Source organism: Nesoenas mayeri, assembly GCF_963082525.1.
Source record: "Nesoenas mayeri genome assembly, chromosome: 20".
Taxonomy (NCBI): domain Eukaryota; kingdom Metazoa; phylum Chordata; class Aves; order Columbiformes; family Columbidae; genus Nesoenas; species Nesoenas mayeri.
Window position 1 is genome coordinate 10,622,759 of NC_137569.1, and position 125,841 is coordinate 10,748,599.

The 125,841-nt window shown below is 53.7% G+C and overlaps 5 protein-coding genes across 9 annotated transcripts; 3 read left to right on the forward strand and 2 right to left on the reverse strand.

The window, feature by feature from the left end:
- Positions 1–20,728: 20,728 nt before the first annotated feature.
- FZD9 (frizzled class receptor 9) lies at positions 20,729–22,850 on the forward strand (the record flags this gene model as incomplete). Its single annotated transcript, XM_080357041.1, has 1 exon — positions 20,729–22,850. The coding sequence occupies one exon, from the start codon at positions 20,729–20,731 to the stop codon at positions 22,478–22,480; it is 1,752 nt and encodes a 583-aa protein (XP_080213167.1). The 3' UTR covers positions 22,481–22,850.
- Positions 22,851–26,312: 3,462 nt separating this feature from the next.
- BAZ1B (bromodomain adjacent to zinc finger domain 1B) lies at positions 26,313–79,327 on the reverse strand. Of its 5 annotated transcripts, XM_080356941.1 has the most exons (19): positions 79,056–79,327; positions 72,486–72,602; positions 70,336–70,480; positions 69,079–69,277; positions 65,737–65,858; positions 65,019–65,216; positions 60,531–62,226; positions 53,989–54,127; positions 52,677–52,807; positions 50,868–50,973; positions 42,235–42,333; positions 41,666–41,843; positions 40,485–40,670; positions 36,338–36,485; positions 34,692–34,839; positions 32,915–33,033; positions 30,563–30,714; positions 28,886–28,989; positions 26,313–28,385 (listed from the first exon to the last, which is right to left on the reverse strand). In XM_080356941.1, the coding sequence occupies exons 1-19, from the start codon at positions 79,166–79,168 to the stop codon at positions 28,019–28,021; spliced, it is 4,467 nt and encodes a 1,488-aa protein (XP_080213067.1). In that variant the 5' UTR covers positions 79,169–79,327; the 3' UTR covers positions 26,313–28,018. The 5 variants fall into 5 exon arrangements, 3 of the variants coding, with proteins under 3 accessions (XP_080213067.1, XP_080213068.1, XP_080213069.1); XR_013923087.1 differs by lacking the exons at positions 26,313–28,385; positions 28,886–28,989; positions 30,563–30,714 and adding exons at positions 31,299–32,529; positions 32,607–32,718 and having other exon boundaries at positions 79,056–79,326; XR_013923088.1 differs by lacking the exons at positions 26,313–28,385; positions 28,886–28,989; positions 30,563–30,714 and adding exons at positions 31,304–31,703; positions 32,719–32,811 and having other exon boundaries at positions 79,056–79,325.
- Positions 79,328–103,466: 24,139 nt separating this feature from the next.
- LOC308048022 (fibrinogen-like protein 1-like protein) lies at positions 103,467–106,933 on the forward strand (the record flags this gene model as incomplete). The annotated part of the gene is made up of 4 exons (XM_080356864.1): positions 103,467–103,470; positions 104,878–105,021; positions 105,783–106,091; positions 106,314–106,933. 4 exons carry the CDS (start codon positions 103,467–103,469, stop codon positions 106,931–106,933), a joined length of 1,077 nt encoding a protein of 358 aa, XP_080212990.1.
- Positions 106,934–109,528: 2,595 nt separating this feature from the next.
- On the reverse strand, positions 109,529–111,704 carry LOC308048023 (fibrinogen-like protein 1-like protein; the record flags this gene model as incomplete). Its single annotated transcript, XM_080356865.1, has 2 exons — positions 109,529–110,271; positions 111,533–111,704. 2 exons carry the CDS (start codon positions 111,702–111,704, stop codon positions 109,529–109,531), a joined length of 915 nt encoding a protein of 304 aa, XP_080212991.1.
- Positions 111,705–114,583: 2,879 nt separating this feature from the next.
- LOC308048024 (fibrinogen-like protein 1-like protein) lies at positions 114,584–118,676 on the forward strand (the record flags this gene model as incomplete). The annotated part of the gene is made up of 4 exons (XM_080356866.1): positions 114,584–114,587; positions 115,760–115,903; positions 116,866–116,928; positions 118,048–118,676. 4 exons carry the CDS (start codon positions 114,584–114,586, stop codon positions 118,674–118,676), a joined length of 840 nt encoding a protein of 279 aa, XP_080212992.1.
- Between the last annotated feature and the right edge of the window lie 7,165 nt (positions 118,677–125,841).

Here is a 125,841-nt window from a genome sequence, read left to right on the forward strand (position 1 = left end):
TTCATGTGCCGCTCCCCCTGCCCACCCTGCTTTATCGGGGACCTGTTGATTTGCCAGAATGCTGAGCATTATTGCCATGAGAGTTATCTGAGCTCTTGAAGGGCCGGGAGTTGCCGCGAGGATCAGTTGCAGCCCAGACTTGCTGGCTGAAGTTCTTTCGGAGTCAGAAGTGCGTGTTGAAGAGTTCATCCTTCCTTTCACCTTCCCATAATTGTCCCTCTTGTGAGGCCTCTTGCTCTTTGAACAAGTTGTTTTGTCGCTCTGTCTGGGTGCTGTTTTAAGGGACTTCTTTTTTTTAGAAATGCTTGGCAAAGAGCTCTGCGTTCTGTTTCTCCTTTTTGCTCTGGGTATCCTTGTCCTATCACAGATCTGAGCAGACCTGACAGATCCCTCTTCCATCACCTCAGGTTCAGGATGGTGCTGCATGTCATCAGTATTCAGGGTCTTTTGAGTCGAGACTTGTTAAAGATCTCTGGAGAATTCCTCCTGCCACTGAGCTGTCTGTCGAGCGCACAGACAGCGCTTCAGACTCGCTGTGGATCCTTCGCGGAGCTGAGCATTGTGACAAATTGACTTGCAAGAAAAAACCCAACACATCCTGAGGAAAAAAAGCCTGTAAGCGCAGATCTTGAGATGGCAGTGGAAGTTCATACAGCTTGGTTATATAGACGGGGAACAGCGCATCTGCTCCTCGCACCTTCTCCTGTGAACCTGGACGCGTGGTGCGGCTGCAGTGGGCGGCTGGAGCCTGTTCAAGCTGTTGGCCGTGGGGAGTCTCTGCGTGTTTGGGTGCTGCCGCACTCTGAAGATGGTGTCACGGTTGTCTTGACCATAAAAGTGCATCCACTTGAAGCTCTAACAGCCGGACATCCCTGAACAACACGCTAGAGAGAGAACCGAGGGTGTGGCTGATGGCAGAATCCCTTCTGCGGAGAGCAGATAAGTGGTACCCTAATGCGGTGATTATCTGCGCTCTCCGAGATGGGCCCCCAGGCTGGCGACATGGCGTATTCCCTCTGGTAACTGTCCAGATAAAACCCTGACAGCCTGGCAGTGCAAATAGCTGTTCCTTCCCCTCGCAGCGGGCGGGCTGCCCAGCACATCTTGCCATCAGGGCTGATGTTGCCCCGGCTGCCGCTGAGTTTTCTTGTTGCTGCTCAGGAGCACTGAGCCTGTTAGGAACCTCTGGTGGGTCCACGTGGTTTCAGGAGGAGCTGGTTCCCCTCCCAGTAGCTGTGGTTTTTCTCCAGGCTGTTCCAGAGTGGTGGTTCCTTTTGGGCTTGTCGAGGTTTGAGTGAAGAGCATTTCTCGGGCAATTGCCACTCAAGGTTTTAGCTGATCCGCACTCCAAACGTCTGCACCTAACATCTGCATTTCCAGTGTGCTTGTGTGACACAGGATGGGCTGGATCCTTCTGGCTACCAACTCAAAACTTCCCTTCTTTCCACAGTGAAAATCCCATGAACAGAAGTGCTGAAAAGCAAGTCTGGTGTCTCCCACAACAGACACGTGGAGGCTGCATTTCCATGGACGTCTCCCAGAGACGTTTCCCTGGGTGCAGGAACCAGCCCGGCCTTCAGGCCTCTCTGCAAAGCTGCTGACTTGGTTGCTGCTCTCAGGCTCCCACGGGGTGATGTCAAGGCCGCGCTGCCGCTCAGAGCGCGGGTAAGGTGAGAGCAGAGCGGGCAGAGCTGAGTTTGCAGTGCACGCATCTGCCTTTCCAGTTTCCTCCTGCTTTGACGAAAATCTTCCCTGCGGCATTTGGTGCCTGCGTGATGCTTCCCCACAGCCCTGCGAGATGGAGCCAGGGACGGGGGAGCTAGGGAAGAGCAGCTCTTTTTGCAAGAAAGCAGCTTTAACAAATTTTAAACCCTTAGTTAAGCATTAACTGTTAATTACAGCTTTAATGCAGAGTAAAGGTGACTGTGAATATAAACGACCTGTGACCTGGCATGTTGCTTACTGTAAATTGATGCTCGACCGCCTTGTCTTTCTGAAGCACGAATTAAAATAGCTGGTACCAACAGACTTGTGTCTGAACATCAAAGCGAGCGTGTGCCAGGCGGGTTTGCGTGGCTGAGTTGCTGCCAACCTGCTGTTAAGGGAAGGAAACAAACATTGGAGCGGAGCCGTGGTTGGAGCCGTTCTACCTGCAGGAGCAGAAACGCTTTGAACATCATCCAGCTCTGCGTCTTGAGGGCCGTGGGCTTCCCCTCCGCTTCGCTTTTGATTGTGTAGCCATTAGGTGGAAATGAAAGAGATGAACTGATCAAACACTCCTTGAAATGGCTTTAGGGTTTCAGTTTGAATATTTTTTTTAATTAGCTCCGTGTAAAGACTTTATTACTTCAAATAGCAGCCGTGAAACCAGAAGACTCGCAGTTTGATCCTTTGTTTTTACGGTGCGCAAGAAGTTTCAGTAGCTGTAGGTTTTATACCCAGATAGACACCCTAAACCACCACTAACAGCCAGTGGAAACATCAGGTGATTATCTTTTAAGGATTATCTTTTAAGTATGCCTATCAGGGACACATAAAAGAAAGTGCTGCACGAGGATGATATTAGACTGACAAGTAGCAGAGTAAAGTCAGCTGCATTTTAACAGGAGCAAAGACGCTTTTCTCTGATAATGTGCAGGAGCTGCAGCACAAGTATAATGACTTTCTTTTTTATTTTTCCCACCACAGAAACCTTTCTTTCCTTGTCCTGGTTGCTAGAACTTTACGCTGTGAGCTGGAGAAATGATTGAAGTGTTTCTCTCTCTCATTCATTTCCAAAGAGAAGAGATGAGCTGAAGTGTTCTCCAGTAGTTTTCCTACTTCTAAGCTCCCTCTCCTCCTCCTGATTGGGGGAGATACTAGAAAGCACAGAGTGTGGATATCTCATGTTACAATGAACCCCATGAGCCCCCAGTTTTGGAAGGTTTGGCAGTAAAAGGTGGCCAGAATGAGCCTGTAAGGTGGGATTTTGTCTGGGCGAGCCAGGGCAGTGACTGTGCTGACTTGTTACCGTGAATCCCAGTTTGTGCTGGGCTCTGCTGGTGTTCCTGGCAAGTTTTAAGCTGCTCGACTATTTTGTGCTTTTATTAGCCCAAACTTTAAGCTGGGGACAGCCCTTGAGCGAGGCCCATTGTCCCCATTCAGGCTTTTCTGGCAGGGAGGCACTTGAGTCACGGGTTCCGTGTGGCTCTGAGCGGATCGACTGAATGGAACCGGCTTCTTCGGGTCACGGGAGGAAGATGAATGATCTTCACAGCTCACCCTGTGCTGGGAGCTGGGACTAGAGACCTGGTGTTCTTGCAGCCCTAATTATCCCGTGGTGCCTTTCAAGGCTATCTAATGAACGAGGTGTGTATTTTGAGCCTCATGTGATCCTTCATCTTTGCATCCTTTAGTCTGTAAAGCATCTGTTTTCCTGACAATTACTGCTTATTTTTCCCTCCTGCTTAGCAGTCAGTAAGCCGATATCCTCTGAGGAGCAGGATTCCCCATTCGCTACTGGTAATTTGATTTACATTTGCAGAGATCGCTGCTGAGTGAGCTGCAGTGGCTACAGCTGCTGCAGGAGCAGCAGAGGTCCGTTTGGGCTCCTGTTGTTCTTAAGCTGAGGGAAGATGGGTCTGTTCTGAACTGTGATTCTCAGGACTTGTGTGGGAGGCAGATAATGGGTTGTCTTGTGGAAAGATTTCCAAGGATTCTTCTGAGTTTCTTTGTATAATTTTATTCCTCCTGCCAGGAGGCAGCTGATTTCTCATGTCTCAACAGTGTTTTGGTACCATCTGTACCCAACAAATCAGGGAAAATACCCCCCGTGGCCGCGTCTCACAGTAGCCAGTTGCAGCAGCATTGTGAGCAGCAGAAAGTTGGAATAGATACTGGGCACATCAGAAGGCAGCGTGAATGTGTGTCCAGTGGGCATTTATCCCGGGTGCTTGATGGCTCCGAGGACAAGAGGGACCTCCACGTTCCATTGTGTGCGCCGCAGATCTCGCAGGGTTTGACCAGCACTTGAAAGCCAACTGGAGTGGGTTGTGGGGCTGAGGAGCAGGTTCTATGGGCACACAGGCAGAGCAGGGCTGGGAGAGGAGCAGCAGGAGGAAACCTGGAACCGTAGCCATGTAGAAGGTGAGGCAGGTGACCCGAGTCCTGACCAGTGACCCGAGAGGTTCCCCTTTGAAATACAGAGGGGAAAAGAAAAATCCCAGCTCAGAAACAGGTCTGGGTTGTATCTAGAGGCAACTGACCCCATGCTGAGATGCTGGATCCCTTGAGTGACCCTCAAGAGCTGCGGGGATGGGGCTCCAGATAAGAGAAAGAGGCTTCACTGCACACTGACCCCCCCACCTTCTCAGTGTGTTCCAGGACCTCAGGGCTGGTGAGGACCTGACTGCGAGTGGGAGCGAAGGGGAGGGGGGAGCGAACAAGAACCAGGTGCTGGGAGGATTTTGTGACCCATGGCCAGTGGGGTGTCCCTATGACCAGAAAGGACTGTGGGGTGTCCCTATGACCAGAAAGGACTGTGGGCGAGGGGGAAAGGTGGGAAGAACTAAAAATGGTGAGAAGCAATAGAAATCCCAGGTGAGGAGCTTGGTGAAGCTTCTAGAAGACACAGGACTTGTCTCCTGAAGGCCAAGAGTGAGTGTTGGGCTCCGGGTTTCCCAGTGACGCTGTGCAGGGGGAGGTGGCCCCAGGGGTGCTCTCAGGGCTCCTTGGAGGTGCACTTGGTAATCTGGAGTTCTTGTCACTTAATATTCAGTTTCCTCCCGTTCTGATGTGAAGAAGTTGAAGGAATTTTATGGGGATTTCACTGCACCCATTCTACTTGTGCTAATCCACAGAAATTCTGGGTGTTTCTTTCAGGAGCGCTGCAGTAACAGCTGACTTTTTATTCTAAAATGGAATAAAATGTCCAGGTGGTCCCTGCAGGAACACTGACTGCGGTGTTTTGTTATCCAGGACCTCCCGGCGGATGAGGAGACCCGGCACACAGGGATCTCTGCATCGCCGCTGTGCTCCGGGAGCAGCGGCGGGAGCACCGTTGTGTTTTGGAGTGTGACCTGGAGGTTCTGCGTTCACACACAACCTGTTTTTCCCGTGGTTGGTTTGGTTTGCTGTGTTCTGAGGCTGTTTCCAGAAGAACCGAGCCGTGCTGTGTGCAGAAGGGGCAGTGCCGCCTCTTCTCCCTCGCACGTTCCTCTTCCCTGACACCCCGCAGGCGCTGGGCTGCTTTAGGGAACCTGTAAATGGCAGCAGGATGCTGTGAAGTTTTGTGCTGTTTATACAGGTTGTTCTTTAAAACGATTATGTTTGATATTGTTTTTGTTCTGAGAAAATAAACCAAAGTGAGAACTCAGGCTGGCAGGACTTGTGCCAGTTTATTGTGCAAGAGTGATTAATGTCTCTTCTTTCAGTGTAAGGAGCTGGAATTTGGAGAGAGGGTCTGGTCCGTTGCTGTGTAGCTGGCTCCCTTCTTGGGCAGCAGCCTGTTACGCGCTTTGTTTTGGCTGAATGTTCATGTGAATGTTGATACTAAACTTCAAATTACTTAAGAGCAGCAGCTTTATCTCTTACAAATATTGCCAACTCCTCTACCTTTGATTAAGTCTCTTTCCTTGCAGAGCAGAACCCGCTGGGTGCTCCCCACGTCTCTCTGAACGTGGCCTTTGTGGTGTGGCTGGGATTTAATAAAGGCAAAACCAAGTCCTACTTAGTGAGGGTGGCAAGTAAATGCAAAACCAGCAAGGAGGAGGAACCTGGTAACATAAAATATCTTCATGGTATTTGTCCTGCCCATGTTTGGACAGTTTGGAATGATGTCTTCTAACCATGGTTTGGTGCCTTGTTGCCTGTGGTCACCGTGCGATCCTGTGCCAGGAGAGAAATGTCTGAATCATTCCTGTTCTGCCAGTGTCTTTATGGCTTTTGGATTCCTCACCACCACCTCCTGATGGTCTTCAAAATAAAATGCCCTCGCCCTGGGATGTCAAGAAGAGGAGAGAGAGAAAATAAAAGGAGGTTGGGGAAGCTTTGGGTTGGCAGCGCTGTGCGAGAGTTCCTGGGCTCTGCTGCTGCTCGGCCTGTCCTGTGCTGCTGCAGAGGGGCTGGCGGGGGGCTGGGAGGAAGAGGGACCCAAAGTCAGTGCAGGGCTTGGGTTTTGGCAGCTGTCCCTGTAGAACAAGCCAGGGATGAGTTGCTTTGGGTTTTTTCCCCTGATCTGCTTCTTTCCAGAAGACTCCAAGAGCCTTCCTTGATCAGAAAGGAACAGTTATTTGATACTAATTCTTTTATTCGTGCACTGTGCTTTGTCCTGGCGAACAGCATGCAGGGGTAATACGCACCTGAACAGCAAGTGTTGTGTGGAAGGTGGCTAGTGAGACTTTGAACTGAGCTGGGCAGGCGCCTCCAGTCCCCGGCTTTGATTAAAACCCGTCAGCCTTGGCTCTCGCTGCCGGGGCTGTCACAGCCGCTGCGGCCAGGGCCTCCCCGACTCTTCACCGTTACTGTTTTCCAGGAGGGTGTTGAAACTGTCCCCCATGGTCCCTGCTGGCTGGTGACAGGGGCGAGTGTCCCACCGAGTCCTTTTGTCCTGGCTGGACACTAGATGGCAATGCTGCCCTCGTCGTGCTTGGCTAAAGGTGAGCACATAAGGGCACCATTTCTGATGGGCTTTAAATCTGGATATTGGTCTTTTCCTCTGCAAATCATTTTGCTAAATTCCTTTGAGACACGGTTGCTTCTTCCCTACAAGGAGCAGAGAACTTTGTGCATCTTGGCTGTTGTGATAAGATAGGTCTGAAGAGAAGAGAGAAAGAGAAGCTCCAGGGTGACCTTAGTGTGGCCTTTCTGGACTTAAAAGGGGCTCATAAGACAGATGGGGACAGACGTTTGAGCAGGACCTGTTGTGACAGGACAAGCGGTGATGGTTTTAAACTAAAGAGGAGAGATTCAGGCTGGACATGAGGAAGGAATTGTTGCCCTGAGGGTGGTGAGAGCCTGGCCCAGGTTGGCCAGAGAGGTGGTGGCTGAACCATCCCTGGAGACATCCCAGGCCAGGCTGGACGGGGCTCTGAGCACCCTGAGCTGGTGCAGATGTCCCTGCTCATGGCAGGGGGTGCTGGGGGAGCTGGGAAGGGCCCTTCAACACAAACTGTTCTATTTTATGACATAAAGGTGGCCGAGCTTTTCCGCAGGAGGCAGCCGTGCTGTTCACAGAGCTCCTCCTGCTCTGCCGCGGCCGCGCTGGTGTTTCTCTGCCAGCCCTTGGGTGCCGCGGGCGGCTGGATCTGCACATGGAAACTTGGCGCATCCCCGGCCCATCGCTGACCTGCGGAGGCAGGACCTGCAGCTCTCCGCATTCCATGAGCGACACTCACTGCAGAGGGCATTGCGCCTGCTAAATCTGAAACGCAGAAACATTTCAGAGTGGGTTGGCCCGCGGGCACGGCGAGGAGCTGCTGGGGCCTCTGGAGATTTGCCCATCAGCTGCGGGCAGCGAGCTCTGCGGGGACGGCCACTGCCGGCTCGGAGCTGCCACCCAGCCAGCTCTGTGACTTGTGCCTGACCTTGACGCTGGCTCCAGGTCGGTGGCCACTTTCCTGCTGTATGAGAGACTTCCCATGGTTAACTAGAGCTTGCTGAAGTGTATTTTTTCCATTTTTTCTTTACCAAATAACAGCCAAAAATGACTTATGCTTTTTTTTTTTTTTAAGGAAGAAATACAAACTTGCAGCCTCTGGGTGAAATCAAAGATGTGTTTGGATCTGGACTTGGCATTAAAACAGAAATACAAGTCCTTGAGCAAAACAGACAAAATCTCTATAGAGTGGCACTTCCTCCTTGTTAATCAGGCAACCTGGGCCTTTGAGAAGTTTGCTACTGGAACTTTTATTTTTGGCCAAAATTACTCTTCCCTCTGCCCATTAAATGGTTTGACAAACATCCTCAGCGCAATCCCTGGAGAAACTGCTCCAAAGGCTGGTTCCAGCGCACAAGTGCTCTTGTGTTTCCCGTTGGTGTTTATCATGTGTCGACCTGCAGCTCCTGCGCTTTGCTGAGCAAACTCAACTGAAGGATTATCTGATGTCAGACGCAGGATGTCGCGAGCCCTTGGCCCATTGATTCAGCTCCTTGGTCTGTGATGCGAAGATGAAGCCTCGGTGCAGTGTGAACCACCCACCGTGTGTCACCCATGGTGAGGGCAGCGCCACCCGCTCAGTGCTGTCCCCTCGAGTGGCAGCAGATGCAGAGCCTGGGAGCGTGTTGGTGGGTGGTAACACCCCCACCATGTTGGGTGCTCAGGCATGTGGACTGAGACGGGGCTGAGGGGGTGGCCGGGAACCAGGATGCGTGGGACAGCAGACCTGCACATGCGGTGACATCCCGGGCACCTGGGAACATGTCAGCAGGGACGAGGCTGCTGGGAAGTGCTCCAGGTTTGGGCTGAGCTCAGCCCTGGTCACAGGTCTCCTCTCCCCGGCACAGGGTGTTGGGGTGGGGGATGCAGCTGCCGCCCCTCAAAACCTTCATGCCATGTGTGGGCTGGTCCCAGCAGCCCAGCACCCTCCGCTGTGGCCAGGAACAGCCACCAGCCCTGTCCCCGCTGCTGGTGGCAGCGCCCGGTGCAGCCCAGGTCACCGCGGGCATGGACCAAGGACCCTGGCGGTGCTGGAGCCCCCCTCCGCCAGACACCCTGTGGCGGGACAGCCCAGGATGGGGACGGGGACTCGCACCTTTATATTTCAGCGTCTGGCTCTGAAAATCAGCAGAGTGGAAACCTCTCGGTGCTGCCAGCCCTGGCCAAGCCCAACCGGGCACCGACCGCGCAGCTCCGGCGTGTTCCGCTCCCCGGCCCCTCGTTTGTGTTGGCACCGGCCAGCAAATGAAGCCAATTTAATTGGCAGTTGTGTTTGTGGCCAGGGTGTTATGAAAAGGTTTTCTGTCTCCCTCTGTAAGTTACCCTGAATATGTTTTCACTCTTAATATAATACTCACTTCATTATTAGCTGAAAGAGGCTCTTTTCAGAGCGCGTTTCTTTTTTTTCTTCCCCTTCTTCCAAAAATATATTAAACAGCCCCTTCATGCAGCGCAGCGCTGAGCGCCGGGGTTGTCTGCCGGAGGGGAAGTGAGAAACCCGACAGTAAATGGGATTTACACAGAAATTCCTTTCTTCCCGGCGTGCTGGCGCTGGCTGCGGCAGCGCCCCCGCTGCGGGGGACGCACGGGGTGCCGTTTGGGGTACGCTCACCCCCCTCGCAGTGTGGTCACTAAGGGGCCCCCTCACCCCCCAGCAGAGCGGGGGCTCCTCTGGGACACCCCGGGCTGGGGTTCCTCGTGCAAACACGTCCGGCAGAGTCGGGTCCGGCCACAGGGACCCTGCGGGCGCTGCGCCGGCTGCTCCGCTCGTGCAGGCGCTCGGTGGCAAAGGCGTTTCCAGCATCTGCGAGGGTTTGGGAGCTTGTTCTCTGTTGGGTGGGTTGGGGCCATCGGGTGCAGCTGAGCCCTCATGTTGTCACCTGGCTGTGCTTCTCGGCTTTGCAAAATTCAGAAGGTTCTGTCTCCAGCTTTGGGAAGAACCCTGGGGCTGATGTCACACACAGAGCACCCAGCCTGGAATTGGCTCTGCTTCTGCTCGCCTGAGCTCCTCCAAGGGCACCCACAGCCCCGCGGGCTCTTTTTTTGGCAGTTTGACACATTTAGTTGGTTTTGCGTGGCTGCAGCTCCCGAGTTACGTCAGGGTGTGGGGCAGCAGTGAGTGGCCGTGCAGCCCCTGGTGTCCTCAGCCGGGACATCCCGTGGCTGGTCCGGCTGGAGCTGCCCTTGAGCTTGTGCCCTCCCCACCACCCCCTTGCCGGAGCTGCTGGCTTTGGGGGTCACAGCGGGGGAGACTGGTGGGGCGGGGGCAGAAGGGATCCTGTGCTGGCACTTGGGGATGGGGTGGGAGGGAAGAGTGACTGCGGTGGCCACCTGGCCACCAGCAGCCATGGGGCAACTGTTTCAGACCTGGCCACCATCCTTCTGGGGGCTTTTCCTGGGGGGAGCCTGGGCAGCCATTTTCCCCCAGCCCCTCAAAGCCCTGGGGCAGGTGGACAAGGTGGCACCTGGATCTGGCCACCGAGTCCCCTCTGTCCCCTCCTCCTCCAGTGCCCGCAGCAGGGCTGGAACACACATCCCAAACCTTTGCGCACGTGGAGGTGACAGTGTGACAATGTCCTCGGCTGAGCGAGGGCCTGGGTGTTGTCTGCAGGGTCCATGGTCACGAGTGATCTGTAATTGATGTTTTAAGGTGAACCCTAAAGTATTGGAGGGCTCAGAATAAGGATTTATTTGCTCCAAGGAGAAGCAGCAACAATGTCGATGTCTCTGCTGCCATCGTGTCCCAGTGCTTGTCCCAGGCCCGGCCTTGTGGCAAGGACCCCGTTTTGTGAGGAAAGCGGTGCTGGGATCCCTCAGTCCCGTCTCCATCCCTCCAGGAGCTGCCGTGCAAGCCCGGAGCAGCCCGGAGCGTGTTTGGCTGTTTCCTGAAAGCAGCACGCACACGAACCCCCTCGGCAGGGCGGGCGCCAGCAGGGACGCCTTCCCCTGCTCCGCTGCCACCGCTCCTGCGAAAGGCATTAGAGCTGGTGCCGGCCGCTGATGAGTATTCAAGACCTGGCCCTAATTAGGAACAATTAGCAGTTGTTTCAGCGAACCTATGTCTGTTTGCTGTGGCTCCTGGGGCTGAGCACTGCCTGACGGCTGACACAAGTGTCCCCATCCGCAGTGGGGAGCGCGGCCAAGGGCCCTCCCTGTGGGTGATGCGGCTCTCGGTTAAAGGTGCTCTTGGGGGGGGAGCTGGGCTGGTGCAAGACTGAGCATCCTCAGCCCTCAACCGGCCCCACTTGTCCCTCTCTGGCGTGGTGACCGTCCCCCCGATGGGTGCCAGCAGGTCCCTTATTCATGGCTTGCTCCAGTCAGAGAGGCCACGGCAACGCTGCTGGAACTGGACCTGGCTGATGCCGCGCTGGCCCCTCCGTACCTTCCTCCTCCCGAGTGCCCGTTTCACCTCTGCCATGTGGAGAGATGCCACACCAGCTGCTGCTTTGAGTCGGCCAGATGTTGAGGACGAGTCCCTTAGCTGGGGAGGACAGCAGTGGGACAAAGCGTGTTGCGCAGCATCCCTTTCGGGGAGCTCATACCATACCTGTGCCATGGTCTGTGGGGCAGCCCCCCAGCCCGGCCCCCTGAACGGCTGTTCTCTACCGTGGGCAGGGGCTGCCAAGGCATCTCCAGCCCTGTCAGGGAAGCGGGAGCACTCTGATGTTCCTGGGCTTTTGTTTTCCAGCTCTTGGGAAAAGGTAGATCAGAACAGAGCTGTTTTACCCCCTGTTCCCACGCACACCTCACGCCCACCCTGCCTCTCCCTCTGGAAGAACAACCTTCTGCAGAAGGTCAGATGGGAGCCGTGCTACGAAGACTGGTGGGGGCTCTGGAGAAGGTAGTAGAGAAGGCTGTAGAGGGATGTGGGTAAACAGAGGCTCCGAATTGACTCTAAAATGGGACTGGAAGCTGAGGGAGGGCTCCTGCCCTGGCCAGGGAATGAGAAGTGCTGGATCTGCTGCCCAGTGTGCTGGGGAAAGGTCAGTTCCCAGCTCTGCTCTGCAGAAGGGCTGTGGGGTGAGATGCCGGCACCTCCCTGGCTCATGTGTGCTGGGGATGCCGCCTGCTAGCAGGGACAGTCCAGCCCTGGGGGTCACCAGGGTGGAGCTGATGTACCTGCAGAGGAGCCGGGCCCGGAGCAGCCCGGGCAGGGTGGATGGGAAACTGCAGAGGCTCCATCAGCACCGGGACTTCGGTCCTGCCTGGGTGCTCCTACAATAGCAGAGCCCAGGGAACGGCAGCAGATGTGCCAGGGAGGGTCAGTGGGACATGAGGAAAAGGTTCTTCACCCAGAGGTGCTGGACACTGAACAGGCTCCCCAGGGAGGTGTCACGGCCCCAACCCGACAGTGTTCAAGAAGAGACTGGACACCGCCCTCAGACACACGGGGTGACCTGTGGGGTGTCCTGTGCAGGGACAGCAGTTGGACTCTGTGATCCTGCTGGGTCCCTCCAGCTCAGGACATTCTGTGATTCTATGATACTCCCTCACCATCAGAGCTCTGGCTGCTCCATGAAAGCCTCAGTGAGCCCCAACTCCGGCTCCATGCAGCTCAGGGGCTCGGGGTCCTGCCGGGGGTCGGTGAGCTGTGGCACAGGGGGGACGGGCAGCACGGCTGGGGGGGGACAGAGCGGGGTGACCTGTGGTCTGTGAAATGAAGGGGCTGAGCAGGAAGAAGGTGGCACAGCTGCCGGGGAGCAGCTCGGTTTTCCATGGCTTCACATTTTCCTGCGCTGGCGAGTTTGCAGTGAGGGTGGAAAATGCAACAGGCAGGAGGGGAGGGCGGGCGGGGGGAGCAGCGGCCGGCGGGGAAGGGTTTGCTGTGCCAGGGTGTTCGGGACGTTCCACGCCTGCCTGACGGAGCCTGTGCCCCGCTGGACGGCAGTGGGGGGACCGACGTGCTCCGTGCCAAACCGCCCTGTGGCTTTGGGGAACGTCCCCTCCCGGGATGGCTCAACAACGGGGATTTGGTCCTGCCACGGGCAGGCTGCTGCCTTGCCTTCCCGAATCCCACGGGATGGGCTGGCAGCCCTGTGGGGCTCACGTGGGCCGGGGATGCTTGGGGGGGTCCTGTGGGAGCTGTCAGGCCAGGGGGCACAGGGCTAGGCTCAGTCTGTCACTGCGGGGGCTCAGGGAGCTGCAGGCTCCCGGGGAGGGAAGGAGCATCTCCCGTGGTCCAGCACCGCCCTGGGCCCAGGTGTCATCTCCAGATGTTGACCTTCTCGACAACCCTTCACCTTGCTCCATCTCCTCCTGTGAGCTGGTGTGTGCCTGGGGGTTGGTGCCATTCGCAGGAGCAGGAGAGGGCCCGGCTGGCTCTGGGGACGGGGGCAGAGCAGAGTCACTGCGGGGTAGGACGCGGGGTGGCTGATCCACCTCACAGGGTGCGTGACACATCCAAAAAGCACCTTTTCTTGGTGCAGGACTCATGCCCAGATGGCAGGGGCTGCCAGTGGGGTAAGAGCCTCCCCTGCAGCCGCCTGACCCTCAAAGAAAGGTGGCTGGAGAGACAAGGGAGCAAAAATCCCTGAAAGATTATTTGTTTCTCACGAACTATATTTAGGTACCATTGGCAAAAGCCAAAAGTGCTGAGTTCTGCTAAATAAATATGGGAGCTTTGTGTTTTTTTCCCCCAGAGGAGAGCAGGATTAGTAAGTGAACGGTAAATAGTATTTTTGTTTAACATACCTGAGGGTTTCCATTCCAAGTTGCCGTCTTGAGCGCTCGATGCCGTGATGACGATGATGGAACTGAAGCAGCTCTGCCCCATCTTATGAAAATATTTTTTGGAAAAGAAAAGGAGGCAGCCAGCTAACCCACCATGGTGCAGGAGGTTTTGGTTAAACATCACGTTCTTGAGTATTTTCATACATTTTTGCATATGAGGGTGTTTTTAAGCTAGAAGTAGGACATGCCGGTGCCACCCCCGTAGCAAAGTCCTTCCCAGTGGGACACCCGCCCCGGGGCTGCCCCGAGGAACAGGCTGCCCAGGGGCCATGGGACGGGACGGCCCTTGGCTGGTCCAAGCGGTGCTGCAGGGGGTGCTTGGGAGGTCACCTCAATTGTCTAGGACACATTTGGGATGTCTTGAGTTTAATTCTTCACTGTTTTGGATTCCCTGTGCTGAACCCCATCTGCCCCAGGTGTCCCCCTGGGATCGGGTCTGGATTTCCCCGTGGAGGGTTTGGGGGCTGTGGGGCTGTGGGCGGGTGCCAGGCAGGTGATGGGGGTGTGAGAGCAACCAGGAGCAGAGTGACCGACCAGCAAACACCCGTTTGGATGTGAATCGTAGAATCACAGAATCATTTTGGTTGGAAAAGACCCTCAAGATCATGGAGTCCAACCATAACCCACCCTTGGCACTGCCCCATGTCCTGAGAACCTCATGTCCGTCTGTCCAGCCCTCCAGGGATGGTGACTCCAGCACTGCCCTGGGCAGCCTGTTCCAATGCCCCACAGCCCTTTGGGGAAGAAATTGTTCCCACATCCAACCTCACCCTCCCCTGGCGCAACTTGAGGCCGTTTCCTCTGCTCCTGGCGCTTGTTCCTGGGGAGCAGAGCCCGACCCCCCTGGCTCCAAGCTCCTTTCAGGCAGTTCAGAGATCAGAAGGTCTCCCCTCAGCTCCTGTTCTCCAGCTGAACCCCCAGGTCCCTCAGCCGCTCCATCACACTTGTGCTCCAGCCGCCCACCAGCTCTCAACTCGCTCCAGACTGAGCAACCAAACGGGCAGCTCACCCCGTTCAGTAGAACATTAAACCGCTCTCCAGCCAGTCCCAGTCCCAGTCCCAGTCCCAGTCCCAGTCCCAGTCCCAGTCCCAGTCCCAGTCCCGGTCCCCTCAGCCGGCTCCGGTCCCGGGGCAGCACAGCTGGGCGCTGTGGGGCTGCTCCTGCCTCCCCGGGGCTGCTTTGGCCACATCCCACTGCGGTCCAGCCATAGAGCCCCCGGTGCGGCTGTGCGGGGCCGCTCACACCGTTCAGAGGCTGCAGAGCAGGAGAGGCCGGGGGTGCAGGTCGCGGTGCCCGTGTCCATGGCTGCAGAGCCGCCTCCGGGGTTGTGTTTGCTGGGATTTCGGCTGCTCCTTGCAGAGGCGTGAGGGACTCAGCGTGCAGCTGGGAGCATGGACATCCTGTGGGGCACAGCCATCCCAGGGACACAGCCACCGTGGGCACACTGGGACCCCCAGCCCCATCCTGGGGTGCTCCCAGCCCTGGTGCCGTGGGGCTCATCCCCACCCCACACGTCCTGCTTGGCTCCAGGCTGCCCCGTGGTTCTCCCCTTCTTCTCTGGATCATATTTGTTTATTTATACGGTGAATGTAATAAAACTCCAGCAGGAAACGGAGGCGATTCCCTGCCATTCCCCGCAAGCCAGCGCTGGGCCGGGGCGAACAAGGAGGCACATTGTGCGGTGCAGACCTGTCTGCCAGCGCCGAGCGAGCCGTACGGGGCCGAAGGGCGAAGAAAGGGCCGTGTGTCTGTGCCGGCACCCGGACCCAGCACCGACACCCACCTGCAGCAGCGGGCGGCTCAGCAGCACCGCAGGGTGTGGTGTCCTGGGGAAGAAGCTTCATTTTTGGGGGGGAAAGTGGGGCTGAGGATGAAAAGGGTTTCTGTGCTGGCTTGGGATGGCATCTGGGAGCACCACAGAGCCCGCTCCTGGCACAAGGCACCTCCTCTGCCCGTCCTTGGGCTGCCAGGAAATGGGTGGTGGGCACTGAGGGTCAGCTAGGGGGCAGACAGTCGCCCCATGGCCGGTCTGGCAGCTCTGTGATCTGTTCTTCCCAGGGCTGAGCCAGCTGGGAGGGAGCTCCAGCCCTTCACCTGCCTCCATCAGGCAGCTGCCACAACCGCTGGATGTTGCCATCAGTAGGGTTCAGAGTGAACGCCAGCTGTCAAGGTTCAGCTGGGTCCTGTCTGCCCCCCAGAGGGGTCTGTAGAGGTGAGTGACACAGCTCGGGGCAGGACAGAGCTCAGTTTGCCTTCCCCTTTGATGCTGGGGGGCTCCCATGACCAGGGATGTGTCCCAGCCCCCCCAGAGGCTGCGGGCAGCCTGTTGTGCTGCCAGCTGCGCTCCCTGGCTAAAACACTGGGGAGGTGGGAGACCTGCCCGGTGTCCCCTCTTGTCCCCTTGCTCACCAGCTCCCCCCATGCTCCCAGCCGGGACACCCCGCTGCCCTCCACCCCATCCCCCAGAGTCCCTCCGGCTGCATGTGGTTCCCATCCCTGCGATGGTCCCTTGGGCTCCCAGGGCTCGTGGGGGGATGGGGACATGCCCTGTGCCATGTGTCCCCTACCTGCTTTATGGCCACACTGCACTGACAGGGGTGTCCGGGCCTGGGGACCCTGTGGCCATGGTCAGGGACACGGGCTGGCTGGCAGCAGGACTGCCCGTCCATGCCACCCACAATTTGTGGTGGCCACAGAGCCCCCAGCTGCCGGGTGACAGGGTGACCAGGCCGCAGCGAGGATCCCCGAATTCTCACCGTCCCCGTGTCCCTGAGCCTTGAACCCGGTGTCCCCACACCATGCTCCGGGGTTGTAACCGCAAACACACACAGGTGACCCAAGTACGGGAGGTGACCCTGGGCGCTCAGGACACAGTGTCACCCAACTGCCCGCCAGCAGCCTGGGGTGGCCAGGGGGGGTGGCAGGGAGATGGCAGGGGGCAGCTGAGCACAGTGCCCCTCACATCGCGCCCCCTGCCCGCAGCTGCACCGCTGCCCGTTCAGGCAGAGATGGCAAACACAACCAGCAGTAGGAGGACAGGGAGGGGGGTTCACGGCCCCCGGGGATGCTGAGGAGCTTTGGCGTGGCCAGGGACCGTGCCAGCCTGTGCTGCGTCAGCCGGGACACAGGGAGCGCAGATGGCAGTGGGCTCAGAGAAGGAGGGGACAGTCTTGTCCTTCAGTGGACACATGCCAGGGCCCGGCTGTCCCAGTGCAGGGGGCAGGGTGCCAGCATCCGGCTGGGGTCCGTGGGACCCCCAGGACGTGGGGCTGGGCGGGCTCAGCTCGCTGTGCCCATCACTCCCCGCCTTGCCCGATGCCATCGGCACTGCTGTGCCCTTGGTGCCGTGCTGGGACAGGGGTTGCCAGCCTGGTGACACATTGCAGAGCCCTGTGAAGCCACCAGGATAGCTGCAGCTTGGATGAGCAGTGCTGGTAATTCCCTCTGCTGGGGTTCTCAGCTCTATAATTAATGCTGGAGTCAGGGAAGAAATGGCTTTTCCCTTCCGCTGGTGGCAGCTGGGGTTGGGCAGGATCCGTGCTATATGTTCCCCCATGTCCTCCTGCCAGTGTCAGGTTCTTCTGCCTGGATTTGGGGGTCTGTACCCCCAAAATCCTCCTCTTCCCACCCTGCTGCCACCTGCCAGGTCGCACGGAGCATCCCTTGTGTGCTCAGTCTGGTGCACACGTGTGTGCGTCTGCATCGCACGGGACTGTGCCGGGACAGGAAGGCTTTGGGCTTGAGGATCCCTCCTGCTGATGTGTGGGAGGGTGTCCTCAGGGAGGTGGTGGCCAGGGCAGGGACAGCCACCCCTGGTGCCAGCCTGTGGCCCCGCGGTGTTCCCAGGACAGACCCCTCCACCTCCTTGCCAGCCCATCCGGCCCCGGCATCCCTTTGAAATCAAACCCAGCGGCCTTTCGCACCGGCTGTGCCTGTGAAATTCTTCGGGAAGGGAAAATTATCACCCCGGATCCCTGCGGGGCTGGGCCGTGGCCCTCGCTCCGGGCTGGCAGGGACAGAGCGGGGTGCTGTGGGGCCCAGGCTCATCCCTGGGCACGGCTGGTGGTGTTGGGGGAGCTGGGACGCCTGAGGGTCTGTGGGCTTGGCAGGACAGAGCCTGCCCAGAGGGGCAGGGACAAGGGCAGCGCGGCTGGGACATGGGCTGTCACCTCTGGCGTGGCCAAGGCTCTGCGGGACAGAGCCCACGGTCCCCTCCCCAGCTCCATCACCACCCCCCAACCTATCGCCCTGACACGTCCATCAACCCCCACCTGCTCCATCACCCTGTCCCCAGTTCCATTGCCCCCTCCCCGACTGCCACTGGGGGTTGTCCCCATCATGGTGCCAAGGGGGATCCCCCAGATGCTGGCACCTGGGGAGAGCCCATCCACGGGACAGCAACAGAGGCATCACTGCAGCTTCTCTTTGCACTGTGGCCCTCCCTGCTCTGCTTCCCCCTCCCCTCGCTGAGGCTCCTCCACAGGTTTGCAAGTGCTGTTGACGGGAAGAAAGGAAATGGGGCAAAGCTGCTGCCAGGAACCACAGGCTCCTGCGATACGGCCCCGCTTGGCCGGGCTGGCCGCGGCCTGGGCAGGCTTTCTGTGCAGCCTCTGTGAGCCGTTTCTTCCAGCTATTGACATTGGATTCCCAGCCCGGTGCCACTTCCAAGGCTGTAAATCTGCTGGGTTGCTCTACCTGGTGTTCGTGTTTTCACTGCAAAGCTTCCAGACCTGCTGGAGATCTCGGCTTCTGTGGGCAGCGATGTCCCCCATCCTGGCAGCGGGCGCTGTGCTGTCCCCTCCCGGCATCCCCAGGGCTGTGGGCACGGTGTGCAGGTCGCTGCCCACAGGCAGACCTGCCAAGAAAGTGCAGGACATGGCCAAAGGTGGGGTGCTGGGCGGCACCCCCTGGTACCCCTGCGCGTAGCCGGCACCAAGCTGCCGCCATTGCAGGTGGGATGAAGCTCCGGGAAGTGCCCCATGTGCCCATTGCTGTCCCCTCTATGGGTCCCTGGGCCTTGGGCAGAGCTTGGGCATCCCATGGGGCACCCAAGGAGGGTGTCGGGGCAGGGGCGAGCACCCCAGGGTGCATGGCGGAGGTGGGGGCAGCTGCCCCTCTCCCTTAAAAAAGGAGCCCCTTGACTCTCAAAATCCACGTGTTGCTCTTGGCTGGGCTGCGGTGCCTCCTGCCAAGAGCAACAGTTTTACATATTAAAGCAAAATTAAATTAAAAGACATTTATTTGTGTGTTTTCTCCCCGCCCCCCCTTAACCCTTCACAGCCCAAGCTGCGGGGTTGGGAGGTACGAGAGCACCCATGGGGGTGAGCTGGGACATGGGGCTGGCACCCTGGGGTCCCATCTTGCCCCTGCCCAGAGCTGGGCACTGAGTCCTTCAGGTGTCTCCAGGTGGGGTTTCCAAACTTTCCTTAGCAAACAGCTCCCTAAAGCGAAGCCCTGGTGACAGGAGCTGGGCTTTAGGGTGCTCTGGAGTGCTGACAGTGCCACCCTTGTGTCCCTCACCCTGCACAGGACACACATCCTGGGGTGGGAGGTGGACGGGGTGAGGGGCCCCAGGGACAGGCCCCAGCGCCCCGCGGTGCTGCCTCCATCCCAGCACACACAGCCCTGGCTGCCAGCTCATCCGTGGGGGACAGTTTGCAGCCAAACATGCCCCATGACACAAAATACCCCAACCCCCCCATTTCTCAGAGCACCTGAGGAAGGTGTGAAGCCACTTGAAGCTGCTCCGGCCCCATGGGACAGTGCTTTCTGAGACCTCCCAGCAGCCGGGGACCAAGCCCTGTCCAGCACCCCAAATCCCCCCAAATCTCCCTTTTCCCAGGGCCCTGGGGCCGGGTGAGCAGTTGCCCTGTGCTGAAGGGAAATTCCAGCACTAGGGCTTATCTCCCGCACTGTTACAATAACTGATAAGTGGCTCCCATGGAATTTCCTTATAGAGCTGGATCAGGGACATTTAAATAATGTATGGCCAGGGTGTCAGGACGCGGCTGGCGATTAGGAGCCGCGTTGACAGGTTGTTATGTTGTCACTAAAGAACTCGCAGGGCTGTGGGAATGCCTGGGAACGGCGCGGTGCCCGGACCCCGGCGCCAGCCTCTGCCCGTGTCCGCTGCCAGTGCAGACGGGCGCCGGGTGCCAGGTGTCCCGGCAGGACATCCTGGGGACCTGCCCGAATTGTCCCTGAGGTGGCTGAGCCACCCTCCATCCCAAATGGGTGCTGGGGATGGCACAGAGCGCCCTGCCCCAGCAGTCCAGGGTCAAATGGGGGATCGGCAGCTCCTGGGCATGGAGGGCAGCTGGTGGCATCCTGTGATGGTGGCACTAGCAGCAGAGCCTGTCCCCAGCCGTTCTGCCACCCACAGTGAGTTTTTAACGCTGGCCTGAGCACCATCAGCGCCTCCAGCCGGGCACCCTCAGCCTCCCCGTGCCCCCGGCATGGGTGACAATGGATTTTGGGGGCTGGCAGCCCCAGCTCAGCTACGCTGACTTGTGTCTCCCACGTACACATCACCAGTACCGGGTGGCGCTGCTGTCCCGTGCTTGTGGGAGTGGGACACCCTGCCCTGCCCTGTGTAACAGCCGGCGACAGGGGTGCCAGGTGGGGACACAGCTTTCCCAGCCCACGGCGTGGGCCCTGGGGCTGGGCCACCCCCATGGTCCCCGCTGTCCCAGCACAGCCCCGAGCCCCACGGGCACCGCCGCCTGGCTGTGCGCAGCTGCTCACCCGTGACCCGGGAGCGGGTCGGGCCCCGGCAGCCCCCGCTGGGTTCGGGCAGCGGCGAGGCCGCGCGTTCCTGTGCCCAGGTGCGGGGCTGGGGACACACGCGTGTGTCCGCGGGCGGGGGTGTTGGGGTGCGGGGGGGCGGGTGGAGCTGTGGCTGCTTCAGGCCGCGGGGCCCGGTGTTCACCCGGCGCGAACCGGGACGCCCCGCCGGGGCTGTGCGGGGGTCGGCTCGGGTGCGGGTCCCGGTGCGGGTCCCCGTGCCGGTTCCGGGTCCCGCCGCCGCCCCGCCCCTGCCCGAGGGGCGTGTCCCCGGCCCGGCGCCGGGGGCGTGTCCGGGGCGTGTCGCGGGCGGGGCTCGGCGGGCCGGTCCCGGCGCGGGCGCTGCGCGGGGCGCTCGGGGCTCGGGCGGTGCGGGGCGCTCGGCGGGGCCGCCGCCGCATGGCGCGCGGGGCGGCGCGGGCCGGGGCCGCGGGCGGGGGCGGCGGCAGCAGCAGCCCCGTCGCGGCGCCGCCGCCGCAGCAGCAGCAGCAGCGGCAGCGGCAGCGAGCGGCCGTTCCGGGGGCGCGGGGGCGGCGGGGCCGGGCGATGGCGGCGCTGTAGCCGCGGGGCCGGGGCCGGCGATGGCGGCGCTGAGGCTGCGGCTGGCCCTGTCCGTGCTGTGGCAGCTGGCGGCGGCCGGGCGCGGGCTGGAGCTGGGGGGGCTGGAGGGGCCGCGGGGGCGGGCGGCGCGGTGCCAGCCCGTGGACATCCCCATGTGCCGGGGCATCGGGTACAACCTGACCCGCATGCCCAACCTGCTGGGGCACGAGAGCCAGCGCGAAGCCGCCCTGAAGCTGCACGAGTTCGCGCCGCTGGTGGAGTACGGCTGCCACGTCCACCTGCGCTTCTTCCTCTGCTCCCTCTACGCGCCCATGTGCACCGACCAGGTGAGCGCCAGCATCCCCGCCTGCCGCCCTATGTGCGAGCAGGCCCGCCACAAGTGCGTCCCCATCATGGAGCAGTTCAATTTCGGCTGGCCCGAGTCGCTCGACTGCGGCAAGCTGCCCACCAAGAACGACCCCAACGCCCTCTGCATGGAGGCCCCTGAGAACGCCTCGGCTGCCGAGCCCCACAAGGGACAGGGCATGCTGCCCGTGGCCCCCCGGCCCTGGCCCCCGGGCACCGCCGAGGGCCGCGGACCCAACGGGCTGGGGGCCTGCGACAACCCCGAGAAGTTCCAGTACGTGGAGAAGAGCCTCTCCTGCGCGCCCAGGTGTTCCCCCGGGGTGGACGTCTACTGGTCCCGGGAGGACAAGGACTTTGCCTTCATCTGGATGGCTGTCTGGTCCACCCTCTGCTTTGTCTCCACTGCCTTCACTGTCCTCACCTTCCTGCTCGACCCCCACCGCTTCCAGTACCCCGAGAGGCCCATCATCTTCCTCTCCATGTGCTACAATGTTTACTCCGTAGCCTTCATCATCCGCTCGGTGGCAGGGGCCGAGAACATCGCCTGCGACCGGGAGAACGGCGAGCTCTACATCATCCAGGAGGGGCTGGAGAGCACGGGCTGCACCATTGTCTTCCTCATCCTCTACTACTTCGGCATGGCCAGCTCGCTCTGGTGGGTCGTCCTCACCCTCACCTGGTTCCTGGCTGCCGGGAAGAAGTGGGGACACGAGGCCATCGAGGCCCACAGCAGCTACTTCCACATGGCTGCCTGGGGCATCCCGGCTATGAAGACCATCGTCATCCTCACCATGCGGAAGGTGGCGGGGGACGAGCTGACGGGGCTGTGCTATGTGGGGAGCATGGACGTCAGTGCCCTGACCGGCTTTGTCCTCATCCCCCTCTCCTGCTACCTGGTCATCGGCACCTCCTTCATCCTCACGGGCTTCGTCGCCCTTTTCCACATCCGGAAGATCATGAAGACGGGCGGCACCAACACGGAGAAGCTGGAGAAGCTGATGGTGAAGATTGGGGTCTTCTCTATCCTCTACACCGTCCCGGCCACCTGCGTCATCGTTTGCTACTTCTACGAGCGGCTGAATGTGGATTACTGGAACCTCAGGGCCCTGGAGCGCGGCTGCCTGCACCTCCCCGGCCGCCGCGCCGCCAACTGCTCCCTGGAGGCCTCGGTGCCCACCGTGGCCGTCTTTATGCTAAAGATTTTCATGTCGCTGGTGGTGGGCATCACCAGCGGGGTGTGGGTGTGGAGCTCCAAGACGCTGCAGACCTGGCAGAGCCTGTGCAACAGAAAGCTGGGCGTGAGGACGAGGGGCAAGCCCTGCAGCGGGGTGAGCTGCGGGGGGGTGCACTGCCACTACAAAGCCCCCACGGTCATGCTGCACATGACCAAGACGGACCCTTACCTGGACAACCCGACGCACGTCTAGAGCGGGGCCGTCCCCTCCCTGGAGATGGCGCGCCGGGGGAAGGCGGCCGCACGGGTAAGGGCGAGGGGACGCTGGGGGCGAGGGCAGGAGGGGGCACGCACACTGGTTTGGGGTGGCGAGGCCCGTGGGACCCCCCGGCACCGCTGAACCCTGACAAGTAGCTGCTTTTTCCTATAGGTTGTTTTGTTGTTGTTGCTATTGCCAAATCCAGTCACTCTTCTAACGCTTTCTTTGGGGGGCATCGGGGACGGGCGAGGGGAATAATCCAGTCATGTTTATTTAATTCTGTAATTTATTTTAGATTTTTTTTTTTTTAATCATTAGCTGCGAGGAATGGAAAAAACAATAAACCCTGGATGTGTTATTTCAACTGAGCCTGGTGCTGTGTGGAGGAATTTGAGGGTGTCGAGGGCAGCCCTGGGGAGCCCCAGGTCGGCAGGTCGGGGCTGGGGTCCCTGTGGTGGGTGCCGGCGGCTCCTGTGCCGGTGGAAGAGGGTCAGTGCTGAGCCGGGGAGCCGCCGACCCCAGCAGGAGCGCAGTACCGGGGGGTCCCCAACCCCGCTCCCGTCCTGGCTTCCTTGAGCCGGTTCTGGCACCCGCTGCCTCTGGCCGAGGAGGAGGAGGAGGAGGAGGCGGCTTTTCTTGCGCTGTCATGCTAACGAATCATCTTTTCCACTCGGCGCTCCATAGGTGATCTGTGTCGATGCCGTCGGCTGCTGTGGCCTCAGTGCCGGGCGAGGGGCTCAGCTCCAGCGCCCCGGGCTCCGCAGGCCAGGAGCCGTGGGGATGGGCTGGGGACACGGGCCCGTGGGGCGGAGAGCGCTCAGCTTTGATGTCCCACGCAGAAGCCCGGGGTGCTGGTAATGGAAACTTCTGGGCAGCTTTATTTATCCGCCGCTCTCGTTACGATCCCAGCTCTTGCCTTCCCCATTGTCCGGAGGGAAACTCAAGCCTCAGCTGGTGTCCGCGGGGCTGGGGGGTGACCAGGGCCGTCCCAGCGCGGGCTGGCAGCGGTGACGAGTGACACCGTCCTCGCAGGCGGGGGCTCTGGGGGCTCAGCAGTGGCGGCCGCTGCCCACCCTGCCCGGAGACAGCTCTGCGGGGAGCAGCTCACCTGCGCAGCGTGCGTGGGGCTGGGCGGCCCGGCTGCCCCACGCTGCCCGGGGCCGGGGGAGAGGTGAGCGCTGGGGCAGGGACACGGGCAGCGTGGGACCGGCGGCAGGGACGGGCTGTGGCAGGGACACAGGCAGCCCTGGTGATGCTCAGGCTCATCCGTCACCTAATTGGCTGTTAATTAGCCAGCCTGCGGGCTGGGGCAATGCTGGGCCTCAACGAGGGTCTCTGGGCCTCCTGTCCCTCTTGCCCAGGGAGTAATAAGCCAGCCAGGGACCCTCCTTTCTGCACCCAAATTAGCCCCCCTGCACCAACAGCCCTGGGTCCCATCCCCTGCGAAGCCTCCACGGCTCAGACCCCCAGCAGGAGCAGCAGCCAAAGAACAGGAGTGAGACCCCCCTGCTCCGAGCTGGAGGTGGCGGGAGGGGTGGGTTTGGTGACCCCTTGCGCCCCCACTGTGCTGCACCGGGACTTTGTGACTGATGCAGCAAAGTGGAAGATGCTGGTGACTGCTCTGACAAAAGCCCTGAGCAGCTGAGGTGTGAGGAGCCCCCACAGCCCCCGCTGTGGGTGGGAGGGGTGGCGGGGGGGCTCGTGCCTGAGCTGGGGTGCTGGGGGGGCAGGTGGGGCTGTCGGGCACCCAGGCTGGTGTGACGGTGCCAGAGGGGGGACACCCCCTGGCCCCACCGCTCTGGGGGGTCACAGCGTCATGGGCTCCCCCGGCTGCCGCCGGAGGTTTGTTTGGGCAGATAAAAGGGCCGTGACCTGGGGCAGGAGAGTCAACACCGGCTGCGGGAGGCTCCAAAGTCCAGCCAGGGGAGCCGGGCACGGTGCGGGGTGGGGGCTGCCTGGGGGCGCAGGGCTGTGTCGCTGTGCCGGGGTACAGCTGGGGTGCTGGACTCCCCCAGCGCTGAGCCCCGAGCCAGCTCGGCGCACCTTCGGCTCGCGGGCCCAGACACATCACGGCGATGGTGCCAGGGCCTGTGCGTGTGTGCCGGCACCCGGCGGGGACAGCCTGCCCTTGAGCACCCCGGCACTGCCAGGGAACTCGCTGCCTCTCCAGTGCTCGCCCTGATAACCGGCCCCGCCGGGCCCAGCTGTTGGGCAGCACCGGGACCGCCAGCACCAACCACGCGCTATCGGCCCCAGTGGCTCCACGGTGCTGGGCATGGCTGGGGACACAGAGCTGGTCCAGGGAGCCGGTGCCAAAGCAGAGCTGCCCCTTGGAAGAGGCCTGTGCCGGGGACATCTCCGGTCCCCCTGTCACAGCTGCTCTCAGTCCCGTGCTGGGGAGGCTCAGCTCTCCTCCAGATTCCGCCCCCCCAGGCTCATCCCTGCGTCCCCTCCCCACCCTGCGTGAGCCTTGTGCCCCCCAGCACTCACTGAGCTGTGGGTATTATTTCCCCCTTGTGAGACAGGACACCCTCCACGTTTTGAGTCACAGAAGGAAAGTCGCTGTGCTCTGGGAACGTGCCCAAGCTACCCAGTCTATTAATTGATTAATATTAATGATTAAGCCATGAGGAAGCTAAGGGGGGGACCAAGCTCAAGGCCCCTCACCTGCTGTGCCCACCTGGGGTTTGTCACGGGCCAGCCCCGGTGACGTGGGGGTTCAGCCGGGTCAGTGATTGTCCCCACCCGCGGTGCCAGCAGCAGCGGGGCCAGCGCTGCCCCAGCCCCGCACACTCGCTTGCCGGGCACGGGGACAGCTATTTATAGCCCACACAGGACACCGATGCCATGCAGGGGCTGCTATAAAAAGCAAATCTCAGCAAAGGTCTTGGAGCAGATGCTGGTGTGAGGTCTCCACGCTGAGGCCTGGAAACGTCCCAGCTTGAGTCACACTGATTCACCCAGGTCCTGCCGCCGGTCCAGCTCTGGGGGTGCAGGGACGAGGCTTCTCTGGGCAAAGCAGGATCTGCCCGTTGCTGGGAGCCCTCAAACCACCAGGGGATTTTCCTCCGCCCGGCAGAGCTGGACCTGGCTGGAGCGCTCCCAGCTCAGCTCCTGAGCCAGGAGGACGATGGAGACACCCAGGAGCCATCGCTCTCCTGCAGCGCGGCACCAGCAGGAGCACACAGACCTTTGCCCAGCGCAGCTGGCAGGTTGTGCACCAGCATCGGCCCAGTCTGCAGCTCCGGCTGGCAGAGCCCACACGGCTCGGGCTGGAGCCCGGGCTGGGGGAACACGAGTCGCGTTTCCAGGGATGCAGCAGGAACCGTCCTTGCTGAGCTGCCCACTGCACTTCGCAAAACGCACAAGGGAGGCAGCCAGCCCCTGCCAGGGTGAGAGAGCAGAGACATTTCGGCTCCACCATCACCCCCTTATCTTCCCTTCGGTCGTTACCCAGCACCACCCCACAGAGCCCAAGTCACCACCAGCCAAGAGCCACAGGACAGGCGGGGTGGCCACGCAGGGCTGCTCCCGTGATCTGCCCCCGCGGCACAACCGGCTGCAGTGCTGGAACCGCAGCACATGCCGGGGCAGGTACCACCCAACCCAGCAAAGCACAGCCCAGAAGATGCTCCTCCAGAGGTCCGGGCTGAGCTGACCCAGACTCCGCTCCCTCCATCCCTCGCTCTGCGGCCCCGGTGTCGGTCCCGGAGGCAGCAACACCGTGTCTGACAGGGAGCGCAGAGACCCCCGACAGCCCCGCCAAGGACACAGCACACGCTGCTCTTACAAACACAAGTACATGTTTATTTTTAAGTTTCCAATTTATTACAAGTACAGCCCTTAGCAGAAACCCCCTCCCCCCCAAATGACATTTATTTTTAAAAAACGTACAATTCCAAAGGTTTCACCGTGTGGGACCCGCAGAAAACGTTCTCTATGGACAGGACAGAACAAAGCGTCTGAAGGGGACGTGCGGAATACAAACGTCAGTGCTGCTCTGTGGGGCAGGAGCTGGGAGGGAGAGGCTGGAAACTGCCTGGGCTCCACAGCCCCCGACAGCCCAGACCTCAAACAAATACCTATTAATAAAAAATCCTAAAATCTCACAAAATTAGGCTGAAATTTTTAATCAATGATTCTTTTCTTCTCAAATCACAGAAGCGGCAACAGCTGCTTTTGCTTTTCTGTTGCAAAACCAGTACAGAGCAGCCCTGTGGCTGGTTTGTCCCAAACTGAAAACCTCTATAATAAAAAGTTGGAGCCCTGATTGCATGGTAAAAACCTGTGGTGATGAAAAGGGAGAGATGATGAGCAAAGTCCGTACGTGGGGCGGCAGGACCCGCTGCGGGGGCCGAGCTCCCCCAGGGCGGGCGGGCCGGCCGGTGCGGGACGGTCTCGCTGCATGGGGGAGGGCGAAGGAGCTGAAGTGGGGATGGTTTTACTATAAAACATGGTGAGAGCGCGGCTAGAGAGGGACCGGGACACCCCCTGCCAACAGACCCCGATGTAACTCCAGCTACTGGCAGGGAAATGAGTTTTAAGAGGGGGGAAAATATAAAGCAAACACGATTTCATATAAACTGTACATGTGCCAAAGCAAGACAAGGGTATCTTACAGGTGTTCTTTGTACAAGATCACAGCTAGAAACGAGCCACTTTTAACTAGAAAATTAATCTTAAAAGTTACACGGATGTTTCAGCTGCTGCCCCGGCTCTCGGGGCGCAGGAAGCCAGCGCCCTCCCGCCTGCTTCTGGCACTCGGGTCACCCAAAGGGCTGCGCGGTTGTGTGGGATCTGGGTGAGCGGGGACGCCAACGGCTTCCTCTGTGCCGCGTACATGTGAAGAGCCGAGCTCAGAAAAGCCCGGCTCAGAAAAGCCTCCTTCGGAGCGCAGCCTCCCGAGATCGCTCCCTTGGAAGGGAGAGGGGAAAAGCAAGAGCACCTGGAAGCCGAGTGTGTCAGGATGCTGGTGAAAGCCGCCTCTCCATAAATGTAAGTGCTTGCCCGCCCCGCGCAGCCTTTCAGCAGGGGCTCTGAATTAACACCATATAAATATATACATACAAGAACTCGCAGCCCATTGGCCTGATCGCACCCAGTCCTTCCATGCAGCAACATGATCCCTCCACGGCAGCTCCAGGCGGGTGTCACGTCCCGGGCAGCACAAGGTAGAGGTCCCGGCGCTCGGCCGCTCATCCCCGGGGAGCCGGCGGCGCTGAGCTGGCGCTGGCCCCGAGCTCCCGGCCCGGCCTCCCCCTCGCGCTCCCACCGTCCCCTCCTCGCAGGACAGACTCCTTCAGAGCTTTGCGGATTATGCAGGAAGCAGTAATTAATCTCTGCTTACTCAATGGATGACAAAATATTTGAGGAAATTGCAGAAAAATTGAAACTAGGACAGGCCAAAGGGAAGGCTGGATTAATAGAGAAGTGCCTGCTGCTTCCCAGCTCCCTCCAGACAACCCATCCTGCTGCCCGGCAGCACCACCAGGCCTGCTCCAGCTCTGGCTCTTCCCCTGGTCTCCCCATCCCTCATTTCTTCCTTTTCCGCCCCCGGGAATGTTCGAGGGGCTCTGACTCACTGTCCCCTTCCTGCTCCTCCAGTTCCTGGCACTCGGCAGAGAGCTTCTTGTGTTTCCTGCGCGCATACGTGTGGCCAGGCAGGTGTTTGTGCACCATGTCAATCAAACACTGCTCTGTCTTCTCCAGGCAGGACAGTACGTGACTCCCGTTCTGGTTGTAGCGCTCGGCGTTGGAGAACACCTGCTTCATGTCGGCGAGGAACTCCTGCACCGAGCGGTAATTGCCACAAGAGCACTTGCTCTGCATAGTCTGGAAGTCCATAGGGTTGCTGATGACCTCAAAGTAATCTTCAGCTTCCTCCGTGGTCACTGGCTCCCTGCCGAACGAAGAGCCACAGAGATAGGAGGAAATGCCGGTCCCGGCCGCGCGGTCAGAGCTGCAGGAGCGAGAGCCCCCCAGCCCTCGGCTCCAGCGCAGCCCCGACCCGCACCCCGCACTGTGACCAACCCCGCAGCACCGACACCCCCCGACGGCCACGGCGCGAGGGGAGGGACGGCAGCTCGTCCTGTGCCCAGAGAGCTGTCACAGCACCTGCAGAGCGCCCTGCAAACCCGGGGGCTGCCGAGCCCCCACCCCGGCCCACGGCCCAGCACCCGCTGCCGCACCGCCGCATCTCCCGCCCAGCAGACGGTTGGGAGCGTGCGGGTTCCTTCTGCGGCAGCTTCTCTCCCTTTCTGCTCCCCCGTAACCGGCTTTCGAAACCCCAGTCTTGCAACCAGTGACGATCCAGCAGGAGCCCACGGCTCCGCGCGGGCTGCGGACAGACCTGCGCCCCAGGAGGTGGAGGAAGAGGAGGAAGAGGCCAGCCGCCCTCACCTGAAGGGCCAGCTAAAGCGGTACTTGATCAGCTTGCTGAGGATTTCCTCACACTTCTGCAACTCCAAGTTTTGGCGACGTGTCGTCTTCTTTGTTTGCAGGACCTGCACACACAAAGGATGCTGTTAGGAGGAGGGGAAGCACTACAGGCTTTAGCGTTTGGCAAACAGTTTCGAGGCCAAAGAAGCTGGTTCTTAGCAGAGCTTTTCAATCCTCTCGCTTACAAGCATCCCAAGGGGTAGGGATACGTGGTACTGCTGCAGAAATAAAGTTCAAGTCTTTCAAATGCAGTCATCTTCCACAACAGCCGAGACAAACCGCTCTGCTGCGGGACCTTTGATGGTAACAGCCAAGACACAGAGTGGCAGCTTGAGCTGCGGAACAGGAGCCCATCCAGAAGCTCTGATGGGAATTGCCCACAAGCAGCCTGGCTGTTTCTCCGGGGGCAGCAAGCTTTTTCAAGATAGGTTCAAAGACAGCGCGGGCAAAACGAGCAGACAAGGAATAAAGGACGGCAAACAGAGAGTGTAAATTCCCTCTCCCTGGCTCCTCCGAGCCCGGGGCAGAGGGAGAAGGCGCCTGCGCTGCTGCACCGACACCACAGAGCTGGCCGTGCCCTTTCAAATACCACCGAGCAGCTGATGTCTCAAGCGCTGCCGTCCTGTACACAGGCTGAGCACAAGGTCAGGCACCCGCACGGGAACGTCCCTCACGTAGCTCCTGACCACGGGAAGGTTCCACAACACGGGGCGCTATTCCCGAGCCAGCTTTGGTCTCTTCCTGGGACAAACCGTAAGTGGAAGAGCCCCAGCACAGTCCTCTTCCCCAAGTCAGCCTTTGGTCAGAGACCCAGCTGTTCCAGTAAGATTTTCCCCCCCGAGCTGGCTGCGGCAGCCCGCGCCGGGCTCGCTGGTTTGGTTGTCTCCAGTCTCTAACACAGACCAGTTAAGAGGACACTGCAGTCCCAGCAGCCAGCTCACCCAGCAACAAGCCCAAAGACCATGATCGCAGCCACTCCCGAAGGTGACAGGACACACAGCACTCGTCGTGCTGCTCAGTGGACAGATGGCAGATGTAAGCAGGGGCTGGTGACGTGGCCCATGGGGCTGAAGTCTCCTCACATATCCCCCAGGGTGTCCCTTCCCGGGACAAACAGCACCGCGCGCTGCAGCTCCGCCCTGCCCGGCACGCACGCACAGGATTGCTCTGTTCAGGAGCATAAGGTTTTATTCTTTAAATGTCAAGTGAAACCTACACCAGCCAAATTATGTCGTGGAGGTTGGGGAGTGACCATACGGACAACAACTGTCAGAAAACGGCCAAGGCTGGAGAGCAAGGGTCCAACATTGCTGGCATTCTCTGACCGTGCAGGACCCCCTCGGTGCCCCCACCTCTCTGCAGAGACACATGGATACTATTAAAAACCTTTTAACAAGCTGCAGGCTGCTTGCTGCTCAAGAGGGACAATGTGTGAAAGCGGCTGGGGAAAGATGCCTGGCATATCTGTGCCGTGCTGGTACCCGGCCCTTCAGGATCTGCCCCCTTTGTTAACCCGCCTCCAGTCCGGCTTTTAAATCCCATTCAGGGTTATTTCTTTGGGAAGGGGAGGAAGCGCAACACCTGTTTCCTTTATAACTCTTGATGTGAGCAGCCTCCAGGGAGCAATTTGGCTCTTACCAGCTCATCAATGTCTGCGCCGTTGACAGGTGCCGCCCGCTGCCGGGGTCCCCTGGCGGGGTGCAGCGACTGCTTCTTCCTTTGGTGCCTCCCTTGCCTGGAGGAGAACACGGCCACGCTCTGCTTGCCCCGGGCTGCCCTTCTGGGTCTCACTGAAACAGACACACCAGGGGTTTGGAGGAAGGAGTGAAGGTGGGAGCAGAGATCACACGGCCCTTGCCCAGCCCCCTGCTCACAGCACAGAGGAGCTGGGTGCTCACGGGTGGCTGCAGTGACCCAGCTCCCCGGCAGCCTCTCCTCGCTCCTGTCCTGTGCTCGATACCCTCTTCAGTTGAGATACACGGGTAATCCCCTTCTGTCCAACAAGAGGCCGCTGCTGTCTGGCACCAGCCTCCTGTTTAATGGTGGGCACAGCCGCCAGCACCGCCAGACCCTGGAGCTCCGGGGAGACCTGGGGGTCCCAGCCCCTCTGCCTGCAAACCAAGCGCTGAGACCCTGATGTGTCGGGACTCGAGGGAGAGCTGGGGAAGCAATGCAAGGACAGACACTTGGTCTCCGATCTCACTGCAACACCCCTTTTGAAAGCACCAGGAGCAGAAACTTGCTGTTTCCCTGGTGTCCTGCTGTCCCCTCGCTCCTCACCACTTTGGGGCCGGGTGCTTTTCCAAGCGGGCCCACACGGTGGGATATGCCAGTTGCTAAACCCCCCTCGAAAAGTGAACTGTGTGCAGGGGGAGTGTTGGGTTACTGCAGCCGGGAGCTGCTCCATGTGCCGCAAGTGGGAAACAATGGGATTTTGTTACCCAAGACTGGGGCTGCCGCAGCATATCCCACAGAAAGGCACTTGCCTGTGTGTCAGTCTGCCTGTCAGAGCTTCGTGCTGATGGAAACACAAGCATGCTGACGCGCTCCCTTGTCTTAAGTTTCTCCCGTGACCCCTCTGTATCAGGAGAACGTGTCGGTCGTCTTCCCCAGCCAAGCTCCTTCCACCTGGTCACAAGTGTTCCAGCAAGCTGCATCCAGCGCTGCAGCACTTCATCTGCGGCCTCTAATCCAGCCCTGTCCCATAAATCATCTTGCCGGGCCCCCCGCGACGGGAGCGTGTGTCGGGGCAGTGGGACGTCCGCCTGCTGTCGCTCCGCTTGTGTGTCAAGTGTGCAGCACGTGTTAAATGTCTGACAATCCAACATTCTAGGTTATATCCCCCAGGATAAACGCCACAAGGATTAATGGGACTTCTCTATTAAAACAGAAGTTTTCCACGGTGACCTTTCCATGTTAATGCTCTTTAAAACCAGGGGTTGCATTTAGCGCTTTATTTTTAGTGACTGCAACCCTCTTTTGCTATTGTTTGGAAACCTTGGCTCAGCTCCTGACTTGGCCGAGCAACACAGGCTGAACACGCTCCAAGTGTGGACATGGATACACCACAGAACAACAAGCAGCGCACATAACCAGGGTATCAGTGAACATCCCTGAAACCAGAATAAAGCAGGGGAATCAAGCCTGAAAGACCTGGATGGAAACCCTTGAAAGAACAGGAGATAATCCTTTGGGTTCCAGTCCGCACATTTCACCATCTGCCCTGGTTAAGACACTCTGAAGTTAATTTTATGTCAGTCAAGGGCATTTTAACAGAAAGCAAGTGCTGGCAGCATGCCACTCCGAGACTGAACTTTTCAGTGCATCAAGTTGCCCAAATGAGACCCAGTCAAATTCCCCTAAAAACAAAGTGGATACACATACTAAAAAGTGGGTGAGTGGAGCAGCGGTCATTGAGGATCTAGAAAAAGCTATTTTATTCCATTCAGCTGCCCAGGAATGAGCCAGTTCCACAACCCGAGTGGTGTCTGTGTGCAAGCAAAGGGAGCTGCCACAGCTTGAGTGCTGCGCCTTCCGCAGGGACGGGCGGAGGAAGCGCTAGTCCGACTATCTGAAAATGCCTCCTTGCCAAATCACCACAAATCCTGCATTTAAGAGATTGTTAGCTGGTGGGAAGGGAAAAGGCAGGGAGAGGGGGTTGTGGTCAAAGCTCCAGAAGCACCTCTGAGAGCATCCAGTTGAGCAACAAACCCTGTAGGCACAGACTGGGGACGCTGCTGCCGCAGCCAGGGCAGCAACTGCTCACCGCAGGGTCCATCTCTGCCAGCGCTCACCTGTCACAAGGGGACAAGAGCTCACAACAGCCCCCCAGGCAACGTGCAGCACCCCCAGCGCCTTCCCTGCGACACTGTTTCCAAGAACCTGTTCTGTGCGAGGAAGAGCACAGGTCCCAAATACGATCAAAACTTTGGACACTGAATGCAGAGCCTTAATGTTTTCTGTTACTTTGCTGCACGGTCAAAGCCTTACATCTCAATCCAGCAACTTCGTAATCTTCTTCCTCCTCCTCTTCCTCCTCAGCATCTGGTTCATCAGAAGCTTCCTCACCATCTCCACCTTCATCTTCAGCAGAATCCTCTGTGTAGTTTCTACAGCAAGGGAGACAAACATGTCTATTGTACCAGATCCCGGGCAGCAGGCCCTGGGCCCTCTGCACTGCTTGTTCGCCACCCCAACGCCAAACAAACACCCGGCTTCAGACTGAAGCAGTTGCCTGTATTTCTGAGTATCAAGTTGTAGCTACAGCTAAAATCAGACTTCCCAGGCCACTGTCTGAACATTGGGGCTGAAAATCTGTATGTTTTTTGCTGTTCTAGGCACCTTGACCATGTGATAAAGGACAAGAAGATCGTGGGCAGCTCTTTCACCAGGTCTGCAGGCCTGGCCTACAGAGTTTCATAAGGGGGGCTTATTTTGTTTCTGCTGGAATATTTTCCCATTATCTCCTTCCCCCGACGTGCCGCTCGGATGCGCACCAGAGGAAACAGGCCTTGTTCAGTACTATTCACAGCTAAGCTTGTGTTTATTAGTGAGTAGAGCATTCGATTCCAGCGCTGATGTCAGAAGCCACAGGGACTCCCTGCCCAGGACAGTTCCGACTTCTTGCATGTGTCTGTTAAAGCACTCAAACATCACAAAAACAGGAAAACAAAACTGCACACACGGGCAAAATGGGACAAAGGCAAAGCTGCTGTGGGAGTCTCAGCCCTCCGGAGAAAGAGGATCTCAAGCAGTAAAAAGAACAAGCTCCCCCAGCACAGGGGAGGCCAAAGTGCTCCCAGGTTGACATTCTTTCCTGCCTGGGCTGGGAGGACAAGAGCAGAAAGCAGAGAACAGGACAGGTGCCACCCCACCTGGTGGCTCCGGGCCAGGGGCCCAGCAGCTTGCAGGTGACTCTGCCACATCAAAGTAACCGTGATCTCGGGCCACAACAGCTGCACTGAAGCTCTGTCACTTTTGTACAGGCCTGACAAGCTCTTAAACAGTGCCCAGGGAGTAAGTAATACGTTTAGGCCGTACACCACCTGCGCATTAGGAGCCAGCGCAGCTCCCATTGTGCTGCTGCCCCGGGAGGAGGATCTGCTGTCTGCGCGTCAGGCGCCACTCGATGCTTCATCTCGCTGAGCGGCGGGTACGTGCGGCACAGTCACACATCGTAAACAGAAAAATACATCTCCCAGCTTGCGATTCAAAAAACATTTCAATCCCTTGCTGCCAGGAGGAAACTACTAATTTCTGCTGCACAGAACAACTTTGATTCCACCTCAAATCCTGTTCCCTCTGTAGCCCTGTAAAGACTCCTGCCTTGCTAAGGTTTATTGGGTCCAGAAAAACATCAGAGTGGCACTTTGCAGCCTGATTTTTGGTAGCACTGTAGGGGCTGAACTGCGGCCTGGAGCGATGTCTGCTCTAACCTGACAAGAGCACACCAGCGCCGAGCCCAGCGGACACAGAGCTGCAGCGCTACCAGCTGCGCTCCCACAGAAACGCAATGCAGCCCGCTGCCCGCAGAAAACAACAGCCCTTCGCGCATCCAGTTTGGGTTGATGTTTTGTGCATGTTTTCACTCCCACGCTGAAGTGATTTATTAAAACCCCTGAAGCTGTCATGGCTCAGTACAACACAGGTGTGCTTTTCTATTGTTCCAGTGCCAGGTTGGTGATTTCAAGCCATTCCAAGGGGCTCCGGTTCGGGAGGGTTTGGTCGTTTCGCGGCCAGAACGGCGCTGCGAAGGACACGGACTCACCTGCCCCGCGAGCTGCGCCGCGCCGTGGCCGGCTGGCACGCCGGGCACTGCCACTCGCCGTCCGGGATCTCGTAGAGCGCCGGCCGCAGGCAGAACAGGTGGAAGGCTTTGTTACACTCGTCACACAGGATCAGCTTGTCGTCCTCGCCTAGGAGAGTGCAACGTCCTCGTACCACAGCGCCGCGGGCTCGCTCCGCCTGAGAAGCAGAAGCTGCCGCGGCGCTGGAGGTCGGGACAAAGCGAGAGAATGATGCCAAGCGCTCCCTGCGAGCGGGGAACCTTCCCGCCCGGCCCCACTGCTGCAGCGGGAAACATTTGAAAAGCATTTAAAAACAAACAAAACAACCAATGCGAAGTCTCTTGCCCTGCAAAGATTTCATTTGAGGCAAAGGGAGAAACCTGCCAAATAGGTTCCACTGAGGTAAATCTCAAGCCAATCACAGAGAAAGAGAAGTTTGCTGCAGAGGTGCCTATGAGCCTAGCAAAGAGCTGGAAATGTAGTTATTCTGGCCTCAATCTGGTCAACCTGCACAGCATCTTCTTTCTACTTAAGGCAGCAAGCCTGAAGGAAATCAGTATGCAGCAGAACTGGTCTGTCTGTGCTTCCCACTGACGCAGGGAAATGGGGACAGTCCTGAGCCAGCTATTGGGAAAGAGGAAAGCACAGAGAGCTTGCCAGCATGTCCTTTAACATCCCGGTTCTTAAGTCCTGTGAAACCAGTCTCAGGTGAGCCCCTCCTGACATCTGGCCTAGAATCCCCTCTCCCCAGCAGACAGTTTTGCATTGGTTTGGAATGTCCCTGAGGCTCCACACTGCCAGAGGATGTTGCACCAATTCAGGCCTTATTTCTTTTAAGAGGTGGATGGTGCAGCCTTTTGGTAAACAAAAGTGGCCCAGCATTCCCCAGAGCTCTGCCTGCCCTCATTTCCCACTAGTGTTTGAGCAAAATAAGACAAAAAGCACATGATGAGGCAGAATGTACTCGCAAGCTCTTTCCTCCAGGCTCCCATCCAAAAGGAGGTTATGGTAGAACAAATCCCAGCGCTCGGTCACTGGTGACACTCTTTCTAGTCCCCCATCCACCTGCAGCACTCTAAACCCTCCATCCTATAGTGCACACAAAGAGGGTGGCCCCGTGTCACATATTTGGGCACCTCCCCAGCTCAGCGAGCGGTTCTGCTCCCGCTCCGGCCTCCACGAGGCATCACCCCACCTCGCTCCCACCATGCGGCTGAAAGGATCATTAACCGTCCCAACCTTTCCCTGCTCCGTTCTTCTGGAAAAGATGGGATTCACTGACAAGGCTGAGACCCAAAGACTATTCCAACTCAGAAATGAAACCAGGGAATGGACAGGGGCACAAGTGCACCCAGAAGGGTTTGCAGATGACTTGTGTCCAAGTGTCCCGGGGTCAGCAGCTCTGCGATGTTCTGCAAGACTCTGTACTGGTTTCATAAGAACGGTTTATTGGAGTCAGGGTCAAATGCTTCTGTGAGATCAACACTTCTGACTGTAAATCCTGATGTTTGAAACTCAAAACAGAGCCAAAAGACAGAGTGACAGGCTACAAGGGCACGTTGCCTAAGCAGGGCATGGAGAGGTGACAGCGTCCGCCTCTGCGCAGGCGCGGGGCAGGAATTCATACCTTTCTTGCGACACACTTTGCATCTGGCGTTCTCTGCCGACATATCCCACTTGATACAGGCGTCCAGCATCCCCAGCAGCACGTGCATGCGGGAGAAGGTCTGGGCCTCACGGATCGCCGTCTTCCACTTCTCCGTGGCCGAAGCAACCTGCAGGCAGAGCTCACAGCTTACAACGCAGCGCAGACACACCTCACCACAGTCCCGAGATGTTTTTATATCCTTTAGCTGGGGCCCTTAATAACCAAAGCTCAACTCTGTATTTCTTTCCTTCTGTAGAGCCTCAGCAGCTCTGTTTGTGGTTTATCCATAACCAGCCTCCCTGGATCAGACAGTTTGCTCATAACACTAGAGCCTTTTTGCGTTTCACGGCCAGGCTGAAACAACCGACATGAACTCCACTAAATTCTTGCTCTGAAAGTCTAACCCAAATAGTCATTGGGCTAAGAAAACAAAAGGCAGGAATCTCGCACTGTAGAAGGCGAGATGCAATTGAGGAGGCAGCAGGGCCGGCGGGAGCAGCCTGTGCTGCCCTCCCGTGGAGCCGCGCGCCAGGGACCGGCAGCCGGACCCGCCGCCCGCTGCCAGCGGGGACCGTGACACCGGCGACAATCACATCTGACTGCCAATACCAAACCAGCCGCTCTGCTGAGACAAGATGAGCTCAGCACACGTGAAATCCCAGAATCAGCTGCAAGCGGGAGCTCTTTAAACCTGAGATTTGCAGCAAGGCACCCGCTGCGGTCGCACATCAGGAGCCCCACGCCAAAGCTCCAACTCAGCTCTGGAGGTTTGAAACGATGTTGCGGTAAATCGGAAATGCACCAGAACAGAAGAGTAATCCAGAGCCGCGGCATGTTCAACTCCAACGTTAATCCTTTGCTTTACAACAATGAGGTGATGGCCCAGACATGACAGGGACATAATGGGACTCAAGTTAATGTTCTTCTACCCCAGGAGAATGAAAAAACAAACAGTGAAGTGTCAGATGGGAAAATCTAAACTCTGCAGCTGACAGCAATTCGGGAGCCAAACAAAACCCAGGATTTTTGCAGAGTTGCACATTCTCCTCCCACCGAATTTGAGGAAGCACAGCGTATTTGAGATGCTTGGAAAAACACACACACTGTTCTAAAATGCCAACATCCTTGCTGCCATCGCTGGTGTGGAACCTGGAGCCCCAGACGCTCGAGACGGACGGAATCCTGCCCAGCCCACCGCGGCACATCGCGCTGTTTCTGTGCACAACATTGCTGAGGTGCTCCTCATACTGTGTAATTGATTTTCCAAGGAACCGTTCCGTGGGTTTTGCTGTTAACGTACTGGGGAACTGCTGGGCCAAGATAAATCTGCAAAAGCTGTTGGCAAGTTTTGCGTAGATTTTTCTCCCCGAGCCTGTGGAATTTAACAGATTTTTAGCCTTGCTTCCCAAGCATCATGAGACTGTGGCATTTTAGCAGCACCATTCTCAAGGGAGTTCGCAGTGCCAACCAGGCAAAACAGGAGACTGCAAGAAGATACAAAAATACCCTCTGGACTGGAGAGGAGCAACCTAGCAGGGCAAACAAAAACCCACATAAATACTAAAGGAAAAGTCACATTTCAACTCCAGAGTGCCAGAAAACGCCTGTTTGGATAAAGGTGGACAAACCTCGTCTGGTATCTGCAGATGACAGAAATCCCTCTGAACAGCGGGAACTGTAACTATTGCTTGTGAAGCTGTTTTATGGATGACCGACCCCAATCCCACTCTCACCGTGTTGTCACAGCGTCACACTGCGAGGAGGTGACGCGGTCCCTGTCCTGCTGTGGGGCAGGCCCGAAGAAGCTCCATTGGCACGGGCTGGAGCTCAGAGCGACGTTCAGCGCTCAGGACACACGGTTATGTCAGCAAACAGGGGCCAGGACTTGTTTCTCACAGGGAAAATGAAACGCAACCACACTGCAGGGCTGCAGTTTCGCTCATATAGCCTCTAAGTATATTAAGCGTATTTTTCCACTAGGGCTATGCTGTATTTTACCTGCTATGTACTCTCAGTGCAGTTCTGGCTCTAAAAGACTTGGTAATTCTTGGCCTATGCAGGAGATTCATCTTTAAAAGCCTAACAGTGTTTTTTTTCTAAATCAGATAACTATATCTAAGATCTGGGCTGCTCTTCCAAGGGCATCTATAAAGGTTTTCTGCTTTGGCAAAACGGAAGGTTATTCCAGATAAATCGAGGCAAAAAAATCAACCCCAAAACACAAAGCCAAAACCCAAACAACGAACCAACCCGAAAAAACAACAGAATAGTTCAATTTTGCCTGTGCCATCACAAATGTCTAGAAAACTCTGAGCCAGATAACGAAGGCACCGCAGACATTGCCCCTGAGACATCGGCACAAGGGCCAGCGCAGCGGGGACACCGGCACAGCCACACACCCGACCCGCAGCGCCGAACCTGTGCCCGTACAGCTCAGCGCGGAGGTTCATTCCACAAAATGGATAATACTGGAAAAAAGTTCAAAGTAACTTATGATTACGGGTCCAGCGATACTCAGAAACGCTACTGCTGCAGCTGCTTTGCGGAGGGGAAAGGACGAGTCGGGAGGTTTCGGTCGCTGGTGAGACGGGGCGGCTGGAGCTGACAGTTCTGCAGCTGCTCCAGCGAAACCAGCAGCACAGCCCGGCCTTGCCGGGGCGAATGACCGCCACAACCAGGCTGTCAAGTAACAGAGCGATGCTCAAAGGTAGAATGGGGAAAATACCCAAACATCCATGACCAAAACGGCTCAATTTTCAGGCAAAAAAACCCCAATTTGGGTTTGAAAGCTAACACAGCTTTAGCAATAGTAGAGAAGTGACCAGGGTCTAAATACAGAGCTTACGCTGCTCAGTTACTGTCCATTTAGACATTGTAGTAAATCTGTGTGTCCCACAGGTATCACCTTCATAGTTACAGTTGTAGGACACACAGACTAAGGCACAATGTGGTGTTGCTGTAGATACAGGAAACATGTTGATCCAGGTGCTTTTTGTCCCAGACATCAGTGATTTTTACAGCTCGCTATTCTGCTGATAGCTGTTAGGACAAGGTCGCCTTCCATTCCCGTTGCACTAAGACATGAAGGATTCAAAGTCAGTGCAGTTTAAATACTCCAGGACAAGTGAGCAATGTGAAAATCTCTAGTGCCCATCCAAATATCCTGCTAACATGGTAATGTCACTGCATAGCAAAGACTTGATGTTCGAACAAGGGCCCAGCATGCACTGACAGGGGCTTTAAAAAAACCCAAACACCGAACAAACCATACCAGTCAAACATCTAATATTTCTTTTAAGTTTGGAATTTCAAATGCTTCTGTTGACCCAATTCTGACCTTGCTACTTCTGCTGGAGCAGTGACTGATGAAGGCAGGAGCACCCAGAGGGGCAGTGGGGCAGCTCTCACCGTGGGGCACGAGCATCCCGTTCAACTTTGTGCCCAGAACCTCCCCTGAGCACCGGGATCCTTGTTCAGACGCAACACGGGTACAGCTCAGCCGGACTCACCCGGGCGCATCCCCCGCCGCTCTCCTCCGTCCCTCCTGAGCTTTACTCGGAAGGGATTTAGCCCCGCCATTCCGCTTTCCTGCCGTGGGCACATATGGCTTGTTTGTCCAGGTGTCCGTGTCCAGCCCCAGGTCAGATCTGCTGCGGTGTCTCCGCGCACACAACTTGTGCCTCTTGGAAACGCTGATATTTCCCTGACCCTCGCTCCCCGGCAGCCACACAGACCTGCCGCTCCTTCTCGTTGTGGATCAAAGGCACTAAGCCACCATCAGTGCTCCCTGATGGATACAACTCCTCTCAAGTGCTCCCTAATACGCTTTTATTAAAGCACGCAACTTGTGTAAGGAACTGCACAAACAAGTCAAACATTTGACTTGATCCATTTCCTGTTCATACAGAGAAAATTAACTGCAATTCCACATAATTATTTTAATTTTGCCAATACCTTTACTCTTCAAAATAACCAGGGAACACCTGCCCTGTAAATGACAAACCCAATGTGCTCTAAAACTGGAGCTGAGAGAAGCTGCTCAGGATTTAGTACCCAATGAAATGAATTACCCCTGCTCAAAGAGTTATATTACAAGACCAAAACAGAGCCCTGAAGTGAACAATACCTTGGCTTCTTCTGCCATTTTCTTGTCTTCATCTATCTCTTCAGCCTTGGCAACATAGTCCTCTCCTTGATGTTTCCGCCTCTTCTGCTTGGGGGCCATGAAGCCTTGAAGAAACTTCTTAACAACCCCAGCCTGGAGAGCGATCACACACTCTCCAAAATCCTTCAGGCTCTCCAGCGAGTACACCTGTTGGAAGAGCACGTGGTCACCAACAGCTCCAGGTTCCTGTCTGTGCTGTTTCAGGTGGGTCTGTCCTGTACGTGTGATACTCAACGCGGTGGTGGTATCTACCGCCCCGCTCATGGAATCAGCACGTTGCTTCTGCTGCAGTTCACACGCAGCTGAAGATCCTGCACGGCACAGCTCAGAGAAAAGCATTGTGCCTTGCAAAAAATCCCACCAATTCCCCCCAAAAACCTAAACCCGTGATGACCAAGCACTAAGCAATTCTTCTACTCCTTCACTGACTTTGCTTTTCTCCTCCTCTTAACACTTCTGGTCTCATCTACACAGGGAAGTCTCTGCAGCAACCCAGGTGCAGCTCCAGCGGAGCTCTGCCCATTGTGTGCTGCAGCAGGAGGAGCAGGCACTGGTCTCAGGAGCGGGTCCTCTACCCGCAGCAGATTGCTCTCTTCCTACAGACACCCAGCAGCGCTCACGTGAGTCGGGCTGACCTGCCACAGCGCTAAAAACCCACACTTCAGTTCCCTGCATGGTAACTTCCTTCTGCTGACACACCCATGGGCAGAACACCCTCCAGTCCTGGCACACGATCATCACCTCCAGCCTAAAGGGGTCTGAATTTATGAAAAATAATTCCAAAATTCCAAAATGAAAAACTGCTGTCTCAACAAGTCATGCTGGCTTTGCTGCAGAAGCTAAAAATTAGCCACAAAGAGCTCTGCTAACGCTCCATAAAGAAGTCTGCCACCAGATGAAGGGAACAGGACCATTTATCAGCTGTGCAGGACAACCAGCTCCAAAGTTATGACCCACCTCCACCAAAAGAACCGCAAGCCAGCAGCTGTGTCATCCTGAAATAATAGTTTGGAAAGAGAGGACACACAAGAAAACTGATTTTCCTGATCCTCTTTTCTGAGGATAACAAAAGACTCAAGACATTCACAGAAAGTATCAGCTTGTGTTCCTCTTGCTCGGTACCGCTTTGCCTGTTCACTCACTCTTGCTTCGTATTCTGGTGTCACATCGACGTATCCCAGCCCTCCTTTCTGCAGCCGAGTTGCAACCTCAATGAGATCGCTCCGGAGGTAGTTCAGCAGCTCCTGGTTGCCATCGCAGGATTTGAGGCCCAGGTTCTGTTTCCGAGCCAAATGGATAGAATGTGTGATGTCCTGATACCTGGAAAATCAAAAACAACCTTTGAACACACGCAGTGCCCTGGGACAGCGCCGCTATCCAGTGTCACCTGCATGCTCCACCAGCAGAACGTGCTTTGAGAGGTGGCTGAAGCACGTGGCAGCGCTGGCTCGGGGGGCGGAACAGCAACACCTCTGTTTCCAGTTGCAGTTTAAAGACTGATGGAACCTCCTCACAGTTTCAAGCGTTACCGACCAGGAACCTGCAGGCACTGCCCAGAAAAAGAGCAATTCCTCACCCGCAACATCCTCTCCCTCAGCACAGGCACCATCAGCGCCGAGCGCAGGACGCTGCCCCGACCTGGCCAGGCTGGTGCTGCGGATGTGACTGCACTGTGAGCTGGGGAAGGCGCCAAGGGAAGCAGCAGCCTCACCTCTTCTCCAGGCGCTCCTTCAGCTGGCTCTCGCGGACGCCCTGCGGGTGCAGACAATCCAGCAGCTCGTCCAGATCCTTCTGACTGTCACACAGAAACCTGCAAGATAAAACATGCACCAACACCAGCTCACTAACATATATCCAGGGCAAGACAATTACTGCTTCTCAATAGGTCACCAGTATTATTTGGGAGGGCTGACGAGTAACCTCCAGCAGAGCAAGGTGAAACATTTCCAGTAATGCTGGCATCAGCATTCTGAATCAGATGGGCCCCATTTCAAGGTCCCCAAATGTAGCCAGTTCCAGGGTAAGAAAAATAAAAACAAACTAAACGCAGAACTGATTTATAGATTTTTTTTTCCCCTCCTATTAAGTTTATTAAAACATCAGCATTTGAATTTAGTCGTGTACCCCAGGGATTAGATTTCCCCAAGCTGCACTCAGTTTAAGTGATCTGAGCGTCATTGCAGACGCACTAGAAAACATCAACACGCTCCACACTGCACAGCCTGGCAATCCAGTTGCTCTGCAGAGCCTGTGACGTTTGCCATGAACCCCAGCAGGCCGCGGGTTATCGAGGCCACGGCACCGCTCACACCGCGATGGTGACGGGCCGGCTCGGGAGCTGCAGAAATTCTCCTGTCTGAGTAGCTCACGTTAAGCTGAACGCTGAGATGCTGTATGTGAAAACCATGCTCATTAGCTTTAAACCTTTCTGCTCAGAAAGTCCGTCAGGACAGCAATGGCAATGGCTGAATGTAAAAGGGGAAAACTTCTGCAGAGTTCTCTACACAAGGCGTACAGTCAAGTTTTAATGATGGGCTGTAGATCTAGTTACAAGACAGCCAGAAATTCTGCGCTTTTCCTTCCCCCCCAACTCTGTTCTAGGATGTCATGGAACCTCCTCAGCTGATGGGGACAAGGATGCAATCTGACCCTCAGAGCTCATTTACACAAAATAAGACTAATTGCAACTCTTCCAGAAGACGATTGCTCCTCAGAAGAGGGGAGCCAGGGAACAGAAAAATCAGATTCGTGTGGAAACAATTACAAATGAGCACGATGTGACCCTTGCCAGCCACACAGGGGACTCCCGATCAGATTTTCTCCTTGAGCACAATCTCAGATGAGCCAAGCAACTAGAGAAAGATGCTGTTCTGGCCCCTCTTGGAATCACTGTATCCACAATGCTTATTTTTCAGTCCGAAATATCTACTAAATATCATCTTTGAAAAGAAAATATTTCAGAGTTCTAGTTTGCTCATATTGGGGGAACAGCCTCACAGTTGGTGTTCAGTCAGAAAATAAATTACTCTAATAAAACACTGGATTGATTTAAAAATGGAAGAAAGATCAATTCTTGCCAGTGATCTGCTCCAGTGCACTCCAGCCCCGCAGCGCAGCCTCACCTCCCACAGCGGGATTCAACCTTTCGGTCACCCAGAGAAACGGGGCAGGGCGGCTCAAACACGTCCCAGCACCGGAGCCAGCACAGGCACCGCGGCAGCACCAGTGACGGACCAGGGGCTGGGCAGGGGGCACAACAGACACTCACACACACCTGTGACAGTACAACCTGCCTTTTTCTTATGGATGCCACGTACGGTGACAGATTAGATTCCTGCATTCACTGGCGGGTCGACACACAGACCACTGCAAGGACAAGCATTTCTAAGGCTACTGGACTTCTGCTAAATACAGGGAAACATCTCTACAATATTCGGTATCAAATTGCTTCCAAACCCTGGAGGCCAATCTTGGGATTGGTTCTAAACCATATTTCAGCAGGAAGAATCCGTCACAACGGCATAAACCAAGCTTCCAAACAGCCCACCTGCAGACACCCAGCAGAGGACTCCTCAGGCGTGGTGAGGAGGTTGCCCAGGTCATGGTAAACCAACACCGGTCACTGCTGCCCATACACTACGGCATCCAGCTGTAGTCAGCAATAGGACAAGGGGCCATGGGCTTAAACTCTGCCAGGGGAAATTTAGGCTGGATATTAGGAAGAAATTCTTTACAGAGAGAGTGGTCAGGCATTGGAATGGCTGCCCAGGGAGGTGCTGGACTCGCTGTCCCTGGAGGTTTTTCAAGTGAGGTTGGACATGGCGCTTAGTGCCATGATCTAGTAAACAGACTAGAGTTGGACCAAGGGTTGGACTCGATGATCTCTGAGGTCTTTTCCAACCCAGTCGATTCTGTGATTCTGTGATTCTGTAAAAGAGCTCAGACCATGCCCGAGTGTCCTCAGCCTTCCCTCACGGCTGCAAATCTAAAGGGGGAACTCCCTGCACAGTTTCGCCTTATTGTAAATGTGAACAGGCACTGGAAAGAATCAGTAAACGGCGCTTGGATTCCCCAGTGTTCTGTGGTTGGGGGAAAGACAACACAGGCTGCTGGGCAGCGTGAGAAAGCAGAGATCAGCCTTGGGAGACAGCGAGGGGTAAGCCTGGCACGACTCCATTCCTGCTGAAAAGGAAGTGGGACAGGGAAGGGAGAACATGTGCACCAGGTACCTCAGTTCTCCCAGTGTGCCCTGAGAGTCAAATTGGGATTTCTGGGAGAGCAAACTGATCTAAATCAGCTTGAACTCAAATGGGCAAAACACTAACACATCAAAAGGAACCTGTGTTAGTTTGACTGGTGACACCACTCGGTGCTGCCACAGCTCCCGGGTCCCGACCCAGCTCCACACACTCCTTGACCTGAAGGAACAACCTCCAGCTCCAGCTGGGGCTCAACCAGCGTGGGACTGGGGCATGAACACAGTAAGACAGGGCTGGTGTTTAAATGGGGGAGGCAACAGGGCTGTGACCTTGTGGGTCTCGATAAGAGGGAGGGAAAGGGAACTGGTGCCTGGACACAGGTTAATAACACAGTCCAGAGTGATGGGAAAGACACCTGTGGGAGAGTGAAGACCAGATGGAGGGTTTCAAACTGACCCAAAGCGGGAGGTCCTGACTGGGGTAAGAGCTTCCTGCATCCCTAAATAACAGCTGGGATGCTGTTCTCACATTTCTGCAGCACAAGCCAGCAGACTGGTCAGCAATGGAAACTGAAGAGAAATAGCACAAGCATCAAGTAAAAGCTCTCAGTACTCACTGAAGCTGAATATCCCTCCCTGTTCTGGGGTATGGGCTGTGAGGTACAGCAAGAAAGAGAAAATCAAAGAATCACAGAATGTCCTGAGCTGGAGGGACCCACCAGGATCATGGAGCTCAACTCCTGTCCCTGCACAGGACACCCCACAGGTCACCCCGTGTGTCTGAGGATGGTGTCCAGTCTCTTCTTGAGCACTGTCAGGTTGGGGCCGTGACACCTCCCTGGGGAGCCTGTTCAGTGTCCAGCACCTCTGGGTGAAGAACCTTTTCCTCATGTCCCACTGACCCTCCCTGGCACATCTGCTGCCGTTCCCTGGGCTCTGTCACTGTCCCAGAGCAGAGCTCACCCTGCCCCTCCTGCTCCTGCTGAGGAACCTGCAGCCCATGAGCTCTGCCCTCAGTCTGCTCTGCTCCAGCTGAGCAAACCCAGGGACTGCAGCCGCTGCTCATCCGGCTTCCCCTCCAAACCTTCACCAGCTTCGCAGCCTCCTCTGGACACTCTGCAGTAGCTTTGTCTCCTTTTCTCCTGCGTCCCAGCCCTGCACACAGTGAATGCTGCAGGTGAGGCCGCCCCAGCGCAGAGCAGAGCGGGAAAGGTGTAAAACCTGGACTGCAGAGCAGGGAATGAAGAAATGGAGAGAACAAGGTCTGGGGGAGCCCAGGATCAACACCTGCGCGGGGGGGCTGGTGTAAACAGGGGAGCTCCATCTGCAGAACTCAGGTGTGAGATGGACTCTGCCAGCACCCACCCGGGTGACTCACACCATCTGCCGAGGGCACCCACTGTACCAAACTGTATTCCTGACACATGAGGAACAACCGAGTTACTCTGTAGAGATGCCACTATTTCCAAAGTCCAGCTGCTTTCTGACCAGGATGAACGATAAGTCTCCTGCATGCTGATATACTGCAAAAGTTGTGATCAACCCATGGTTCGTGCTGGACAGACGGATACAGCTCACAAAGCACCATGGAACGGATAGAAGAGTTTTTCAGGGACCATGTGCCCAGAAGCTTTGAATGGGGAGATTTTTTAACAAGCATCAAGACCAGTGAAAGTGGCGCACAATGTTAGCAAGGGGACTGGTCCATCCATCTGGAGAAGACAGAAGGAATCAAACATTTATGATTCTGAATGAGAACAATGATTCAGCCCCTGCACTTCCAGGACAGAACACTGCACCCTCTTCTTTTTGGGGACAAAGTACTGAAAGCAGAAACCACTTCCATGAGATACTGTTTCTGTAGCTCTTGGCAGAAATATGGAGCCTATTTCCCTCTGCATCCATGTGCTACCAACTCCTGTCCTCGAGGAGAAGAGGGACAGGACTGTGAAATACAACCATTCGTGGAGTTCATTTCGTGTTCATTTCAAAGTTTCATAAATCTAAGTGTAATGGGGTAAACTAAAGATGCTCTCCATGCACTGTAAGGCTACTGTCAATCCCATGGTAGATGTACTACTTGATAAAAGAGACAGACAGTAGCAGTTAAAGCAGAATGCAAAGAAATGCAACTTCCAATGCACCACACGCTATCATGAGTTATAGCTGAACCAGCCCTTGTATCCAAACAAGAGAAGTTGCAGATATCCAAGGATTTCAGCGTGGTCTCAGGGCTCCTCAGGCTGCACAAGGACAACCTGCAAAAGGCAGCCGAGAAGGAGACTCCTCCATAACCATCCACGCCCACAGGCGTCCTTGAGACTGGAGGGATCAACGGCAACGGCCACCGAGAGAGATACCGTAACAGGATTTCCTCCGAGAGAAGCTCTAGTTACTGGCTCTCCCCTGAAATAACAGCTCTCAGGTTGTCACCGGTGTTTTGTGGAAGCTTAGCGCTCCGGGTGACAGCTGTCAGACAGGCACTGAGCGAACAGGCCTTCTGCAGCTCCAGAGCTTTAGAGAACAGTCTGTCAGCTGAAGCAGCTTAGTGCTGATCTGCGGAATGGCTCTGGGTGGCCCTGTCAGGAGACACCCACACAGACAGCGCAGAACGCGGAGGTAGAAGTGGTCACATTTCCTTTGCAAAGCCGCCCCGTGTCCCCGCTCACCCGGGGGGCGTGAGGGCCCCGTCGGGCTCGGACCTGCCCTGGGGTTTCATTCACCTCAGTCCCCTGACGTGGCCAAGTCGCACAGTTGAACAACGCACGCAGGTGAAAACCAGCGGTGCTGGGATGGTTATCAGTGCCAGGACGGTTATCGGTGCCAAACCTGACAGAAATCAAAGGCCTTGTAGCACAAGAGCCAGGCCAAATAAACCCAGACTCACCTGGCTCACTGTGTTATTTCTGAGTGGCAAAGAGCAGAGCAGCCACACAAGGACACTGCTTCGATTTGCCCCTATGGATTTCGACATCTTTGGAGGACCCCTGTGTGCCAGGACAGGGATATTTGTGTTTGACACTCCCCAGGGAGCTCCTCTTTTGACGATTTGTCCAACTGGGGCTTCGAACAGCTATGAATTGGAAGATCCCGAGCTGGGGGTGGCGGCGAGTCGCACACGTGGGCTGGACAATGCGGAGCAGCACTTGCCTCCTTGTTTCAGAACCGCCCTTTGCTGGTTTAATTTTCAGTTCTTTTTTCTGTATCATAAGAAAATCCTCTTTCTTTAGACCTCCCCATTCTCCTCTAGCATTGCTCTCCATCCATCCCACCACTGAACACACAAGAGTATTTCTATAGTTTTTCACAGTTCTTGGGCAGTTATTCACTCATGAGAACAGCTTCCCGCTTTATCCTCCGCAGGCCTTGCAGCAACAGGTCTCGTGAAGCACCATTGTTCCCCAAGGTAAAAGAAATATTTTGCCCTTGGTCTGCACTTCAGTTTATAATTTTTTATTTCCTCCATTTAGACTCAGTTTTTAAGTAGACATTCTCACCTCTAATAGCTTCCTTGTCCTGCCGTGAACCGTACTGAGAACGTTCTTTCATCATTGCTGCTGCTTGGTTTCCAAGTTTTCTCAAACCTCTGTTTCACAGGTAAGAGGCAGCACTTGCTTTGCCCATCTAGTACAGAAACTTCAAGACAATCTCTTTGAAAGCATTTTAGGCTTCTGGCTGCCATTTAAGACATTTTTTCTTAACAAGTTGCTTAATTTTTGGTTTTGTTGCTCCCTTTTTAAAAAATAGAATACTGCATACTCTAGTCACTTCTTACAAAGCAGCTCTTAGTAACAGAATTTAATTCAGCTCTGAAAGTGTGCGCGACCTGGTTGACAGAGCTGCTGTTCCCCTCCAGAGCTGTCCTGCCTCTGCTCCCCCTCTGACCTCTGTCATCATAGAATCACAGAGTGGACTGGGTTGGAAAAGCCCTCAGAGATCATCCAGTCCAACCCTTGGTCCAACTCCAGCCCATTGACCAGATCATGGCACTAAGTGCTGTGTCCAATCTCAGTTTACAAACCTCCAGGGCCGGTGAGTCCAGCACCTCCCTGGGCAGCCATTCCAATGCCTGACCACTCTCTGCACAGAATTGCTTTCTAATCTCCAGCCTCAATTTCCCTTGGCAGAGTTGCAGCCCATGGCCCCTTGTCCTATTGCTGATGCCTGGGAGAAGAGTCCAATCCCCCCCTGGCTAGAACTGCCCTTCAGGTAGTTCTAGAGAGTGCTGAGCTCAGCTCTGAGCCTCCTCTTCTCCAGACTAAACAAGCCCAGCTCCCTCAGCCTCTCTCCATAGGGCTTGTGCTCAAGTCCCTTCCCCAGTCTTGTTGCTCTTCTCTGGACCCTCCAGCACTTCAATCTCTTTCCTGAGCTGAGGGGCCCAGAACTGAACACAACACTCCAGGTGTGGCCTCCCCAAAGCAGAGCACAGGGGAAGGATCACTGCCCTTGTCCTGCTGACCACGCTGGTTTGGATACAGGACAGGATACCATTGGCCTTCTTGGCCACCTGGGCACACTGTTGGCTCATGTTGAGCTTCCTGTCCATTAGTATCTCATCATGTTGTTGAGCTGCCTGACGGAGCAACTCAACGCTGCAATATCTAATATTATGCTTTTTCAAGTTCAGCCTGGAATTGCAAGTTTTAGGCATTCTGTGTTACTTCACTCATCTGATTTGGCTCTACATTGCCTTCACTTTACAGCAATATGCAGTATTAGTTTAAGCTACTGTTTTCCTTATATAATTTGACTTTTTACTGGAACACATCTGTGCAAGGAAGGAGTATCAGAGCAGAGAGAACCTCCCTGGGGATCACACTGGCCTCTACTATTTCCTGCTCAGCCCCACTCCCCAGGAAAGCCCAACTGCTTCAATTTTGGCCACGTGCAAAGGACCAGACTGAAAAAGGGGTGAGATTTGTCACGGCAATACTTGTGGGAAGGAAGGCACGCACACAACTCCACCAGCAATGAAACAGAAGGGTTAGAGCAATCCAAAGCCTCAGCACGCTGTGCCGATGGTTTAGAGGAATCAAGACATCCACAAATTTCAGTTTCTTCGGCAGTTCCTGGTGGGGAAGCAGGAACAGCCTCACTAAGGCCGTTCTGAGGTGCAGCAGTGGAACCGCAGAGCCACGCTCACAACTGGGGATGTTATCAAAGACCAAATGTGGAAAATTCTGAGGGAAAGTCAGTGCTAGCACAGGAGCTGCACGAGCAAGAACATTTGGACAGTTACTTCTCAGCGTTATCTAAAAATAAATAAAACGCAGAATCCTTCCCAGGCAGTATAGAGGATGAAGCTGTAGCCAGTATGTTCTGGCATAAGGACACCACTGATCACTCCCCACCACACGGGGCAACAGCCAACACAGGAGATTTTCTTGGAGGGTAACAGACATCGGTTGGGGCAATTACTGGAGCAGGTCACAATCAAACCCGTCAAAGGCAGAGTGTTTATATTTGATTCAGTTAGAAGACATGGTGGCTACTGCTTGGCTTTGGGAAGTGTTAAAGGGATAACAGGCTGTCAACATGAGAGAATAATTTTGCTAAGCTACAATTATCAGTAGCAACAAAAGTCAATTCCACGCTGTGGTGCTAGAGGAGAACAAATGGACACGAGCAGAGTCTGCGGTGCGGCCCGGGGGACAGGGACGAGGAGCTGGGGACACCGCACGTCTCACAGGGGCCGTGAACACGCGGGGCTCAGCCCTGGCTGCAGAGATCTCAGTGGAGATCTGAATTTCATGAGCCACAATTGAGGTCTGCTGAGATGAACCACGAAAGAAAATCTAGACACACTCAGCTAAGTCACTGCTCCCCAACTCCTCCTTTTTTTTCCCTTTCCTTTTTTTTTTTGGTTAAAAAATTACACTTACCAATACTGGAAAAAAGCACACACCAGTCCTTCTAAATTAACAATCTTCTGAATATAAAATATTTAAAAAGCAATACATCAAAGTAGCATTTTACCAGCTTAATTCATACAAGCTTTAGGTCTGATGGATTACATTGCCTGCAGTGGTTTCACTGGCTCTGACTGGCTGCTCTTCCAGCCATCAGCAGGGCCTGCCAAACGAAACCTGTCTGGTTCCCTCCACCTCTACGCTTTGAGCACTTTGCAGCGATAGAAGCACGTTTACCATAAGTTCTGTCCCTGCTTGGGGGTGGTGGTCTCGGCGGGCAGGTCGGCGGCGTGCGCGGCGCGGTGGAGCTTGCTCAGTCTGCCGTCCGCGCTCTTCCGCTTGTCTGCAACACAAGAGCACAAGCTCAGAGCTGATCTCGTTCACCTTCCTCCTCTGAGAGTGCTTTACTTTGCAAAAACTAACCTACCTCCAGTTCAGCGTTTATATTCAGCACCTAGGCCAGCAATGCATTTGTCAGCGAAAACTAATCCAGCATCAGCTTGCTAAAATACACCATATATTCATTTATAGAAATACAAAAAAAATAGTGGATTTTTCAAGAAATTACTGCACATACTATTTCAAATACATTAAACTAGTTTTACTTTTTAGCTACACATTGTCAAAGCACTTTTAGAACTGAGTCACAAATAGGATGTATTTGCATTTCTGAGCACCTTGTCACAGCAGTCAGACACAAATTTAAACCCTTGCTGATTTAAGCCTTTGCATGTTAAGTTTCAAAAGGAATGTGCTGAAATCTTGCACATTAGCTGAGTAAACAGACAGGCAGCACTTGAGGAATTAATGCAGCTGGAAGCAGCTGGTGCACAGGAACACAACCGGCTGATATTTGATAAAGTTCACATAATAACATACACCCATGAAGGGTCACTGAATGACACCACCTCCAGCTCAGCAAGTCACAAAGATGCAGACGACTGGGTGAGGCATCACAGTGCGTGTGCCCTGCTCCCTTCTTCTCCAGATGTTTGCTCTGACCACTGTCTAAACCAAAACCACTAGGCGAGGGTTCTGGTTTAACTCCCAACAGCCTCTCGTGCAGCGGTGCTGCAGATGGAGTCAGTGTCAGCCTGCGATGCTCCAGGAGCAGGAGGCGATGAGGATTAACACTGCAGCTGCAGTCAGGTCACAGCACACTCTCCTGTACCCAGAACTATTGCCACATACACGTGCTGAGTTTCCCTCCCCACAGACTGATTTCTGTGCATGTCCACGTTCTCCCTGCAATGCCCCAACCACCCAGACTCCAAGTCAGCTAGAAAATAACAGAGGACATACTAGAACTTCAGCTTATCATGGCACCTCACCCGCATGCTGGCTGCAAGGTGAGGACACGTACAAGAGGGCTGTGTGCCACAACAGCTGCAATCAGCAAAGCCACAGGGATCTAGAGGACTGACCTGCTTGATACCTCACAGATTAACCCGGGAGTCTTACCAACAGCAGAGCATCAGCATGGTGACGGACAGAATCACAGAACCAGTTTGGTTGGAAGAGACCAACCATTCCCCCACCCCTGGCACTGCCCCATGTCCTGAGAACCTCATCTCCGTCTGTCCAACCCTCCAGAGATGGTGACTCCAGCACTGCCCTGGGCAGCCTGTTCCAATGCCCCACAGCCCTTTGGGGAAGAAATTGTTCCCCAGATCCGCAATAACAGCGAGGACACCCTCACTCTCCAGTGCACAACTGGCTCTTTCTCCAGGACGCCTGGCATGGCAGGGTCAGAGCAAACCAGAGGGATTAGCCCATGACTGACATCGAGCCGGCTGCTTCTAAAGGCGGTGGTATCCTGCGGGATGCTGCGGGCAGAGGGACTCTGCAGGCAGTTCTCAGGACCTGCAGCCGTGGGGGATCATCATGAGCATCAGCCTCTCCTGTGTGCAGGCTTCTTGAGTTTAAAGAAGGCTTAAATCAGAGTTTCCCCATGAAAACACTCAGACTGGACAGTTCTCTTACATTCATTAATCCATCCTTACAGACAACAAAGGAAATACCCATGCAGAAGCAGGCTGATCATACCTCCCGGGCTGCAGTCCTTTTTAAAATCATCTTTTTTCTGATGGGAAAGGGTGAATCTGTAGTCTATGCTGTCATGCACCCAGCCTTTCTCAATGAACAAGCCAGGAACTTCATCCGAAAACAGCCAATACCTGTAGGAAACACGCATTAGCAGGTATCCATCTCCTCTTCTGCCTAGTTACACATGTCCACTTTTATTTGCAGAGGGGAGAAGCATCTGTGTGCTTGACTCAATAAAAACTGAATGCATGTGTATCTTTCTATTAGCACAGTTGAGAAACACGAAAAGCTTTAATTAGAATTCATCCTAAAAGTATTCCCGTGAAAAAAAACATTAAAAAAAAAGGAGATGCTATAAATGAGCAGGTTCTTGAGCAGTGATGGCAGCACTTGCAGCTCCACCAGCTTGTGGATCCTGACCCCTGCAGAAGGCCTCAAGAAGCTGCTCCGTAAAGCAGCAAAGGCCGTTACACTAGTGTGCTGGTTTGACTGAAAATGGGTTCATTTTCTCCATGCAGTTAGAAACCTTTCTTTTTCATAGCTAGCATGCTCATTATTTGGAGGTAGTTTAAGAACAAGCAGATAACAGCACGGGACAGAGTTAATGTTTTGAATTGCTCTGGTCGGAGAGCCAAGGACACTCTGAGCTCTGCCCACAGGGTGAGGCAGCGAGGAAGGGGATGGACGGACAGAGTTGGACTGGCACGCAGGCTGATCAGTAAGAGTATTCCAGCCCATTAGCATCATGCTAATTGTTTAAGAGAAGTCAGGACCTTCCGGGTTGCTCTCTCTCCCTCTCTTGCTCTGGAGCGCAGCCAGGGGAGTTTGGTTGGGATGTTTAGTTCGGCCTTTTGCCGCTCTGCAGAGGTCTCTGGGCTTTTCTGCCTTTTCACTTTCTCTCTTTTGGATGCGCTGTTCAGGACTGGGGCATCGCTTCCTGGGCCTGGCTGCTTGGTGCGAATGGAGTTCATGGGGAATTGCCTTGAGTATTTTCTATTTCTATTTTATATCTATATTTACTAGTAGTATATTAGTATTTTGTTATTTTATTAAACTGTGTTTATCTCAATCCAAGTTTCTCCCCCCCATGTCGATTCTCTCCCCTGTCGGGGGTGTGGGAGGTGGTGAGTGAGCAGCTGTGTGGTTGTATTGCCAGCTCAGATTCAACCACCACAACTCAATATCCACAACCCTCTCACCTCTGCTCTCCCCACAGCTCAGCACCCAGGGACTCCTCTCAATACCCTCCACACCAATCGCTTCTTGGGGGCTGCGATCTGATCAAGCTCCTCTGGACCACTTCCCTTCCCACCTGTTATGATTACGGTCAGTGCCAATTGGAGTCCTGCGCATCACCAGCTTCGCTTTGGCGATTCCATCCTGGAAGGTTTTCTCAGCTGCAGCCTTATGCTTCCGGATTCTTTCTTCCTCTGCTTCTTTCTCCATCCTCACTGTTGAAATTAGCATAGAGGAGCATTAGCTTTCTTTTATTGTATCCAGTCATCAATATTCTATTTCGTTTTACTACACTATTAGGGTAAAAAAACCCCAACATATATATATATGTGACTTTAGTTACTATTCCTTTAGCACTGCCATTCATCCTTTATCTTACTTTCCATCCACCATTCTAGAAAAAAACTCAAGAATTATTAAGAAGTCACAGAATCCTGGAATGTCAGGGGTTGAAGGGCCCTGGAAAGCTCATCCAGTGCAATCCCCCCATGGAGCAGGAACACCCAGATGAGGTTACACAGGAAGGTGTCCAGGCGGGTTGGAATGTCTGCACAGAAGGAGACTCCACAACCCCCTGGGCAGCCTGGGCCAGGCTCTGACACCCTCACCCCAACAAGTTTCTTCTCAAATTTAAGTGGAACCTCCTGTGTTCCAGTTTGCACCCATTGCCCCTTGTCCTGTCACTGGTTGTCACCAGAAGAGCCTGGCTCCATCCTCCTGACACTGCCCCTTTCCATATTGATCCCCAGGAATGAGTCACCTCTCAGTCTCCTCCAAGCTAAACAGCCCCAGCTCTCTCAGCCTTTCCTCACACGGGAGATGCTCCGCTCCTTTCATCAAAATCAAAGCATAAGGATGAACTGGGTTGAGGAAAGTTTGCAGAAAAATTGACCGGAGAAGTTAGTCCTTATTACTATATCTCATTCTAGACCAACGAAGCAGCATCCATTGCTGTGCAATTCCCTACAACAGGCTCAAAGTTCTTTAACCACAGGTCGGTATCCAGCAGGACTCCCGCTCTGGCCTCGGCCTGGGGGTGACACCAGATGTGTCACCTGCATTTCTCACCACAGTCATGGAGATGGTCTCCACCTGCCCCAAACCAGAGCTGGCACAAGAGGCTCTTCCAGGCACCAGAGTCTCCCAGCAGTGACCAAGTCACACCTCCTGCCAGCTCCCACTGTCCCAGCCACGCTGGCATGTGGAAGAGCATTAAAACAGAAACCTCACGTTTCCCACTCATGACATGAGTATTGGAATTTCACCAGTTCTCAATATCTATGGCTGTTGGCAAAGAAGAAGGGAAGAAACGCAGGCAATGGCCTAAATCCTGGCATCGTGGACTCCTTGGTGAGAGTTTTACAAAATAAAACTTGTAATTTTCCATCTCTAGGTAAGGAGCAAGAGGCAAGGCAGCTTCTGCCAAGAGACAAAGCACTAAGGCCAACAGGATTTATGCTTCTCCTCATGGTTCAACAGTCTCTCTACACAGAGCAGGTGTATGTTCACCAAGAACTGCCTGAACAAAAAGGAACAAACACCAAACTGCGCCACGCTGGCTCTTCAGAGCCTGATGCAACAAAACCCTCGCTGGTTCACAACCTGCACAAAAGGCTCTGGGCCACTTTCTTCTGTGTCCTGAGAAAATTGGTGGAAAAGAATAAAAAGGAGGAAGAAATCAAACTTTGTGTTAGAGAGGAGGGTTTGAAGCAGATGGAATGAGAGCTCATGGAAGGCTGTGGAGCGGGGCAGGTGAGCGCGAGCAGGCACAGGCTGGGCGCCGCCTGCTGTCCCAGCCTCACTGGGACTGTTCCACTACCTGCTCTTCCTCCTGCAGCCACTTTCTGTACCACGACAGGTTTGGTAACACTTGATTAGTAAATACCTGGTAAGCCTCTGAAGCCCTGCCAGTGTAATCAATCCCGACTGATCAGAGGCGACACGCTGGAAAACACACCCTTGAAGTTGTTACACCAACACTATATATCAGCTTTTATATAATAATATACCAACAATATAGCAACTTGCAGTAATTGCAGCATGGCAAAACGTCCCGTTAATCCGCAGGTGCCAGACGCGGCAGCTGCACAACCCGTGTCTGTGAATGTCGGCTCCTCCCTGAAGCTGACGGCCTCCCCTCGGCCAACAGTCGGGACAAGCAGCAACAGCCGCTCTCAGAGCGCCCAATCCTCGTGTCACCCAACCCCGAGTCTCACAAACCACAGACCCCGTGCTGCCCGAGCGCTGTTCTCACCCTCCACACACACAGAGGTGACATGATGTCCCCAGGATTTCTGTCCCTGACACCTCCCCAGGACTCGCTGCCACCACCTGACACCAGCACAAGGTCCAGTTCCCTCCTCGGCCAATGCTCCAACCAAATCCAGCTGCCAGCAACCTCTGCAATGCCGAAACCACGGGATATCGTGGGGACCAATGAGACAGGGATCCTCTCTACGCAGCTTCAAGTGCCACTGAACAGAGTCTGGTCCATCCTCTGACACCCACCCTGAGCTATTGATCCCATTGATCAGATCCCTCTCAGCTTCTCTTCTCCAGCTCAACAGCCCCAGCTCTCTCAGTGTCTCCTCATCACAAAGATGCTCCAGACCCCTCAGCATCTCTGTGTCCCTCTGTCGGATTCTCCAGTAATTCCTTGTCCTTCTCAAACTGGGCAGCCCAGCACTGGACACACAACTCCAGATGTGGCCTCCCCAGGGCAGAGCAGAGGGGGAGGAACAACCTCCCTGACCTGCTGGTCATGCTCTTCCTCACACACCCCAGGTACCATTGGCCTGGGCCACAAGAGCACGTTGTTGACTCATGATTAACCAGTTGCCCAAGAGGACTCCAAGGTTCTTCTCCACAATGCTGCTTTCCAGCAGGTCCACCCCAACCTGTACTGGTGATGGGGGTTGTTCCTCCCCAGGTGCACGACCCCGCTCCTTCCCTTGTTGACCTTCTTGAGGTTCCTCTCCACTCAACTCTCCAGCCTGCCCAGGTCTCTGGATGGCAGCTCAGCCTCTGCTGTGTCGGCCCTTCCTCCCAGTTTGGTACCAGCAATCTTGCTGGTCTCTTCATCCAGGTCACTGATGAACAGGTTGAACAGGACCGGACCCAGTGCTGACCCCTGGGGAACCCACTGACTACAGGCCTGAACCAGACCCTGCACCGTTGATCACAACCCTCTGGGCTCTGCCATCCAGCCAGTTCTTGATCCATCTCACTGTGCATTCATCCAGCCCACACTTCCTGAGCTTGTCTGTGAGGAGGTTGTGAGGGATGGTGTCGAAAGCCTTGCTGAAGCCAAGAGAGACAACGTCCACTGCTCTCCCCTCATCTATCCAGCCAGTCATATCATCATCGAAGGTCATCAGGTGGGTCAAACATGATTTCCCCTTGGTGAAACCATGTTCACTACTCCTGATAACCTTATTTTCTTCCACATGCTTGGAGATCACATTCAGAATGAGCTGTTCCATCACCTTTCCAGGGATGGAGGTGAGGCTGACCGGCCTGTAGTTTCCTGGGTTGTCCTTCTGGCCCTTTCTGAAGGCTGGAGTGACTCTGGCTTTCCTCCAGTCCTCAGACACCTCTCCTGTTCTCCGCGACCTTTCAAAGATGATGGAGAGTGACTTTGCAATAACATCTGCCAACTGTCTCAGCCCGTGCGGGCGCATCCCACTGGGGCCCACGGCTTTGTGGATCTCCAGCTTGCCTAAACGATCTCTAAGCCACTCTTCCTCAACCAAGGGAAAGTCTTTCTTTTACTCATACACCAAAACTGTTCAATCAAAATGAGAACAAAGAACCCAAAGCAAAGGGTTCCTCCCCACAGCTCATCCGCACGTGTGACAGCAAGCTGCCCTCGGCTGGCACGCTCGTCCCCAGCGGGCGCCATCACCGTATCACCGCGCGGCTCCCCATCCTCCTCCAGCCTGCATGGAGCTGCCGCTTCACAGAGCCACACGGCAAAGAACACCCAGTAAGTGCTGCAGTAACGTGGAAATGGAAGTGACTCGACTTTTACTATCAAGAAAATACAGATATTAATGACATTATCTCAACAGGAAGTTCTGTGCTGATTTTTTTTTAAGAAAGAACAACAAAAAAACCATTTATGGTTCTTTGCACTGGGTTCTTTTTGGAGCTTGGTAGCACTGGCTGCAACCCTGCTAGGTTTAAGCTGAAAGAGGTGAGTGCTCCTGGTAGCGAAGAGTAGTGAAAAGAAACCTGCTCCTGCTACCAGAGTAGTGAAAAGAAACCTCTGACTGTGAGATAGATCTACAGAGAGATATATATGTAAAAGAGTAGTTGCTGACAAAACACCTATTGCACAATGGGTCATATAATATACGTATTAATACAATATTGTGTGTGCATATACACATATATATATATGAACTACTGCACAAATAGGTGTTTTGTCAGCAACTACTCTTTTACTTCTCTCAGAGACATAATACTATTAAACACAAATGCACCTGACGTGGTGCGAGAGCCATTCTGCTGCCAAAGGCGCAGAGGCCGTGCAGCAGCACAGACACGCTCTCCCTGCGGTTATCAGAGCTGCTTCCTCACGCCGAACCCAACCAGGCCTGACGTCCTGATCAGCTCAGCTCTGAGCTGCTGACCCCACTGCCCCAGCCACCATCAGCACTGACCGAGCTCTGTGGTACTCTGAAGGTACCTTTACACCTGGGAGCCATGCTGAAGAGTGAAACACAGCCCTGGGTGCCCAAAATGTTGGGGTTTGTTGCATGGGAAGCAAGCAATATGAATTCAAACCTTAATGAAAAGCTCACTCCGTCCTTCCCTGCCAGAGAGACCCAGTTTGCTGTGTGGAGTTCAAAAGAATGAATCAAACCTCCCCAGCAAGCAAGAAAAGTGATTCTTATCTCCATCCATGTAACATTGCTTTTCTTCATAGAATCATAAATGTCCTGAGTTGGATGGACCCACCAGGCTCATGGAGTCCAACTGCTGTCCCTGCACAGGACACCCCACAGGTCACCCCGTGTGTCTGAGGACGTTGTCCAGTCTCTTCTTGAACACTGTCAGGTTGGGGCCGTGATACCTCCCTGGGGAGCCTGTTCAGTGTCCAGCACCTCTGGGTGAAGAACCTTTTCCTCATGTCCCACTGACCCTCCCTGGCACATCTGCTGCCGTTCCCTGGGCTCTGTCACTGTCACAGAGCAGAGCTCACCCTGCCCCTCCTGCTCCTGCTGAGGAACCTGCAGCCCATGAGCTCTGCCCTCAGGCTGCTCTGCTCCAGCTGAGCAAACCCAGGGACTGCAGCCGCTGCTCATCCGGCTTCCCCTCCAAACCTTCACCAGCTTCGCAGCCTCCTCTGGACACTCTGCAGTAGCTTTGTCTCCTTTTCTCCTGTGTCTCAGTCCTGCACACAGTGAATGCTGCAGGTGAGGCCGCCCCAGCGCAGAGCAGAGCGGGACAATCCCCCCTGCCCGGCTGGCCATGTTTGTGCTTCATATGTAATCAGTACAAACTATTAAGTGAGAACAGGGAGCATCCCAAGCAGTACTGTCCAAACTGTGTTTCATTTTGCAGCAAAATCTTACCAGAAACTTGATATCAAACAACTGGACATGGCAAGAACCAGGGCCCAGAGCCCCTTCAGCCCCAGCACATTAGATAGCTGGTGTTTTGTTTGCTGCTGGAGAAGCAGGACAGCACTCCACATCTTCAGCAGTTTCTTGACACTTCTGAGACTCACAGTTCTAACAGCTCTGAAAGATCTGTCTGCACTCAGTGTGAGGCGCGGTTGTATCCGTGTCCTTCCTCAGAAGCCTCACGACATTCCCCATTATCTACCTGTCCCTGGTCTCCCAGAACAGCTGCTCCCAGGTTCCGGCCAAGCAGACAAGCCAGACTCCATGTGGGCCACCCATCCCCCAGCCCTTTCAGAGGACAACAACCACCCAGCTGAGCTGTGCTGCCCACATCCACCTGCCCAACACCCACATCTACAACCCAAAAATGCCCCCAACTGTAACTACCAACTGTTTTGCTCTTCATATTCCACACTCCTGAATCAAAAGCACTACTTACACTGAGGTGTACAAAATTTGGTGTTGCAACTCATGATTTAGAGAGGTTTGAGTGGACAGTTCCTATTCATACCACTCTATAACAAATTCTTTAAAGTGACAAGCTGTAAACTGAAATTTATCGCCTATGTCCTTATGTAGGAGGTCTGGTCGCATCGACATGACCACGCAGGGCAGCAGCTCTGAGGCAGGAGATGCCTCCTCTGGTCGTAAGAACCAGAAGATACACGGACATACACAAACACCTTTTTGTTTGTTTGTTTTCTGCCCCCAAAACAGATTTTCTGTTCTCCAGCCTTCCTGGGCCTGACAGGATTAGGAAGGTACTGAACAAAAGATGCTCAGAGACAAAAAAACTATCAGCAGTTACTGCTTTCTCTTAACATTACAGACCTGGGGCTGTCATAGGAACCACAGCAGATGAATGACACTGCAGTGAGTAAATCCCTTAAAACCAGGTGATGCTTTTGAAAATAGGCTGTGAATTCTGCCATTACTTGACGCCACTCCACAACGCACAAACGCTCTACTCTGCTGCTGTTTTGCTTACCTCTCATTTGTATTTCTTGTCGCTCCCTCTCTTTCTTGGCTTGGATGGCAAGCAGGCGCCTGCTCTTCACAGCACTGATCATATCATCAGCTTCTATTTCTACCCGGTGCTCCATTTTCATCACCTCGTTTTTTTTCTTCTCGTTTCTTCCCATCATATTCTCATCTTTCCCGTTCTCCTTGTTCTTGGCCACCATTTCTTTTCGCTTCTGTTTTTCCGCTCTCTTCTTGTCGTTCTCCTCCTTCAGGATGGCCAGGCGCTCCTTCCACAGCTCCACCGACGTCTGCTGCTTGGCCTCCACATGGTCCTGCACCGAGTACGTCATCAGGATCCGGTGGCACAGCGCTCCGAGTATCCGTAACTTCTCCTCAGGAGTCAGCTCGAAGAACTCCGATGTCTCCAGTTTCTCCAAAAACTCATCCTGTACCTCGTTATCCTCGAAAGCTGCCGAATCCTTGCTTTCGTCTACGTTATCCGAGACCTCGCTTTCCTCCTGCACGTCGGACTTGCGCAGGCACAGGCGAACCAGCTCGGAAGCAGAATGCAGTGTAAGTGGTATTTCAGAAAGCTTCATTCCCAGCTCAGCATAATCTTCAGCAATTTCATCCTGCAGCAGGGTCTGCAAGAGAATGACCAGCACTCGGTTCAAGTAGAGGAACCCTCCCTTTTCCGCACAAAGCGCTTCCATTAGGGAAACGGCCGTGATGGGATATTGAGCATCTGGCATCAACAACCCTGAGTAACAGCTCAGAAACTCCACCACCATGGCGACGTCCCCAAAGAGCGTGTTGGGGAGTCCTTCTGGAGTATCGACCAGTTTAAACGTAGGCAAGGCCTTCCCTTTAAGATCTTGGTCCTCGTATCTTTTCTGTTTTTCCAGTTTTTCCTTCATCTCCTTCTCCTTCCGCTCCTTTGCTCTCTCCTTCAGTTTCTCTTTCAGCTTCTCCCTTTTCTTCTTCATGTACTCCTTTCGCTGCTCCTCTGTCATTGTTGCCCATTTCTTCCTGTGCTCGAGGAGTTCATAGCGTTTCTGTACCAACCCTCGCAAGTCCTCGGGGAGACGGGCTCGATCCTCGTTGGAGAGCAGCCGGGCTGTTTTGGAGATGATGCAGGACAGAGCACTTTTTTTGTCCTCCCGGTCTTTGTTTTCTTTGTAATAGGCGATGAGATGGAGCGCGGCAGGAGGAAGATGCTTCTGGGGTTTGCTGGAAGACCTGGGGGTGCCTCCCGAATTCCTGGGAGTCCTGGACACCTTAGTGGTACCTTTGGCCATGTCCAGTAGTGTCATCTGTTTCATTTTCATCTTCGGGGTCTTCAAGCCTTTCCTAGGAGACTTTGATTTCCCCGATGACTTCTGCCCGTTCAGAACCCTTTTGCCTCTTTGCTTTTTGTCCAAGGATTTGTTGCTGCCCTTCCCCAGCCGGCTCCTCTTTGGAATGTGAAAGTTGGAACCAAGTTTAGCAGGTGACACAATTTTCATCACCTCTTCCAGCTCCTCTTTAGGACTTTTTGAGTTCTTTGAGTTTTTCACCTTCAGTGGAGAGCAAATAATAGACTTCTCCAAATGCACATGGCACCAGAGCGTGGGGCTCAGGGGCTGGCTCAGGGATGAGCCATCAGCTTTGGGTTTCTTGGGCGGTTTTCTGTCCGGTGACCGAGAGCTCTTCCTCTTGGTCGAGGGGTTGAGAGTCATATACTAAAATTAAAAAAAGAATCAGATTAATATTTAAAGGTAAAACATTATCCTCAATCCTTTTCTGTCAATTATTTTTGCCCATGTTTAATGTAGTTTTCCAATGAACACGGAGTACTCAATACATCAAGGGTAACCAGCTTCTGCAATGGCGTCCAGCGTGCTGCACTGTAGTCGCTGCATTGGGCAGGAGGTCGTTAGCCCATTCCTGAAACTTCACATTTCAGTTTATAAAATGAAACACTACAAAGAATTTGTACACGTTTCCTACTACATTACATGAAACTGCTTTGTTTCTACTGAAAAGGTTGTAGGGAGGGGGATTGCCTGGAAAACACTGACATTAATTCTAAAAACCATTCCTCCGCTCACAGGTTTCTTAGCGAGTTGTGTCAGGTTCCTGTCGCATCCGGCGAAAGCTGCCGGAGCACAGAAATGGTGGGTGACGGGCCCACAGACGGTCCCTGAACTGCCCAAAAGCGGCTGGAACAAAGGTGAGAGGATTCGGTTCTGAAGTAGCGTCACCGGATATCTGATACACGTGGTTTAAAGCTCCTTCACGGCACCTCTGGCACCGACCAGTGCAACCCAGAGCCAAAGAGACCAACCTCGGGACTGTCTCAGCATCTCCAGCTCCGGTTCGGGATGCACCCAGAACACTAACTCTTTTCAAGAAGTGAAAAATAGAACACAAAGATATAACCTTTAGATTATGGATAAAATTACCAGAAAATGGACTGAAAATCTGAGATTGTTTAGGAATAAATTCCAGAGCAGCAAGCATAGCAAAAGGCACAAGCGTTATTTAAGAACAGATGTACACAAATGTGATCAAGTTAAAACTGCCATGGGAATATTCAGATTTTCTGGCTCTTGAAAGCTTTAAGAGCCTTCATTAGCCCATCGGTACTGAAGATTTTCAAGCACCAAATCCAACATCTACGTAACTTCATTCTACAAAACCTCTGTGTTAAAACCTCCACTGAAGAGCGTTCCTGAAGCTGAAAGCATCCAGCATTGATAGAATTCAAAAACATTACATCTAAAACTTCTGCTTTGTATTCAACTGTCTCTTGTCAGAACACTCATTCTGGATTAATAAATTCTCCAGCCACTTCCCAGTATTTAAAAACTCCACACAAATTCAACCTCTACACCAGATGGCAAATATACCACCCCAAACACAAAGCTCAGGCCTCCTGTAAGGCAAACCAAAGATGTTACGCTTAGGTGGTTTTTCTTATTCTAAAGGCACCTCTGTCCGGCAGGGCGCTGGATATTTGTCCACCACCAGCAAACACTTTAATTTCTATTAGGGCACCTACCCCAAATGCTACAGCAAGGGTAAACACGGAATTGATTTTTCCCTTTATGCAGATTTACAGGTGCCCAGAACAGTCCCCATAGCTCACTAGAAACGGGAGTTCTCCTGACGGGAAAAAGGGCTACGGCAACGTCCTGGTTTAGTTAAAAACAAGACCGCTTCTCTTTTAGTGATTTTTCTTTTGGCTCAGCTCTCCTAGGTGGCTGTACCTTTCTGAGTTTTAGCTGCATGTTCTTCCTAGGATGCTGCACTCAGTGCTGATAACAGACCAACGGGATGCTGAAGAAGCTCGTGTTTAGATTTATTACTATGGTAGCCAAGAAAGACTGGTAAGTTTTCCCACCTTCTGTTGTAAGAGGCGTGTCTGAGGAGGGGTGGATGGAACCGGTGACTAGAACTGACCAGCGGAAGTATTCCATCCCATAATCGCCACACCCCCTATATAAGAGGGTGATCACGAGGGTCACGCTCTCTTTACCATGGCCAGCATCTGGAGAGGATCCTGTCTGTCTGTCTGTCTGTGATCCACAGGCCTCAGGCCCTGCAGCTGCTGGAGCCGCCAGCCCCGCACACCCAGCTCCACCGCTGGAGTGACGCCACCTCCACATCCAGCACTCCAGACTGGTTTTGTATATTTTGTATATATATTCTCTATTTATTAGTAGCATTAGTAAAACCCCTTAAAACTCTCCACCTTGAAGTCTCTCTTCCTTTCCCCTTATCTTTCTTATCATCTTTCCCATCTAAAGGAAAGGCGTAGCAGGAGGTAACGGAGGTAATAGGGAGCATCTGCCACAGTTTATTGCCACTTTGCCCTAAACCTTGACAAGCAAGTATTTCTCCTGCAGCTCTAGAACAACACCTGACAAAGACTGAGTCCATGAAAAAGTGAGTTTACTAAATTAAAATAGGGCTTTCTACATGCAAAGATGGATTGAAAACCAGAAAATTTCATTGTAAGGCATTTACTTGGTTAATAGTACAAGTGCTGGTTATTACAAAGGGCTGGAAAAAAAAACCATCGCTGCTATTTCTTCAATATGAAACTTGTGGTATCTGGCACCACTCAATCCAGCACCACACAAGAACCAAGAATCACAAGTCAAACATATCCAGCTGTTGCACTGGAACCATGAAAACGGTCCAATAACTGGCACTACTGGGTAAGGACTGGAGCTGTTCTGTTTGCCTTACCCCTGGAAATCAGTCTTGACTTGTACACAAGTCATGTAAACTATTGGAAAAAGCATCAAGAATAGGCAGTTACACCTCAGATTTTCAAAGCAGATGAACATTTCGGCTGTGCCACCTCCCAAAGGTACAACACCAAGAGTGGGACTTCCCGCTCCACAAGTCTCTGAGCTGATTTAAGACTGGGAGCACCAAACCTGGCACCCTGAGGGCTCTGCCCAGATGGTTTAAAAGGAGGAACAGCTGAGAAAGCAAAGGAGATAGCTGGATGAATTCTCACCTTATGTGGGTCAAGCAAGAAGTCACTAAATTTACTAGGGAGGGAGTATTTCTTCACTAGCTCGTCCTCCACCACCCACGGGGCGTTCTCGCAGGTGCCGGCCCGCAGCGCGTTGTGCCGGATGAAGTACCGCAGGATCTCCTTGTTGGGAGGACGCTCGGTCCGCACCAAGCTGTCTGCTGGCACGTTGCTGATGATCTTGGGGACAACAGACAGACAGGCTGTTAACGTTTCACTTCTAAACATGCTAGAAATACACATCATGGCTACAAGGAGCAAAGACCATTGTACTGCTTTCTGTCCAGACTCTGCTCTTTCAAAGCACTCTTGGAAAGACTCAAACCAAACAGAACTTGCAGACTGAGATGCACAAGGAGATTCAGTCAGTCAAAAAAGTTTAACAAGTGAGTTTACTTTGCAGATTTCCAAATCCACTGCTTTACCTCTACAGGAGGTCAGCGCTGCCTCTCCTGGCAAATTAGCAGATCACAAACCCCGAGCAGCAGAGCTGCGGAGCTTCCCAGCGCAGTTCCCTGTGACAGAACAGGAGCAGCCGCTGCCGCTCGCGACTGAACCATCTGTTCCATTAACTGCCTGACCGAGATCAGCCGGTTAACAGCAACAGCTCCAAAGCTACTGTAGCACTGTGACTCAGTGATTATTTAATTAAACTTGCATATTCACGTTATGATAGAAAGGATCTGAGCGCACAACCCACCTTATCTTCATTTTTCAGCTTGACATCGTATTTGTGTGGCAGGAATTTAGGAGGAACCCACTTCCTCTCTTCCTTCTTCAGAGATGTGGGAAGTTTCCGAGGAGACCTGCGCGCTCGATCGTCTGGTAAGGCAAGGAAAGGCAGGAAGGGTCTTAGGATTAGCCAAAAAAAGAGTTAAAGAATCCAGACGGTGCTTGGACTGGGTCCCCCACCCTTCACTATCTATACAGCGTTTGGTTAAACTAGAACATCACAAGGAAATCCCAAATGGGGATTTAGAGATACCCTGAAGCCACAGGCTGGGAAGGGAGCCCCTGCACAGCTCTAGGACAGGAGGTGACACCTGCAGCACTTAAACCCACCTCTCTCCAGACAATCAGCTGCAACTCCCCACACACAGGGAGAACATCCTGAGAGCTGATGAGGAGCAGGTTTCCCAAGCCGCCGGGAGCCCGGGCTCTCTCTGCTGCGCCCTATTTGAAATAATTCTACGGGAGGAATTACCGACTCTAATTAACTTTTAAAATCACTTTGGTGGCCATTAAGTGCTTTACAGTTACAAGCCCTGTGCGTATGGGCTGTTTTAGCTGTAGATGTTAAGCACACTCACACAACCAGACTTTATTATCAGGAGAGATGGAGCTGAAAGAACACAAAGGCATCACATTTCTTGCCAGCTGATGTTGAGTTTATTATTTCTACGTTCAGGTTGCAAACGCTAATAATTTAAGACAAAAATCCAAGCTTATGTAAGAAAGTAATTCCCAAATGTTTTTATGTTTGTGGCTCTGACTTAAAGAAAGCACTAAAGCACATTAGATGAGAGTAATTACCTCCTAAGTATAGGCAGAATACAAGTAGATGCTAGACCTAAGTCAGACTTAACAATAACATATATATATATGTATCACTGTCACACTGTAAGCCCTATAGTGTTACAAGCTCCAGCAGGATTAGAGCTCATGTGGTATAAAATCAAGTTGTACCCTCACCTCCACCCCTTTCAAAATCAGCCGTCCCGTTGGGAACAGGTCACGGGCGCTCGGGGCTCAACGTGCAGCCTCTCCCCACACAGCTTTGCTTTAAAATAACCCCCCGAACGTCACGACAGCGATAATACATGTGAATGCAGCCGAATCCTCTCACTGGAAGTCGGGCGAGACGTAACTTCTGCACTTTGGTTCCACGTTTGTGATTAAAAGGTCTTAGTTCGAAAACACCAAGCGATGTTTTTCTGCTCAACAGCACAATGAAGTCACACACAAGACACCTCAAGCTCTGTAACAGATCTGCCTCGAGGCCTTTGAAGTGGCCAAACACTGTCCGTGGCAGGTTTATATTTAAGAAATAACAAGGTGCTGCTTAGTTCTGGCTCCGACTTTGAAGGACTCGGTTACAGCTCCTGAGCAACAGGCCTGGAAGCGACCGCTCCCTCTGTGATTTCATTTCTGGATTCTAGAAACAGGGATGACTACACTGAATTGCACCAAACAGCACGTGGATACTCAGTGAGGACAGGGAGAAATCACTATCCATCCCTTCCTGAAGTTGTTTTACAGAGCATACTTCATTTGTTGTTGCATTCTGCTGTAATACAACTCACACTGCACTGAGGAACCTGGTAAAGCCTCCATATCCTCTCGCCTCCTGCTGGTCACCACTTATTTTGGATTTTCCAAAGTTCAGTTGCAAGTGCAGCTCAAGCTGCAGAACCCGCACCATCCACGCTCAGGAAAAAACGCCCTTTCCTCTCACTTCTGTGGATTCCCCAGAATTTGCTCCCTAAGCAATATAAAACACAAACCCGCTCCAGACTGCACATATGACGCGATAAAGCTGGTACAAAGCCGTATTTCCAGCTTCTGAAGCACAGCAGACTGCTCACCAGAGGGACTGAAGCGCTTGCTCCGCTTCTTTTTTCGCAAATATGATCAGCAAGTTCATCACGAGCATCAGTAACTCTGCCCCACACAGAGCCCGTTACTGCTCACCTGTGCAGTGACCCCCCCGTATGACCGGTGCTCAAGTACGCAGGTTATTAGAAAGCAGAAGTCAAACGAAGCACGGCCAGGTGCCTCCCGAGAGCGCGCAGGGGCTCCCGCAGCTGCAGCTCAGGGCCTGAACCCGCTCAGTCAAAGCAAGTCCTTACGGCTCCTGTAGGACGCAGCGTAAATGAACAAACGCTATGTCGTGTTTTTAATGAATTCTGAAATACAGATTAAGGAATGAGTTCACTATCAACCTATGTTCTGCTATAGCCCAGAATATAAAACCATCAGCAACAAAATAAACACATAAAAGGAGAAGAGTTAAAAGAACGAGTGCTCACTGCTTTTGTTATGACTCTGGGAGCATCTCTGATTTGAAAATGTCCATGTCCACCTTTTACCGAGCAGGCTGTACATTTGGCCAATGAGAGTTTTAAAGTAAAAGGTACCTGCCCTGCCTTTTATGAGATAGTTTGAGAACCAGCACTTAATTCAACGTAAAAAGCACGCATCAGTCCCTCTCCAAGCGCCACTGCTGTTGCAGAGGATGAGTATAAGGCCAGATTGTTCCTGCAACACTCTTCTTTTCCTTCTGGTTTTGCAAAGCACTTCAGTGAAGCTGGAACAGCTCATCACATTTCCCAGTACCGAAATCTCTTTTAAACAATCTCATAATTCCATTCCTAAGAAGTTACACAGGACGCAAAACTACTTTTCCTCCCCTCTTCCACCAGCACCTTCCCAGAGTCAAGGAAAGCCCTGCACATCCCTGGTGAGCCCTGCAGCAGCAAGGAACAGACGTGGAAGAGGGGAGCACAGTTCCAAGCGTGCGTTATTTGGAACCCTTGGAAAAGAAATAATCTGCATTTTTCTGCATTGATTTTGTCTCAGCCTTTGACAACTGGAAAGGGGATAAACCAAAAGAAAAAAATCATTTATTTCTTATGCCAATTGGGGACACGAAAGAAAACTAGAGCTTGTCTGTGACAGAAGAGGCTTTAGAACTAGAGATGTTTATTGTTTATCCTGAGGATGAACATCACAGCAGAATGTAACAATCCTGCAGGAACCGTTGCTGTTTGCCCCCGCTTGCTTCTTTTTACATACACTTGTTATACTTTCAAAGCTTCTACATTTCAGGCGTAGCTTTTGCTATTACACCCCAGTACGACAGCACATTTTCTGCTTTAAACCAGGCCAGGGCAGCTGAAAGCCATCAGCACTGACGTGTCACCAACAGTGACAATGTCAGGATTTTCAGGAAATGAGGCTGTTCAAATGTCCCGTCCAACGCTCACAGCCCAGCCCCAACACCTGGATTCAAACACTGACTTCCAGCTGTCTTAGTACTTACTCAGACTTTCCCTCCTGTTGTCATCCTCCTTCAGAGTCCCCTCCTTCTGGTTGTCCTGGGTGCCCTGGCCCGAGTTCTCCTTGTCGCTGGATGGGGAATCACAGGCGCTCTCCGATTTCTTTTCCGACATCTCTTCATCAACTTTCTCCAGGGGATGTATCTTCACAACTTTCACGGGCAGCATTTTCTCCTTACCAACCTGCGCGGAAATACAGATGAAAACTGAACCTGAGCCAGACACGCAAATTAACAAGCTTTAACACCGTGAATTAACGAGCTTTAACACCTTGAGGGAGGAAAAAAGCAACCAAGATGACCTACAAACCATAATTTGGCAAAACGTTTCATTCACATCCTCCTTGAGAGAAGCTCATGGTCCCTCTCATGAAACAATTACAGGATTTCTTACTATCCCTCCTACCTGGGAGTTCTGTACAAATCACTAAGAGACAAGTGCCAGGTTTTCCAGTGTTTAACCCGCTGATTTCTCAACCCAAGGACAGAGTGTGTGTGTATGAGGTGCCTTCTCAGCAGCCCCAGCTGAGACAACGGATCCTGAACAGCGTGCTAACAGAGAATATTTCATAACCTTCCTTTATTTTTAAAAAGTGTGAGTTTTCTCCATCGTTCCCAGTTTTGGAGGGAATTTTCTAATCATTTGAGCATCATCAGCAATTTGTATATAAGCAGCTGGCTTCAAGCTGCGTTGGTTTAAGACCCCTCTTCCTTCTGGGAACACGTTAAATGAACTATGGCAGACTGTAATTTTTTAACTTCTTTTAATTAAAATATGTATTTTTAAATATATTTAAATATATACACAGCCCACCAAATATTTAAGCCAGGGCTGCCAAACTCCTTTTCACTGGGGGCCACATCAGCCTTGGGGTTGTGTTCAAAGGGCTGAAGGTAATTTGAGGCCTGTATCAATGTAACGACTCCTACATTTACACAGTCCTAAAATTACATTCGGCAGTCCCAAGGCTGATAAAAATGAGTCTGACACCCCGGATTTGAGCAGCATAACACATAAATCTCTATTTCCCCGCAACATGGATCAGTCATCTCTCTCTTGCCCTCACTATGGGTCACCTATGTGTTTCTGCTTCTCATGTTCAGACGCCGGTGCTGCCACTGGGATTCAATAGAAATTCTCACCAACTTTCTGACAATGCAAGTGGGTAACACATCCTTCCCGTCTCCTGCCCTCAGATATCCAAAATTAGCTCTGGGATAAAATGGAAACCAAATCCTCACCTCAAAGTCACACTCTTCTCCCACTGCAAACTTGGTCATGATCTCCAGCCAAGCTGCATCCACCAGCTTCTCCAAAGACACGGTGTTGTGGTGCACGATTTCCAGCACCAGCTTCTCATACCAGATGGGGAACTCCTCCTTCAAGCTAAGCAAGCACATAAGAAATTTGCATCATTCAGGGAATAAAAGCCAAAGCACAAAGCAGCTCCCACATCGCAATTCCGAACGTTAACAGCAGGACAATGTTGGGGCAGATGCCGCATTCACATGCGAACACCCCAGGATTTTGCCACCCTCCCCTGCACCCACAAAGGTCATTGGCGTGACAGTGAAATTGTCCTCGTCCTGCCCAGAAGGAGCATCCTGAGGGTTCCAGCGGTGCTGGGGAGCCTGTTCCTGCTGGTTATTGCTCCTTCCCTAGTAGATGTTAAGTATATTTCAAGACCACATCATTATTCTGGGGCTTGTTAGTTTAAATTCTTGTTTCCAACAATAACATGATGCCGATAGAGGTTTAGCATTCCTTCCAAACAGACTGCTGCCACAGTGAAGACAGACACAGGCTTCACAACCACATTAACTTCCCAGAGAGGAACATTCTGTCTGGTTCACCATCAATCTTCAAACGTTTTCATTCCAAGAGAAAGGGCTGTTACAAATTTGCCTGATTGACTTTATCGTCCTAAAGAATCAGGTCGGTTACCTGCCAGCAGCACTATGAAATGTATTGCATAAAGCTTTCTGGCCAAAAAGTGAAGCCCGCTTCAAGTTACCGCAAGGAGGAACAAACTATTCCATTTTTCCAAGCCCTGTTTAGCTGCCCAGGCTCAGGGGTCCCTTGCTGACAATGTTCAGCTGTGTCTGCTGTTCTGCAACTGCCACGAACAAATTTATCCCTTTAATGAACTTTTTTTATTAGGACCAGTGTCAGGTAATAAAGCCACCAGTAAACCGGCTAGGAAGCTTTTAATCCCATTTCAAAGAGACAAAACCAAAATCTCATTTCACAGTCTTTTTTTCCACATTTAGAGTCACTACAGCTAAATTGCTCGAGAAAACTTCCATTTATATTTCATTTACATTTCTTAACGTCTTCAGAAGTGGCCAATCAACCCAACAGTGTTAAGCAAAAGTAAGTGACACTAGAGCAGTGATTTGTGAGTCAGGACTTACAGCCCAGCTCAGGATGGGCTCTGCCAACCCAGAGCAGCGGGAGGAGCAGCCACAGACAACTCCAGCCCCCACAGACGTCAGGACCATGAGCAAACAGGTTTCTTATTTGTTGCCTTTAAGGATGTGATTAACCTCAAATGACGGTGAGTTTCTCCTTAGGCTACTAACCCTGTGATATTGCCAGTTAATCAGAAATGTGGATGCTCCATGGCAGAGGCAGCAGCAAATTTCACCTCTCAGATAGAGCTGCTGACAATCTCTCTGGTTTAAACTAGGGTCACCAGTTCAGAGAACAGAGAAACGTGTTGTTTGTTTGGCATAGTTCATATAATTTTGTAATCACAAAGGTGTTTGAGCCAAGGACTTGCACCTTTATGGAAAATCCCATCTCTGCAGCCGCCCCAATGGTCTCAGATGGGACATGGGGCCGGGGAGGGGGCAGGGACACCGGCACCCGTGGGTTGGCAGAGTAATGAATGGCTTGCTGGTTTCCCTTTGGTCTTTATTGATTCAAGTCAACATGATCCCCAAAAACCCCACCTCAAAATAATCTTTCTTATTTAGTACAACTGATTCCAATGCAGATGTGGAAAAAATAATGACAGCTGTGGACCTGGCTGATGTGAAACACTTCAATGGTCTCTTTTTACTGTATTTGCACTTTAGCTCCTTCAAGATTTTTTTCCCTCTGAAAAATTCCCATTGCTCTAGGTGCTTTAAAATATGCCAAGCACCATATGCTGAACTATTTTAGGTCAAGTAATACTGAGATACAGCACTGAGTAAGTGCACCACTCCACTGCAGTAGTGATGGCATCAAATTTGGACTTAATTTGCTTCCATCACCAGAATCCCCAGATCTACTTACAGCCAGTAAAAAAAAACCCCTAATTAACTCACCTCATCAAGCAGCAATCTCTTACCCCACATGCACCCAAAGCCTGAGGACACACACTGGTTCCCTCCCTGGTACTTACAGCTCGGCCACCTCCTGCTCCTCCTCCCAGGCCTCCTTGTGGGTCAGTTGGCTGCTCCCAGTGCTTTTGCACGTCCAGATGCGCTCGCTGTATCTCTCCAAACGCGCTTCATACTCTCTGGAGAAGCGGCAGCTCAGGAAAACAGGATTTTTGCGGTGGAGAACATCATCACAGCAGCACAAGACAATCGAATTCAGTTAAAACCGTACTATTGGGGTGCGCGAAGGCTGAGGATGGCAACAGCACAGCACAACCCTGCGTCTACCGTGGCGATACCGCACTAAATGCCATCAGTTTTCAGGCCAGGATGCACCGGAGCTTTCTGCAGCTGGAAAGCCCGTCCTGTTCCATACCGGGACAGGAGCCGCAGCCCCGCCAGTTCAGTTTGGTGGCATTGCTAAGCTACTTTTCAGCTTTTCCAGCCCGATTCATTGGAAAATCCCACTCACAATATCACAAGCATATGCAGGAGCTGTTGCAGGGAATGCCGTGGAATGCTCAACAATAACTGCTGGGGAACTGCTACTCTGAGTGCCCTAGGGTGGTGTACAAATTCTAGACAGAAATTACCAGTCTACCCAGCACCCCAAATCTTTTGAGGAAAAAGCTCAGCAGCTTTGAAACGGGAATCACTCCAAAGGCCGCGTTCCCGTGGGTACAACCAGAGCAGCGTGTGCGTGAGCACATCATGACCTTTCTCACCAACCGCGTCCTCAAGGACCAGCTCTCCTGCCATCAGGGTTACGAGGTGCCCGGGTGAGTCTCCGCAGAGCGGGGAGCACCGTGAATTACAGCGTTCGCTCCTGCTGGCAGCACCCGGGCCGTGCTGCACACACCTAAGCCCTAATAAACCATCACCAAAAACAGGCAGAAGCTACTTCACACTTTCTACGGATAGCACACGTACAGGCACAACTATCAGAGAAGCTGGCACAGTGTAAATCCACACCAAGCCACACCGTAGCAGCCTCCTCAAGGTGCCATATGCTTACGGGTGGTAATTTAAGTGGAGAAAACACAACAGAGACAAGAAAAGCACCTTCCCCTGCTACTCGAGTGTGCGGAAAGCACAAAGCACGTCTGCGGCAGCACCGCGGTGACGAGTCTCAGTGGGAATAAGCAGATCGCTCCACGTTCCCAAGAGGCCGAGTCAGCAGCCACAGCGCAGCACCCACAGCCACTTTGTGCTGCAAGGAAATTTTAGTGCAACTAACCTTATTTTTTTAAATTATTTTTTATTTTTTAAGATTCCTATTAGGAAGCCAAGACACAACTCCAACAAAGCCAGTTTTCTCGGACATTTCTTCACAGCTCCATGAGAAAGCAGCTGTACCATGGGTGTTGACACACAGGTACATTCCAGTCCCCATGACAGACGCAGGAACAGGCTCCAGAGATCCCGCTGCCTGGAAAAGCTCCTGAAACCACGCAGAAGTCCCGCAGTTCCCCAGCTTGGGCAGGGGATGAACTGCAATCTGACAAGTCCTCACCCCACCCAGCCCGGAGCCTCCTGGCCTGTTCTGACCCTCCCTGAGGCCTCGGAGATGCTCAGGTTTCCATGGGAACCAGCAGCGCTCCAGGGCAGAGGGGCAGGCACAGCCTGCAGGAGCTCAGCTGCACCATCGGCCACACCACAATTGCTAGCGGAGCACAATTTTGTAGCAATGCTAAGCTGGAGCCTTCAAACAAGAAGCCAGGAGTCTTCCTCGTATTTACAACAATTAACCACTTTAAGAACAACTAAATTGCAACCATAATACTATTGCTTCCTCCGCCTTTCCCGCAGAAGGAAGATTTAAAAGCAAATTCAGCCCTTTCAGGAACCTGAAGAGCCAGGGTGGCACAGCCCCTGCCCTCCCCTCGTCCCCTGCACATCACCCCTGTGTCCCTCCTGGACGCGCAGCTGTGACACGAGTGCTACAGAAAAGGCACCTTTTTAGGGTTCAGCACATCACCTGAATAAATCTTCAGCAGCATAACTATAAATAAGTCTTTGAGATACAGCTAGGAAATAAAATTATAGTCTTCCCTCCTACATTTAGCAACTTTCTTCTCTCTAGACTTGTGAGGAGATTCCTTTCCTTCCAGCAAGGATAGCAAATAAATGCTCATTTCCAGTTGAAAAATAATTGAAAGACATGGGTTTTGCAAACACCGCTTCCCATGCTAACACAAGCATTCTCCTTTCCCCTCCTCACACACACCTATGAGAACAAGCTCAATCTCACCCTATCAGGACTCATATTTTTTAGCTCAACCCCGAATTTCAAAGCAGCAGGCACAGCAGCTTCCCTGTCCAGCTCAGCTATGCAATGCAATTTAAGCCCGTCGCGGGTCAGCTCAGCGCACATTGCCCCCGTGGCCGCTGCGTCCCCAGTGCCCTCGCCCTGTGCCCTACGGGAAGATCCAAACCAGGTCCTGCTCTGACACCCTGGCTGAGCACACAGCCAAAACACAGGAGAACGTTTTTGCAAAGCTTCCTATAGCTCAAACTTTCCACTACACATACACTATTTGTCCTTCCCACTCAGACTGGAAACAAACCCAACACATTTCAGGCTGTTGAGCGGGTCTGATCCAGGACACGAGTGCGGGCGCAGTGCCGTGCCATAACCAACCATCCACACAGCCCAGCTGCCACTGTCACCGATTCCCAGCACAATAACACATAAAAAACCCTGGACACCAGCTACTTGTGAACATTCCCCCAAAAGCCACGAATAACACACACGCTAAAGTAAACAGATGACTACCCACTGTGTAACAGTTAATACATCACATCTGTTTGCGTGCGCTGAAGAACACTTAATGGGGAAAGGCACAAGAGTTACTTTAGAAACAAGGGACTCAAAGAAAAATGTTTAAAAGTAAACAAGGTAACCACTGCATAAGAGGAATATTACGCAGATACAAAATTTACTTCTTCCTGGGTTACTGATGCTCTCCCAGCAATTACTATCAACTCCAAAATAGCTTTGGAGTATCTTAATTGTTTCCACTTGTATTAGGTAAGAAAGCAAACTTACCAGGAAGGTGGGTACTTTATAAGACACTAGTCCCTGTGTGGGTAGAAAAGTTGCCCTATAGATATATATATATACACACACACACATATATATACACACACACACATATATATACACACACACACATATATATATATATATAAAATTATAGAATTATTTTGTTTGGAAGAGACTCTCAAGATCATCAAGTCCAACCATAACCCAGCCCTGGCACTGACCCATGTCCCTGAGAACCTCATCTACATGTCTTTTAAACACCTCAGGGGTGTTTAGAATATATATAAAATAATTCTATATTTTATATTTATAGATGTAGAGTATGACACGACTGTGATTTGGTGCTGCCATCTTTCAGCCAGAGTTAGACTGGCTCATCTCACAGTGAAGATGTGAACAGCCTTCACTCCGCACGCTAATTCCTCTTGTACTCCGTGCTCCTTACTGTACAAAAACACCAACAGCCAGCACGCTTTTATCTGGGGAGGAAAACAACACAGCTTTCCAAACCATAGGCTGACGGCTGAAGGAAAGCCTGGGCTGGAACAGGCCGTCCCTGCCAGCACCAGGTGGTCACCTCTCCAAACCCAGCACCCTTGAGCTGCAGCAGCTCCAGCGCTGGAGCAGAATGAGCCGCTCAGCAGGGAACACATCCTGGCTTTTGGTAGACGCCAAATGCCCAGTGCATATCCCACAGACCAGGTGCACAGGTGACATAAACCAGACAAGATTGTACCATCCGTGAAACAAGGACCTGGGGGTGTTGGTCAACAGCAGCTGAATGAACCAGTGTGTGTCCAAGTGGCCAAAAGGTGTCCTGGCTGGTACAGCACTGGTGTGGCCAGCAGGCCCAGGGCAGTGACCGTCCCTGTGCTGGGACCTGGGGAGGACAAACCTCGAATCCTGGGGGCAGTTTTGGGCATCTCATGCCAGGAAAGGCCTTGAAGTGCTGGAGTGAGTGGAGAGAAGGGAACGGAGCTGGTGAGGGGCTGGAGCACAATGTGATGGAGCGGCTGAGGGACCTGGGGGGTTCAGCTGGAGAACAGGAGCTGAGGGGAGACCTTCTGATCTCTGAACTGCCTGAAAGGAGCTTGGAGCCAGGGGGGTCGGGCTCTGCTCCCCAGGAACAAGCGCCAGGAGCAGAGGAAACGGCCTCAAGTTGCACCAGGGGAGGTTGAGGTTGGATGTGGGGAACAATTTCTTCCCCAAAGGGCTGTGGGGCATTGGAACAGGCTGCCCAGGGCAGTGCTGGAGTCACCATCCCTGGAGGGTTGGACAGACGGACATGAGGTTCTCAGGACATGGGGCAGTGCCAGGGGTGGGTTATGGTTGGACTCCATGATCTTGAGGGGCTTTTCCAACCAAAATGATTCTGAGATTCTACATGCCTGACGCCTCACACAGCTCAGAGCAGATCCCAGAGCTCCACATCGAGTGCCCAGCGATGCCCATGCCCATCGCTCCCTCCCAGTCAGGCATCGTGAGCCCAAAGCTTTTACAGGACACAATGGGCTCTACACAGCACAGCTTCTCTTAAAAGGTTTTTGGGGGATCTGGCAGTCACAGGACACCAAATAAAGCTCCAAATAAACATCAGACCCAAATAAAGACCTGAACTCCAATGAGCAGCCCACTCCGTGCCTAGTGCTGCCCAGCCCCTGAGCAGACAGCTCAGCTCAGCCCAATCAGCCCCATCCACAGCTGCAAACCCTGGCCAAGGAAAACTGAAAGACTCTTTAACAACTTTTTAAGTCTTTCAAATAGCCCATTCGTAGCTGTGCAGGGCAATAACCTGTACCCCCTCCTGGGGAACAGCTGATCAATAGTTTTTCAAGGGAACTTGGGTACCGCTCGGCACAGCCCCTCCACAGGCCACAGCACCCACAAAAGCCATTCCTCTACACTACCTAAGATACACTGCCTAAGACACAAGTGACCAAAAACACCAGCGCCAAGTCTTCTTGGGGTAACAGATCCCTTCAACTTATTCATTTGCAATTTTCTGTTCCACTTTTTGCCTGTTACAGTCAAGAAAGCAAGACAGAAAAACCAAACATCACTTAGTTTCTCCTTTTAGCTTCATGACCTCTATCTGCCAAGACGAACTTTCTAGAACACGCCGGGCTGTCCGTGTCCCCTGGCGCCCCATGCAGTGCTTTCTGCAAGAGAAGAGCATCTGTCCAGAACCTCAGCACTTGCTTCCTTCTGACCCTGCAGCTGCCACCAGCCCCTCTGAGGATGAGAAACCATCCTCTATTCCTCTAATGTTAATACCCTCCAAGTATCTGCAGAAACATGTCCTGCAGCTACTCACAGATCCACAAGAGCCACATCTCTCACAAAAGAAGTAATTAGGATTAAACTCTTTTTGTTCACTGAGGGTTCCTCATACTGAAAGCGAGAGAACAAGTCTCCACCTCATCAGACCAGAGGGATGACTGAGCTACTTTCAGTTTGCACACACCACAAGAGCAGGTATTTGAGTCACAGACTGGATGCTTTAACTTAAAATACTGTTAAAAAGCAAGTATATACGCACTCTCCAGTCTCATTTTATTGGGCTGAATGCATTAGCAATGTCTATGTGCACTCGGACAGGCATTTCCTCTTCAAGACCTGCCTAATCCTTCCTAGAGACTCTCACTGGGCGTTCCTCACGCGGAGGGAACGAGACCCTCTCCAGCACAGGGGTCTGTACAAGTTCCGGAGTCCCTTTGTCTTCCACACCACCGAGATCTCTGAGGTACGTTCCCATATTCACGCATTCCCGCCTCACTTCCCGTCCTCGCTTCTTGCGGTTTTGGTCCTTTTAACACAGACAAACCAGCAGTTCGCAGGCGGGGGCGCACGGGCCTGACCCCGCCGGCCCACCCGGCCCCGGCCGCCCCGGCTGTGACACGTGGGCCGTGACACGCGGGCTGTGACACGCGGGCCGTGACAGTCACCTGCCCGCGTCCTGCCGCTCGGGGACCGTCACACGCTGACTCTTGTAGAATAACACACACACAAAATGTGGTTTTTCATGCAAAACTCACATTCGGACAGAAAAGCTGGGCTGTCCACAGGCGAGTTGCTTCTGTCACCGCTTCATTCTCCTCCTTGTGGGAGTCTCCAGTTTCAATCCCAGCCCCTACCCACGGGGCTCACACCCCAAAATCGCACCGCACCCCCCGGCGCTGCTCCCGCGCTAATTGCGTTAACCAGCCCCAGCTGCCCGGCCCGCGGGCGGCCCTTCCCCGTCAGCGGCGGCTCCGAGCGGCCCGGCCCCGCTGCCCCCGCGTGTGAACCGGCCCGGAAACTTGTCCGTGCGCAAGCGGCCGCAGGGGCAGCGCGGGCCGGGCCGCTCCCGCCCGAAGGCCCCGCTCCCGCTTTGTTCCGCCCCAGCCCCCTGCGCGGGGCCGCCCGAGGCCGGTTCCGCGCCCAGCAGCGGCGGGGCCGCTCGGCCCGGGGGCGGCCGCCGCGGCAGGTGACAGCGGCGGCACCGAACCCCCCCCGTCCTCCCCGCCGCCCCGTCCTCGTCTCCCCGCGCCCCCCGCCGGGCGGATACTCGCGAGTGCGGAAGGCCTCCTGCGTGTGGGGGATGACGAACCGCTCCCCCGGCTCCCCCGGCGGCAGCGGCTTGGCCAGCGGGAAGGGCTTGCGGCCCAGCAGCGGCGCCATGGCGGGAGCGCGGCCGGAGCCGGCGGATCCGCGTGACGACCCCGGCGGCGGCGGCGGGACCCGGGCGGGAGGATTGAAAAATGGCGGGAGATTTCCCTCCCCCTCCCGCGCGGGCGGCGGGCCCAGCCTCGCCGCGCGCACCCCAACCTGCCTCCCGCCCCGCAGGGCCCGCCCCCGTCGCCCCAGCCCCGAGAGCACACTGGCGGGACACGGGCGCTCCCGGCTCTGGATTGGCTGCACAGCCCACCACTCTCTCCGCGTCGTCCCGCCCACCGGCGCAGCAAGCTGGCTTGCACCACGCGCGAGGTGAGAGGTCGCGTTATGTAAGCAGCAGAGAGCGCGACTCCATCTTGTGGCTCCGTTATCCGCCCGCCCCCTTTCCCGCGGCGGCCAATCGGGTCGCGCCCCCGCCCCCCCGCCCATCCGGGTACTGCGGCGGGGCCGCGCGCCGGGCTTTGTCCTCCTCGGTCGGCTCGTGCCGCCCACCACCCCTTAAAGGCGCAGGGGCGCGCGGGGCATTGTGGGACCGCGGGTCCGGCGGGCCGGTGGCGCAGCCGCCCCTCGGGGAGCTCCGGGCGGCGGGGCCGAGGAGCCGGGCCTGGATCCTGCCGGAGCGGGTCCTCAGCACCGGGCTCGCCTCGGCGGACCGGGCCCCTCAGCTCCGCGGGGAGGCGAAGCGGCGCCTCCCGCCGGCCGGGCCCTGGTGCGGGCGAAGGTCCGCGGCCGGTGTCGCCGTGCCCGCCGGTTTGTGCAGCCGGGGATGTCCGGCGGGCAGGGCCCGTCCAGGGGCAGCGGAACAGCCGGCTCGGCTCCGGGGCGCGGCGGGGGGGCTGGGGACGGCCCCGGTGCTCCGAGTGGCGGCTCTGGGCACCGCCGGCCCGGGGCGCACAGCGAACAGCGGGGGCGGCGGAGTCGGGGTCCCGGGGCTGCTGTGCGAGCAGGAAAGGGAAAGTTGAGAGCTGTGGGTTTGGTATTCCGTGTGCTTCGCTTGCTTGGGGATTTTTTTATTTTTTAATAAGAAATTGGAATATTGTGTCACACCTGGAATATGGTGTCCAGCTGTGGCCCCTCAGCTCCAGCAGGACAGGGAACTGCTGGAGAGAGTCCAGCGCAGCCACCAAGATGCTGCAGGGAGTGGAGCATCTCCCGTGTGAGGAAAGGCTGAGGGAGCTGGGGCTCTGGAGCTGGACAAGAGGACACTGAGGGGGGACTCATTGCTGGGGATCAATGTGGAAAGGGGCAGTGTCAGGAGGATGGAGCCAGGCTCTGCTGATGACAACCAGTGACAGGACAAGGGGCGATGGGTGCAAACTGGAACACAGGAGGTTCCACTTAAATATGAGAAGAAACTTGTTGGGGTGAGGGTGTCAGAGCCTGGCCCAGGCTGCCCAGGGGGTTGTGGAGTCTCCTTCTGTGCAGACATTCCAACCCGCCTGGACACCTTCCTGTGTAACCTCATCTGGGTGTTCCTGCTCCATGGGGGGATTGCACTGGATGAGCTTTCCAGGGCCCTCCAACCCCTGACATTCTGGGGTTCTGTATATGCTGTGTTTGTCTCCTCAGAGTTTCCGGGGGGTTGATGCAGCTCTGGCCAGAAGCACAGCAAAAATACAAGCCCAGCATTGTTCCCTCTAACCCCGTTTTCAATGATCAGGAAAACAGAATTCACTTAAAATTTAGTGTATTAAGTATTTTCTAGTGATCCTGGGTCGGTGCTGCTTTATGGCACTGAGGAGTAGGTCTGCTCTGTACAGCCCTGTGGTGGCTGACTCAGGGTGAAAAGAAACAGCCTTGGCAAAATTCAGCTCCCCAAACTGCCCACAAAGTTGAGTAATGCCTTTCTACCACCTAGACTGTAAACGTGTCCTTCCATTATGGATTTCCACTGAAAGAGCATCATGGCATAACATGTAAATGTAGAAGTTACTACTTTATCGCAAAGGCTTCACCTGGTGCTGAAGAGAGCCCCTGACAAGGCCAGGTGTCCCCTCTGCCCTGCCTGCTGGTGGTGACAGCACTCGGGGATGCACCTGCTCCTGGGGATCAGCTGAAGCTCTAACCAGGCCCTGAAGTTCAGAACCTCTGCAGCTCCAGCCAACAAAGTCTCAGGCCCCCTGGCTTGGTGTTTGTCTGTCCAACTCCAGCTGAGCTGTGCTCATAAGCACACAGGAAATAGGGGGGAAATGCATGAAGAATGTGGTAAAGTGTGATGCTGCTTTGGCAAAGTTCCCTGACTTTCAGAGCTGTATGTACAAATGATGGGGTGGGTAAGGGCCCAGCTAAACAGAAGATGACAATTTATTGGAGGGGGAGTTGGGGTGGATAAAGGATCACAAGGAATGGTTTTAGAGAATGACTTGTTTCTATTAATTTATTACGCAATGTATGAGGTCGGGAGAGGCTGTGGGTGCAGGGAAGGGTCAGGTACAGGATGATCAGGAGGAGTTGTCTTCAGAAGAAACAAAACAGTGCAGTGTACAAACTTGTATACTGAAGGAACTTATAAGCAGAAAGTTCCTTGGTTGGAAATAACTTGGAAACAACAGGAGCAAGAAGTCTGGGTGCCATTACAGAGTGACAGCACGGCCACTAATGTGCTGTGGCTGTTAAAAAGCGAGCTAAAGCAGTTTTGGGTACAGTATTTCCGTGCAGCCCTGCTGTTGTGTCTGCAGTTCTGTTCTTGCTGCCAGGCCCACACGTGATGAGGACAAGCTGGGATGGTTCAGAGGAGCAAACCTTCCAGGAGCAGCAGAGCTGGGAGTTTGCCAAATGTCGCAGCATTTGGGTATGGTCAGAGAACAAGAAAATCCCTCCCTAGGTGAGCTTTGTCTGTTTGTGGTTAAATCCAGGGTTTACACAGCTGAACACCAAGCAACTCCCCTGTATAATTCAGAGTAATTAATCACTGTCCTTCCAGGTATCCACGCAGCGCCTCTTGCTGCAGTCACCACAGCCCTCGTGGTTGTCAGCTCTGCCATGTCCTGCTGTCTGTCCACTGGTGTCCTTTGTGCTGCTGTAGCCGTCACCGCAGTTGCACCTGCTCCTCTATGCCCGGGGTGGCTTTGGCTGTGCTGGGCACTGTGTTTGCTCTCTGTGACTTGATCCTGGGCTGCAGAACAGGAGCAGAGCAGGAGGTGGTACCGACCTTTGGGCTGATCTGGAGAGCAGCCTCACAGCTCTCAGGGGCTTCCCTGGAGAAAAAGCACCTGCTTCCTAATGCTGCCCATTGCTTTGAAATAGCTGAGGCTCAGCATAGGGACAAATAAGTGAATCCCAAGACCTGAAGAGCTCATTCTCTTCCATTTATCCATATCTTGATGAACCCAGGGACAGGCTCCATATCCCTGTCTCAGACCAACAGGGGCATTCCATTCTTGCATGATTTTCACTTCTGAACTCTTCATTTCTGAGCAGGTTACTAGAAGATGAGTTATTTCCTCGGGAAGGGTGAGCAGATGTGTGTGGCTCAGCTGTGAGCAGATGTTCTCTCATGTAAAGGAGTCAATCGCTCACATGACAGTTGCACATCCCCAATGAGCTCTGGAGCTTTTAGTAGAGTAGTTGATGGGTCTTCAGTGCCTTTTGTGCCCCTCTGAGCGTGTCCTTGTGTACACACCTTGGTCAATGCCAACTGTCAGGTCCCCAGGACATGGTGACTGCTCAAGGCCACCTCCCCCCTGGTGCAGGGAGCAGGAGGAGCAGGACTCTTGGTCAATAGATGTATCTTCAGGCAAGGACGTATCCAGGCCCAGAGAAGATTCTGGACCAGCTTGTAATGAGCACAGCCAGATCTGACCAGGTTATAAAATGGGTCGCTGTCTGAAGAGCCCTGTGGAGTTAGTCTGGGAGCACTGGGACTGAGATCAGGGACACCATCTAAGGAGACTTCCTGGGATTGAGAGCCCTCACCTGCTCCTTGGTGAGTGATTTTCTTCTGGATACATCCCTGAGTGAGCCCTTGCCCACCCCATGCAAGTGATTCTTTCTTCTGGATACTCCTGAGCAAAAGAGGCCTCTTGAGTGAGTGTGTGCAGGCTGTGGATCTTTGATCTTACGTGGTCATTTAGCAATAATATCCCCAACTGGTACATCAAACCTGCAGTTTATTAAATGTTGCTGCAGTGCTGATCAATTTAGATTAGCCCCCCCCTTGCATTGGTTTCTGTTGTTTGGTTATGGTCTGTTGTTTGGTTTCAGTTCTGAATTAAACTTGGTTTAAGCTTATTTTCTTGGAGTCATTTAGGGTGCCTCCATGACAGCTCATCAGCACTGAAAATGATACCTCGGGTGTACACAGAGCATGTCTGCCCTCCAGCGTGTCCCTGCTGCCCGAGGGGTGCGGTTGACTCTGGCTTCAAAAATGTCACCTGCCTCGTCTATTGAGTTTATCTAAGATGCTGAACCAGAGCTCCAGCGTGATCTCCCCAGCAGCACACAGGTTGTTGCCTAAACATTTTCAGGGAGGTGTTTCTACCCAGCTGCTGCTCTGAGACTGACTTTGGTTCTGGTTTTCCTGTTTTGTTTGGTAGTGACGCTGCAAGTCCCCTGGTGTGTTGGTGACCGCTGCTCTCAGCCTGTAAAGCCTCATTTCCGACTGAAAGCTGGTTCCCATCTCAGGCAAGTTTCCAGCAGGTAAATGTTTATCTCCAACACTTCATGTTCCAGCTGGCAGAAGGTATCTGATAAATACATGTATCTGCTGCAGACATTTCCCTCTGCAGACTTGCGCAGCCCAGCCCTGCCTGGAGCCTTGACTCGCCCTCTGCAGACCTCAGAGCACCTTCTGCTTCCTCCACGCTGCAATGACACCGTGTCTGCAACACGCACCTGCAAGCAGAGAAGGAGCCACGGTGCCCTGCTGAGTCAAACACATCTGGGTGCGCATGTCTGTGCTCAGCCCCTCAGCTCAAGCAGTGAAGTCCTTTTTGGGTCCATTTCCTTTCTGAGAGCAATTGCAGCTCCCATCAGGCCATCAAGCCAAATGTCCCTGCATTTTCAAGGACAACATCACCTTGTACACACCTGTATGATATGCTTGAAGTGGCGGATGGCATATGTGCAGGGTTCAGGGAACAGCAATCCCCTCAAAGCAGCTGCACGCCCTTGTGTCAGTCGATGGTGTCACAGCTCTGAGAGCCTGTGACGTGTTTTTGTGATCTCTGGGAGCATTGCAAAGAGCCGCCATGAGGCAGTTGTGCTTCTCCCGGTCCCCACAGCGCCAGCTCCGCTTCCACAGCCGGAATAAAAAGACACTATTTCCCATGTGTGCTCCGCAGGATTTGCTTAGCAAGTGTTTTAGCTCCTCACACACTCCAAACAGCTTTGAAACAGCATTTTATTTGCATATGAAATCACACTGACAGCTCTCCCGTATTTTTGCTGCACTCTGCAGAGTGACCTTACGCCGTCTTTTCATGTCCCTGAAGCCAAGGCAAGAGCAGAACTTGCTGTTATTCTTTTTCCATGTGTGAGTTACCTACTGAAATACTCTTTTTAAAAAAAATCTGGTTAGTAGAATGATTTTTAGTAATCAAGAGTTTTCCTTTCCCAGTTGAAGTCCTTTCACATGGCTAGCCAAAGCACTTTCCAAGTATACAAGCTCAAAACTGTCCTCTAGGGTGGTGTTTGAGATCTCTGACTCTTAAGACAAAGACTCATTGCTGTTACTGCAGAGGGGGAAGCAGGAGCCTCCTACCTGCCCACAACATCAGCAATTCCACCACTCCTTCTAAAATCAACCATAGTGACCTTTCGGATACCAGAGCCAGCTCAGGGGGAATCCTGCCATGTCAGCTCGGGAATTTGGGACCTGCAGGTTCACACTCCAGAGGTCCCAGGTTCCTGGGAACAGCAGACTGTCCCTGCACCTTCCCAGCCCCCGGATCCTCGGCGCAGCGCTGCGGTGGCGGCTCTGCCACAGGCAGCAATTCGCAGTTAGTGAAATGGAGCCCTGAAGAGCAGGAGGATCCCAGTCTCCCCCAACCCCAGCCTGGTAATGGTAGGAGACCCATTGCTTGTTGTGAGCTTCTGTAAATGCTTCCCAGAGCACGGGGAAGCCTGGGTTAGCCAAGAAACCATTCCTACTGTAATAGCTGGCGAGAGAGGACAGAAACCGCATCCAGCCCAGAGAATCCCCCAGCTGAAGGTATCTGGAGGCTGACATTCTCATGGAAATCAAAGCCCATCATTGTCCCAATTGCTTCTCCAGAGCCCCGAGGCAGCTCCCGCAGAGGCAATGCTGGGCTAAATAGCCTCTTGGTCTGATTTTAGCTGTTCTTATGTTTGAAGGGGCCAGGCAATGAGTTGAAAAGGGGAAATGCCTTTTATTAACAATATATATGTATATGCACGCCCTCTGTCTTCAGGCTGTACAAAAGACCCAGCAATAGGGTGGTATTGAACTGCCTTCTCATGGCCATCCTCCTTTTCTTCCTGTACCACACTGCACCCCCCAGATGCATTGGGGCGTCCCACCCTTCCTGTCCCTCTCCACACCTGGATGCTTCTGCTTTAGCGCTGCCAGTACTTGCCAGGCAGCGTCAGGACAGCGGTTTTCCACTGTGGCTGGACAGCAGCGAAGATCCACCTCTAGATCCACCTTCTTGCTCTTTCCTGCTCTGGCCAGCCCTGCTCGCTGCTCCTCTCCCAGGGCTGCTGGGACAGGACACCCTGAAGCAGAGTCTGCACCAGGTCCAGGCTCTGCCTCCGTCCTGGGCTGTGTGACAATGTCCTCCAGGCCCATGGGACCTTTTTTAAGACCTAACACAGCTCAGCCTGCCCGTCCTGGCAAGAGGTTCTGCACAAGAAGATGGGCTTGGAAATGAGAGTTGAGAAGATCCCATAAACAAACCAAGGGCATGTAGTCTGAGGGTGAAGAAAAAGACACCTTGTCCTCAGTGCAGACCTGGGTGTCTGTGGTGGGAAGCAGCTGTGCCTGGGGACATGAAGGGCTGGTGCCACTGAAATGATACCAGGTTGCCATCTCTGGCCTGACAAAAGACAGAATGTTTTGCTTTTTGATCATGCACAGGAGCACTGTGTGGGAACCAATGTGCCGTGGCATGTTCATATTTTGTGCAGAAGTGCCTCTGAGCTCTCCACAACTACCTGAAAGGAGGTTTTACTATGGAAGGTGCTGGTCTCTTCTCCCAACTATTATAACAAATGACATGATGAGAGGAAACAGCCTCAAGTTGCGCCAGGGGAGGGTGAGGTTGGATCTGGGAACAATTTCTTCCCCAAAGGGCTGTGGGGCATTGGAACAGGCTGCCCAGGGCAGTGCTGGAGTCACCATCCCTGGAGGGCTGGACAGACGGACATGAGGTTCTCAAGGACATGGGGCAGTGCCAGAGTTGGGTTAACAGTTGGACTCTGTGATCTTGATGGTCTCTTCCAACCAAAATGATTCTCTAATTCTATAAAATCCAGGAGATGCAAGAGCAGATCATAATGCACATCGAGACAGACCTACATCTCCAGTTACTCCTTCAGTTTTTTGCATCTTTTAACTTAGGAGGACCTCTCTATCCATCGTGACATTTTTACTTTAGCTTTCAGTTTGGTGTACCCTAGTTGTGTTAGCAAAAAGAGGAAGGAGATCCATCCAATATGTGTCCTTTGGCAGCAAGTGGGCCACTGACCATCCCAACAGTCCAGCTCCCGGGGAAGGGAATCTGGGATCTGGGACAAGGACTGTTAGTTAAGACAGCTGAGCATTAGATGTTCTGCATCCACACGGGATTTGTCATCTGATGGTCACAAAGCCCACAGTGAAGGTACATCCTGAAAAGGCCCATTGTTTTTGTATGCTAAGAATCCACGTGCCTTAAATGGAGAAACCGGCACTTACTGGGTGGTGTGGGTTCTCATGATTGGGTCAGAGATAACTTTACACCAGCTCAGCTGTGTCACCACAGGCCAGCAGGGAGAGGTGGTGGTGCTTGATGTGCAGAAGCACATTTCAGGTTGTCAATGACTTGTCTTCTGGTTCTCCCTTCCCATGGACACAGAGCAGGCTTGTTCTGGTGTTGTCCCTGAGTGACATCCCTGTGTGGCTGGTTTTCTGCTTCTGGGTGAAACTGATACTGCATAGCTAAAGCTTGACTATACATGTGGAAAAAGGCAGGTTTTATGCCCTTTGTACCACCACTTCCCAGCAGAGATGCCTAGAGCCCCAGAGCTCACTGCATTTCCCTTCCTATTCCCAAAGTCCACGTTGCAGCTCCGTGTGAGCTCACTGGAAATGGCAGCATTTAACATAAAATCAGGGAGTTGTAGAATAGTTTGGATTGAAGGGCCCTTCCCAGCTCCCCCAGTGCCCCCCCTGCCATGAGCAGGGACATCTGCACCAGCTCAGGGTGCTCAGAGCCCCGTCCAGCCTGGCCTGGGATGTCTCCAGGGACGGTTCATCCACCACCTCTCTGGCCAACCTGGGCCAGGCTCTCACCACCCTCAGGGCAACAATTCCTTCCTCATGTCCAGCCTGAATCTCCCTCCTGTAGTTTAAACCATCAACTCTTGTCCTATCGCAACAGGCCCTGCTCAAAAGTCTGTCCCCATCTTTCTCATGGACCCATTTTAAGTTCAGAAAGGCCACACTAAGGTCTCCCTGGAGCTTCTCTTCTCCAGCTGAACCCCCCAGCTCTCTCACCTGTCCCCCAGCAGAGCTGTTCCAGCCTCGGGTCATTCCTGTGTCTCCTCTGGCCCCTCTCCAGCAGGTCCATGTGTGTCCTATGCTGAGGACCCAGAGCTGGACCAGCACTGCAGGGGGGTCTCACAGAGCAGGGCAGAGGGGACAATCCCCTCCCAGACCTGCTGCCCACAGGGCTGGGAGTGCAGCCCAGGGTACCATTTGCCTTCAGGGCTGCAAGCGCACGTTGCTGGCTCATGTCCAGTCTTTCACCTCCCAGCACCCCAAGTCCTTCTCCGCAGGTCTGCTCCCCATCCCTTCATCCTCCAGCCTGGACTGATACTGGGGGTTGCCCAGACCCAGGTGCAGGACCTTGCACTTGACCTTGTTGAACCTCATAGGGTTCGCATGGACCCACTTCTCCAGCTTGTCCCTCTGGATGGATCCCGCCCCTCAGGTGTGTCACCTCCACCACTCAGTCTGGTGTCATCTGCAAACTTGCTGAGGGTGCCCTTGATCCCACTGTGTCACTGATGAAGATGTTAAACAGATCTGGTCCCAGTACGGACCGCTGAGGGACACCACTTGTCACCAGTGTCCATCCAGACATTGTGCCATTGACCACCACTCTCTGGGTGTGACAGTCCACCCATCACCTCCACACCTGCCATTCAGAGAGAAGGATATTGTGGGACATGCACGGGGCAGCTCGTGCTCATGCTTTTTCAAGCTTTGGCATTTTCCATGGGCGCGGTGAGGAGCTCCCGGCACAGCCGCATCCGCGCGGGCCGGGCGAGTCCCTGGCGCAGCTCTTTGTGCTCCCTGCCTGTGCGCAGCGCGGCAGGGCTGCCTGCAGTGCTGATGCTCTGCAGTTTTGCAGCCAGAACCATTAATCTGCAGGTCTCCAAGCTCTCAACAGCTATTGAGTTAATTAAAGTTTGCACTCTCCCTTTGGACTGAAGGAACGAAAGCCCATTTTGGTTTGATGGAGATCTCTTCAGTGCTGCTCCCTTATAGCCCAGTTCTCAGGAACACAAACGCCTTTTCCCATCACTTTAACGGTATGAAAGGACCCTAGAGTGTCTACAACTCAATGTGAACTTCCCTGGGTGTGATGCAGAAGGTGATTAATCAGATATATGAGTTTTAGACTGCTGTGAGTCCTCCCTCATTGAGTTTTCCCATCCCTTTTCTCATGCCATGTCCCCAGGCCTTAGCTGTAACCCAAGCTACAAGGCGACATCCATTTTATTTTCATACAAATATGTATAACATGGAAAACTTTATCACTCCTTAAGTATAAATATGCAGGTTTTGTGTTTGATAAGTCTTCAGGTCTCCGTGGAAAATATTTCTGCTGAAATACGGGAGCAGAACTCTGCTGATCTTGGAATTTTCATGGCTTTTCCAGTTACTTTTGGTCCTCAATGATCCCACTTACGTATCTGAATCTCACACTTAGTATTTACCAGATTGTAGATGTTATTACCAGGTTATTATCATGTATTTACCAGATTGCTTTAGTAGAAGAACCACATCATTTCTGCTGATGGAGTAGGAAAGGCATTTAACTCCGCAGGACATTTATTTGTTTGAGGTGTTTGTAATCTTGGAAACAGAGAGGTTTGTGCTTTGCGTATCCCTGTAACACATCAGTTAACGCACAGAACATCGTGTCTGTGGGCAGACAGAAGCCAGCTGTATTTTCCACAGCATTTAAAATTATTGTTTAGCAGGCAGGAGACAGTGGTAATGCTGTAACATAAGTATAAAGTTTATTAACAGAATGAGAGTGCCTACCAATGGATGCAGCTACAAATGCATCTTTCTCTCCACATGATGCAAGGCATGGATCCAGCAGTATGCTTAGAGAAAGAAGTATTTTCCTGATAACAGAATCAGCAGCACCTTGGATGCTTCTTCAGGGTTCTGGAGAGAGCCGGGGTGAATGGGTGGCTGCTGGACCTCACCTGGCCATGGGTGCTGCAGAGGACAAAGCTCAGCTCCTGCTGTTTTCCTGTGCAAGCGCCATGTTGTGCAGCAAGATATTACTTTGCAGGGTCACTTAGTGGGAGAAACACAGTCACAGAGTGGGTGTCTGGCTTCCCTGACAGCCTGCACAGGGCTGCTGGACACAGCCTGTCTTCTCACTGCATTGCTACACTCGGTATCTTTAACTTGGCTTCTATATTTGGACTAAATTTGGGGTTGTCCTTCCTGCATGGAAAGGCACATCAGTGTCCTGCTCTGCTTGGCTTAGTCTCAGCCTGGTCACCTCCAGGTTCACCCACGCAGTTAGAACCTCCATGTCTGCTCCCGTGGTGCATCCTCTGCTTGGCTTTATCCCGACAAATGCCCTTCCTTGACCCTCATTTCTCTCCTGTATCTGCCGTGGTGCTGCCAAAAAGGGCCTTGCCCATCCTGCCTGGGGCACGCGGCTCCCGCTGCCGTCCCACCACACCAGGCAGACGGATCACGTCCGAAACGATCCTCTGGGAGCACTGCTGATGCCTCCATAGCTTTCCTGTTCCAAGTCAGCGTCTCCTCCTAATTTCTGCACACATATATAGACCACAAAATTAAAGCTGAGGCATCTAAATCTTCATTATGGTGATACTTGTTCTTCTTTCCTGCTGCTCCCAGAATGGAGGTTTAATGCCACAAATCTGGTGGTGAGTTTAAGAACAGCTGTTGAGGATTCCCATCACTTCTCTGAGGTGCTATAGGAGTTATTTTCAAAGTGCAGGCAGCTCCAGCCAGTAGAAAAGGATTATGTGGTCCTTCCTGTCAGGCTTGGTTATGTTACCTGTCATTGTGTCAGACCGTGACTGCTTGGGCTGAAATCCTCCATCGCTCCTGCCTGCGGGAGGGGAGGAGAGGGGAGGGGAGGAGAGGGGAGGAGAGGAGAGGGGAGGGGAGGGGAGGGGAGAGGAGGGGAGGAGAGGGGAGGGGAGGGCAGGGGAGGGGAGGGGAGGGGAGGGGAGGGGAGGGAAGGGGAGGATAGAGGAGGAGAGGGGAGGCGAGGCGAGGCGAGGCGAGGCGAGGCGAGGCGAGGCGAGGAGAGGAGAGGCGAGGAGAGGAGAGGAGAGGAGAGGAGAGGAGAGGAGAGGAGAGGGAAAACTGGCATGTGATGAAAAGAGGAGGGTTTGGGATTATAGGGTAGTTTGGGGTGGAGGTGTTTGGCCGAAAGGCAGAGGTGAGTGCACACGCCCCACTGTGGGCTCTGGCACTGGGGCTGCACAAGGGGTCCGGCCATGGGGAGTGACAACGTGTGGGCTGGGGGACCGGTGGGGATGAGACCAGTGCTGGGCAGGGGAGTCCTGGGGAGCGGGAGGCAGGGCAGGGCCCGTGGGGAGGGACGTGTCCAGCATGGAGCCATGTGCACGTTCCTCCATGGCAAACCGTCAGGCTCCGAGGCACAGCGACCCTCTGGCATCGGTGCAGGAGCATCTGGTGAAGCTCTGGTTTCCCCAAATCCTTTTTCAGACTGGGAAATGGTGTGTAAGAAACTACACCAAGGGTGCCGTGGGGTGACAAAGGGTGTCTGTTCAAGCCCAGTTGGCTCTTCAGGGACTTTCAGTCCATGATGCCCTGCTCATGTTTGCATTAGAGCAAAACCTCATTACTCAGTGGTGGGAATCGTGCTCTGCTTAGTGCACAGCTTGAACACACAGAGGCCACAGAGCTGTTAATTGACCCTGGAGCTCGTACTGCAGCTGCGTTTGAAGTACCCAAAGGCCGAGTTTGTCTTTGTGGGCAGTACCTGCCATCGCAGCACCTTCTGAGCCACGTGGCCTCTGAGTCACCCCGGGATGGTTTCCTGGGGCTGTTGCAGGCTGAGATTCGCAGCTGCCCAGGAGATGGCAGTCCTGCATTTGGACAATGTGTGCAACCAGTCCCCAGACAGCACCAGAGATTTCTTGAAGAGCAGTTTGAGGCTTGAAGAGAAACCCCAGGTCACAGTCTGCATGTTTGGCCCTGCTGGGAAGGAGAGGACTGTCCTTACAGTGACTGATGGTCCATCCTGTTTTGTGAGGTACCGACACCAGGGTGGTGAACCACCAGCAATGAGGACGGTCTGTGCTCAGCAGGCATGTGATCCCGGGTACGTGTTAATGGTGCAAACCAGAGCAATGGGACAGTGTCACTGTCCAGAAGGTGCCCCCGCAGATGACCTGGAGATAGGAGGTCTGTGCAGCTTCAGCTCCTCTGGAGGCTTTAATCACAGCCAGATGAAAGCATCCTCATGAGGACAGAGCCCTCTGGAGCAAAGCCTGATCATCAGCTGCCTCTTCCCAGATGGAGCCATGACTGGTGCCTTCAGCATTCAAGCAGGGAGTGTGTAATGGGAACCATGGTCGCTGCCAACCCCTGCCAGGAGCCCCATCTGTCCCCCTTTCCCCATTTCCAGCCACTGTCATCCTTCCCCTCCGTCCCCGTCCTCCCTCGCCTGCACCAGCATCCCCTAGACACCCTTGTCCAGCTGGGGCTCTCTGTCCTGCTCCCAGCCTGGCTCGGGGCTGCGCCATCTCCATCTCCTGTCCCACACTCATTCACCTTTCTTGTCTGTGAGAGGTGACATTCTCCACGGGGCAGTTCCCTGCTCAAAGGAGGGACAGCAGAGCTGAGCAAGGGGCACAGTTGCTGGAAGGCGGTAGAACTGGGTCTCGATGCACAGCCCTTCACAGCGGCTGCTGGGGACAACCAGCAGCAACTTGGGATCTAATTCTGGGTCACTGCAAACTTGTCTTTGCAGATCAGGAGGCATGTAAAATGACTTTTACACTTGAGATGAAGGCAAATGATTGTTTGCTAAGCAAACCAGTGAGCCCATCAAGGAAATCTGTTGTGCTGTCTCAACAAGGGCCAACCAACAAGCCTGTCAGTCGGTGCCACCTCCTTGGGCACAAGCTGATGTGTCTCACCTCCCAGGCGCCTGTCCTGGGCTGCAGCGTCAAAATTCTTCTCTTCATTGTTCTCCTAGAAAGATGGACATCAGTGTTAGAGTTGGTGATGCTGCACAGAGCACCTGCAAAGAGATGTCAGATCGCAAATACGCTGCGAATAGAGCTTGTAAATCTGTAGAGAGCTGTGCCCAAAGACAGTCAACCAAAAAGAGCATCTTCTCAAATGAAAAGAAACCAGCCAGGGAAAGATCTGACCTTCAAAGCAAGAAAACAAACTTCTTAGAATTATTTTTAGGGTAGAAACAGAACTTTGTAGTGGAAAGTGCTGTCACAACGCTCCGCTCAGCACTGCAGAAAACGATGGTTGCAGTCATGTTGCAGAGCCGTGGACTCCTTTGGGAAATGAAGCCTCTTCATCCCTTTTCTTTTTAAAATCACATAAGCAGTTCTAAAAATCCCCCTATTGAAATTCTTTTCTTTAGTAGATACTTTGTAGTCTTTATTCCTTAAACTTTGCACATATTTTTGGTTATGTAATACTGTACTGAAGTTGTCAGTTATTTCTTGGTCACTTTTCTACTTAAGGATGGAAAACTTGGTCATTCTTCAAACTTCTGCAACCCTAAGAGCTTCTTTTCAAATGTTTCTTTGCGAACGTAGATCAGTGCCCTTACACCAGAGCTGCCAGATGCCATCTCAGTATGAACAGGGCAATGACTCCTTGTACAAAGCACACTCAAAAGCCTCCTCAGACTGGGTGCTGTAGAAAACCCTTTCAGCATAAAATATTCACATTAGTTGGGGAATTAATTTGTTATCTTGTGATTCCTTTGCAAACTTAGGAGGAGAAGGCAGCCTGCTCTCCTGACCGGCCAGCTCTTCCTTTGAGGCCTGTCTGAGGCTGAAGGCTGTTTAAGAAGCACTTAAAAAGGCTGGTTTAAAGTTGAAAGACATACATATAGGAAACAGAAGTTCTGAAGTTCAGAAGTTCTGAGGATGTTCTTGGATTTTCCTCCTCAGAGACAGAAGCAGAAGCTTTACAAGACTGGAACATGCGTGTTTGGAGAATGAGCCTGAGGAGTGGTGACCCACAGGAGCCAGCGGGCACTGGAGAGGCCACACGTGGGTGTCCCCAGGCTTGTGCCTCTCCTTGCCTGGCCTGAGGGCACCTGGGGAAATGCCACAACAATGACATTCCCAACAGCTTCCAGGACATGCTTTGACTTGGACACATTTGACCTGCTGGTTTGCAAAGCCCTGCTTTGGGTCACTTACTCCCTCCCTTGATGGACCTTGATTACACGGGATCCCTGGACGTGGCATCCTGCTGGTCTACTGGCTGCTCTTGGAATCTGTTCTTGAAAACTATTTCCTCTTGTGTTCCTGCATCTTGAGCAATGATGTTCCTCAGTCAGCCCCCACGACTATTCAGTTACCCCAGTTACCCCGTCCTGCCCTTCCAGGCTGGTGGCAGCGCCGCAGCTGTGGCAGCAAGGCTGGTGCATGTTCTGCTGCCACCGCTGCCACAGGTGACACCAGCCTGGCCTGAGGACCCTGAACCAGCTGTGAGCACCACCAGCTGAAGCTCTCGGTGCTTGCACATAACCCGCGGGCTGCAGCACAGATCTGCTGGGCCCCGAGTCTCGGTCTCACAAATGGATGTCACATCTTGCTGGAACGGGGTTTTGGGGATGAAATGCACTCAGAGGAGTGAGTGGGGGTGTGAGGACCCAGAGGACTCTGCTGATGGGAAGTCCTGCGGCTGCTCTCAGAGCTTGTCTCTGTGCAGGGCTCTGCTTAACTGTACGCTCGTGTAAAATGGGGCATTTTTCTCTACTTCATGCCTCAGCTGCACAAAACTGGAGGACACTTGTGTCCTCCTGGGCCCACTTGGCCTGTTACCTGCCAAGACACAGGCTGCTGAGCTTGCTGTGGGTTTATTTCAGAAGGGCTTTGCAGTCATTCCCTATGAGTCTCTTGTTTCCTCCTTTCCTCTGCCCTGTGGCTTTTTATCAGGAAGACTTTTGGTTTTGGGGAGGATTCCTGGAAGTCAACCCTGCCTCAAGTGCTCCAAGGTCAGGCTGAGTGCAAGTTATGATCCTCAGCACAACTTCGGCCTTGTGTGTCCCAACGTGCCTCTCTCCTGTGCCCCAGGGAGCCGTCAGCAACCAAAATCAGGGCATGCCATGCGCCCCAGTGCCCGCTGGGCCACACAGGGTCCCTGGGCATCGTGCAGGCACGGGACACCACAAATAAACCCGGACCTGCGAGCAGGACGCAGCCCCTGCGGATGGCTGAGGCCACCGCCGTGCTCCCCCACCCGCGGTGACGTGCGCCCCGGGGGTGCTTTGCACTGGGAGCTGCAGGCAGCCGCTGGCCTCGTGTCTTTCAGATAAAAAGGAGAGAGCTGATTAATCCTGGAGCCAAAAGAGCCACAAAGAGAGGACTTCAGGGAGGATTTAGTTAGCAGTGGCCCAGATACATCAAACTGTCTCCTGCATAAAGCAATATCCCATTAGTGCTCCTCTTTGTGCAACACAGCTTACGTTACTTATCCTATTAGATGACTGACGCTGCTTTGATATATTCCATGGAGACTGTGCTAAACTTTCTGTCACAGTTTTCCCCGGATGATTTCAGTCAATCAGCTCCAATGGCGATGGCCGCCTGCCTGGTGCTGAGGTCATGTCCATGTCCCTGTCCCTGCCGGGGGGCAGGTGGGGTGGGCAGAGCAGCACCTGCAGTGAGGACAAGGCTGTGTGGGTCCAGCTGCAGGAAAACCCCGACCCCGCTGTGTGCCAGGGTCATGCAGGGCTGTCAGGGGATGTACCAAACAGCACTAGCATCACTGACTCTCTCACAGTGTGGCAGCCAACGCTGCCCAGCTCATAACCCATGATGGGTGCACATCCCATGGAGACACCAATAGATGCTCAGTCGCTTTGCTGCTCTCATCCCCTGGCATGTCCTCGTGTCCCTGCACTGCTGGGCAGGCTCGATGGGCGAGAGCGACCGTGTCCTGTGCACCCAGCACAGCACGGCCAGCCGGGCAGGGGGGATTGTCCCGCTCTGCTCTGCGCTGGGGCGGCCTCACCTGCAGCATTCACTGTGTGCAGGGCTGGGACACAGGAGAAAAGGAGACAAAGCTACTGCAGAGTGTCCAGAGGAGGCTGCGAAGCTGGTGAAGGTTTGGAGGGGAAGCCGGATGAGCAGCGGCTGCAGTCCCTGGGTTTGCTCAGCTGGAGCAGAGCAGCCTGAGGGCAGAGCTCATGGGCTGCAGGTTCCTCAGCAGGAGCAGGAGGGGCAGGGTGAGCTCTGCTCTGTGACAGTGACAGAGCCCAGGGAACGGCAGCAGATGTGCCAGGGAGGGTCAGTGGGACATGAGGAAAAGGTTCTTCCCCCAGAGGTGCTGGACACTGAACAGGCTCCCCAGGGAGGTGTCACGGCCCCAACCCGACAGTGTTCAAGAAGAGACTGGACACCGTCCTCAGACACACGGGGTGACCTGTGGGGTGTCCTGTGCAGGGACGGGAGTTGGACTCCATGATCCTGGTGGGTCCCTCTAGCTCAGGACATTTTATGAGTCCGTGATTCTATGATTCTGGATGCTGAGCTTGGAGCCGAGCTCTCCTGGCTCCAGCCTGGATCTAACCCAGCTAGGCTCTAATTTCTTCCCAGCCTCAGCAAGCTGTTGAACTTGACCAAAAGACTCTGGCTTTACTTCATACCTGTGAACCCAGAGCACGTTTTTGGGCTGGTGGTCCCTCTAAAACAGGAGGGGCTGTGGGCAGCCTCCCCTCTGAACAGGTGTGTGCTGGGGGCAGCACCATCCCAGGTACTGAAGTGCCAGTCCTCAGGTACGGTTCTGAGAGACGTGGCGGTAGATGTGCATCCCAGACACAAATACGCATATGTATGTATTTTCAGTCATCATTTTACTGTTGGAGCAAATAATGATCGCCATTACTGGGTTTTGGTAGCTCCGGGGCTGGCACCGCGGCACAGGCAGCTATACGCAGGAGTGGGCAACAGGCAAACCCGCTCAACAGCCCAACCCCAGCCCTCCCAAAGTCCTGGCCAGGAAACACCTCCTCACTGATGAATGTCACCAAGTGTTGTGGTTTAACCCGAGCTCACAATCTAAACCATGATAACACTTGCTAACTTCCCCCTGACCCCTAAACAGGGGAGGGAATCAAAAGGGGAGAAACTCATGGACTGAGATAAACACAGTTAAATAAATTAACAAAAATAATACTAATATACCATTACTAGTAGTAATATATATAAAATGGAAAATAGAATATAAAAGATACTCTGCGCAATTGCTCATGAACTCCATCTGCACGGAGCAGCCAGTGCCAGGAAGGGGCATCCTGGTGCCCAACAGCTGATCCTGGGGAGAGAAGAGAGAAAATAAGGCAGAATGGCCCAGGGGCCTCTGCAACGGCAGGATGGAGAGAAACTAAAGAGAAGTTCCGAACAGAACTCCACTGAAATGGAGCAGAACCAAACAGGTTCCATCTCTCTGGCCGGAAAACCCACCTCTCCTTAAATAGGAAGCGTGACGCTAATGGCGTGGAGTGTTCTCATTTATGAGTCTGGTGTCAGTCGAGGTCTGTCCCACCGTGTCCCCCTTCCCAGCTGCCTGCACCGCAGACAGGGAGCTCAGGAAGACCTTGGCTCCCAGACAGCGACTGAGGTAACAGTAACTTCTTATATTGTCTTTGTTCCAACTCAAAACCACTGGAAAGTTACTTGGAGAAAAACATTAACTCTGTCTTGGGGTGTTATCTTCTTGTTCTCAAGCTAAATCCAAATAATGACCGTACTAAGTTTCTAACCGCATGAAGAAAACTAACTCGTTTGCAGTCAAACCAGCACCCCAGGGGAGAATCCTGCCTTGGGGTCAGTCGCAGCCGTGGGTGTCCCGCAGGTGCTGGGGCACCTCTTGTTGCCACGTGGACAAGATGTATGGAGCTGTGGTCACCTCTGCACCAGAGGTGGCTTTGCACCTGACCCAGGGCCTTTCCTTTGGCACCCAAGGGTGTGTTTGAGAAGGGCTCCTCTCTTTGCTGATCTCTACTTGGTAAAAATCTGCTCTGGCCTAAAAGAAGCATTTTTAATAGACTGGGTAGTGGGCAGGGAGGCACCTCCATATGCACTGGGTTTCTGTGGCTGGAGAATCGAGAGGAGTGAGGAGACGCCCATCCTCAGGCCGAGTCACACAGCTCTCACTGGACCACTCAGCACTGGCCAAGAGGAGACAACGCCAAGCTGCCGTTTAACCTGTTTTCCCTTTTTGGAGAAGCTTGGTGTCCCCAGCTCATGGACACAGTGTCTCCTGCAGAGCTTCTCCATGGTCCTGCTGAAACCGCCCCCAGGCCAGCGCCAGCCTGGAGGGGACCTGAGATGCAGGAACCAGGACAGGGCAGCAATTGCTGCGATCGGGGCTTGGCCGAGCCCCGCCAAGCCTGTCGCTGTAGCCAAATTGTTAGGACAGGGTAGGAAAAAAGTCACTTTGCTGCCTAACACCTAGGATGGTATTTCATGAGACAAGTAGCCCTGACCTCAAGATAGTTTCTATCTATGGGCAGAGGGAAGAGGATGCTGTAATCAAGTATTGTAGCACTGTAAAGCAAATGATGCTCTGCTGAACTGATAGAACCTGGCAGCCGCACCGCTGTGGGGCTGCATGTGCTGTGAGTGCATATGAAAACTCAGTGGCTTGAAACTAAGAGGGTGTTAGAAGTGCCTGTTTGGAGGATGGCCCCGGGGTGATATGAGGACATCTGTATCATCTTATTTCCTCCTTGCTTGGGTTTGGAATATGAAAAATTCATCTGGAGAGCTGGATTTTGCCAATAGCACTGGAAAACTCAAACAGCCTTGTGCTTCATCCCTGTGACGCTGGTTTCCCGCAGTGACCTTGTGCGCTGTGCCGAGGGGCGACGCTCGTGAACTTGGCCAAGGGGACCAGGGGACAGCTGGGCCCTGTGCAGGGCGAGTGCAGCTGATGTGTAGGTGTTGGGAGCACTGGGAAGGTACCAAAACTCAGCACAACTGTTATATATGGGTATGAATAAGGGAGAAAAAGGGATATAATTAGAGAATTCGGCTAACATTTTTAACTCCAATAGAATTCCCCCTGAACAGCTCTTGTCACACCCAATCTGGTGCCAACAGCACCTATCAAAAGCCGTGTTCAAACCTGTCTCTCTGCTAAAGCTGTCCATGATGTCTGTGTCTGCACATGGCGAACTCCTCCAGCACGTTTTCTCTGAGGGCTTGCAGTGCTTGCAGTGCACAAAGCGGTGCTGAGATGAGCCGTGACCTGCCCTACCTGCAAGATGGCTCCTAACAGCCCCGGCCCTTCCCCGGGCTGAAACTCCAGTGTCACAGAGTCCCCACGGCAGAGCGTTAAATCATCACAGTGGTTTAAACAAATGGCACAAAGTACCACTGTAAAAGCACTTAATTTTGTTCTTTGCTTGCTAGTCAGTTCATCCATGGCAATCAAGTCCGGGTTTGGAAGACGGGAAGCGGTGAGCAGCGCGTCCCTCTGTCCCTGCCCCACGGAGCTCTGTGCAGGGCGGGCTCCTGCATTTCAGCTGGAGGCAGCAGATGCCATCACAGCATCGCCAGCAGCCACAGAGCCATTTGGAGGCTTCTATTTCTTGGTACACGTTTGCTGGCCATTAATTTCTTCCTTTTTAAGCAATTTGTTACTCAAAGATGAGTTTACACGCTGGTCCAGTGCTCGTCTGTATCTTTTCCTTTTCAATCCTGTGCCAGTCGATGATCACATTGTGCCTCAAGAGTGTTCAGGAGGGAATCAGGAGGTCTGCAGGGAGGTGACGTGCTTATAATGTACCTGCCCTGTCCCACGTTGTCCTTTGGGCTCACAGGGGGACAGAAGACAAGCTCTGAAGGGAAGGGAGGAGCTGCCCAGCCATGAGATGGTGCCATGCTGGGTTCCCAGGGGATGAGACACGGCTCCGGCCCCTGGGCTCTGTTCTCTCGTGTGCTGGGAAGTCTGATTTCTGGTTCTCAGGGTGTCCCACCCGCCCTGCAGGCCCCCTGGCCCCACACAGCCACGGGGAAGGGGCTCTGCCTGTCTGCTGACAACCGTGAGATGTTTCTGTCGTGTACTTCAGACCAGGAGCACCTTGCGCAAGGTCTGTCTGCCCATTCCTGGGGCTGCAGGGTTGGGTTTTCTGTCACACAGGTGGCATCAGGGACTGGTGCTGGGTGCCTCTTCCCTCCCTGCACAGCACTGGTCACAATCAGGGGTGGGATGTGTTGCAGGAACCTTGCTTACGTGATGAACCTTTAGTCCACAACTGCAAGGGACATGGACTAGGACAGTGTAGGGCTAGTGGTGACCTTGGGTTTTTAGTAAGGGAAGAGGCCAGTGGCCTCCTGGTTTAATGGCCAGATGCAGCTCTGGGGTTTCTGCATGGAAGCAGCAAGTTCATGCAGGCTGGGATCAGAAAGGCTGGGAGTGTCCCAGCGTTTGCTGACCATCTTTGCTTTGTACGTGGTGGATTTTAATTGATGCCACATTTCAAAGCACCAGCTGTCACTGGCAGGGGACAGGAAGACACTTTTCACCTGCTCCATCCCCTCCACATGCAGATTTGGGGTCAGGAGGCATTTTCCTGGGGCAGGTGGATTTTACCAGCCTGCTCTACTCGGTGGCAAATGTCACCCCAGGCGCTGGCTGCTGCTGCAGGGATGCGGGAGAGCAGCAGCGTCCTCCTGCTCGCTCTGTCCCACACCAGTGGGCTGTCACCTCCACGGTCTCGTTTATGCTGGCGCAGGGACGGTCCCTGCTCACGTGAACTCTTTGGGGTTCAGCAGTGCCTGTGTGGGTCCCAAAAAACGGGGGACATGGTCAGCTGCTGGCTCAGTCTGACATGGGAAGGGGACACAAAATCCTTGTAGCAGGCTGGGATGAAGGCAAATGGAAGCAAATGGGCCGGTGTGTTATCCCTGAGCAGCAGGGACATCCTTTCGCTGCTCCCATTCCTGGAAGAGCCTCAAATTCCCTGGTGATGTCGGAGGAGAGGACGAGCGAGCTGGAGCTCCTGCACCAGCACAGCAGGGTCAGAGACAACTGACCGAGCAGCAGGTTGATGGTAGGAGGAAAGTTCACTAACACTTGTGCAAAAAGAGATGCGAATACACCACGAAGGCCCTGGCTTCTGAATTAGGGCTCAGTAAGCAGCAAAGTGTTCATAAATGGTGCTTTTTGGTGTCTTCATTTGTAGGCAGTGAAATCAAAGAGGAGGATGTTCCTCTGTCAATGAGATGGGAACCCAAGGCCCCTTTCTTCTGGTGAACGTGCGGTTAGAGTTTATCACCTATTACAATAATTTCCTTCCTGCCCGTACTTGGATGATATTAGACTTTTGAGTTCAGTCTTCCCGACAGATTAATATTTGCTTTACATAAACTCAATCCTTTTTTATAATGCTCACAAGGTGCCGAAAGTGACACATTCACTGCAATAAAATTTTATGTGTGTGCACAGGTACATGACAGCAGAGGTATTAGTGTTCTCTTTACTTAGGATGTGCTTTGAGATTTCTGCTGGGAAAATAAACCACTGCTCCCATCTCACAGCTGGGAGACAATCATTTCCCATCTTGCAGATGCTCCAGAGGCCAATAAGGAAAAGAAAAAAGTCAAGGAGAGTGAGGTAGGAATATCTGCTTAGAAACAAATGTTCATAAAACCAGTGGAGAACATCTTGCTATCAGCAAGCAGCGGCTGTTCAATGAGGCCACGCTGGCATGAGGACACCCCCGCGGTGACGGGAGCTGCCTCCTGCCCGCTCGCTGCCCGCGGCTGCCCCCGATCCCCCTGCGCCCCAGCAGGGCGGCGGGTGGGGGAGCTTTTAATCAGCACTGGGGAGCTCCACACTGCTGCAGAGAGTCATGGAATAGAACCATAGAATCGTTCTGTTTGGAAAAGACCCTCAAGATCAGGCTGGAGAGTTGGGCGGGGAATAACAAAATTTAACAAGGGAAAGCGTAGAGTCCTGCATCTGGGCAGGAACAACCCCAGGTTCCAGTGTAAGTTGGGGAATGACCTATTAGAGAGCAGTGTAGGGGAAAGGGACCTGGGGGTCCTGATGGACAACAGGATGACCATGAGCCAGCACTGGGCCCTTGTGGCCAGAAAGGCCAATGGTACCTGGGGTGTATTACAAGGGGGGTGGTTAGTAGATCAAGAGAGGTTCTCCTTACCCTCTACTCTGCCCTGATGAGACCACATCTGGAGTATTGTGTCCAGTTCTGGGCCCCTCAGTTCCAGCAGGACAGGGAACTGCTGCAGAGAGTCCAGCGTAGGGCAACAAAGATGATTAAGGGAGTGGAGCATCTCCCTTATGAAGAAAGGCTGAGGGAGCTGGGGCTCTTTAGTTTGGAGAAGAGGAGCCTGAGGGGTGACCTTATTAATGTTTATAAATATATAAAGGATGAGTGCCACGAGGATGCAGCCAGGCTCTTCTCGGTGGCAAACAATGATAGGACAAGGGGTAATGAGATCAAGCTGGAACACAAGAGGTTCCACTTAAATTTGAGAAAAAACTTCTTCTCAGTAAGGGTGACGGACACTGGCCCAGGCTGCCCAGGGGGGTTGTGGAGTCTCCTTCTCTGGAGACATTCAAAACCCGCCTGGACACCTTCCTGTGTAACCTCATCTGGGCGTTCCTGCTCCATGGGGGGATTGGACTAGGTGATCTTTTGAGGTCCTTTCCAATCCCAAACATACTGTGATACTGTGATCATCGAGTCCAACCATAACCCAGCCCTGGCACTGCCCCATGTCCTGAGAACCTCATGTCTGTCTGTCCAGCCCTCCAGGGATGGTGACTCCAGCACTGCCCTGGGCAGCCTGTTCCAATGCCCCACAGCCCTTTGGGGCAGAAATTGTTCCAAGATCCAACCTCACCCTTCCCTGGCGCAACTTGAGGCCATTTCCTCTGCTCCTGGCGCTTGTTCCTGGGGAGCAGAGCCCGACCCCCCTGGCTCCAAGCTCCTTTCAGGCAGGTCAGAGATCAGAAGGTCTCCCCTCAGCTCCTGTTCTCCAGCTGAACCCCCCAGGTCCCTCAGCCGCTCCATCACATTGTGCTCCAGCCCCTCACCAGCTCCGTTCCCTTCTCTCCACTCACTCCAGCACTTCAAGGCCTTTCCTGGCGTGAGATGCCCAAAACTGCCCCCAGGATTCGAGGTTTGGCCTCCCCAGGTCCCAGCACAGGGACGGTCACTGCCCTGGTCCCTGATGCTGGATTGCTGCATCCAGCCCCTGTCCATCTCTGCATCGATTGGGCAGGAGGGACCCTGGACCCTGTGTGATGACTGGGTGATGATCATCAGTGTTGTGCCCTGTGGGGGTGACAGGAGGGAGCTCAGCAAATTATCTCCAAACACCCCTTGGTGGCAAAGCCATGTCCAGGAAAAGTCCCGCTTGACACATGGAAGTGCCTGCATGCCACTTGCTGCTCCTGGGCTGTATTTGCTCAGGTCCTGATAAGGGCTCTTATCAGAGCAGATGAACATCCCTGCTGCAGGTTACAGCCCCATTGCTGGCAGCTCCTTAACACTGATTAACACACCCCAAGAGGAGAGTGGGACGGGACCAGGGCAGCGGTGTCATCTCACTCCTCCCCTGGCACAGCAAAGCTATAAATCTTGTGACTCAAAGTATATCTTCAGTGACTTTCTGGACTTCCAAGTGTCCCCGTGGAGTCACCATGGGTGAGTGTGAGCGTGGGGAGTGGGGCAGGGCGGTTTCCCCATCCGTGCACCACCAGAAGCAGTGCCAGGTGGGGGTGTTGAGACCCTCCCCCTGATAGAGTCATCCAATGTCTCCCATGGATGGAGAACTGGCCACAGAGGCAGGAGATGGCGCAGGGCACAAAGCAGGGGCAGAGTCAAGGTCTGTGGTGCTTCTCCCAGGGCAAGGGAGGTTTGAAAAAGGACGTGCAAGTCCCCAGGTCTGTCCCCAGCCCAGCTCCCTGGGCAGTGTCAGGGCAGGTGCTCAGGGGTTCAGTGTGGGAAGACGGAACCTGCATGTTTCGCTATCCTGGAGACCGCAGGAGGGACCGACCAGTGCTGGGTCATACTGGAAGGGTGCTGGCCATCCTGCATGTCACCATGTCCCTCTGGCTGGAGGCACAGGGGTCTCACACCTCCCATCGCTGTGAATGCACGGGGAGAGCTTCAGTGAGACTCGGGGTCCTGCAAAGCGAGGGCAGGTCCCTGCAAACAGGGTCTGCCCAGGGCTGGGCTCAGGAGCAGGAGGGAAAATCCCACCGAGGGGAGGTCAGGGTGGCCTTTCCCTCATAAATGGGTCACTGGGGGCAGAGAAGATGTTGCACGAAGAAAAATACGGCAGCAGCTCATCTCCTCATACTGCCCCTCTGCCCCAGCAGAGCAGGGACAGGTTCAGGGGAAAGGACAGGTTCACATCCAGCACAGCCACTGCACTTTATTTCTAGCCCAGCAGAGTTATAAACCAAAGTGTAAATTTGCTAAAAATGTAAGATTGAGTTTACTGGTGTATGAAAGGGTAGGTTTTGAATTGTTGTCAAAGGTCCATCATTGTGGGGTGTCCAAAATAGAGTCACCATTGGAAAAGTCGTCCATTTCCACGTGTTTTGCAGTCCAGCACTGCTGTAACCCCCAGAGGTGCAGCTGTGATGCCATCTTTAAATGAATGTTCAGATTTTAATCTTGGGATAACTGTTATTATAATTAGGTTGAATAACATTATTACTTCTATTTGATTACAACTTGGTTTTTTTCTTTGGAATTTCCAGAATTTACGTCTTAAGAAACACCATCTAGCTCTTCAGTGAGCTGGAGGGGCAGAAAATATTCCGCAAAGTTTCTGTTTGGACAAATTTCTTCTGATCTGCAAAGGACTCTCTTGTTATTGTTTGATTTTGCTCCCTAAATTTCTTGGGCACCTTGGGCTCTGGCACGAAGCTTGAGGGCAAGGAGGAGCCCAGCTACAAGGTTCACATCTGAAAGGCAACCCCATGCTGTCCTCCCAGTTTTGGGGTGACTTGCAGCTGTTTCAGCTCACTGCAGGTGATTCTCCATCGCATGTTTGACAGTGGGATGCTCTGTCTGACTCTTGTCCTGTCCCTTCCTCCACAGCCGCCCCGTACGCTCCTCTCCTGCTCCTCACCTGTGTGTTGGCCTTGCCTGCCCCACATCTCACCGGGAGCATCCCCACCCCGTCCCCCTCCAATCGATCTCTCTCAGATAACACCGTGTCTGCGCTGAGCGTGTCTGTGAGCGGTAGGTACATGGGAACTCTTCATTTCTGCCCGTGGCACGCAGCTGGGACCGCCCCAGGGTGGGCTGTCAGGGTGGGCCCCAACATCCCTCAAGAGAGATATGTGCCCCAGCAGGAGCCACCTGCCCCTCCTCACACATCCGGTGGGTACGGACACGAGACCTTGCAGCCACGCGCCTTTCCGCTCGTGTGTGGGTGTGGAGAAGCCCGGAGGGTTTGCTCCGGTCCCCCCTGAAACCAAGGCTGTCCCACCCCACACACCCCCTGCCCTGCGGGAGGACAGTGGGGGCCGTCAGTGGAAAGGATGCAGAAGAAAGGAAGGGTTCTCCTACCACCAGCACTATTTCACTTGTCCCATGACTGAGAAGTGGTTTTCTCCTGTGACGTACCCTTGTCTGAGGTTACTTCACCAGACTGCACTATTCCCTGCCTCACCCCCAGCCTTGCTCCTGGGGTACTCGCGGTCCTGGGAGGGTGAAACAGCTCCTGCAGTGGTGGCAGAGGGTGGCTGGTGACCACCTGGCTGAGGAGACATGTGGCAAACCCATGCCCAGACACACCAAAGTAGTTGGAAGTGCAGACTTCAGAAGACAAGGACTCCTTCCCCAGCCAGGAACATGATCAGAGCTGTAAAGGCCCTACATCTTAGTGCCTCAACTCCACTTCTTGAGTCGGAAAGTACCTCCTGATCTGGGCTCCAGCTTTCTTTGTTCTTATCCCCCATTTCCAAATCTGCTCTGTACTGCTGTTCTCCATGTTCCAGGTCAGCTCCGGTTGGTGAACGGCTCCAACCAGTGCTCCGGACGGGTGGAAGTTTGGTACCGCAATCAGTGGGGGACAGTGTGTGATGACAGCTGGGACATGAGAGATGCCTCTGTGGTGTGCAGGCAGCTCGGCTGTGGAGAGGCAATATCAGCCAAAAGCAGTGCTTATTTTGGGCGTGGATCTGGGCCCATCTGGATGGACGATGTGAGCTGCAATGGGGAGGAGGAACTCCTCACCCAGTGCTCGCGGCGGCCCTGGGGAGAACACAACTGCGGGCACAGCGAGGACGCGGGCGTTGTGTGCTCAGGTGAGGTGTTCACACCCATCCCTGCTCCTCTGGCAATCCAGGTCTCATTACTGTCTTGGCCCTGCAGAACCAGCCACAGAAGGACTACAGGATGTGTCTCTGTCTTAGAGTAGAATAGTCTTAGACTTAGAACAGTTTGGGTTGGAAGAGACCTTTAAAGGCCATCTGGTCCAACCCATTGTTGAACATGGTCTTATTCAATCACCGTCTCTCCTTCCCCAGGTTTGCCCAGGGACTGCAGCGAGGTCCCTGCTGGCAGCCCCAGCGGTGTGTATGTCATCCAGCCCAGAGACCTGCACCCCATCGTGGTGTACTGTGACATGAGCGGGGGCTGGACGGTCATCCAGAGGAACCGTCACAACACGGACATCACCTGGGCCGAGTCCTGGACCACCTACAAGTACGGCTTTGGGAACGTGCACACCGACTACTGGCTGGGCACCGAGTACATCCATCAGATCTCTAGGCAGAAGGTCTACCAGGTCAGGTTTGTCATCTGGGATGCTACAAACAGAACCAGGTTTGCAGACTACAACCCCTTCAGTGTGGAAGATGAGTCCCAGGGCTACCGGCTGAGGCTGGGAGTGTACTCAGGGACAGCGGAGGACGCCATGTCCTCAAAGAGTCCCAGTGTCATACACGACAACATGAAGTTCTCTACTAAAGATCGGGATCAGGACATTCACAGCAGTAACTGTGCCTCCAGCTACGCGGGCGGCTGGTGGTACTCGGCGTGTTATTCTGTGCAGCTGAACGTCAGGGGGGGCATAACGTGGGGCAGCCTGTGCAACGGGAACTGCAAAGGGTCTGCCATCCTCATCAAACCCGTTAACTCCTGTTAGGGCTTCCTCGCTGCCCGTCTCACCGGGCCCGTGGCCAGGCCCGCCGGCCCCTTTGCCGGGGAGCGGAGCGGCTGGCGGTGGGGCACACCCTGGGCTCCAAGAGATTCTTCTTTCTCCTCTGCTTCCCTTGCTGGGTTCTTCCCTTTTCAGCTGTTTTTATTTTAATCGCATTATAAGCAGACTAAGACATTGCAAGCCCTGTACTTCTGAAACACACCTGCTGTGGAGAATAAAATGTGCTTTAGAAACATAATGTCTGGATGAACATCATGGGAAGATGTCCTTATTCTTAGCTGTATAAATAATTGTTCCCTTTCTTTTCATGGTTTCTGTCACCCCCTCGTTAGCTGAGGTGGCGGAAGGATAAGGATTCCTCATTTCCAAGTAAATCTGAATTAAGCCCACTTGCTTGTGGCCTTGACACCTGTACCTGGAGAGGTGTTTTCACCCACACTGGCTCTCAGTTCAGCAGTTGTTAAAACCTCCTGCAGCTGAAACAACACCTAAAACCTGCAAATACCTGCTCCGTGTCTCCGGCGTGTTTGTACGGGTGATGTGGGGTGACCCACCATGCTAAGGCAGTCCCAGGTTTCTTACAAAAAAAATCTGTGGGATTGTAGGGAAAATATCAAACAGGGAATTAATTTTAATGAGTCACATAATCACAGAATGGTTGGGGTTGGAAGGGATCTTTGGAGATCATCCAGTCCTGCTCACGCAGGGTCACAGAGCAGATCACACAGGTGGGTCCAGGCGGTTTGAATGTCTCAGAGCAGGAGACTCCACACCCGCTCTGGGCAGCCTGGGCCAGGCTCTGGCACCTCCCAGCAAACAAGTTTCTGCTCATGTTCACATGCAGCCTCCTGTGTTTCAGTCTGTGCCCGTTGCCCCTCACCCTGGTGTTGGGCACCATGAACAGAGTCTGGTCCATCCTCTGACACCCACCCTGAGCTATTGATCCATTGATCAGATCCCTCTCAGCTTCTCTTCTCCAGCTCAACAGCCCCAGCTCTCTCAGTGTTTCCTCATCACAAAGATGCTCCAGACCCCTCAGCATCTCTGTGTCCCTCTGCTGGATTCTCCAGTAATTCCTTGTCCTTCTCAAACTGGGGAGCCCAGCACTGGACACACAACTCCAGATGTGGCCTCCCCAGGGCAGAGCAGAGGGGGAGGAACAACCTCCCTGACCTGCTGCTCACACTCTTCCTCACACACCCCAGGTACTGTTGTCCTCTCGGCCACAAGGGTGCATTGTTGACTCATGGTCACCCTGTTGTCGACCAGAACTCCCAAGTCCTTCTCTGCAGAGCTGCTTTTAAATAAACTCCACGTTTTTGATGCTGGAGAAGCTTTGGGGAAGCACAGGTATCTCCAGGTGTTTCGCAGGGCTCTGCCAGCCCTGAGGGGAGGGCTGTTTGGTGCCTGCTGGGCAGATGCTGGGCAGGCTGGTGCCTGCACGGGGCACCACCCAGTGCTCCCACTGGTGCCCAGCGCTCCGCCTGCCCGTCCCAGTGCAGTCCCACAGCAGCACACGGGCACCATCACCGTGGGACGGGCTGTGCAGATGTGGGTCCAGCTCCCAGGGCAGGAGGTGCCATCCCTGAGCCCCTGTGTGCTCCCTGACCTCCAGCCAAAATGCAGGCGCGGGTCACCCATGGCCAGTCAGGTCTTGGCAGGTCCCAATCACCCCATGTTATCCACTCCAGTGTGGGAAAGCAGTGGCCATCATGCAACATCCTGCCACCCACAGAGCCTCCCAGCCCCACAACAAGTTCCATGGGGTGCCCCAAACCCCTGCTCACCCCCGAGCTCCCCACCCCACAGGGGCCTCGAAGCATCACCCCCCAGTATCCAGCTCTGGGCTGCCAAGGGACCCCGGGGACTGGGCCAGGGATGGATCTCCCATGGCATGAACCCCCTCCTTGTGACATGACACCATCAGGGGACACCCTGACACCCCCAGCCCTGGCTGCAGGATGGGGCTGTCCCAGACGTGGCATGGAATGCAGCAAGGAAAGGGAGAGATTCAGACAGGCGGTGCAGCAAATGGACCCCCACCACAAACAAGATGCCCCCCAGCAACCTCAACTGCCCCGGGGCCTTGACCCTTCCTCTGTGTGTGTGTATGTGCAGTGTCACTGCAGCAGGCAGACACGAGGCAGCAAGTCTGGCTCCAGGGTTTATTGTAGCTGATTTCTCCCACCGTGGGCAGCAGAGCTGTGGGGTCTATGGGGCCCGGGCGGGGAGCAGGGCCTGAGCAAAGCAGGGGCACACCGACTGCGCAGGGGAGGGAACGTGCACTGTCTCCCTCTCCCCAGGACAGGAGTGGGGGCACCCACCCCAAACCAGTGCCTGCGTCCCAGTGCTGGCCAGCACTGCGGCACCGGGCACAGCTGCCCGCATGCCTGGGGCTCCGGGCGGTTGCTCCTGAGCCCCAGAGCCGCTGTGTTCCAGCTGCTGACGGTGCAGCAGCTGCAGCTGCGCAGGACGTGCACCGGGGCTGGCACGGGGTGTTGGCAGGCACGGGGACGGGGCACTGAGCTGGGGACGGTGACGCTCCCCAAAACCCCCGGGAGGCCGGGCGCTGCGGCACGGTCAGCACACGTCTGTGGGCTTGACCAGGATGAGGGAGGATGTACAGTCACGGCTCGAGCAGATTCCTGGCCAGAAGATGTACCTCTTCCCATTGAGCAGGACGTTCTGGCACCTGTCGTACCACCAGCCCCCGTAGCTGTTGGCGCAGTTCCCGCTGTGCTGGTCCTGATCGTTGTCAGTTGTGCTGAACTTCATGTTGTCGTGTATGCCCCCGTAGCGGGAGTGGTGGCTGGTCAGATAGTCCTCCCCACTGCCCAGGAGCCGGCCCAGCCACAGCGGGTACCCACTGGCCTCGCTCTGCACGCTAAAGATGTCATACTCACCGTACTGGGTGACATTGGCTTTATCCCGCACGACGAAGCGGACTTTGTAGGTGCCTTGCTGTGTCAGCAGGTGCAGGTACTCCGTGCCCAGCCAGTGATCACCTTGCACGTTCCCAAAGCCATACTTGTAGGTGGTCCAGGACTCCTTCCATGTGAGTTCAGTGGAGTAAGTGTTTCTTTGAACCACAGTCCAGCCTTTGCCTTCCGTGTCCATGTCGCACCACACCACGCGTGGAGGAGAATGTGCCGGCTGGATGACGTACACCCTGCTGGGGCTGGTCTTGCGAAGATGGCTGCAGTCTGGGGGAACCCTGCAACAGCAGGTCAAGCGAGTCGTGAGGGACCTGTCCTGGAGGATGTACTGGCAGGTTATTGTGGGGCAGCTGTACTGGTGCTGCTGATTCTGGATCTCACTGGGTGCTGCATAACCAGTGGAATATACTGGGAATGCCTCTTATCAGTAATGGACAGCACAGCTGCACCCACACCCAGCAGCTCATCGCTGCCCCTGGAACCTGCTCACTGGCGCTGGGCTGACACAGAGGAGCAGCATCCCCAGCACGGCGGGCAGGACGAGGTCCCTGCAGAGCCAACGTGTCCCAGCCTGGAGCCTTGGGGAGGAAAGCGCCCGTCACCGCCAGGATCCCAGGGCAGCCCCGGGGAGCTCAGGGCCAGGATGGCAGAGCCATGGGGCACAGGCAGGGGCAGGGGCGTCCTGGGGTGGTGGGAGCTGCAGCTTCAGTGCAGGCTCTGCCCATGCAGGGCTGAAGGATGGTGAGAAATGGCTTTGTCACCCTCTTGGTCGGACCCTTCCCTGCACCAGACAGCGACCTGCAGTCACATTTTCTCATGTTTGTCTTAAATGTGGTGTGTTTGTTTGCTTTTTTCTACAGGTCTAGCAGCAAAAGGGTATTTTCATGGGAAAGAAGTAAATCTGTGTTAAGAGCGTTCGGAACAAATGGTTCAGAGCACTGCAGCTGAGTTTGGTGCACAAACCTGGCGCTCCACGTGCACAGCACGCAGCTCGCAGGGACGCAGGGAACAGCCCCGTGGCAGCCGCAGAGAACTGGACAGAAACGTGTGGGTGGAAAGGGGAGGAGTGGGATGGACGCTGGACGTTGTCCTCAGCTCCTGCAGTGCCCCACTGCTGTCACTTAGCTTGGTTTCCTAGTGCTGCAGAAAGGGAGCTGCGAGGAAGAGGAGAACTCACCCACGGCCGTGTGCTGCTGAGCAGATGCTGGGAGCCTGGGCAGTCGGTGCCGCTGCCCTCAGCTCCACGCTGGCCCACAGCTCTTTATACCCAGGTCCCTGCCTGTCCACACCTCCTCCCTATGAGGAGCTCAGCTCCCCTGTTTGCACGGACAAAGTAATCATTGTGTGTCCATCTGGCAGCTTCTCTTTGCTCAAGATTACACAAAGAAGCGCTAAAACTTTTTTTGAGAAAAAAAATAAACGACTCCTAACTTCCCAGCTGTGGGGCATTTGTCAATGCAATATACTGGAACTGCCCAGGAGTTAAATCTCTCTGAGGATCTACCAGCTGCTACAGGGCAATAAAGGAGCTAAAGCAGAGGGGAAAGCCAAACAGAAGGAATGTGAACAAAAAGGGCACAGGGGAGATTTGTTTCATTCAGAGATCAAAGAGAGTAAAACCTATGAGCAATAATTTGTCAACATTCACCGGATCCCAGCACATCATGACACTTGAGCGATGGCTGGAGGTCTGTCTCGGGCTGCTCCCCTGCAGAGAGCTGCCACGGAGCCAGACCCGAGCTGGGCTGCGAGCACCGGCGCCTTTTTTGTCCTCGATCAACAGAGGCCGAGGGATGAAGGAGCCCCTTTCCAGGGGCCATCCTGTCCCCGTGGCAGTTGGGGCATCTCTGAGCAAAAATAGGCTGAGGGATGTCTGTGCAGTTCTTCTTCCCCTACACATCCCTTCCTTGGCCCACAAGTCTTGGTGGGAAGGAGCAGACTCAGGAAGGCTCTGCCGACCTTCTGCTCTTCCCCACTGCATGTAGGGTGGGCAATGCTCCAGCAGCCTGGTCCAGGCTGGGTGCTGCCTGGGAGTCCATCTCATGGCCAGTTCATCCAGCAGCAGCCACAGCTGTTGGAACCACATCTGTCATGGGAGATGTAACTTGTTTCACACAGGGTGGTTTCAGCAAACCCTCAGGACTGGGTTGGAGTCTCATCCTTGTTCCCCTCTTATATCATAGAATCATAAATGTCCTGAGCTGGAGGGACCCAGCAGGATCATGGAGTCCAACTGCTGTCCCTGCACAGGACACCCCACAGGTCACCCCGTGTGTCTGAGGACGGTGTCCAGTCTCTTCTTGAACACTGTCAGGTTGGGGCCGTGACACCTCCCTGGGGAGCCTGTTGAGTGTCCAGCACCTCTGGGGGAAGAACCTTTTCCTCATGTCCCACTGCCCCTCCCTGGCACATCTGCTGCCGTTCCCTGGGCTCTGTCACTGTCACAGAGCAGAGATCACCCTGCCCCTCCTGCTCCTGCTGAGGAACCTGCAGCCCATGAGCTCTGCCCTCAGGCTGCTCTGCTCCAGCTGAGCAAACCCAGGGACTGCAGCCGCTGCTCATCCGGCTTCCCCTCCAAACCTTCACCTTCTTCTTCCATCTATACACATCATGCCTTGGGAGACACCAGCCGCTCCTCACCTGTCACCTGTAGCCTGCTCTGCTGGCCCCACGCTGCTGCCGTCCCGTTGGGGCAATTTGTACTCCTGGGTGTCACTAGTGGTGGGTCTTAGGCTGCAGCACACTCTGTCTTCTAGAAGGTGATGCTTCCATCAGCAGCAGGTCCCACCGGGGGAGGGAGGGCAGGGGAGGAGTGAGGGCAGACACCTGTCCCCATGTGCACAGGAGGCTCAGTCCCCTTGCTGCCTCTTGTCCTGCGCCCTGTAATTCAGCTCCTCTTGCCATGTCTGCGTGCCCCGGCTGGGATCACTGCTCCGAGGCTGCTCGTGCCCCGTCGCTGCTCCTCCCAGGGACAGCGGCACAAGGAGAGCTTGCCATGGGGTCCCTGTCGTGTGAGGGTGGCAGGAGGCACCGAAGGGTGACAGCACGCAGGGCCGCCCCAGTGCTCGCCAGAGTCACACACAGTGACAGACTGGGATGCCAGCCACAGCGTGGCACCTCGGCTCCGGTGCTGGCAGCGAGTGCCATGGTGGGTGTGGGGAGCGGCCCTGCTCCTGCGTGGCGTGGGGCGCTGGCTCAAAGGGCTGCGAAGGCCCTTTTCATCTTTTTGGAATTTGGCTGCCGGTAATGTCTCAAAGACAAATGCTACAACCCAGGTTATCTATCAAGGGACTTTAGGAAGCTCTTGTAAGAAGAACAGTGCTTCATTAAAAGGAAACTGCTGAGGAGCAGCCTTGGATCAGGTCTGAGACATTCATTGCTGCCCAACACCACAACAAAGAACACTGCCAAGCGGAGATGGCAAGAACCGTTTTTTCCTGTGAATACACATGGAATTTCACAAGGGGCCAGGGAGGATGTGTTCCTCCGTGACAAGTCTTGGTGTCACCCAGAGCAGGGCACAGCCAGGTGCTGTCACAGCGGCAGGGCTGGTGCTGGGACCTTCACCACCACCTGCTGGTCTCCTGAAGGACAGCAGAGGTGGCAATGCCACCCGGGAATGAAGGGCCTGGGGATGAAGGCAGCATGGGGCCAGCAGCCAGCACCAGCTTGGTGGCAGCAGAGGCTGTGTGGGTCCCTGGCAATGCTGTGGAGCATCCCGGCGCTGGCACAAGGACGTGTTCTGGCAGCTCAGCACCTGCTGGTGTCAAGCCATCGATAAATACCTCACCGTGATCGTAGAGGAGTGTCACCAAGCCATCAGCCACCACTGGCAAGCTGTGCCACTGCTTTTCTTAGCGCTCCCCTCCTATCCCTGTGTGTTTGCAAGCCTGGCTTCAGACTGGACCGCGCAATATCTGCTGAACCCACAGTCAGTCACCCAATTAACCGAGTCTGCAGCCAGCTCTGTGATGAGGGGCTGCTCCCCAGGTTACCCAGAGCTGTGCAGTCAGAGCTAAACCCTCCAGCAGAGCCCTCAGCTCCAGCGCCAGCCCTGGAGCCCTCAGGAGGGTGGTGGGACCTGCCCCACAGCAGCACTTGGGCAGCAACACCTCCACATGCGTGGCTGCCCCGTGGGACCGGCTCACGGCTCACACCAGCCCAAGCAGTTGCATCACTGGGGGGTCGGGGCTGGGGACAAGGTCCCTTTGCAGCCCTGGTGTGTGTGGGGACCAGGGTGCAGGGTCAGAGAGCACAGCTCCCTCTGGGGGGATGCACCGTCCTGGGGTGGGCAGACCCTGGAGGCTGTCTAACAGAAACCCCTGGCATGGGGTCACAGGATGTCCCCACAGGGTTTGGCATCAAATCCCGTAAGTAATGACAACTTCAAGAAAAGTTCTTATCAGGAGCATTTGTTGGTTTGGTGGTATTTTGTGTGAACACCAGGTGCTGTTTGCTGAGGTTCATTCAGGAGCTCTTATCACAGAAGCACAACAGCTGGTGCATGAACAGAGGTGGTTACAGATGAGGGCAAACAAACCGTAAATCTCCAATGCTCGTGACAACTGGAGGGGGTGAGTGTTGTATTTTGGGCCAGCTGGCCCCACCTCACCCCTGGAGCCCTATATAACGGCGGGGCTGGCCACCCTGCGCCAGCCAAACCTGCTGCTTCCCGCTCCGCAGGGTCCCTGCAGACGGCATGGGTGAGTGTGGGGTGGGACGGGGTGGGCTGGGGGGACCACGCTATGGCCAGGCACCCCGTCTCCTCTGCCTGCCCCTGCCTTTCTGCTGCCCCACCTGCAGCTCTGCTTTTCCCACTGACCATTTCTGGCCTCAGGACGGTGGGATGACCCTATTCCTGCTGTAGGTCTCAGTGACTGTCCTACTCCTCATCCTCTCCCCTTCATTCCTGGCCACAAGCGAAACCATCCTGCTCTCAGTGGTGTTGTAAAGGTAACATTTGTTTAAATTATATTTGTGCCACAGCCCAAAGAACAAAAAAAAAAAATTAAAAAATCAGAATGGAAGCTAATTAATGTATTAATCATCCATTGACCCCATAATCCCTTCAGGGTACTGAAGCTGGGTGAGCGAGCTGTCAGCACAAATCTATGGAGCTGAGCATGAACAGACTGTTGGGGAGAGCCCTGATCTGGTATGGTCCAAGGAGGCAAAGTGCTCAGGCTTCTGATGGCAGCAGAAACCGCCCTCTAAAGCACAGTGTGCCGGCCCAGGTTTCAGCGGGATGCGCTGACCCCGTCACACCCCTGCAGCTGTGACACAAGGTGCAGCCTCCAGCCTCTGCCCAGCACCCTCCTGGGAGGGGACAGTTTGGGGACAATTAAGTGAAGCCTCTGATTCTCAGGGCACCATCAACATTGCGGCCACAACAGGTCCTTTCTTTCCAAGCTCTCGGGTTCCTGTGCCTTGTTTGTCACTGCTGTAGTAGCTCCTGACTATCCCAAGGTCCCAGCGGCTCCTACAAACCAGCATGCTCTCCTGGAGTGTGAGCTGTTTTTCTTGACACACACACTGATGCTGGCTCCACATCTCCATTCCGGGGCCCAGAGCCCCTTGCTTTAGCCCAGACTGCAGCCAAAGAGGATGACCTTGCTCTTAGAAGCTGCAAACTTAGACCTGTAAAGTGTAATTTCTGGGGAAAAGTGTTTCTCTCCAGGGATGTATGCCTTTGCAGAATGAGAATGCTTGGTTTTGGAAATTGTTCTATATACTTCTGCTGCTCAATGAAGTAAAAACATAATGTTGTGGATTTATTTATTCTGTTAGTTTGTTTAAACTTCTGCTGAATTTAGTTGCCCAAGTCTCTTTCAGTGGGTTTGCATTTCCAGATTCACCATGTGTATTCTTTCTACAGCTGCTCATCGCTCCAATCTGCTGTTCTTCCCCTTGGTGCTGGCCCTGCTGGCCCCTCTTCTTGCTCTGGAAATTGAAAACCTGGAAAGACTAAAAGCAAATGTAGATGAAATCGTTAATCTCCATTCGGATGAGCTCCATCCTGGTATGTGTTTTCTCTTTTACATCCCTAAACCCCGTTCATCCGAGCATCAGGAGCCCTCTCCTCTCTGCACAGAGAGGGAAAGTGGAAAATAATGTTGGGGAAGAGCAGTCACACTCAGAAATAAAAGGAACCTGATCAAATCTTCCTCCAGTTTCAGATCTTAACCAAACATCATAAGATTTTGTAGTTCAGCCTTCTTTGTTATTAACAGGACCACATGTGCCAACCATAGATATTTGAAGGAAAAACCTTTTCTCTTGCTATCTGCAATCCATCTGTAGCCCTGAGACTTCAGAGAAACTTTGCATAGGCGACCAAGCAAAATGCTTTCTGAGGCCTGCACACGGCTAAATGATACAGTAACCTTGTCACATCACTGATAAAGGTCACGCCACTGGAGGCTCTTGGGGAAAGTTGTCTTAGAAATATGGATGTTGTGATTTCTCTCTAAAGAGAACATTGCTGTTTTACATGCTTTGAGCTCCTGTACCTCTCTGAATGCTTCTGAAGCTCTTTATGAGCAGAACGAACATGTGAATCCCTTTGACCATCATTGAGAAGCAATGCAGATTTACAGCACCATTAAACTCAACAGTTTAATCTTGATCTGAAACCATACACAGTCTATCTTCTTCTCAGTCCTTCCTTTCCAGCAGTATCTCCTTGTACCACCACTGCTACACAGATATGCTGTCCACTCCATGCATCTCCATAAAGCCTTAATGCTGAGTGGACCAAAAAGGCAGCCACCCAATAACTGGAGTGTTACCCTTCCTAGTATCTTACCACTTTCAAGAGTTTACAACCAAAAGCTACCATATAAGAAGAAAAATTAGCTCAGTGGCATTGTTGAAATGCCCAACAAAAATCTTAGCGCTGGGAGTACCGGCCTGTGTGGCGGGAGTTGCCCCTGGGCTGTGGCACAGGCTGCTCATCTCACTCTTTCTGTTTTCCCAATGTAGAAGAAGATGGAGAGAATGAACGGCAGAGCAGATCCAGCAACACTCAGCAGACAGCGAACCACCGTAAGTGTCCCCACCACCCCGCTGGCAGCAGGGAGAGGTCCAGGCAACAGGGTCCAACAGTGGTGGGTGTGCAACAAGCCTGGGGATAACCCAGTTCAGCTCCTGGGAGCAAGACTGGGGATGGTGGTGACAGCAGCTGAACGTGGGCCACCGTGTGCCCAGGTGGCCAAAATGCCACGAACATCCTGGCTGGTACAGCACTGGTGTGGCCAGCAGGCCCAGGGCAGTGACCGTCCCTGTGCTGGGACCTGGGGAGGACAAACCTCAAATGCTGGGGTCAGTTTTGGGCCCCTCACACCAGGAAAGGCCTTGAGGTGCTGGAGTGAGTGGAGAGAAGGGAACGGAGCTGGTGAGGGGCTGGAGCACAAGTGTGATGGAGCGGCTGAGGTTCTCAGGACATGGGCCAGTGCCAGGGGTGGGTTGTGGTTGGACTGGGTGATCTTGAGGGGCTTTTCCAACCGAAACGGTTCAATGATTCTATGACTCAATGTGCTCCCCCACTCCACGGGCCAAGGCCGCGCAGACATCACTCATTACTAGTGGCAGCTTCACATTGCACCGTACCGTACAAATCCCAAAGGATTTTGCCATCACTGCTTGCGTGCCACGTGTCCTCTGCTGTGAAGCTCTGCACAGGGCGGGCAGAGGATGTGCCCCCGGGCAGCACCTGCTGGGTCTCACCCCTGAGCATCCAGTGCCAAGGGAACGAGGTTTTCTCTTTCCCCACCGCAGCGATGCAGGGGATACCGGGGCTGCAGGAACAACTCACTTGCTCATTTAAATGTCTGCATAACTATGTAATAAGAGCCCTCCTCAAGCTAAACTTGGATCCCTATATCATTATGAGGGAAGAGAAACACCTGAATGCTAGGAAAGAGTGAGGAAACAGGAGCCTGAGCCCCTCATACCTTCAAAATATATGCATATTCTTTTAATCGCTGTATTTCCCTTATAGAAGTTTCTGCTTTTACACCTGCAGTAGGAAGCAGTGGCAGGATTTTGCTATTCAGGCACAATCCCACATCTGCCCATTTTCTAGAAATCCCTGTCCCAGGGCCAGACAAGCGGCCTGGGGGAGGTGCGGTGTCTGCTGGTCCTGCATGTTCTGTCCTTCCCCAGGTTGGCCCAGGGACTGCAGCGAGGTCTCTTCTGGCAGACCCAGCGGCATCTATGTCATCCAGCCCACCGGGCTGCAGCCCATCGTGGTGTATTGCAACTTGAGCGTGGCAGACGGGGGCTGGACGGTCATCCAGAGGAACCGGCAGAGCACCGAGCTCACCTGGGCCGAGTCCTGGACCACCTACAAGTACGGCTTTGGGAACGTGCACACCGACTACTGGCTGGGCACCGAGTACATCCATCAGATCTCCAGGCAGAAGGTCTACCGGGTCAGGTTTGTCATCTGGGATGCTGCGAACTATGCCAGGTTTGCAGACTACAACCTCTTCAGTGTGGAAAATGAGTCCCAGGGCTACCGGCTGAGGCTGGGAACATACTCGGGGTCAGCAGGAGACGGCATGGCCTTGAACAGTGCTTCCGCCACGCACGACAACATGAAGTTCTCTACTAAAGATCAGGATCAGGACACTTCCAGCAGTAACTGTGCCTCCAGCTACGGGGGCGGCTGGTGGTACTCGGCGTGTTATTCTGCGCGGCTGAATGTTAGGGGGGCCATAACGTGGAGCGGCCTGTGCAACGGGAACTGCAAAGCGTCTGCCATCCTCATCAAACCAGTTTCCTACTGTTAGTTGCATTTTTGTTTCCCTTCTGTCCAACCTGAGGCTAATTCTGGCTCTGCAAAGAGATGGAAAAAGGAAAAACATGTCACAGCCAAACCTAGTGTCCTAGGATTGGCCATATCTTGGCTACTGAAGAACATAAGGCATCTTCCACTTCTTCTCCCTCCTGTAGATTCCCTCTTTCCCCTCAACTGTGCTGCAAAATCTGGAGTTTCCAGGTCTGTACTGTGCTTCATATAAAATGTGAAACAGCCAAACCCAGTGAACCTATATGGTTAATTTACATCCTTAACTTCAGGCAGACTACCTGATTTTCACTTGCTAAAGATCTTGCTCAAGATATTAATGTGCACAGCCAAATTCCCACTCTGTACCTTCTACATTTCAGGCTTAAGCATTGTTAAATATTCAAATAAATCTGTATCCAAAATCTGTCTCAATTGTAAGTCTCTCTCAAGTCTCTGAAGTGCTCACAGAGGTTAACATGTTAGGAGGTTTTTACTACTGAAGCACAGCGTTTCTGTAGGACACACGTTGAGGACAGCACAGCAAAAGCAATGCACAAATAAAACCTGAAATACTGTGTGCAGACTTGGCCTTTGCCAAGTAAATGTCAAAACCTTTTCACATTTCTCAGCAACACTGAGGTTTAGGTTTCGTTGTCCATGCATCTCGCATCCCCCAGTGCTGTGTGGAGTCCATCTCCTAAGCCAGGGCCACGATGACTTCTGAGAGATGACAGCATGAAGAGGAGGCACCATCCTGCCTTTGCTGTGTTGAAACGGAAAAGAGATTTCAAAATCTCCATGTGGAAAGACCTCCCATCTCCTGCAGTCCATCGCTCTGGCACCCGCAGACTGTCCTCACAGCGGGGTTTGCTGCCAGTGTCCAGGTTTGCAGCTGGGCTCTGCTGCTCTCCCATTGCCTGCCGCAGGGGGAATGCCACAGTCAGGGCAAGCAGGATGAGTCCATCGGTGTCCTGATGTTCCCCAGGCAGGAGGATGTCACCTGGAATCTCCCAAGCCCCAGGTGAGCAAGGGAAGCAGCCTGACCTCAAAACCGTCTGCAAACACCTCGTTCCTCTACTTGGACTTTCCAACAGCACACCCCAAACACTGCCTGGGCTCTCCAAGAGCAGAAGCACACAAAAGGCTGCAGGCTTAACAAAGAAAGGCTGCAGGCTTAGCACAGTTCACATATAACTAACATGTCCCAGGAAAGGAGATATATATATATACATATATATATATATATGTATACATGGGATTTTAAGACTGTGTGAGAGAGATCTTGTCTGTGGAGGAGGGACTCAGATCTGAACCAGCAGGAAGGAACAAGGTGAGGGAGCACGGGAAGGGCTCAGAAGAGCTCTGGCCTGAGGTATCAGCAGGCAAGTGGACAGACCAACTCTTACATTGATTTATGTCAGGACTTAACATCACAGCACAGAAAGCACAAACGTCTTCAAACAGGATCTGTCTGAGATCGCATCTGGAATCTTGTGTCCAGTTGTGGCCCCTCAGTTCCAGCAGGACAGGGAACTGCTGGAGAGAGTCCAGCGCAGCCACCAAGATGCTGCAGGGAGTGGAGCATCTCCCGTGTGAGGAAAGGCTGAGGGAGCTGGGGCTCTGGAGCTGGACAAGAGGACACTGAGGGGGGACTCATTCCTGGGGATCAATATGGAAAGGGGCAGTGTCAGGAGGATGGAGCCAGGCTCTGCTGGTGACAGCCAGTGACAGGACAAGGGGCAATGGGTGCAAACTGGAACACAGGAGGTTCCACTTAAATTTGAGAAGAAACTTGTTCCCGGTGAGGGTGGCAGAGCCTGGCCCAGGCTGCCCAGGGGGTTGTGGAGTCTCCTTCTCTGCAGACATTCCAACCCGCCTGGACACCTTCCTGTGTAACCTCATCTGGGTGTTCCTGCTCCATGGGGGGATTGCACTGGATGAGCTTTCCAGGGCCCTCCAACCCCTGACACTCTGGGATTCTGTGTGATTCTGTGATGCTGTGTGTCACCTCTGCCAGGGTCAAGCCTATGGACACACCAATCCCGTCACCGACCGCCAACTCAGCAAAGCAAAATGTTTCCCACAAAAATCGTGGCTTTACGCTTTTCTTGAAAGGATCGATGTGTTCCCTTCTTTGCGGGAAGACGCACATCAGCAGATGCCTTCCATTTCAGCTTCCAGCCACTGTGATATTAATGTGCTAAAATAGCCTGCAACAGCACATGAAATTTGTAGTGTGTTTGGCTCGGTGAGATGAGAGCTGCCTTCCTCACAAATGGAGAAAGATAAGGTAGCAAATAAGAACTGGTGAAAACAAATCTTTTATTATCTTGTCATGCTTGTGTGGGATTTTTTTACACTACAGTTTTACTGGTTTGAGTATCTGCCTTTTGAAGTGCTATTTCTCCCCCCGCTTCCTACCACCTCCTGCTCAGGCCCCTTTGCAGTGAGTCACGAGGTGCACGGCAGGCAAGAGGAGGCAGCTGCCAGCTCCCAGCAAAGCCTGTACTCAGTGTAGGAGATAACCGCTTAAATAAAATGTTCTCAGCTGTTGAATTCGGGACTATCTTGTTGTATTTAGAAATCTTTTTTTTTGGCTAACTCTCTTGTCTTAAGATCGGTTTGGAGACGTGCAGTACAGTCACCCTTCGCTTACGCCCTCCCCTCCAGGACCGATGAGTGTGCACCAGGGATGTGGTGAAAGGCAGCAGCACCCACCTCTGCTCCCATCACCGTGTTCCTCATCCACAGCAGGAAGGAGGATCCCACCAGGTATCCCACCCTTAGCTAGATGGAGAAAAGGCTCTTTTGTACCACGTCTTCTTGTTATCCCGAAACAGTGGGAGTTTTGTCAAGTGATACCTTGCTTTTCCTACAAGCTCTAGGGATGCTGTGTGCCCAAAGGTCTCTTCTGCCATCCCCAGAGAGGCTCAGATGGCTTGTCCCGTAGTAACAGGGGTGCAGGGCAGCAAGCCAGCCTTCTCCAGAAATGTTCCCTTTCTGAGAAAGCAAGCAGGCTCCATCATGTGATTCTGACAGGCCACTGCAAGGACTCCTGCAATGGAGACTCCTTGTCACCATTTAGGCAGCAGTTGACTGTCCTGTTTGAGAGGTTTGACTCCTTGTGCAAGCATTACCCTGTGCCAAGATCCCAACAAATTAGTGCTGTGTGATTACATCCTCAAATGTCTGTGAAGAAGAATAATGGAAAATTCTTCATACTCCAGAGAGAGATAGGGTTTGAATATGCAAATTCACATAAACCACGATGCGGTCTGGAACACCTCTCTTATGAGGAAATGTTGGGAAAGTTGGGGTTGTTCTGCCTGGAGAAGAGAAGGCTCTGGGGAGACCTTATTGCAGCCTTTCAGTGCTTAAAAGTGGCCTATAAGAAAGATGGGGATAGATTTGTTAGTATGGCCTGTAGTGACAGGACAAGGGGTGATGGTTTTAAACTAATAGAGGGGAGATTCAGGCCAGACATGAGGAAGAAACTTCTTACAACGAGGGTGGTGAAACTCTGGCCCAGGTTGCCTAGAGAGGTGGTTGATGCCCCATCCATGGAGACATTCAAGGTCAGGTCAGATGGGGCTCTGAGCAACCTGATCTAGTTGAAGATGTCCCTGCTCATTGCAGGGGGGTTGGACTAGATGACCTTTGAAGGTCTCTTCCAACCCAAACAATTCTGTGATTCTATGATAATGAAATGCACTTAGAACGCAAAGTCAATGTGAAAATAAGTGATTTGCGCAATGCAGAGTCTCCCAGCTCACAAGTCTCCTGGTGTCCAGAGGGTGCTCTCGCCCCAGGGTTTGCCAGGCGGCCTCCAGCGGGGAGCAGAGCCGGAGACGCCGCCCGAGCGGTCCAGCTGCAGCCTGCAGTTTTCTCTTCCATGTTCGCTGCTCTGTCCGCCTGTTGCAAGGAGTCCTGAGAGCCCATCAGCACAGGCTGTGCACACGGGAGATGGGAGCCAGGCTGGCTGAGGAAGAAAGCACCAAGAATCTCATGGCATGGATATGCAGCAAAATATACAGGATATACAAGAAAAATTCCTTCCAGGCAGAGGGAATATAATCCCTTCCCTTTGATTTAGGGCTTCCCAACCCTTTCCGATGGATTTAGTTATTTAGGAAGCCATCTTGTCTTCTGGAGAAGAATCTTTTGCTACTTTCCCTGAGGTGTTCCCTTGTGACCCGCTCCCACTGGGGCCGTCCCGTCCCCGCGGGCATCCGTGGCCCTGGTCCCTCCTGAGGCCACACCAGGTGGTGTCTGTGTGAAGACCGGCTCTTGACACTGCCGAGCAGAGGGAGACACAGCACAGGGTGACGCAAACATCTCACACCATGCATCTGCCATAGTGCTCCTGCACACAGAGACTCCATCCATCCATCCATCCATCCATCCATCCATCCGTCCGTCCATCCATCCATCCATCCATCCATCCATCCATCGTCCTCATGGCAGGCCTGCAGGTGGTTTTCTTTGTACCTGTGTCTACTGGGGAACACAGCTGTGTTTCCAGTTCCAAAATTTTCCTTTTGTGGGTTCTTTTTCTCCTTCATCTCAGAGTAATGCGGTCAAATCCTGCCCAGATCAATAAATCCAGGTCCGTGGGAACCCACACGCTCAGGGTAAGCAAAGGTTGGCCCTGTCTTGCGGGCAGAGGGAGCAGAGAAGCAACACACCGTAGGCATGATATGGCAGCACCGCCACAGCTGGGACTGTCACAGGCTGTGACAAGTGGCCGCCCTCCCCAGCTGGCCCCACGTGCAGAGGAAAGAGCTCTTCCAGTGGCAGATACAGGGCCAGATCCCCATGTGGGTCATGCATCATCACATTTTAAGAGCAAAAGCCACCAGTGATTCTGACAAAGCCGTTCTCCTTTGCAGGCTAGCTCTCATTAAGGCCATATTTGACCTTCCCCGTTCGTAGTTATGAGCTCCCAGTTTCTATCAGGGATACTCTGCTTTATCCAGACCCTACAGCCATGCGTTTCCCAAGCAGCCCCTGAAGCCCTTTCTGGTGATGTGCAAAGATCACGTGCGTGAGCTTACAAAGTATTTGTCCACACCAAAGGAGAACTTGCCTTGGCACCTGGACCATTCACTGACTTCGGAGTGTGTCATGAGATTAAAACCTTACATTTCTCTCGTGTAACACAGCACTGAGCCAACAGGCTGTGGTCTAGGGGGCAAAACTGCACCAGAACCTCCTGCTCCAACCTCTGCTAATTGAGGTCTGGACTGATAATGGCTTATGGGATAGCCACTGACATTTCCTTGATTACAGAAAATCCTAATGAACAGGTAGCAACAGTCACACTGTATCCGATCCTGAGCTGTTTGGGGTGTGCATGGCTTCTGCTGCAGCAATTTGGAGACACAGCCTACTCAAATTAACCCTTTGACAGCAAGCGTGCAGATGGCCACACAACCGAGACACTAGAACTCGCCATCACTCAGGGTTCCTCAGCCTCTGAGGTGGGCGGCATCTCAGCAACAGCGCTGTTAGCATTTCTCTGCTGCGGCCTCGCGCAGCAGCACTGAGGTTGGCCTGGTTGTTCCTAGAAGTTAAGGGATGGCCACACCAGGTCCTGGTGAGAGCCTCTGTTCTGAAGGCAAGTGGGTGCGATGAACCCATGGCAAGAGATTCCAGTCTCCTACTCCATCCTTCAACTGTTGTGATGAAGAAGAGCCAGTGACCTCGTGGGAAATCTGGCAAGACCACCAGTATGGCACCATCTCCTTCCCTGCAAAGCGAGAACCCCTGCAGGCACTGCTGGTTGGTCTGCATACGCTTTTCATGTGCCAGCATCCTGCAGTCCAGCCCTTTAGCATTAATCTGGTCCTCCCTGCTGACCACTGCTCTGTGGGATGGAGACTACCTACAGGAATTTCATCTGGACATTGTGGGCCTCTGGATCACCTTCCAGGGCATGTGGTGAGCTTGCATGAGCAGGGGCCGTGGTGTTCAGGAGTACAGAACCCAGGCTGCCCTCCGCTGCTGCTCTGTGGGTGGGGTGAGGGGAGCGGGTTCCTGGCGGGGGGGGCAGCCCCGCCGCAGGGACAGCAGCACATGGCGAGCGCCTCTCTGCTGGCCCCTCCACCTCTTGCAGTGGGGCAGCACAGACAAAAGAAGCTCTGAAGGGCCACAGCACCATTATTGGTGCCTATCCTGAGTGAGACAGGTTGCTTATCTTCTAGGGGGAAAAGGGAGTGATAGAAAGATACAATTTACTTTTTTTGCAGATGTTTTATGCATCTGCAGCCAAAGAAGGGAAGTGCTAAGGCTTTCTCTGCAGACTCTTACATGGGCCTGTGGAACAGAACTCCACGGTCAGCGCAGATCGCTATGACAACCTGGAGATGCTCCTCTCTCTGAGGGTTTCATCTCATCCTGTGCTCACCCACTCCTGTCCATGTCAGAGGAGGCTGAGGGTTAGCTGGCACCTGTGTCCTGAGTCCCCATGAGTGAGCCTTATTGTACACGCAGAGTATGCAGACCGTCAATTTTAACAGTTTCAGTCCTCCGTCAGTTTATCTAACTCTGTTGAGTCCATTTAGGCTGCTGGTTTCACAACATCCTGAGATGAATTTGCCGGCCATTTCTTTGCTTTGCGCTCTTGTGCACAACAGTTCTCGTGTTGTAAAAAGTGCTGAATAACCATTCTCTGACCACTCTGTTCCTGCTATATCAGCGTCTACATCCCCAGCACTCTTCATTCGTCTCTTTTCTAACATGGGCAGCCCTGATCTCTTCAGTTTTTTCTTTCAGGGCCGCCATTCCCACCTCTGATCACCCATCTTCCTCATCTCTGTGGCTTTTTCCAGCTCTTCTACATCTTGGGTGAGCCAGGCACCAAAACCGCACACAGCCGTGAGCACCCTCTGCTTTATGCAGTGCTGGCTTTTGCTGAAAGCCTTCCCTTGCAATTTCTGAAGTCTTTTCACTTTTTAATTGCTCCTAAACTTTCAGCTGATGTTTTCAGAGAATTTCCTACAATTAACCCTTAGACCAGCCTCTTAAACAGTAACAGCTAATTTAGACTCCACCACTGCATACAGATAGGGGTGTACTTCACTTTATCTTTAGCAGCATGGAAATTCATGTGCCATTTTATCACCCTCTCCTTCCGCAGCCTGAAATCCCGCAGCTTTCTCCGGCCA

What these genes read in the sequence shown, in the direction of transcription:
- BAZ1B (XM_080356941.1), bottom strand. Translation starts at nt 79,168, where the DNA reads ATGGCGCCGCTGCTGGGCCGCAAGCCCTTCCCGCTGGCCAAGCCGCTG. An exon ending in AAGGAGCGCCTGGAGAAGAG is followed by an intron (nt 41,844 to 42,234) that starts GTGAGGCTGCTG and finishes TTGATTTTCCAG; the next exon opens with GTATCAGGACATCACACATT. An exon ending in CACCAGAATACGAAGCAAGA is followed by an intron (nt 40,671 to 41,665) that starts GTGAGTGAACAG and finishes CTCTTCCAACAG; the next exon opens with GTGTACTCGCTGGAGAGCCT.